At 34.6% G+C, this 117,824-nt stretch overlaps 15 protein-coding genes and 1 long non-coding RNA gene across 29 annotated transcripts; 6 read left to right on the top strand and 10 right to left on the bottom strand.

The window, feature by feature from the left end:
• Positions 1-5,031: 5,031 nt before the first annotated feature.
• Positions 5,032-13,911, top strand: LOC100232992 (KUP2). Of its 6 annotated transcripts, XM_059741402.1 has the most exons (11): positions 5,032-5,756; positions 6,478-6,762; positions 6,883-6,980; positions 7,187-7,421; positions 7,500-7,745; positions 7,831-7,884; positions 9,641-9,901; positions 10,665-10,717; positions 10,853-10,970; positions 12,233-12,487; positions 12,604-13,911. In XM_059741402.1, exons 3-11 carry the CDS (start codon positions 6,942-6,944, stop codon positions 13,722-13,724), a joined length of 2,382 nt encoding a protein of 793 aa, XP_059597385.1. In that variant the 5' UTR covers positions 5,032-5,756; positions 6,478-6,762; positions 6,883-6,941; the 3' UTR covers positions 13,725-13,911.
• A 109-nt stretch (positions 13,912-14,020) lies between these two features.
• Positions 14,021-15,539, top strand: LOC100241651 (uncharacterized). The gene is made up of 3 exons (XM_002279502.4): positions 14,021-14,758; positions 14,884-14,947; positions 15,170-15,539. The coding sequence occupies exons 1-3, from the start codon at positions 14,462-14,464 to the stop codon at positions 15,337-15,339; spliced, it is 531 nt and encodes a 176-aa protein (XP_002279538.1). The 5' UTR covers positions 14,021-14,461; the 3' UTR covers positions 15,340-15,539.
• Positions 15,540-16,120: 581 nt separating this feature from the next.
• Positions 16,121-21,557, top strand: LOC100246773 (mini-chromosome maintenance complex-binding protein). Its single transcript, XM_002274401.5, has 14 exons — positions 16,121-16,398; positions 16,892-17,005; positions 17,103-17,210; positions 17,531-17,662; positions 17,778-17,822; positions 18,394-18,513; positions 18,651-18,803; positions 19,267-19,341; positions 19,493-19,606; positions 19,802-20,004; positions 20,124-20,259; positions 20,492-20,719; positions 21,172-21,239; positions 21,323-21,557. Exons 1-14 carry the CDS (start codon positions 16,219-16,221, stop codon positions 21,435-21,437), a joined length of 1,791 nt encoding a protein of 596 aa, XP_002274437.1. The 5' UTR covers positions 16,121-16,218; the 3' UTR covers positions 21,438-21,557.
• A 421-nt stretch (positions 21,558-21,978) lies between these two features.
• Positions 21,979-33,199, top strand: LOC100258787 (uncharacterized). 2 transcript variants are annotated; one of them, XM_019224459.2, is made up of 13 exons: positions 21,979-22,244; positions 22,336-22,500; positions 22,773-22,871; positions 23,003-23,077; positions 23,258-23,326; positions 23,401-23,497; positions 23,588-23,690; positions 24,214-24,424; positions 30,699-30,812; positions 31,758-31,889; positions 32,080-32,160; positions 32,523-32,639; positions 32,852-33,199. In XM_019224459.2, exons 1-13 carry the CDS (start codon positions 22,143-22,145, stop codon positions 32,936-32,938), a joined length of 1,452 nt encoding a protein of 483 aa, XP_019080004.1. In that variant the 5' UTR covers positions 21,979-22,142; the 3' UTR covers positions 32,939-33,199. The 2 variants fall into 2 exon arrangements, with proteins under 2 accessions (XP_019080004.1, XP_010658199.1); XM_010659897.3 differs by having other exon boundaries at positions 23,003-23,137.
• Positions 33,200-33,351: 152 nt separating this feature from the next.
• LOC100251903 (phosphoglucan phosphatase LSF2, chloroplastic) lies at positions 33,352-37,038 on the bottom strand. 2 transcript variants are annotated; one of them, XM_002274370.5, is made up of 5 exons: positions 36,107-37,038; positions 34,703-34,908; positions 34,279-34,449; positions 33,866-34,077; positions 33,352-33,608 (listed from the first exon to the last, which is right to left on the bottom strand). In XM_002274370.5, the coding sequence occupies exons 1-4, from the start codon at positions 36,519-36,521 to the stop codon at positions 33,874-33,876; spliced, it is 996 nt and encodes a 331-aa protein (XP_002274406.3). In that variant the 5' UTR covers positions 36,522-37,038; the 3' UTR covers positions 33,352-33,608; positions 33,866-33,873. The 2 variants fall into 2 exon arrangements, with proteins under 2 accessions (XP_002274406.3, XP_059598107.1); XM_059742124.1 differs by having other exon boundaries at positions 33,352-34,077; positions 36,107-36,613.
• Positions 37,039-41,568: 4,530 nt separating this feature from the next.
• Positions 41,569-43,564, bottom strand: LOC100263955 (adenine/guanine permease AZG1). Its single transcript, XM_002279359.4, has one exon. The coding sequence runs from the start codon at positions 43,417-43,419 to the stop codon at positions 41,662-41,664; it is 1,758 nt and encodes a 585-aa protein (XP_002279395.1). The 5' UTR covers positions 43,420-43,564; the 3' UTR covers positions 41,569-41,661.
• A 13,179-nt stretch (positions 43,565-56,743) lies between these two features.
• CIPK13 (CBL-interacting protein kinase 13) lies at positions 56,744-61,129 on the bottom strand. Of its 3 annotated transcripts, none has more exons than XM_010659831.3 (2): positions 59,949-61,129; positions 56,744-58,697 (listed from the first exon to the last, which is right to left on the bottom strand). In XM_010659831.3, the coding sequence occupies exon 2, from the start codon at positions 58,332-58,334 to the stop codon at positions 56,940-56,942; it is 1,395 nt and encodes a 464-aa protein (XP_010658133.1). In that variant the 5' UTR covers positions 58,335-58,697; positions 59,949-61,129; the 3' UTR covers positions 56,744-56,939. The 3 variants fall into 3 exon arrangements, with proteins under 3 accessions (XP_010658133.1, XP_010658134.1, NP_001267860.1); XM_010659832.3 differs by having other exon boundaries at positions 56,744-58,638; NM_001280931.1 differs by lacking the exon at positions 59,949-61,129 and having other exon boundaries at positions 56,940-58,334.
• Positions 61,130-61,844: 715 nt separating this feature from the next.
• On the bottom strand, positions 61,845-66,350 carry LOC100257034 (uroporphyrinogen decarboxylase). The gene is made up of 6 exons (XM_002274349.5): positions 66,047-66,350; positions 65,126-65,247; positions 64,518-64,628; positions 64,017-64,205; positions 63,111-63,236; positions 61,845-62,546 (listed from the first exon to the last, which is right to left on the bottom strand). The coding sequence occupies exons 1-6, from the start codon at positions 66,159-66,161 to the stop codon at positions 62,031-62,033; spliced, it is 1,179 nt and encodes a 392-aa protein (XP_002274385.2). The 5' UTR covers positions 66,162-66,350; the 3' UTR covers positions 61,845-62,030.
• Positions 66,351-67,516: 1,166 nt separating this feature from the next.
• Positions 67,517-73,985, bottom strand: LOC100262145 (5-amino-6-(5-phospho-D-ribitylamino)uracil phosphatase, chloroplastic). Its single transcript, XM_002274321.5, has 11 exons — positions 73,724-73,985; positions 73,511-73,627; positions 73,149-73,217; positions 72,946-73,050; positions 72,389-72,443; positions 71,337-71,410; positions 69,376-69,459; positions 69,135-69,275; positions 68,503-68,568; positions 68,013-68,122; positions 67,517-67,865 (listed from the first exon to the last, which is right to left on the bottom strand). Exons 1-11 carry the CDS (start codon positions 73,814-73,816, stop codon positions 67,697-67,699), a joined length of 1,083 nt encoding a protein of 360 aa, XP_002274357.1. The 5' UTR covers positions 73,817-73,985; the 3' UTR covers positions 67,517-67,696.
• Positions 73,986-76,225: 2,240 nt separating this feature from the next.
• Positions 76,226-78,074, bottom strand: LOC100246797 (uncharacterized). 4 transcript variants are annotated; one of them, XR_787115.3, is made up of 5 exons: positions 77,910-78,053; positions 77,691-77,817; positions 77,353-77,446; positions 77,119-77,200; positions 76,226-76,499 (listed from the first exon to the last, which is right to left on the bottom strand). It is a non-coding gene; the product is annotated as an uncharacterized LOC100246797 (long non-coding RNA). The 4 variants fall into 4 exon arrangements; XR_787114.3 differs by having other exon boundaries at positions 77,691-77,782; positions 77,910-78,039; XR_009467440.1 differs by lacking the exon at positions 76,226-76,499 and having other exon boundaries at positions 76,866-77,200; positions 77,910-78,074.
• A 3,459-nt stretch (positions 78,075-81,533) lies between these two features.
• On the bottom strand, positions 81,534-84,045 carry LOC100267312 (WEB family protein At2g40480). The gene is made up of 2 exons (XM_002274291.4): positions 83,456-84,045; positions 81,534-83,109 (listed from the first exon to the last, which is right to left on the bottom strand). The coding sequence occupies exons 1-2, from the start codon at positions 83,690-83,692 to the stop codon at positions 81,742-81,744; spliced, it is 1,605 nt and encodes a 534-aa protein (XP_002274327.1). The 5' UTR covers positions 83,693-84,045; the 3' UTR covers positions 81,534-81,741.
• Positions 84,046-86,619: 2,574 nt separating this feature from the next.
• On the top strand, positions 86,620-87,240 carry LOC100245000 (uncharacterized). Its single transcript, XM_002274259.3, has one exon. It carries the CDS (start codon positions 86,620-86,622, stop codon positions 87,238-87,240), a length of 621 nt encoding a protein of 206 aa, XP_002274295.1.
• Positions 87,241-92,984: 5,744 nt separating this feature from the next.
• On the top strand, positions 92,985-94,286 carry LOC100251929 (LOB domain-containing protein 15). Its single transcript, XM_002278993.5, has 3 exons — positions 92,985-93,114; positions 93,373-93,622; positions 93,707-94,286. Exons 1-3 carry the CDS (start codon positions 93,101-93,103, stop codon positions 94,115-94,117), a joined length of 675 nt encoding a protein of 224 aa, XP_002279029.1. The 5' UTR covers positions 92,985-93,100; the 3' UTR covers positions 94,118-94,286.
• A 3,761-nt stretch (positions 94,287-98,047) lies between these two features.
• On the bottom strand, positions 98,048-99,781 carry LOC100257059 (peroxidase 4-like). The gene is made up of 4 exons (XM_002278960.4): positions 99,520-99,781; positions 98,989-99,180; positions 98,730-98,895; positions 98,048-98,636 (listed from the first exon to the last, which is right to left on the bottom strand). Exons 1-4 carry the CDS (start codon positions 99,733-99,735, stop codon positions 98,245-98,247), a joined length of 966 nt encoding a protein of 321 aa, XP_002278996.1. The 5' UTR covers positions 99,736-99,781; the 3' UTR covers positions 98,048-98,244.
• Positions 99,782-102,440: 2,659 nt separating this feature from the next.
• Positions 102,441-106,573, bottom strand: LOC100262166 (protein NRT1/ PTR FAMILY 5.1). Of its 2 annotated transcripts, XM_002278944.4 has the most exons (4): positions 106,367-106,573; positions 105,920-106,137; positions 104,632-105,188; positions 102,441-103,495 (listed from the first exon to the last, which is right to left on the bottom strand). In XM_002278944.4, the coding sequence occupies exons 1-4, from the start codon at positions 106,467-106,469 to the stop codon at positions 102,616-102,618; spliced, it is 1,758 nt and encodes a 585-aa protein (XP_002278980.1). In that variant the 5' UTR covers positions 106,470-106,573; the 3' UTR covers positions 102,441-102,615. The 2 variants fall into 2 exon arrangements, with proteins under 2 accessions (XP_002278980.1, XP_010658201.1); XM_010659899.3 differs by lacking the exons at positions 105,920-106,137; positions 106,367-106,573 and adding an exon at positions 105,336-105,417.
• A 6,209-nt stretch (positions 106,574-112,782) lies between these two features.
• Positions 112,783-116,245, bottom strand: LOC100250135 (uncharacterized). The gene is made up of 4 exons (XM_002274229.4): positions 115,832-116,245; positions 115,240-115,366; positions 113,935-113,998; positions 112,783-113,166 (listed from the first exon to the last, which is right to left on the bottom strand). Exons 1-4 carry the CDS (start codon positions 116,151-116,153, stop codon positions 113,044-113,046), a joined length of 636 nt encoding a protein of 211 aa, XP_002274265.1. The 5' UTR covers positions 116,154-116,245; the 3' UTR covers positions 112,783-113,043.
• Between the last annotated feature and the right edge of the window lie 1,579 nt (positions 116,246-117,824).

Below are 117,824 nucleotides of genomic sequence, written 5' to 3'. Positions count from 1 at the left end.
AAACAAGGTTTTAGATTTCTTGTATTCAAACAAAATATTTTAAAATAAATTAACAAAAAAAAACAAATAATACTAAAATATTTGAAATTGAAGTTTATGAAGACTTTTAATTAAAAAACAACCATTAGATGAGCTTAAGTATTCGTTTCACAGATGCCCTGCAAAGTCTTTGGGGGTGTTTCTACATTTTGATCATGCAATAAAACAATTTTAAGGTAGAAGAAAATCCCATTAAATATTAAAGATTAAAAAAAACACACACACACATATCCACAAAAGCACTTATTAAATAAATAAATAAAAATTCCTTTAAATAAACCCTTAAAAAAAAGGAAAAAAAAAAAAGAAGAAGAAAAGCCTAGAATTGAGAAACAAAGGCCACTGCTTTTGTTCTACAAATTCTAGAGTATGGACCTACTGTCATGATCATCAACCTTCCATTAATTTATGCATTTTCTTTTTCAAAATGTGATAGTGCCTTTAAATCATTCGAATGGACAAAAGCCCCTTCCTGCGTTTAAAAGTGCTTCTCCACGATCCAGAAGCCGCTGAAATTCAAGAAAATGGGGAGGACCGGGGGGTTGTTGATGAAGGCCATTGTTCTGGTCAGCTTGGTGGTTCTTCTCGGTGACGCCCGGCATATGACCATGAGGGAGCCAGAAATGGAGAAGAAGCCTCTGCATTTGAATGATGATGAGAATTCAGAAGGGGATTTCTATGGAAGAGTTGAAGTTCCCCAGGGAGACTATGATTTTTACAGAAAGCATGGTGATGTTCCAAGCCCTGGTATTGGTCATTGAAGTGAGTGTTGGTCTTTTTTTTTTTTTTTTATATTTATATATAATTATATTATACACATATTTTTGTTTTCTCCCTCTTTTGTCTTTGGCTTTCTTGTGTAGATCTTCTTGTGTAAAAAGGAAAAAAAATAAAAAAATTATGATATAAATTATGTTATTTTAGTGTTTATGTGTTGGATTTCATTTGTATGTAATACCATTTCTTGAAAAATAAAACATAAGATATGTTTCGTTAGAGTACTTGAAAAGGCTTTTTATCATAAGTTTTGGAATTCTAAGTCTAAAATCATACCACTTCTCAATTAACGATAATTTAACTAAGAATATGTAAGGATTCGTAGTAATTTTATATTTTGAAAAACAAAAAATATAATATTTTCAGATAATATTTATTAGTTGTTTTCACTTATTTAAGAGTCCGTAAATTGTTTTTAAAAACAAAAGAATTAAAAATGTTGGGTAATCATAATTAAAAAGTAGGTTTATATTTTGAAAAATAAAAGGCATAATATTTTCAAATAACATTTATAAGTTATTTTAACTTATTTAAGGGTTTAAAAACTGTTTTTAAAAACAAAAGAATAGAAAAATATGTTGTGTAATCGTAATTAAAAAGTAACTTTATATTTTGAAAAACAAAAAATATGATATTTTCATATAACATTTATTATTTGTTTTCATTTTTTATTAGAGTCATTTTGATATATATATATATATATATATATATATATATATATATATATATAGTTTTTAAAAAATATTCTTTAAAAATATTTAAAATTGCTTTTTTTTCATAAAATTCTTTACAAAATTTAAAAATAATGCTTATATTGTGTTTATTTCAACAAAAAAAAAAAACCGATACACAAAGGCAGACCCTTGTTTGAAATTCAAAGCACTAATGGACAAACAAATAAATAAGATAATATTGGGCCTATTGTTCACTAGGCCCAAGAATCAGCCCAATTATTGACTGGACTAGCCCCTAGAAACCCATGATAAGCCATTCTAGACCGTTGCCTGTTTGCTAAGCCCGTGCTTAGATTGTTTAGAAGCTCAAATCTCTTTTTAAAACTTAACGTGAACTTTCATTCATATGAGTGATTTTTTTAACTTTTTTTTTTTTAAGAAAAGAAAAAAGAAAAACATTGATATTGTAAAGATTTTATTAAATATTAATAATTTTTTTTAAAAACTGAAAAAAATAAAAATAAAACTACTATTAGAAATAGTAAAGCCAATACGACACAAACACAACACGCTTTTTACGAGTTTAGATTGAGTATAAATAGATCTGGGTTGCATTAATAGGTAATTTTTAGGTCAACCTACATAACACGAATTTGACCCACTAAATAATTTCACTATTAATTTAATTATATATTTAAATTATTTAACCCACATTTGATTTATTTTAAATAAATAAATTAATTGAGTTATAAATATATTAGTTAATACATTAATCATATGAATATAAACAAGACCTAACTCAATCCATTATTAAATAAGAGAACTTGATTATTAAATGAGTTACATGACGTATTATTTATTTAGTAATTAGGTAATACTTAGTTTTATGTTTTTTATATGATAATTGTTCATATCGAGTTTGGGTTGAGGTATATGGTAGAATAATTAGGTTTTGACATAATACGTGACCCACCAACAATCTTTAGCTACTTCAATAAGTAATTTTTATACTTAAAATTAGTCTTCAAAATTGTTTCCTTTATTTAAAATAAAAAGCAAATTTCAAAGTTAAAAAACGTGTTTAACAAATTTTTGATTGAAAGTAGTTTTAAAAAATTTATTGTGAAAAATAAATTATTTTTCTATAACTAATTTAAGATATGTTTAGGTATTTTAGGTGGAAATTTTTAAGAAATAAATTTAAAATTCGAATGATACTCTGAAATTTTTTGTATCATATATAAACGTATAATTCTTTTTTTTTTTTTAAAAAAAAAAGTTAAAAAAACCATCAAATATGCCCAAAATTTCTCTAATTTCAATAGTAATTTTACTTTTAAGCTATAAATTCCTTTAAAAATTCATCTAAATAAATATAAAGTTTTTATTAAAATTTTAAAATTAACTTTTAACTTTTTAAAAATAAATCTAAACAAAGTCTTAAGGTTACTCTAGTAAAAAGTAGTACTTTTTATAATTTATGAAGGAAATATTTACATGTTTTTTCCTTCCAAAATTATAATTTCACTTTGAATTTTAACTCCTTAATAATCCAAAAGCAAAATTATTTAAGAAAGTTAGAGTCCGTTTGATAGTAATTCAAAAAAGTGTTTCTAACGTTTATAACATTTAAAAATTTTTATTATTCAAATAGTAAAAATACTAAAAATGTTTTCGATAATCACTACTAAACATACTTTTAATTTCACTCTTATATAAAATATATGAATTAATCTCAAGTATTCAAAAATTATTTATAAAATTTAAGAATTTTAAAATTTTTTAAAAAATTATTATCAATATACTATAAGTTGCATAGAGTTTATATATATATGGGTTAATATCATTTATTATTTTTAAAAACAAAAACTAAAAAATTTACCAAAATTGCACCTAAATTATAATGCTTTCATTTTTTTTTTCTTTACACTCTTAACCCTTCCCCTCCCTACCATCAAATTAAAAATAAATAAGAGGGAGAACACCAAAGAAGATGTGGGTATTATCATAATTTCACATGCCTTCTTTCTTCTTTAAGGAAAATAAAAAAGATTCTTAAAGAAAGGGTAGTTGGATTGACCATTTTACATCAACATCATCATTCCATTTGTGGCTTCAAAATTTTCCAACCATCCAAATAATTAGAGGCAGCCAAAAATTTATAGACGATAGCCCCCAACTCTTTGGTCATTTTCATAGAAAGTGAAAGGTGCCTAATTCCTAAAAAAAGACCATCATAATTTCCAAAGAAAAATACTCCACAAATCTCACAAATTTAGAAACTTTATCCTTTGAATAAACAATATATAACATTTTTTATTTTATACAAAATATATAATATATAATAATAATAAAAAAATATTAAAAAAAAAACCTAACCCCAAATCCCAATAGACCCACCTACCTGGATTTGAAAAGAGGTATAGAATTCTTCCCCATCAATCATACCATCAACTCCCACCAACTTTTGGTGAGTGCTCTTCCTCCTATCTAGAATAACTACCTAACCCAACCTTTTTTCTCACTCCAAGTTCATGCTTATATCTTATTTCAACCTAATTTTAAGACCAACCCATAATTCATGTTCAAAATCTTAATCTAAAAATGGATGATCAAAATAATTGGCTCATAACACATTATGATATGTTTTATAGACAAAATGATTGTCAACATTTCATCTAGTTCAAATTTGCTTCAGTGATAATCCTTGAAACATCGTTATTTGAACTTATTTCCGAGACATTGTTGTTAGTTTTAATTTTCAGGTTTTCCACTTAGACGACAAATTGGTTTGAATATGAAATATAATTTAAAAAAATATTTGGATAAATTTTTTAATATGATTGCTTATTTTATCTTATTTTATTTAGAAAATGCATGCTTTGATAAATATGTTTTTATTTAATTCAAATTTTAAAAAATAAAAAAATGTACTTAAATTAAATGAAAGCATTATTATCCCACATATCAAAACAATTCAAAAAATCGAGTCCAAATAAGTGATTAGAAAGTGGATAATTACATTGTTAAATTTCTCGTTCATACCTATTTTACTAAGATTTTTTTTTTATTAAATAAAATAAACCATCACAGACAAGACAATTTAAATTCATACATCCTAATTTTATTATGATTTCATAATTAAAATAAAATTAATTTATGGGTTTGTTATATCATTATTTCTTAATGTTAAAATATGTAACAATATTTCAGATTTTTAAATAGATTTTTATTTTATAAAATATAATAAAATGGTTTTAAAAAACCCTTTTAAAAAATTGCTTTACAAGAATTGTTTTTGAAAACAGTTTTTAAATAAATTTAGGGTCTTACGAGAATAACTCCGTTTTAATATATATTTAAAAATAATCATATAAACAGGAACAATAATAAAAATTTAAATATTATATATAAAAGTTAAAAAAAAAATTAATTTTCAAAATTTCTTGATTCATTTTTTTCCTTGCTGAAAATGGAAAGTAGGAAACAACAGACAGAGGCAGACAATAAATATTAGAAACACGCCAATATTCTCCACATGGTTGACCTCCCCACCACGTTCTCCTCCCTTTTTTGTGTTCTTGGACAGACATTCGTCACTGCCGGTTTTCTGATTTCTCTGCATCTTCCACACCACTCCCCTCTCAAAATCAAATATTCTTCAAACACCCACTTCTTAAGTTCAGTTTTTTTTTTCTTTATTTTTTATTTGGAAGAAATCTTCAGTTTCCCTTAATTTTTTTTTTTTAGTGCATTTAGTGACAAAAGCCAAGAAGATAATGGTGACGAGGGAGGACTGTGTTAACTTATCCCTGAACCGCCATTAATTTGATTTATGTGTGACAGAAAGGACGGTCCTGCCGTTTCAGCTGACAGTAAAACCGACGACCCAGAGTTGGGTTTGTCATTGCTCAAATGGGTTTGGCCTTGTATAACAAGATTCACAAGTTTGGAGCAATGATGGCGGCCAGAAGTTTCAGAATAATGGAGGGTGGACTGGAATGTGCGGAGTCAAGGGCTTAAAGTGTCATTTTCTTCAACCGAAAGTCTCTGGGTTTTACTAAAATGAGTGAAGGAAAAAGCCAAGTTTGTGAGGGGTTATGGTGTCAAAAAGGGTGGGAAAAGGGGGGCTGGTAGTGGTGGTAGCCATGTTCATCCCACCTGGGCAAGGAAACTGTTCAGTCACGTGGTTCTGCGTATGAACAGCATTAAAGTTTTCTGGCTTTGGCATCTCAAATCTCTCGATTTTTCTGGAGCTCTGGTCCGGTAAGTCCTCAAACATATGGCTGATTTATGAAGAACTAGTGTTTGGCGAATAATTAAATCGTGTTGAAGGTTTTAAGGTATGTGCGTCTGCTTTTGGGTCTGTTTGGGAAGGAAAAACACATGGCTGAGTCGTGAGGAATTGGTGTCCTGTGAATGAGGGCTTTTCAGTTCATGGGTCTGCTTCTGATTTTTCAATGGTGTAAGCAAATGGGTCTGTTTGGCAGCCAAGAAAATCGAAAATTCTATATTGTGATTTCCGACCCCTTTTTTCAGCAAATGAGGATCGAGGGTTTACTGTGGTTTTTATCTTGTGGGGTCTTCTGAAATCTTATTTATTTATTAATCTGAATATTAAAACAGATAAATAATAAATGCAGAGAGAGGGTCTGTTTCATGGTCCTTACATGGTCTTTAATTCTGTGGGCTCTTGTTGGTATGACTGTTATGTTAATGCTACTGTCTAGTGTCGATGAATCACGTGATCGTGCTTTTTTTTTTTTTTCATTCCCATCATTCCCATATTTGGTGTGTTTTCCCTGTGAAGTAACTTTGTGACGTATATATACACTGTCAAAGTTGAAGTTCCCTGTTGTTTTTTCTTCCTCTGCGTGTCATTTTCTTTGTTGGGTTGGTTGTCCTTACATTTCGTGTTGGGTATCTTGCTCAATTGTGGGGCAACAGCAAGTTATTGATTTCTTTCCATTCTCATCAACTTGAGAAGCAAGAAAGTTGAAACAAGCGGTTGCAGAACAAATGAATGGGTTGGGGTTCTTCAACATTTATGGAATTTGATCTTGAGCAGTCCTAATGTGATTGGGTATCAATCTCTTTGGGGTTCACAATCCACCAATAATTGGGGGGCAACTTCGATTTGATTTTATCCCTTTACGAAATGCACCCAGTTTTCTAAGAGATTGGTGGGGGATGATAAGGGTATGGATGCCATGTGAATTCACTGAAAAGTTGGTGAGGCCTGCTTTTATCTCATCTAGATGTGAGCCTAAAGGTGTGATATATTGATGGGGGACCTCTGGGTGTTCTTTTCGTGAATATATTTTTTGTTATTTTCTAAATTTTCATTCTCTGTGTGAGTGTATTATCACAGCTTCCATTGTTTCAAGTGCAGATCTGCAGCTATCTGTGTTCACCTACTGAAATTCAGATTGACGGTTGACGTTTGATATCATGGATCCTGACCATGGGAGGTGTTGGGGCACTTCAAAGGTTTGTCCAATTTTGATTTTTTCTGCAGTTTACATGGATCTGCACTTTCAGTTGCTCATAAACCACACCCATTTGGAATCTTTTTGGCTATTTAGTTGTACAAAATTGGATTTTTTAAGAAGTGTGAAAAATCATCATTTAAAAAGTTTATATGTTTTGTTAAATGCTGAACTTTTAATGCATTTGCTTGCTGGAGTGTATTTCAGAAGGACTCTTGGAAGACACTTCTGCTCTTATCTTACCAAAGTCTTGGGGTAGTTTATGGGGACCTTGGCATTTCCCCTCTCTATGTTTACAAGAGCACATTTGCAGAAGATATTCATCATTCAGAAACAAATGAAGAGATTTTTGGAGTTCTTTCCTTTGTCTTCTGGACTCTTACTCTAGTCCCTCTATTCAAGTATGTCTTTATAGTCCTTCGAGCTGATGACAATGGAGAGGGTAAGTCCTTGGAGTAATTGAGTGCTATCTTCGATTATCCAGTCATCGAATTGAAAATTTTCATGCATGATTATGCAGGTGGTACTTTTGCTCTGTATTCCTTGATATGCAGGCATGCAAAAGTAAGCCTTCTTCCCAATAGGCAGGTTGCTGATGAAGCACTTTCCACATATAAACTGGAGCATCCTCCAGAGCAAAAGAACAGCTCAAGGGTTAAGATGCTGCTTGAGAAGCACAGAGTGTTGCACACGGCTTTGCTAATTTTGGTTCTTCTTGGCACTTGTATGGTAATTGGAGATGGACTGCTTACTCCAGCCATTTCTGGTATACTTCTTTCCTGTTTCACAAGCTCTAATTTGCCACAGCTTCCTCCCTGTTTTCTAATTGATGAGTTTCTGTCTTTATGTAGTTTTCTCTGCTGTGTCCGGTCTCGAGTTATCCATGTCCAAAGAACACCATCAGTGTAAGCATCTCAAAGTATACTGGCTATGATGTTTTTTATGTAATCTACTCTTTCCAATATCATCCAAGCTTGTAGGTTGTTATATGATGGCAATCCGGAAAGTTATTTTCACTCATATATTGCTACAAACAAGAAGTACCATAAGTTTGAGTATTACTTGTTTGATAGCTTTTGTCAGGAACAGTCCAAGTTCTAGCTAATCTATACAACATTTTGTATAAAATCCCATAAAATCATTTGACATAACAGTGAAGGAGAAAAAGAAAAAAAAAGAAAAGACATGTGATATTTGGAATCTTTTTTTTCATCCACACACATGGATAAAGCAAAAATATTGTTTATTAATTTATTTTAAATAACAATATCTCCATTAATCATTTTTTCCTTTGTTTATTTCAATATTGTTTGGTTTATGTTTTCTGTTTTATATTTGGGGCCACCACCGCTAGGGGTGTTGGGGGAACTTAATTTGTTGTTTCCTTCATCTGCAGATTTGCCTTTTTTCAACTGACATCTGTTCTGGAAAAATAATATATAATATTTAGAGGAGTCAGAGTGTGTCTGTTATATTTAAAAGTGATGACTGGATAAAGGGACCCACTTGGTGGTCATTCTTGCCAATTTAGTGAACTGAAGTTATTTGGCCTGAAGTGCAGGGACCATCTAAATTGCCAGCTTGAGGTGATTTGGTTAGGTCCCCTCCTCTCCTACATCCTCACCCTGCTACCTTTCATCGTAAGGAATGTGAAGAACTGTTTTGTGTGTGTAGTTGACAAACAGATACCCTTTGTTGCATTATGTGGTAGTGCATCTTTAAAGTTGCTGGTGAAAGTGATAATGGGGCTAGTGTGTCTTTGAAAGTTGCTGGTGTGAGTGATAATGTGGTAGTGCATCTTTTAAAGTTGCTGGTGCAAGTGATAAGGCAGAAGTAATGACCGATGGGATTTCTGTATTATCAGAAGCTTGAGAATAATTCATTGTGGTGATATCTGTACTTAATGCATGATATTATACAGTTCCACCAAATATGACAAAGAACAAATTTGACAGTAAATTTTCTCCAGAGATCTTTTACAGTGTTTCTGAATTTTTTTTTCTATTTTATTCAAGCAATTCTAAATCCCTATCAATATTTAATGAAGCAAATTGCTCCACTGTTTTTTGGAATTTTCCAAAATTATTCTAATATTTCTCTAATACCATATTTAAGAATTACTTATTGCCTATCCTCTTAAACTTTTTCTTTGCGTGTGTGCTTGTCCCATGCATGCATTTAAGAATGAAAATATTTCATATCAGGAGTATGAGGTCTGAATTTGGCATTATGTCCTTAGATAATTTAGTTTGAACCATTGGTATTAAGAGACTAGAATTTTGTTGCAAGAAAGGGCATTACCAAAAGAGTCAACAGAGCCATAATTTTGCATGAGCCTTCTTATAAAGTTCCAGGCTCAAAATATTCGAAATTGCTCTGATCTTCATTCTAGGACACTGTTGTTCTTCATGTACCATAAATGAAGGCATGAATATATTTGTTGATATATACTGTAATCTTAGTAGGGAACATACGTAAATAAGTTGAACTGTAGAGATCTGTTAGTTGCACTTTTTCTCTATTCATTATCTTTTTAAACTTCAAATCTATATTCTGATTTTCAGATGCTGTAATTCCTATTACTTGCTTCAGATTAGCGTGTCTATTTGCACTACTCTATTCATTATTGTTTTTAGCTAAAATCTATATTCCCATTTTCAGATGCAGTGATTCCTATTACTTGCTTCATATTAGTGTGTCTATTTGCACTACAACACTATGGCACACATCGGGTTGGATTCTTCTTTGCTCCAGTTGTGTTGATTTGGCTACTATGCATCAGTGCTCTTGGCTTATACAATATATTCCGCTGGAACCCACATGTCTATCAAGCTCTGTCCCCATATTACATGTTCAAATTCTTGAAGAAGACGAGGAAAGATGGATGGATGTCTTTGGGTGGAATTTTATTGTGCATAACAGGTAAAAATTGGGAAAACCATGATTAGTGCAGATAATCAAGTTTTCACATGTTAGTCCTGCATCTATGTTACAGGATATTGACTTGGGTATCTGCATTCAACGCTGTTATGGAGCATCTGACAAGCAATCTTAAAATCCTGGAATGCTCTGGCTGTGTTAGTGTGTGTCTGATACGACATGCATTGGCAAGTGAGAACAAAGGCCAATATTTGCCATTTTGTAATGTAGCATAATAATAAAAGTAGGGTATAAATACTGTATGTTTTGAGTCTTAATGGCAAGGATATTTGTGATCATATTGAAATGCGAATGGAATATGGTCAATCAAGTATTATGCATATTGTAGGACACCGCTCAATAACTTGTTCATTTTAAAGACTGCAAGATCAAGTATTTCACATGGTCGAAGCGGTTGGTTCCTGTAAAATCAGGAATGTGTGGTCATTTAGGAAAGAAATTTTCTCTGCTATGACTCCTGTGAGCAATATGAATTGACATGGAGGTAGTGTCCAATACTTAGTAGTCATGGTGCACAAACTTGGTGTTCTGTCCCCTATAGGATTGTTCTTCAGAAATCAATTTTGCCTGACCCTACCCATCCAACAGAAACTCTATTGATTGGTACTTGGCATTCAGTCTGTTTTGAGTTTTACTTTTCCATGTTTGGCTATGCCAAAAATTGGCTGTACAGCTGTGTCAATGCTGAAGTCTAAATGACCCGACTGCCAAGAAATGCTAATATTTTACCTGGTTGTATTTGCAGGCTCAGAGGCAATGTTTGCTGATCTTGGACACTTCTCATACACTGCAATTCAGGTACTTTGAACCAAAGCTTTACGTTTTGCTTTCCAAACATGTGCTAACTATTTATTGTCTACTCGTGAAAGTTTACATTCTTCTGGAACACTCTTTTATTAAAAAGAAAATTTCCTAATATTTCTTATACTGCAGATTGCCTTCACTTTCTTGGTTTATCCTGCTCTGATATTGGCATATATGGGTCAAGCTGCTTACTTGTCGATACATCATGACAACAGTTACCAGATCAGTTTTTATGTTTCAGTTCCAGGTACATCTTTGATATCCTTATGTTTTAGAGACCAGAACATGGTTCCTTATGTAATATGGGGCTACGACTCCCCACAATGGGAGCCAACTTGCCCATTTTTTAGTGGCTCATCCAGATCCAAGCCTGATATAAGATGAGGGTTTTGTGAGCCATGCTTGAATCAATACCGTGACTTTATACTTGATCTCCATGAGTTAATTACACTTCCAAAGCAACCAAAGTTTATTTGGTTAAAGATAAGACCTTATAAACCTATCTTTGACATTTTAGTTCTAAAGTTCCATAAACTCCCACAAATTAGTTCCATTAATGAGGTGGCCACACTTGCAATCTGAAGTTGTAAGTTCAATACTGTGATCTAAAAGTTAAGCTAACTGAATTATAGTAAAGTTTGTTTCTGCAGATGGTTTTTTGATTGCTTCATGTCTGGACCCAGTAAATGATCAAATTGATGGTTTTGTCCTGGTCTATCTTCGGTTGAATGACATATTTAAAGCTTCATCATATTATTAGATACAGATCTAAGCTTGATCATCTTGTGTAATAATTAGCTACATACCATTTAAGAACTGGGTAGTATGGGAAATACAATTTAAGAGCTGGGTGTTACAGGATAACCGTTGTTTCTTCCTCTTGTAAACTGCATTTAACACAGCATTACTTCTTCAACCTTGGGTTGTCCTTACTATTTGCGCTTGCACTTTGCCAAGAAAATGCTCTGCATTAGGCTCATTGTGGGTCTCAGCTCCCAAGCTCATCTTAGTTTATTCTCTAGGAGGTATCAGACCCTTTGTGTGGATTACTGATAACGTCGAAAATGATAGTTTTTGAATGCCATAAAATTTAGTGACATATTACCATTTCTGACTTCTGAGCACTATTAGGCGTTCAATGCACTTGAGTAGATTATATCTGAATTGTCTAGGATTAAGATTTGTAGGTTGGGTATTTGAAAGTTAAATGAGGTACAAGCGTCCATAGTGGCTTCAAATGTTAAAGCCGTATTCTTCATTGAACACTGTTTCCAGTACATTGCATAATTGGTCATATAGAAGTGGATGGGAACCTGCCTGATGAATTGGATGGTCTGACACTTCACTATTATTTTTCTATTTCACCCTATTCATGTCCAAGTCAACTGAGGGGGGAAATTGTAGTATTTGAACCATCAGGAAATATTTGTCACACGATTGATGTTTCTAAAACATTGACTACTTATTGTGGAGGCAACTATGATGACTTGCAAAGTTTTTTTGGTACAGAAGCTGTGAGGTGGCCAGTGCTTATAATAGCGATTCTTGCCTCTGTTGTGGGAAGTCAAGCGATCATCAGCGGAACATTCTCTATAATCAACCAGAGCCAGTCACTTGGATGCTTCCCAAGAGTCAAGGTTGTTCATACCTCTGATAAAATACATGGCCAGATCTACATCCCAGAGATCAACTGGATACTTATGATTCTCTGCATTGCTGTGACCATTGGATTCAGAGATACAAAACATATGGGGAATGCATCAGGTAAATTGCATCCTTCCATATGGCTGATAAGATCCAAATTTTTACTACAAAAGAAATGTAGTAGTTCATGATTTCTCACTTACCATGAACTGAAATCTTATTTTTATCTGTTGCAGGGTTGGCAGTGATGGCAGTAATGCTAGTGACCACATGCCTCACTTCCTTGGTTATTATCCTCTGTTGGCACAAACCCCCTATTGTAGCTCTCTCTTTCCTACTGTTCTTTGGCTCTATAGAATTACTCTACTTCTCAGCCTCCCTCACAAAGTTCCGTGAGGGTGCCTGGCTCCCCATCCTGCTAGCTCTCTTCCTCATGACCATCATGTATGTTTGGCATTATGCCACCATCAAGAAATATGAATTTGACCTTCACAACAAGGTTTCTTTAGAATGGCTTTTAGCCTTGGGTCCAAGCTTGGGAATAGCTCGAGTACCTGGTATTGGGCTGGTGTTCACTGATCTCACCTCTGGCATCCCGGCAAACTTCTCCCGCTTTGTCACCAACCTCCCCGCCTTTCACCGTGTCCTTGTCTTTGTATGTGTGAAATCAGTGCCAGTCCCTTATGTGCCCCCAGCTGAGAGGTATCTTGTGGGCCGGGTGGGTCCTGCTACTCACCGCTCCTACAGATGCATTGTCCGTTATGGCTATCGTGATGTTCACCAGGATGTTGATTCTTTTGAATCTGAACTTGTTGGTAGGCTGGCTGATTTCATCCGCTATGATTGGGTTCGGACACATGGCACGGACCCATGTATTGAAGATGATGGATCCCAATCTGGGGGATCCTCAAGTGAATGTAGATTGACAGTGATTGGAAATGTAGCATTTTCTGGTACACCAGCTTATGAGATTGAGGAGAGCTTGCAGCCAGCTAGTGTATCCATTGGTTTCCCAACTGTGGAAAGCGTCACAGATGTTATTGAGATGGAACCCATTTCTGTTACCAAAAGAAGAGTGAGGTTTGCCATTGATGATGAGTCTGAAACTGATACACGGTCTGAGACTGATGTGCAGTTGCAAGAAGAGTTGGAAGAGTTATGGGCAGCTCAACAATCGGGGACTGCATTCATACTTGGGCACTCACATGTTCGAGCAAAACAAGGATCTTCCCTTGTGAGGAGATTGGCAATCAATGTCGGGTATAATTTCCTGAGGAGGAATTGCCGAGGACCAGATGTAGCTCTCAAGGTGCCACCAGTGTCTCTCCTTGAGGTTGGCATGGTTTATATCGTCTGAGTTACATGTGTACCTAGTTTTGTTTGCTTATGACCTCATGTCTTATAGAGAAAAACGGAAAGAGGTTTCCAGGGTAGATGACTGTAGATTAAAGAATACCATGATGTAGAAAAACTTGTTAACCCTATCAACAATATGCATTTTCATGACAAATATGTGGAAATGGCAGGAAGCATTTACTATCATATATAGCTGGATTTCTGATTTTTGATATTTCTAACACTGATTCCTAGTTTGTAGAGCTGGTTATGTAGGGGTGTTATATATTCTTGCTTTTGACCATATAGAAAACCTACTAACTGTAAAGCATTAAGCAAAATTGATCGATTTGCATCTGAATGAGAATGTTTCATCATTTGTCGCAATATGTAAAACACAATGGAGCAATTCAATTAACCCGAAAAAGATAAAGCAGAGAAAACACAACTTAAGTTACCTTAGCCTCAGAAACTGGGTTTGTCTTTAGCATATCCCAGTTGCTTTGACATGTTTGGATGTTCTGAGGAGATATTTCTCTCCTCTCAATTACTATAGTCAGGCAAAGGGCCACGTCCCCCTCCTTAACTACCAGGTTTTCTGAGTGGTAGCCATGCTGTTTCCAAACACGTGGCAATGCTTCACTCGTTCAACTCAGCCAACCAAAATCACCCACACCACACACTCCTATAACTTTCCCCTCCATATATAAAGTCCTATTGTGGAGAGGGGGTTGCATTATTCTCAGAGAAGAAACAAACATGGGACTCAGAGTTCTTCCCTTGTCACCTTCACACAACAGTTTCTCACCAAACTTAGGAGTTGCTCAAACCTTGCCTAGGCATCACAGGCTCAGCAGGAGCTCGAAATTCGTGGTTGTTTCAGCCAAAGTAGATGAAAAAAACGAGAACGAAGAACCCAAGAAGAGCAAGCAATCTCTGTTTTCTAGTGTGACTGAGGCTCTTGATTTCTCTCAAGTAAGATCAGTGGAGGATGCCCAGCTTCTGGAGAAGGCCAGAGATGCCACTCAGTCTGGAGGGAGGATGTCCAGGGAACAGGTACATCTGCAAAAACCCGTATATCCTGCATCTTCTTCCCTCCTTACATGCATTTTCATGTTGGATGGCCATTCTTCTGTGTCTGCAATTTCCAACTGGTAACTGGGTTTTCTCGTCTCATGCAGTATGGAGCTCTCAGAAGGAAAATTGGAGGAACATACAAGGATTTCTTCAAATCATACGTAGATGGTAATCACTTTGAACTCCATTTTGTTACACATCTCATAATTTCAGCTAATTGAATCATCACAAGTAAACATAGAAGCATGCTCATTTCCTAGCAGTTGCAGCACCCTAGCAGTTGCTGTGCTGCTATGCAAATGAGCCTGCATTACCAATCTTTCCATGTTTGATTTTCCTCAAAGTTTCCTGCAAACCGGTTTTGATCAATTCAGTCTTGCTTGAAATCAGTGGATGGACAATACGTCGAGGAGGGTTGGGTCGATAAAACCTGCAAAGTATGCAAGGAGGACACCAGAGGGGAACCCAGGCAGGTGGACAAGTTTGGAAGATATGTTCATGTGGCATGTCTAGAGAAGTCTAATTCCGGAAATTTTTTCACTAGGCTGTTCTCGAGATGAAGGGGATGATTCCATGGCCAAAAACTGGACTTTCCTTGTCCTTTTTTCTTGATTTGTTTTGTTGTATACGCTTATAGCAACGTGTGGAGGAGAGTTGCTTTCATGGCTTCCTTTCATAAATTGCAGACTCCATGAAGGGAGGCCAATCTTGTATTCTTCTCACAATGAATGTTATGATCCACAAAGGAAACTTCCAAGTATCATATAGAGTACTTGTTCTGAAATATATGCATTGCCAAGAAAAATTGGTAAACTTCCGTTTGGCTCTTGAGAAAATGCACGAACGGAAAGGAAAATGAATATAATCAAAGAGAGGTGAGGTGGGACAAGGCAATGGTAATGCTTGAACTCGCCCCGAAACCAAATGGGTATTAAAAAAAAATCTAGATTCATCCTTAATAAGTACACAAAACCCGTCTCATTATCATCCTAACATGCTTCGAGATTATTATTAAGGTAATTTGGAACTCAAAATTAACAACACCAGCTTCTGCTTCTACGAAATTATATTAAAAATAAATAATCTAAAAGAAAAAATACTTCCATTTGATTCTGTATGTGGGATAACCAAATTTGAGTGTTTTGAAAGAAAAATTCAAATCATTTTTCATAAAAGGATATTGCAGGTGGGCCTCTCATTGTGTTAATGGGCCTACGGAGGCCCAACAGATGGTCTTAAAAGCAAGCCCATTTTATAAGCTCGGCCGTACTTTACTCTATCATGCGACGCGTCCCATGGGATCACATCGCTAATGGCGGGAACACATGTCTGCCAACATTTGGCGGGAAAACCCTAGTTTTTACAGTTGAGCGCGCCAGGTCTGTTGTCATTTCCAGTTCCCCATTCTAGAGAGAGAGAGAGAGAGAGAGAGAGAGAGAATGGTGGGTCTGCCGTATGATTTCATGGCCAACCCCCTCGGAGCCGTCCGATTGACCTTCGAGAAGGCAATGGCGGCAGCGGAGGCGTCTGGCTCCGATCCGGCCAACTTTGACGGCAAAGACTGGGGCGTCGCTGATCTCTTTCGTCAGTTCCTCTTCGACAACGGCGGCCTCTCTCAGGTAAACATATATTTGCATTGGAAAGTGTTTCTTGTTTTCTGAGTTCTTTCTGTTTGTGTTGATTTATGTGGAAGCAAATTGTTAAGGTTTTCCTGATTCTCCTAGGGTTTGTTTTGGTAGCTCAAGTGAAATGGGGGTTTTAAGAAACATTTCATTTCCCAAAACGAAATAATAACCGTTTTGATATTAAAACATATTTTCAAAAACAGTTTTTGAAAATTGGAAAAGTTCTTTTTCATCACTAAACAGGTTTTGTGCTTCATCTCAATAATCCAAAGATTATGCTTCCTTTGATTTTTTTTCCCCAATGCTATTGAATTCAGAATATAGGTAAGGTTTCTTTTAAAGGAATTGATGGTTTGATCAATACCACTCACGCCCACCGTTTGTAAAGTGGCCTTTTTGAAAGATCCACCCGGTAATTTTTATGAACTTGTTGAACTGGGGTGTAGAGTCTGTAAGTTGATCTGTTTATGGTTCAACAATGGTGTAGGTTCCAGTACTTAATTCTACAAATTTCAAACGGGTTCAGCCAAACACACTGGTTCGGTTCCGAGGAATGATACAAGACATGCTGGGGAATGAACTCTATGTTGGCGTATATAAGGTATTTTGTTTCTGACGTATTGGTAACTACTAACTATCACTTCTTTTGGTTGGTAAAGTTTGAGGCACTAAGCTCTTGCCTTTTTTAATGGTTTTAGGAAGGTCCAAATTGGAGAACCAACAAGTTTATGGATGTTTCTCAATTTCCTATGGGTTCTAGACCTGATATGCGAGTTTGGGAGCGCCGACTTCTATACTGTGTCCCTGTGAGTTTTTTTGTAGATCCCATGCTTCTTACTGTAATCTTTTGCAAAATATGCATGTTATAACTTTATAAGTTTAGTTTGCTTGCTTCCATGTTTTTATTAAGTTGGATGTACATAAGCATGCTTGGACAAAGATGTATTTGAACTGAGGGAGTCCAAAACTCTGGTTTGTGACGGGAAACAAACTTGATTTTAACCACTGAGCTTGCTGAAACCACCGAAACTTCAAAAGTTTTGTATAAATCATCTGGACAAAATCACACCCGCAATTTGCCTGATGCTTGGATTCTTCTTGTTTTATTAATTTTCTTTGTTTTTAGGTCCCTGGACAGAATTCATGGGTCGAACCTTCCAGTGAAGCTGTGATAAATTGTTATAGGAATGGGACATCCCAGCAAAGAGAGAAGCGTCAGAGAGATGACAACACAGCTACTGATCCCATGGAATTGCATGTACTTCCTGTCTCCTCAATCACACCTTTTAGTTGCTTTTTTTTCATGTTAAAAATATGCGGAAAATGGGACATTTAGATAATTTGTGTATCTAACATGCTCTGCTTGATAACAGGTCTCAGATGATGAATTTCAGGGTTCTTCAAGTAATAAAAAGTTGGTAAGCAGAAATGAATTTCATGAATTATTTTTCCTTTTTATTGTTTGTTTTGGCTAGACCAGAAGCAACTGATTGCTAGACCAGAATCACAATTAATTTTAAATATCTTGTTTGGAGTTGCTTCAAGTTCAAATCCAAGTCTCTGTTCATATGAAAAATATAATTCATGTGTTTAGAAGATTAAGAGAAAGGAGTACAAATTAATTGATTTTAGGGAATTATTGAGGGCTATCATGAGCTGAACTCCAGTTTTTAGTGAAACTTTAGACTTCTTATATTGAGCTCCTGTGCAGTTTTATCACACTGATTTACTAAAAATAAACTTGTAAATAACTGAGACTCATCTTTTATGAGTCCAATGGGATGCCAGTAAGAAATCTTCCATTGGGCTCGACAAATTCTGTGATTTCAACCATCCAGTTAGGTTGAATTTTTGGATGTGGAATGCTTTATACACTCAATTGCCACATGCTCTCTGCTTCCCAAGAATTGATTATGTACTTGTACTTCATATGCTTGTAAACTCTGTTAGTAAAAATCTTATTTTATTGAAGTTTTTTCTCTTCATCAGCGAGAAGGTGAACTCCCTTTTGAGTCTTCTAAGGCACAGGATTTTGTAAGTGAAAGCGCCTGTTCTAGTGTTAGTATGGTGCCTACTTTTGACAAAGATTCTCTTCCTTGTCTAGTTAAGGTAAGCCTTGTGATCCTTCTTCATATTTTGTTCTACAACTAATATCATCCATCCAAATTACCTTCACTAATATTAGTTCCATATTTTTTTTTCCTCTGAATCTAAATGTATATCCTAACTAAGTTCTGGTTATGCAGATATATGATTCTCCAGAGTCTGACTTGAAGTTGAATGATGTTTTTGAATTTGTTGGTGTCTTCACTTTTGATCCTGAGCTTGTGGTTAAGGATGACACTGATGAGTTTTCTGATCTTTGTGATGATGTGTTGGCTAATTTGCCTCCTAGCAAGGTCTTGCTTAAATCTTTATGTTTCAAATACTTTATTCTGTAGTTTTCCACAAGAACTAGTTGTTTTCTATCTATTTATATAATCTGGCATCATTATACTCTAAAGATGAGTATAATATTGTCAATAAGATTGTTGATGAATAATGTAGTAAACCTTTTGGGTGGGCTGTTCATGGATTCCAGACTTTCCAGCATGGACCAACAACACCCCCGGGGGTAATATTCACCTTAATTTGTGGTTACTGGTTGCATGTTTTGTCATGATCAATCTTTGGTGGTTATAACACAGAAAAAAAGAAAAATCCTATTGTGGATCGCTCGAGATTCTATTATGTGCATCATTGGCATGTTATTTTTCAAGTCTACATCAAATATACAGCTTCTATTAAACAAATATTGTTGTGTCCATTTTATTATTGTCTTTCCATAGTATCTGGCTTAAAGTATTTTCCATTTGGGTGCAGGTACCACGTCTTCATTGTTTAATACACAGGAAGCTTGCAGTTCATGACTTTATTTCTAATTCCCCTGTGATGGAGGTGATTAAAATATGCTAACCTTAAGTGACTGATTGCTGATGTTCCTTATATCAGTTATTATTAAGAATCTGTATTGTCTCACATCTTATGCTTTCTTGCCTTTGTTTTGCAATTCTATTTTAACCATGCTTGGTACACTTTGATCCTACAGGTAAAACCCCATTTGGTCAAACAGATAAGGGAATCTGTGCTGGGCCATCTCACTGCTGTTCTTGGCAATGATGGATTAGCAGCTCATTTCATGTTGTTGCATCTTTTATCCAGAGTAAGTGGTTTTTTTTCATAATCATGTTTCCCAGATCTGAGATCGTAGTTGGTGTGTTGCCTTTTCTACGTGCCTCACTAATCAATTGCTATTCCAAAAATGTTAGGACTTGAGACTACACAATTGAGCTCTTTTCATTCCCCTATATATCCGTTTCATGTATGGAAATAAAGTAACAAGTTCTTTCATAAGCAGGTGAATGGTAGAGTGGACACTCTTGCTGTGGGGAAGCTTTCTCTAAACCTCACATGTTTTAACAAAGAAAGTGTGTCTGTGTTCGGCAATCAGCTTACCCTTGCAATCATGAATCTCCTTCCTTTCACACATCGCATACCTCTTACAGTGGATTATCTTAACTCAGCTTCACTTGCCCCAAAAAAAGATTATCAATTGAACAGGTAATTATGTTTTTAATGTTGTAACTAGGAAATAAGTACTCCATTCAATTACTAGCATTACGATCTTTGATCCTTTTTCATGTTTTTTTCTGATAACTTTCACATGTTCAATGCTCTAGACTGGTAACCGGAGTTCTGCAGCTAGCTGAAGGCTCTCACTTAACCATTGATGAGACCCAATTGAAAGCAGGGACCCTGAACTCTGTTGGGGTTGAGAATGCAAGATTGCTAAAAAATCTAATGCAGTTGCAAAAGGTTATTTCCAACAAATTTATATTCTGTGCGTGTGTGATATGGTCCTGTTTTTTTTTTTCTTTTTATTTTTGGTGTTAAGTCTATGAGAGATGTGCTTGATGCACAATGAACTGGTTGTGCAGATATTTGGTTCAACACTTCTGTGCTTCATTGAATGGTTGTTTGATTGAAGTTTGCAACCATTAAATTGGAGTATAGAATTTGCAATTTATCCAGAATATGACTGTTTCAGGTGGAATATGACTTCAAGTACTACAAAATGGAAATGGCAGCGGACGTCCAATTGCTCATTCTTTCTGAAGGGAAATCAAACATCTTACCAGCTGACTTAGTTTTGCCTTTCCAGCCTTCTTCAGTGGATAGCACTGAACCTGTTGCTACAGAAGCACTTGAAGCTTGGAGGTGGTACTTGGTTACTCTTAGATTACTGCCAAACTCTATTGACCCAGAATTGCAGAAGGTACGAGTTAGTTCCTTGCCTTCCAAACATGTGTTATCATATTCTCTTACACTTGGTAGGAATTGTACGCTTACCAGGAACTGGACACACCTTAGGTTCAGTTTACTAGGACCCCACAAATGATGGTTCTAGCGAATTGTTGGACACTGAAACAAATGCTGACACCTGGGCAGTTGACACTTCATCTTTTGCCATATTTTTGAGCAAAATATTAGCCAGCTGTGTTAAGCTCTTAATATGCTTAATGAGGGTACCTGGATGTTCTTTAATTTCTATTTTATGGGGTAGCGCATATTTTCTTTATTTTTTTTTATAGTAAATAATGCACTCAATATTTTAATATGATAATATTGTCCCAGTACGCTTGGCTGCAGTGTGATATGTGTCAAGTTAGATGATTATGTTCAGTTGTTGACCAGCCCCTTCTGAAACTTAATCTTGTGAGGTTGCAGGTAATAGAAGATGACTTGGTTGCAGCAAGGCAAGCAGATCGGACTTTAAGCAGCCAAGATTTTAGCAGGTTAGTCATGGGATTGTTTTGTGATTTCAACTCTTTGTTCCATGTTTGGTTCTACTGAGGCTCATCGACTCTTTTGCTTACAGATTGCTGACAATGGGCCGGCTAATGTCTCTGAGTTATGGTGAAACCTCCTTGTCATTGGAACATTGGCAAATGGTGAAAGAACTGGAGAGGCTAAGAAGGGAGCGGCTGAAATGAATTGCATATACATTTTCTGGGATTGGTACTGGTGTAAAAAAAAACTCTAGCTGTAATCCTGATGCTGTGGATGAATTGAGACTGTTGAATGGTTTTTGTAATACTATAGTCGTTGCCGTATATTTGCTGCCGTTCTTATTGGAAATTGACTACCACTCTAGACAGTTCGATTTTGAGTTTCATCCCTCGAAAAGGAAGCAATCAGCAATTCTTGTTTGTTTCTTGGAGGCCTTCTTAACACTTTAACACTAGAGAATGAATTGTTCAAACGGAAGGCCTAAAGGCAAACGACAAAAGAGTATCAGGGTTATTTTTGGGAATGTTTTTAATTATTTTTAGTAACAAATTTTTTAAATATCAACTGATTGCTTATAATTTGGGGTTGGTTTAACTTAAACTAAACATTGGTGTTTGTAAAGCTAAAATATTAATTTTAATTTTGAGAACTATTAGAGGGTTTTTCTTTTCTTTTTTGTCCCAAAAAAAAATATAAAGTTGATAAAAAACATAAATAATAATAAGGGAAAATATGCATATAGACAGATATGAATGCATATGTGTTTATTAGCATGTTGACCTTGTAAGTCAGGCACTGAGGGAGTGAGAACATTGGGAAATGCCTTGCCACCAAAATTTGCCTTCCTCCTTTCCTCCCTCCCAATCACTCCAGAAATCCTCTATTGTGGGATAACCAAAATCACAAAAATGAGTGCAAGGTCTTACCTACATGGGATCTTGTCCATGTTTGTTACGGTGCATCCTCATGAGACCTCCGCTCTGCTCCATTCCTCCTCCTGCTTCTTCTTCGTCAGTTCCCATTCTCCATCTTCCACTTTGACTCTTCAGTTTCTGAGCTTTTCTCCTTCTTACCCTATTGGATTTTCCCTCTGATCTGCAGATTTTGAGTGCCTACTTTGTGGTTCTTCCGCTACGCGATGAAGGGGCAATTTCTTTGGGGTTATCGAAGCTCCCGGGGCTTTTCGTGGGATCTCTGGCGCTCACTTTGGTGGCAGCGCCTGTTTCCACGCTAATTTTCTCGTTGCCCAATCTCTCGAAAGCAAAGGTATCATTTCAATTCAATTATGGTTGTAGTTATCGAAGGTTTACGCATTTTGGATGGGTTTTTCGGTGGACCCATTTCACCAACTTCTGTTTTGTTGCAAAACAAATGCTTGATTAAATGTGGATGATGAGACACAGCACAACATGGGTGTCTTCGGAGTGTGAATCATTTTGATAGGGGTTCTTTGTAGCTTAAATGTGAGAACCCAGATAGTGTTTATTGAAATTCCACTTATAAATTTGGGTTGTGATATGTGCCTCTTGAAATTCCAGGCTTTGGTTTTGATACACAGGTTTTTTAGTGTGTCTCTTGTGGTATTCTTTGTTCTGTGGCATTCTTCCTCAGCTGGACATTCATCATCCAAATGGAAGGTAAGATAAGATAGAGAATTACGGGAAAGTTTAATGTTTTTTGAGTTGGGGTGTTTATCATTGCAATAAATCTAATTATCATTCTTTTGGGGCCATATTTGAGCTAAATTAGTCTGGTTTTCCTTTCCTAGGGTTCGGATTTTGTATCCTCGACTTTAAAAGAGGACTCAGAGGTTGATGTGAGTCAACCTGGTGCTGAACATTCAGTGAGTTGGGATGTCCATGGATGGTTTTATGTCTTAGTGAGAATTGGTTTGTTTCTTTGGGTATGACAGTATCTTTTCTCAAGTTCTGAGTTGTTTGTGATTATTTTTTTTTTATTCCATTAACTATTATTCAGGATCTTCAAATTTGGGCTTATGATGGGAATTTGTGCTTTTTGCAAGGTTTCTCTTCTTAATCTTATTACCATATCTTCGACTTGGGCTAGAATAATAGATGTGATGGACAGTGAGGTCTGTGAGCTGCCACCTCGTGTTTATTGATAAGTATATATTGTTGTGCCTGTTTAACTATGCTTTGTATTCAGTCAGGCTTGAGATTGTTTGGGTTCATTGGTGCTGGTGCTACCCTTGGCCAACTTTTTGGGTCATTGTTTGCCACAGGAATGGCTTGGTTGGGACCATGTATGTATGCTTTTTGCTTCATTTGGAAGAAGCTTTTTCATAATTGTTACTTTGTTATGTTGATTTAAACCATGGATTGGTTACTTTCAGTTTTGCTCCTATTTGCTGCTCTTTTGATGGAACTTGCTGCACAGTCATCAAAAGGGATCATTCGACACATATCTCATACCAGTGAAGAAATGTCTCTCATCAGGTTAGTTTAATTTTTTATTTTCTTTGCTTCGAAAGGAATCTTTAAAATAACTAGGAAGCTCTTGCTTACAGTAAGAGTTGAATACAGCAGACATTGTTCAAATTAATTCATTTGGCCTGTGGTCCATTATCATCTCCGTGGTGACCTACCTTGTAGTTACATTGGCTTATTTTCCATAATTTTTTCTTGTAGGACACCATGTCAGAAGTTTAAGAAGTCTGTATACAGGAACTTTTTATTTCTCATATGAAGCACAATTTATCCGAATGCTTTCATCTTCTATAGGATGAAATTGAACAATCTTGAACATTTTACATGCTGGCTTGTTGATAATGCTCTATGGGAAATAAATGTAGTTCTCATTAAATTTTTTGCTCTTTGATTTGAACTATCACATGCACATCTAGATATTATTTGGGGAAAACCTCATTAAATGAGTTCCTTTGTTGCTGTTTCATGTTTATTGGAAAGGGAATTTGAGGGGAAAACTGCCTATTGTTGACTTGGTTGTTTTTGCTCTTAGAAAAGCTGACCCAGATCAACAGAATGAAGCTGATGGGCAGGCTGCACCTGTTAAAAAAGGATCTTCTCCTAAATCACCTACTTCTTTGATGAACCCTCAGATTTGGGCCATGTTAGATGGACTTCGACTTATATTGTCCTCGACTTATTTGCTATATGTGTCTTTGTTCTTGTGGCTGAGTGCGGTTGTATCATCATTCTTTTATTTTCAGGTCAGATACACCTTTTTTTCACAGAATTGTGTTTTGAGATTCAAAATCATCCTCACAATTTATATTGTATTTTGAATTACAAGAAAAGATGGCTTTATATGCATATAAAGCTTGATTATAATCCTGTATTCCTGCCTTTCCGATAAAATCAATTGTTTTATTTATTTGTTATTATTTTTTATATACCATTGTCATCTCATCATATTTCAATTTACCTTTTTATAAAAGTCTAATTGCTTGCTTAGACTTTTCATCTATGAGTCATGACCCATGACCCATGACCCATTTGACATTGCTAGTCATTAGTAATGCATTTTAATCCCAGTAGTTAAGGAGTTTTGCAACAATATCAGAAATATTCCTAAGGTGTTAAGAGTAGTTTGTGAGATTTCACATGGAAATCATAGACATGCTTTCTTTTGGAAAAAAAAACCTTAATTTCTCATATTGCAAGCAAAAAATATGATGAAACTCATGTTATGTTTTATAGGTTCCATTTGTTGCCAGAAACAAAATTCCCTGGGAAAAAAAACATAATATAGATGAGTGGCTTCAATCAGTGACAGTAGTAGCCCACTTGTGCTTCTATCCACTAGACAAAAGTTGTAGAAACAACTTCATCTCTTTTTCTGGAAGAAGTTTTCTTTTAGATTAATAACTCAGCTCAACCACTCAAACAAACCCTTAATCCCAACTAGTTGGGGTTGGTTTCATGAGTCCTTGTTTCACCACTCAGCTCTGTCTAATGACGTACCCGGTTATTTCTTTTAAGATTTACAGACAACATAAAGTATCTAGAAGATATTTAACCATGGAAGAGTTTTAAGCTTGCTTTTTGTGGATTTGGAATCAAGTTTCCAAATGAAGTGAACTCACCATGTCAGCAGATGGTGCACCTGTGCATGGATTTTTTTTTTTGATGAATAAAGAGAAATATATTAAGAAAAAAGAGGCACTTCAAGGAAGCACCCCAGCGTATACAGGAGGTATACAAAAGAGAGGGAAAAAACCTTTAACCAGGGCCTAACCAATCAACAAAATCTACAACGGAGGGGGGACTAGAACCAAAAAACCCCCTGGTCCACGCCCACAGATTACAAAGTAAAACCGATTTACACCCATGAATCGATTGCTCTTCATTTTCAAACACCCTACTGTTTATTTCCTTCCAAACAATCCAAAAAAGGCACAGGGGAGCTGAAAACCACACTTTTTTCCTTTCCTTTCCCACACAAGGCCCTAACCACCCCACTAATTGAAGAGGGGAGCACCCACAAAACCCCAAAGAGGGAAAAATGTAAGCTCCATAAACTTCTAGCCAACCCACAATGCAGGAGAATGTGATCAATAGACTCTTCCTCTACCAGACACAAATAACATCTATTAGCCAAGGAGAACCCTCTTTTTTGAATATGATCCAAGGTTAAGGCCTTTTTCCACATAGCCTCCTAAGCAAAAAAACTCATCCTCGGAGGCACCAAAGAATTCCAAATAACGCTTGCAGGAAATTCTTCACGTCTTTCCGGTTCCAATGCCTTGTAAAGAGACTTAACTGAAAATCTTCCGTCTTTTGCCTTAGTCCAATTTACTTGATCTTCCACATCACTATAAACCCTCCTCCCTTGCAACCTGAAAAGAAGGCGCTCCACCTCGATCACTTCCCAATCATTAATCCGCCTAGAGAACCTAGGAGCCCACACTCCCCCTCCAGAATGGCTCCACATATCTGCCACCCAAGCCTCCTTATCCAAGGATATAGCAAATAAGGAAGAAAAAGAAGTACACAACGGATCATCTCCACACCACTTGTCCTTCCAAAATCACGGATCATCTCCTTCCAAAATCTAACCCTCCTACCATTTCCCACAGAATAAACCAAATTGTCACCTAACACATCCCAACCTCTCCTAATCGGTTTCCACAAACCAACCCCATAACTGCCTCTCGCAACATAGGACCTCCAACCACCCTCTTCTTCCCCATACTTTGCACTTATAACTTGCCTCCATAAAGCTTCCCTTTCCACCGCAAAACGCCAACTCTACTTACATAGGAGAACCTTATTTAGCAACGCCAAGTTCCTCACACCTAATCCACCCTTTCGTTTATCTGAGCCAACAATAGACCATTCCACTAAATTCCTTTCCAGGGTCCCACCACCCCAAATAAAGTCTATTTGGATCCGCTCCAATCTCAAACTCACGCTCCTTGGCATTTGAAATAGGGACATACAGTAGATAGGCATGCTGGACAGAGTGCTCCGGATCAAGGTCATTCTACCCCCCTTGGAGATATACTGCTTTTTCCAAAGAGAAAGCCTCTTCCTCAACCTTTCCTCAACTCCGTCCCAAGTTGCCACCTCCTTGAAACGAGCCCCCAAAGGAAGACCCAAATAAGAAGAAGGGAGCTTGTTAACCTTGCAACCAAACTCACGAGCCACCTCCTCTACATTTTCCACTCTTCCTACCACGATAATCTTACTTTTGTCCAAGTTCACCTTCAACCCTGACATGACTTCGATCCACATAAGAAGCCAACTCAAGTAGGACACCTAATCAATGGAAGGCTCACAAAAAACTAAAGTGTCATCCGTGAACAGCAAATGAGTGATCTCCACTCCCACACCTCTTCTACCATTGAGCTGCCATCCCGACAAAACCCCCCCCCCCCCCCCCCCCCCCCCCCCCCCCTCCTTTGCTCTCTTCAACAAACAAGTAGGGGCCTCCATGACAATCACGAACAAATAGGGGGATAGGAGATTCCCCTGTCTCAAACCCGTAGAACTTTGGAAGAATCCTAAGGAAGTTCCATTAATAAGGACAGAGAAATTGGCAGTCCCAATACACCACTGAATCCAGCTGATCCACTTGGCTCCAAAACCCATCATTTCCATCAACCAAAGAAGAAAACTCCAACTCACATGGTCATATGCCTTCTCAATATCCAGCTTACAAAGGATGCCACCTCCCCCACTTTTCTGCATTGAATGTATCGCCTCATTCGCAATCAACGAGGCATCCAGGATTTGCCTTCCCTCCACAAATGCATTTTGGGACTTGGACACTAACTTACCCATCACCTTTTTAAGCCTATTAGCTAACACCTTTGCTAACAACTTACAAAGACTTCCCACCAAGCTTATAGGCCTAAAGTTCTTGAGGTCTTCAACTCCTTTTTTCTTAGGAATTAAAACCATAAAAGAGGCATTAATGCTCTTGACGAACTTGCCCTGATCATGAAAGTCCTTGAAGAACCCCATAACTTCCTCCTTTAGAAAGCCCCAACTGAATTGCCAAAACGCCATTGTGAAACCATCAGGATCAGGAGCTTTATCCCCATTGAGATCCAAGAGAGCACCAAACACCTCTTCCTTAGAAAAAAGAGCCTCTAACAAAGCTGCAGCTTCCCCTTCCAGAGCCCCAACCTGCAGCCCATTGCATCTGGGCCTCCACTCATTTGTTTCCGACAACAGAGAGTGGAAAGCCTAAACCACACCCTCCTTGATGTCACGTTCTTCTGATACCCACGCCCCATTTATCTTGATCTTCACTAGGGAGTTGACCCTCTTATGAGCATTGACCATTTTATGAAAATAGCCAGTGTTTTTGTCACCTTCCCTCAGCCATAACTCTCTAGACTTTTGCCTCCATGATGTCTCTTCCATTATCACCCACTTCTTATACTCCTCCAAAGCCTGCTTTCTGAGAGTTTGCTCTTCAGCAGTCAACACCCTATCTCCTTTTATTGAATCCCAAAACATCATCTGCTTTAAAGCTGATTCTTTTCTAGCAGTCACATTACCAAACACTTCTCTATTCCAAATCTTCAAGCAGGCCTTAAGCGCTTTTAGCTTTTCAGATAGCGTGAAACTGAAGGAGCCTCTGAATTGGAAGCCCACCCACCAATTCCTTAGCAAATCCTTCAAACTTTCTTCCTTCAGCCACATTTTCTCAAACCTGAAGGGGGAAGGCCCTTTCCTCGTTCTTCCACAGTCCAACAAAATTGGGCAGTGGTCAGAAATAATTCTGGGTAAAAGACCTTGAATTGCCCCACTGAAATAACACTCCCAATCCTCTAAAACTATAAATCTGTCCAACCTTGACTGAATCTGGTTGTTCAACCCACCCCTCCACGTGAAAGACCCTCCCTGCAAAGGGAGATCCCTTAATTCCAAATCCTCAATGATCTCTGAAAATCTTCTCATTGCTGAAGACAGTCTTGAAATACTGTTCATTTCTCCAAAAAATCTAATAACATTAAAATCACCCCCTAAGCACCACGGGTCCTGCCACAATCCCCTGATTGTCCCCAACTCCTCCCAGAAATCTTCCCTAAACCTCCCAACAGCAGGGCCATACACCCCTGTAAAGACCCAACAGAAGCCATCCTCCACATTTTTAAATTGATAAGAGACCGAAAAATTCCCAATTTCCATTTCAATAAGCTCTAAAACTCTAGTATCCCAAAAAACTAACACCCCCCCTGCCATACCCCGAGAATCAAGAGCGCCCCACTCCAAGAATCTGCCCACCCCCAAAGACCGAACCAAACTACACGACATACTTTGGATTTTGGTCTCCTGCAAACAAACCAAAGCCGTTTTCTGAGTCTTGATTAGAGATTTGATGAGTCTTCTTTTATCGCTATCATTTGCCCCTCTCACGTTCTAAGGGAGAATTCTTAACTTCATTTACCCTTAGAGACTGAACCCCCACTCTCTCGAAATAGAGCTCTTCCATGCCGTAAACTTTTAAAATTAATGGAACACTCCAACCTTTTAAGTTCCCTTACAAACTTTGAGGATTCAACTTTGATCCTTTTAGCCCCAAACCTTTGGTTCTTCTGGTCTTTCCTCATGATCCATTTCTTGAGCATGGTTAGAATTTCCTCTTCACATCCCGTGGTTGGTATGCCCATAAAATCACTAAACTGAGCAAGGCAAGAGGACTTCCATTCCCCATCCGACTCCGCTCCAACCACAGGCTGTCTCAAAGGGTTGCTTTCATCGAGACTCGTCTCGCCGACCAAAATTAGCACCATTTCCTCCCCGGAAGAGGCTGCCTCAACACTTCCGTCAGCCAAAACCATGTTCAGGGGGCTAATGTCCGCATCCACTCCAACCATCTCCGTCGCCGATCCACAGCCGCGTCTTCGAAACCCATTCGCTGCTCTTTTCCGACAAGAAATAGATGAAGAGAAGCCCCGCACCCCCTGAGACACCAAAGGAGAGGGAATAGAGGAATACCTTGTCGCTTCAGCTTGGAAAGCTTCATCAGTGCCTGAGATCCACGCCGACATCGGCTTGAACCACTCCAACGGGACAGTTGCTGCTGCACGATCGTCCCCCACGAGGAGCCCTAATGGACTATCCACCCCCATTCTACCCCCCACCCTTAAGAGAGAAGGGCCACTCAAATGGGTCCGGCCCAAACCTCCTCTAACTTCAACCGCGGGCCCAGTTCCCCTCTTGTCTTTTTGCCATTCAACTGGGCTTTCCCCCATCGGCCCACTTGCCCCCTTTGAGTCCCCTGTAACCTCCAAACAGGCCCTCCTGCCACTGCCTCCAAAAACATCCCTTTGAAAACAGCAGTCCAATCCTTCACCAAAGCAGCCATTCTTCCCTCCAGTGCTTGACATGTCTTCCCTACCAGTCTGCACCTGGAAAAGGTCTTTCTCCACTCCCATGCTCGCGTGTGGACCACCACTGTTGTCACCTCTAACCTTCGACTCTGGCGAACACCTGTGCATGGATGTAATCCAGTAATAGTCTAAGCTGTTCCTTGTTTCTCAATATTATAGTTGTCCAGCAATTTTTTATTTTTTATTTTTAATTTTATTTGAACAATCCAGGAATAGAATGACTGGAAAGCTTGTGATTCCCTGGTACATTGTGTGCTGAAGAATTTTAAATGCTTGTCATCAGTTGTATGACAACACTGTATCATTTTTTTCTATCTCATTCTTCCTTGGGTCGAGGCATCTTAATTGTTTGTTAAATTTCGTATGGATGTCATTGTCAGCCTTATTGTTTGACCGGCTTCTGAAACTGAAATGCACATGCAACCCACTAGGAATGGTAAATGTTTCAGTGTGAAAACTGCTAGGGAAATTATAATTTGTGTATGTTGTAACTCTAATTGTTGCTTTGAATTTTTTTATATTTAAGATTGCACTTTCTTGGATTCTTCTGGCTTTTCATTTAGATGTTCCACTTTGATATATTGTTTTTCTATGTTCCCCCTTCTGGCTGACTTCCTTTTTCCTGTTACTGCAGAAAGTGACTGTAATTGCCATGACTGTTTCAACCCCTGTTGAGAGAAGAAAGTTGTTTGCCCAGATCAATAGCTTTATTGCTGTTTTTATCCTTGCTGGACAACTTACCTTAACGGTATGGTACTTTTAGAGGCTTCTGCAGAAAATTGTTTGTCATTGTTTGTTTTTTGAGGATTCCAACATTCACCTAGTAAGCACCTAGAAGAACATTTACCATGCTATCTTCCTACCAAAAAAGAAAAAAAAAAAAATGTTTTCAATCCTTGATGCACTAGATTTGTCATGCTAAGCACATTATCCTTCTAGATAGCTGTTCCATTTCCTGGAGGGAAATAGATGTGCTTCAGTTGATGAGTGATGTGAAACCATTTCATTTGTAATCCTCCTTTAGATACTAGAAGCTTCAAGATGGCACCTTTATGCAACTGAATTTGAACTTCTTCTAAGTTAATACACTTTGGGATCTCCACTAATAATTTCATGTTTTTGGAAACAACTAAGTTCAGTACTGTACCAAGAGTTGAAATCATTGAGAAGTTGGCAGAAAACTTGAGACCTAGGAAAGATCCTGCTGTCACTGATTTCAGGCATGGTTAATAAAATAGTGCATGATTTTTGGGGTAGTTATGCATAAAATATTTCTTTACTTTATATTATGAGATGTATTATTGCTTGGAACCTTTTTTTAAAAAAAAAATCATAGAGCTAAAATGTGAATGAGATATATCAATTTGTTAAAATATTAGAAATTAGTGGTTCTTTGTCCCACACCTGATCATGATCATAAATATGCATGCAAGCCTCTTTAACTAAAATTAATGTGAATTGTTTGAGTCCACAACTTTAAGTTTGGTTAGAAGACATTATTTTTAGGATTCCAGTAGTGAGGTAGCCACATTATGTATTTTTTCTCCGGCAGCATATCTGTACAACTCTAATAGGATGGTCTTGTACTCATTTTATTTAATTTACTTCAAGAATTTAGAGTACAAGATAAGCTATTTATTATTTTTCCAGTGTCATACTTTTGTATATCCTGATTCTCTTTATTCAAATACAGGGACGCATCCTTACAATTGCCGGGGTTACTACAGCCATTTGTTCTACTCCATTTGTTTCCTTTACAAATTTGGTTGCTATTGCTGTATGGCCAACTTGGTTTGCTGTTGCTATCTCTGAAACTGTCCGGAAGGTTTATCTCATACAACTGCCTGTTTTATGTCAGTTTGTTCTTTTTTCTCTCTTTTTTCTTTGGTCATACTCACTATTGCTGCAAAAAGATATTCATCTGGGCTTCGGAAGTAAGCAGGCTAGAGAAAAAAGGCTGTTTTAGGATGAAAATGTGTGTAGATCTGTCAGTTCTCATTTCCATTACTTCACAGGTGGTTACTTATGTTGTAACAAGACCTGGAAGAGAACTCCTGTTTACTGTTGTCTCACAGGATGAGAAATACAAAGCTAAGGTATGGATCTTATTCACTAGATTTTTTTTTTTTCTTTTCTCAAGGGTAATTGTAAGTATTCTATTCACCAAAAGAACTGATATGAACGCAGCATGGATTCATCAAATATATCATACCCAAAAAAATTTCTTAAATTATATTTCATTTGAGTTGAGATGTTATTCTCATATGAGAGGAACTTGAATATCTTTAAGAGCACGAACACTGGTTGTTTCTTATTTTGATGCCCAAACATAAACTAAGTAAATTCCACTTTATATTAATGTATTATTGTGTTTCACATGCAACATTTGCTAGTTATTTTGAATGCCCAAAGCACCAAAATTTGTTTTCACTCAAGTCTCAATCACACACAACTGCAGGTATGCATAGATGTAATTGTTCAAAGGCTTGGAGATGCTACAGCTGCTGGAATGTACAAGCTGCTATTCAGCACCCTTAATGGGAGAACATCAACCGTCTCTCTATATGCCCTGCCTGTATGTTTTAATCAATTTCCCGGGTATCCATTTTGTTAGAAAATCTAAATGATCGATGATTGATCCAAAATATTTGTGGTCATTGCTTTGCAAGAAAATCTAACCTGGGCTCTCATTTTGCAGTACTTTCTTTTTCCTGATCATTTCTCTCTAACCAAAAGGAATAATGTTTCTCACTTTCTTGTTTCTTATTTCTCTTTGGGTTACATCAGGTCTGTCTATTGTGGATAGTGACAGCATTCCATTTAGGATACCGGCAAGCACAACTTGCAAAGCTCCAGACCGTCTCCACCACCTGAAATATTCCTAGTGATGATATCTTGTACATCTGTTGTAGATTATAAACCCAATAAAAATCACATCTTTCCCAAAGATTCTATAGAGGTCTGTCTTGTTTTGATAGGTGTCTTTTATTTTGGTTCCTATGACTTTTTTCTGTGGAAGGAAAATCATGTGGACACTCCATGTTTATGCTTTGCTGAGCAGGAACCTTGTTAAAAACTATGTTTAATTCAAATAGGTGCCACTAAATGACTAATTCACTGAATTTGTTCAGACAATTTCAGGTTCAGTTCTCAAGATTTTGATGAATTACTTCTAATTTAAAATGAAGATTTTTTTATGCTAGGCTGAAATGGTTATTGATTTTCCCTTTTGAGTGAACCAAAGAAAAATGTCAAAATTCCAAATTACTTGAAAATTGAGTACTAAATGCCAGCAATGAAAGCTTTTACAACTAATATTGCATTTGGGAGTGTCAGATAATCAATATTTTATGTGTATTTGTACAATAAAATTTCTTATTTTCGTATTCAAAGATAGATAGATCATAGATTATGAGTATAGATGTGATGAATCTTGCTTTTGAGTATACCCTTGATATTGCCCCTTCAGCTTCACTTCCTGCCATAACATAATGCTTTTGAGTCTCCAATTCAACCACTCTGGAAATTTGTGTGGAAATGACAACTGCCAGAATATAAAGAATATAATCAGTAATTGGGTTGGATCAAAATTCCTTTTTGTGGCTAAGCCACCACTAAAAAATCATACAAATAATCAATAGTGTCATAGCAGAACTATCATGCAAATAGTTGATTATGAAAAGCTCGGCAAAGAACATCCCTAGAAGCTGTGTTGACAACCACTCAGCACCAGAATTCCAGCTCCATCTTGGATTGGTTTCAACTTGGATGAGTTAAAAGACAACAAACAAAACTACTTACCAGTATCCTCAAGTTCCACGCAGGGAACGGACCCGGTCTTGAATCAAGTTCCTCTCCCAATCTGCAACATCTTCAAAAGCACGTTCTGGGAGACTCTCTAAAGGTTCCTTCCATGGGTCATTTTTAGCTAGATCGTAAGTAGCTCCACGTATTGCTTGTTTACTGGGTCCGCACGGTCTCTTTGAAGTAAGCGTATCATAGGCTGTATTCAGCTGCCCAAATGACATGCCACAACAGTACTATAAAACTTTTCCAAAGTTCTAATCAAATGTAATTTAGAAAGTAATCTCCATGACTGAATTAATCCAAGACAGCTTAAAATTCTCCCCCATTATTTACTACAACTGATTTTGAATACTGCAATACATGATTTGAGGCAAGGAAGAATTAACTATGAGAGGGTAGACACTCACATCCATGCCACAAAACCAGAACATGTAAGCAATTGCAACGGCTGGTGCCCTCCCCAATCCGGCTGTACAATGTACATATACCTTTCCTTTTCCCTCTGAGATGGCCCATTCCAACGACGAAACTGCTTTAGGTAATCCACTCCTCAAGGAATCTGGATCAAAATCTCTTGCCTACCAATATATAAACTCAACACAGTAAGCCAAATAACCCACCATCAAGAAGCCCTGAAGGCTAAACATTATTTTCCTTTTTGTTGATTCCCAAAAGAGAAAACCATCGATATAACATGGAAAATTTGCCATCCTTCAAGGGTTCAGAGGAAAAGAAAATATTGTTCAAAAGAATTAGATATCTCCTCTGATTCAGTTTTGAATTGATGTTGTTTATTTAATGATTAGTGAAAAAAAAAGGAGATTCTCTTACTGGCCTTCTCATGTGACGGATTTCAAGTTCTTTACATCTTTTTATTATAGATGGTAAGTCAACCTCCCAATACTCAACATCCTTGTCCTGCTGCAGATTTAGGATGTAGGCCACATTCTCTTCTTGTTTCAGATGATCCACATCTTCAGGTTTCTGAGGCTGGGAGCCCACAATCAAATGATCAGTGATCAATGTGTAATTCATGCCTGAAAACCGAATCGGATCAGAGTAATTAGGTCAGTCTAGCAACCACAATAAACCACAACTGGTTCTCTTAAAACAAGTTTGGTAGAATTGGCTGCAGTCATAGCTGTAGCCATATCAAAAAAGAGAAGTTATCAGTATTTTCTATGACAAAGAATCAATAAGTCAATTGCAGTAGTATCTACCAAAGCTATTAAGTGAACAGATCCCAAGAATATGATGACATGATAAATTGTTTAAATGCCCAAAAAAGTCCAGAAACAGTGCTCTAACTCTCTATCAAGGCAAGCCTCTTATGGGACAATGCCCTAGTTCTTGAATGGGACTTCTATCACCTATCAGATGAGTTTGGTCATTGATGGACAGAGCCATGGCTCTCTCCATCCATGAGGGTGATAACTGCTACACAAGTTGCCTTGGTAGAACCGTCCAAATCAATGTGCACCAGTCAGCTAAAACCCAAAACAAATCACCATGTCCTTTAGGCTAAATCAGCTATTTCAAGCCAGTGTAATAAGTATGCGGAATGAACCCAAATCCCCTCTCATAAATATGAACTTGCAGTTGTGATTCCTGAGCGACAAGTGAACCACCAAATTTTTTACAATTAGCTATTGTTTAGGATCCAAATTTCAGAAAAAACTAGTGGGGAAAAACAGGGAAAATGCTGAAACTAGCTCAAGGAGGATGGAATCCATTTTTAAGAAAATTTGAGCATTTCCCTTTCCTTTCCATTTTTACTTCTGAAATCCAAATGTAACCTAGATTTTTAGTTCTATATGGTAGGGAAACAGCTTCTGAACAAAGTGGGAGAGATTGCTTAACTCCACAGTAGGCTTTAGGTGGCAGTTTCCTATTCACATTTGGTTCTAGATCTTATCAAAAGCACCCTTATCAGTACTATAATTCAAACACCCATTAGAAGGCTTCCATTAATCACAAGATTCATACAGATCCATCCATAGTTTATAACACAATTCAGAACATATTGAACCCCCCCAAAAAAATGCCCTTTTCAGAAAGATGACTTCAAATTGAGTTTTTGAACAGGAGCATCCAAATCCCAAAAAGTAACAAATCAGCAAGTACACAGCCCTTTTTAAAGAAAGGGAAAAAAAAAAGGGAGAATCCAATGAAATCTTAATGGGTTAAAATGTGAATAATCAGAAAACTAGGGAAAAGAAAAATAAGAACACTGACCAAGATCATGGTGATACTCATATGGATTCCTCATCATCCCCTTCATGACTGTATTGTAGTCTTCCATCCTGTTATTGGAGTTTGAGACCCTATTGCTAGTGGCGCTTTCTTCAACCCCACTTTCAGACAGTTTGCAAGAAATCCTCTTCACTTTGAATGAGTTGCTTGGAACCATGAGCTTACATGAAGATTTGTTCTTCATCAATACCACGCCATTTTCAATTGGGTTTTTGAAGGCCAAATGAAAACAGCTGTTGCCAATAGCTCCCATTTTCTCTGGTTTCTTCCTCTTTTTTCTCCTCTTAGATTTGCTTAGGTAGAGAGAACTTGGTTGATTGGTGGATGGTGCCTTGGCCTTAAGATCTGGGCCTGGAGATGAATGGGCTAGATTGAGGTTTTGAGACCCAATATGCATGATGGGTTCTTAAATTAAGCCTGTTCAACTGGTTCTACTAGGGTTCATCCCACTTGGGGAAATAAAAACAACATTTCAAAAACATGCATTGATTGTTAATAGCTCAAAATTTTTCAAAACATAAAAAATAAAACAATTTGATGTTTCCCCAAGCATAACTCATTTCATATAATAGTCCAAAAAAGAAACTAAAACCTTCTATATTCGAAGGGATTGTCTTTAGAAATGAAAGAAAAATTTTATAATACCTTTATAGTCTTATATCTCAATAAATTACTCAATTGGAATTAGAATTAATGCTATTCCGAAATTTCGCATCTAATAGAAAGAGAAATGCTACGTCTTGCTTCTTCACAGTATGGAAAGTTCAAGTTATATAAATATAAAAAATATTATGATAAATATTTTGACAAATAAAGTATCATATGAGGTTCATTAATTTTTCATCACTATTTTCATTTTTGCAAAATGGATGCATGGGTTTTAGAAGAAAGCTAGGTGATTAACAATTGACATGTATCTAAAGACGGGCCTAATGAAGTATACTACACTTCATAGTTTGACCAGCATGAGCCCTTACCCGATCCTCTTACTTATAGTTTTGAAAATGAAGGTATGATACCTTTGCCAATAATTTAGATTCAAATTCAACTCATGTTATCATAGGTCAACTCAATCATAATTTAAGTTACTATTTTATAACCTCAATTTGTATGATTTTTAGGATAAGATTATAAAATCTCAACTTGTATTTTTTTTAGCTCGATTTAGATTTATTTACTCACCTTCTTATTTTCCCGATATATCAAACATTGTGCATGCAATTTTAACTAGAAATCACTTCTAAAAAAAATCAATATTTGTATTTATTAATGAAATTTAAGCAAAAATAAAATAAAATAAAACCCATAAGCCAAGGTTAAGCTGCCAACCAACCCTTGGAAAGTCAAACACTCCTAAGTTGGATGAATTTGACTTTATCGTTTGAAATTATCCATGTGAACTCCACATGGGTGGTCTGGCTTTTGATAGATTTCCAAACCCCATGAGGATTTATTACAAAGAGACGTGTAAGGAGAGGTTTGCCTCACAGTTAGGTTTGTATTTGTCTCCATGTCTTTTGCCCCCATGACAGGAATACATTCTACTATTGTTAGGTTTTTGATTAATATAACCTTGTGCTTGACCTTTAGGAAAAAAAGTTTGTGCTTTTTCAATCATTTTCTTATATTTAACTCGTAACATAATAATTGGTAGGTTATATAATGATTAGTAAGGTTGTCGAATATCTCATTATTATTATTATTAGTTAACATTATTTTAAAATTAAATATAATATTTAAGGATGTTTGAATAAAACTTTGGGAATAGATCTTATATTTTCCAACTATGTTACTTAAGCACGACAAGAAATAGATTCTTATTTAGTGAATTTTAGGCTAAATTAATAATTTTAATATGACTCATTAGTGATGGGTTATTTACATATAACAATAGAAAAACTGAGACACCTAACTTTACATTCTCGATTATTGAAAGTGTACGATAAAATTTAAGTTGTTAGATCAAGGTATAAATAATGAGACTAGGATATAAAAGAATGAGATTATGCATAATCAATAGGACCAATGTATAAAAAAATGAGATCAATCTATATAAAACAATAAAACTAAAATGTACGCATGATATAATATGATTGATCGGTTTTTTAATATGTATCGATTCAGTATTGTAGTCAAAACATTACCATACCTTAACCTAGTCATATATTATTTCCATGTAATTTATTTTTTATTTTTTATTATTAGGATCTTGAATAAGAACCATTGGTGTAAAGATTGATTTATTGGGCAGGTGCCATGACCACCATATAGGTGCCAAATGTCCAATCCATGGTGGTGTCATGTCCCTAGAACTAGAAGCCCTCAACAGATGTTCTTATTCATCCTCAAGATCCCAACCCAACTTCCCTTGATGTATATATTAAAGGGCAAAAAAGATGGTGTCTTAATATGACAGATGAGCAACCAGCCAAGAATATGTTCTCTCACCAACTGCCTCTTGTTTTCTATTTTGAATAGCTAATTTCTTGAGTTGGGTCATGTTTATCATTTACCAGAGGACAGCAGAATAATGGGTCATGTTTTGGAAGCTGAATGAATGGGCTTACAAGATAATCTTTTGGCAAAAAGTTTGTGTTCTTTGTCTAGGAATCCCTCTTGGAATCCCCCATTTGTGAAATTCAAAGATTAATAAAAAAAAAAAATTCACCATTTGGTTAAGAAAATATGGACATACCATGGAAAGGTTTGGCATGGCTTTGAAGTAACCAATTGTCACCTCACAACTCACGCCTAGTGAATTAATTCCCATACCAAACTTCACATGAGTCATACCTTTTGGCCCATGTATTGGAAAATCATGACAACAAAATTATAATGTCAATATTTAGATTTTAATATATTATTTTAGTCAAATATAATAAAAACGACCCATATCTTAATTTCATGTTTAGTTATATTCATTATATCTCAATCAGAATCTTATTTTAGATACCGATATTTAATATGATATTAAAACGTGCAATTCAACATCAATGACCGATTCTAACATATTAGGGTTTTTCTTATGATTGATTAAAAATTAGAATTATTTGATTAAAAGTGATGAGATAATGCCCATATTTGAAAAAATAATTTTATGTATTAAAAATTACATATTTATAATATCATTTTAATATTTTTACTCATAAACTTTTTATTCCAAAAATTAAACATTTGGCACAAAAATTTTTCTAACATATATTTATTTTATCTCTTTTAATCAAATAACCCAAAGAAAAAAATAATTGCTCGGACCCAAAAGTAATTAGTAATAAGATTTCATTGACAACCTATTAGGAATCTAATTAAAAATGTGTAAATTTCCACCATGCTAGGGTGGGATAGGAATCCAATTAAAATATACCTACATTCTTAGGTATTATTATTATTATATACAATGGGTGTGGAAGGAGAATAGAAGACCAAAAAAGGGGCAAAAACACAAAGCAATAAATGTAGTGTAGTGTGAAGAAGATGGTGGCCAAATATTAAATGAAAGCTTTCTTTTTGTTCTGATATGGAGCAGAGTGGCCATAGCACCAAAAGGAAGGAAGCAAGCAAGCAATGGCATCATCCTTTGGGGACCATTTATTAAAAGAAAGAAACACCAGCTTTGACAAAGACAGTGATATATCCACAAAGCCAGGCCATTGACAAGGACCTTCTCATTCATAATTTTGACACACCCTCTTGGGTTTCTCATCTTTTGGGTTGCCATTTCCTTTTTTTATTTTATTTTATAAATAGTAGAAAATTAGTGAATTTAATTTTGGAATCTGCTTCTTGAGGTTGGAGTTATCATTTTGTTCAATTAAAAAGTAAAAAATGTAATTATTCTTAAATTATTTTTAATTTTAATAAAAATAATTCAAATATATAATTTTCTATTTATAATATATCATTTATTTGGATGATTTAATGGTGTGTTTGGAATATAGGAACACAAATCAGATATCAAAGAAAGTGGACCACAATAATTTGTTTTTACATAATACCACCTATGGATGGAATTGATTTGGTTTTTTTTCCTTATTTGTTTTTATTTTTTCTCTATTTTCTAGTATTAAGAAATTTAGAGGATTGTTGTTTTTACCTAATTAATGAAATAATTATTCACTAGTGGGTATTAAATGTCTTTAATTTTGTAAAATTATTATTTAAAATATAATCATAGTAGAAAAAGAAGTATAAGAAAAATATGAATTTAGATATTTCAAAAACCGTTTTAATATCTCTGTTTCTCTTATTTATTAGAATATATTAGTAGATGTAAGAAACGAAAAAAATGGGTAAATCCTATCGGGTCAGCAAATAAATAATGTTATTCTAAATTTTATCAATATTTTTATATAACTAGATTGAATTTTATCAATATAATATAGATAAAAATTTCTTATAAGCTAATAATTAAATGAACAATCTAATCACAACAAATATGCAAGAGGGGGAAAAATCAATAATTAAAATATATGTTATATATAAAGAGAGGGGAAATACATAGAAATTTGGTGAATGAGGAAGTTGCCATTCTTGAACTCTTAATCGGAGATGGAGACTACTTCACCAAAGTCTTTAATGATGACTCGTTTAACTTGTTCAAGGGAAATAGTAGAGTAGGAAAACGATTGACCTACATCTTAGCCATCAATGCTAGTATATGGATGAATTTTAGCGAGACATGCACGATTTTCGATTATGTGCCTCCATGCTCTAACCCAACGATAATCGTGGCTAACTACTACGACAATGGTCTTTGAGTGGTGATGTGTAATGTAAATTTGACCTAATTAACTCGAACTATTTAACATATTTGGACATATTTTTCCCATAAGACACATGAGTCATTTCTCATGAGAGGTTCGAACCGTGGTTAAAAAAGGTCAAACCTAGAGAAGTGTGAAGATAAATGATCTTTTCGATATAAGATTGATTGTGACTAGGAAAGATAGGACACATAAAAATATGAGAATAAACTGTTTTTTTTCATATTAGATTAAGCGAATTTAAAGTAACAACAAGAGCTTAGTGTAATATAGTATATTGTATATTTCAAACTTTTTTAACTTTATGGTAATAAAATCCATTGTAAAAGTTTTTTCATAAATTAAATGTGACTTAATTTTATTAAACATTTAAATGCTTGAACCATTGAGAGTTAAATTTAACCATCTAACAAATAATGTATTCCCATATTTTATATATTTTAACAATGAAATTTGTGCACGACACAGTAGGATTGGACCATTTTTGTCGGTTCTTACATTTTATTAGTTAGAGAGCTGTTAACATATAATCAAATATTTAAATTTGAACCAATATTGATTGGTGAAAAAATCTACTAGACCAGACCAGACCATTTAGACACAAATTTTTATAAGATCCAGGTGTCATTTAGACACAAATTTTTTTCAAATGAAATAGTTTTCATAGCACAAGGCAAGGAATACTAAACAAAAAAAACATTAGAACCACAAATAGATAATGTACATACAGATGTTGCTGTTCCTTCTTCTTTCTACCCCAACAACCCAAACACACTATACTTGATCAATTGGCTTCGCATTTCCATCCACATGAGGATTACCAGCATGGACTCCATTGCCACCGGAAATGGAAGCATCATTGTTATTGTTATTGCTCTTGGGTCCCTTGAGAATTCCGAATTGCCTCAAGAGAGCCACTGTCCAATCCCAGAGATGGAGGACAATGAAGGTCCCAATTCCACCAATCAGACCATAGGCGATGGAGTAGGTCAAGGGCATCAGAAGCAAGGTCACAAAGGCCGGAATTGCTTGCCTCATATCATTCCATTCTATCTCCAACACTGCTCTCATCATCAGAACTCCAACTAGTATCAGCGGCGGTCCTACCGCCCACGCCGGTATTGATGCCAACAGCGGCGTGAAGAATAGAGATAAGAAGAAGTACGCTGCTACGGTCAGCGCTGTCATTCCCGTCCGCCCCCCTTCCCGGATTCCGGTCGATGATTCTACGAACGCCGTCACCGGCGAAGTGCCGAGGAGGGAGCCCACGACGATGGCGCTTGCGTCCGACATGAAGGCCGCGTACTGGCCCTCGAAGTTGCCTTTTTCGTCGGTGAAGCCGGCGAAGCGGGCCATGGAGTAGAGGGTTCCGGTGGTGTCGAGGATGTCGACGTAGAGGAAGGTGACCATGGCTTCCCAGAAGTTGCCTTTGTTGAGGCCCTTGAAGCTGAGAGCTCCGGCGGTTTTCTTAATGGGGTGGAATTCGACGACTTTTTTGAAGTAATCGTACGCTGAGTCTCCGGCAGCGGTGTGGGGGAATGCAGTGACTTCGGTGTTTCGGAACCATGAGACGGCGGTGACGAAGACGATGCCGTAGATCATCGCCCCTTTCACGTTCTTCACCATACAGTACGCGATGATGACGAAGCCCACGATAGCGAGCCAGAACGTAGGGCTCTCCATGCGGCCATTGAGGCAGAGGAGCCCACCGGAGACGGTTCCTCCGGGGATTAGAGAAACAGTGCCGTTTGCTAGAGTGGTGACCGGCGCGAGCGACACACGCTTCGACGCCGGACATGCCCCCAGAGTCACCATGGTGGCGGAGCTGTAACCAATCAACCCGATTCCTTGGTTGTTCTGCAACCCGATAAACGCGAGAAACAACCCGATTCCGGCTGACGCCGAGATTCGAACTGGTTTCGGAACGAGTTTCGCGAGTTTCGTCCGTAATCCAACCGCCGAAATAAGCAGAAAGATCAAACCTTCGATAAAAACCGCCGCTAAAGCGTTCTGGTACGAGACCGAACCGGAGCCATGATACCCCACGACAGTGTATGCAAAATAAGCATTCGTTCCCATCCCCGGAGCCAAACCCAGTGGCAGATTAGCAAAAGCCCCCATGATCACACACCCAATCAACGCCGAAGCCGCCGTCGCCACTATAAGATCCTTCTTCACCTTAGCCAAACATGCCGAGTATCCCGGGTTAACCGGGTCAAACTTACACGACACATCCGGTTGAACCACCCGAAGCCCATTGCCGGAGCAGTTAGCCACGGACACCGTCGTGTCGGAGCAGAGAGGCACACAATCGGAAACAGAACAAGTCCCGCCGGAGTCCGTCAATACACTGGCGTTGACGGCCAAGATGTAGGCCAAAGTAAGAAACGTTGCGGTGCCCGCCCGAAGCTCCGTGGTGAACGTCGTCTTCCTCTCTGCGAACTTGAATCGCTTCCCCACTATGCTGTTTCCCACGGCGGAGTTGAGACGATTCACCATGGAAGACTTTGGTGAAGCAGTCTCCATCTCCATGATAGAGCTTCAAGAACACCAGCTCCCTCGTATCACCCAATTTCACCTCTATATATGCATATATAGCGCACAGATTTTAGGAGGGTTTTCTCCTCGTGTGAACAGAGGATTCCATTCCGTGTGAGTATCTTCTTTCTCGGGAAAGTATCTAAATTCTTTGAATTCTCAATTCTCATTCATATTTTTTCTAATATTTAATTTTATTTTAAAAAATTAAACACATCTAATTTAGTAATCTATTAACCCTCCTACATTAACGGCTAAACCAAGAATTTGTTAATATTAAAAAAAATAAACAGGAAAAATTAAAACAAAAAAAGAAAAAAAAAACCAATTCAAATCTACAACCAAATTAATTTTAAAATAATAATTTTTTAAATTAATTGAAAGTAAAATTGTATCTTTCACCAAAAAAAGAAAAATATAAAATGGAAGGAGCATGTTTCCCTTGTATAATTTAGTTTCTCTTATAAGATCATTCATATGTTACTAAATACCATACAATTCAAAGCATTGTAAGGAAAGGAAAATGAGAATGGTGGGAAAGAGAAAAATATTTTAAAGTTATGCTATTTTTGGATTTTAGAAAATATAATACAAAAATATATATATAAAAAAGTAATAAAAATATAAAATTTTATTTTATTTGATGATTTCTAAGAAAGTTTGAAAGAAAATAATATTATTAATGACTAATTTTTCCTTCTTTTTTTAAATTATGAAAATAAAAATTTAAGGCCTATTTGGTAACTAATAAAAAAACATGAAAACATATTTGACAATTAAAAACTCTTTTTTATTTTCTATTCTTAAGAATAGAAATCAAAGTGTTTTAGAGAATATCTTTTAATTATTTTTTGTTATTTTCATTTGTTTTTTAAAATTATTTTAACAAAATAATTATACAAATATGTAAAATAATTAAAAATAAAACACTAAATATAAAAATTAATTTTAAAATATATTTAAAAATATAAAAAATATATTAAAAATATTTTAGGTTTCAAAACAAATTTTTATTTTACAAAACATCAAAAAATTGTTTTGAAAATAAAACTGTTTTCTAATATAATTACCAAATAGACCCTTACTATTTTCAAAATTATTTTAAAAAATAAAATATTTTAAGATTTATAAATATAAAAGGAATATGAATGTTTAAAAACGCCTTTAGCCAACTCATTGTATTTTCAAGAATGGTAAAAATAAAAATAAGAATTGTTGGTAAAAAATAAAAATAAATTATTTTAGAAACAAAATGCAACCTATTATATTTTTTTTAAAAAATTGTTTTTATGTTTATCAAATTTTTAATAAATAATAAATTGTATTTTTTATGTAATAAATTTATGTAACATGTGGTTAGCCATCCATTTCAAAACCATGAGGTCCAATGTCTAAAGATTACACAAGCATTGACTTCAACTTACGTATTGGTATTTGTGGTGTTTCCATTTTATGGGCTTTTCATATTTGACTTTCTTTTTCATACATGACTTTGACTGAATCTTGGATTCACACTAGGGTTTTTTTTTCCTTCTCCTAATCTTATCATTGTGTGACATTATTCAACCATCACTGGCAACAATAACTCCTAAAATAATAATAATAAATGATAACACTTTCTTTTAAAATTATATTTTAATTTTTTTTTCAAAATATATTTTAAATTTGGGGGTTTTTTAATGCTAAAAATAAAAATATAATTTTTATGGGTATTTGGTTGAAACTCTTAGCCTTGAGCATACTTTTAAATGTGGTTTATTTATATTTTGAAAATAAATTTTTATTTAATTAAAATTTAAAAAATATCAAAATTATATTAATTTTTATTAAAAATATTTTAAAAGCATAATTGTGACATATTAAATTGAATAAAGAAAAAAGTTCTTAAGAGTATATATATATATATAGATATATATAAACTTCTTTTGACCTCGTAGATGCGTTTTAAAGGTGTAAGAGTTAATTTGATCTACAACAAATAAAATCTACACAATTAGGAGCAAGACATTATAAATTGTATAAAAGTCGATTCTTAAACCGATGTGAGAGTTTGTTTAGCCTAACAAAGGTGTGTTTGTCTATTTGACTTCACAATCTTATGGAACATGATGAGGATGCCATATTCGTATAAGTGGTGGTTATTGTATCTACATGAGGGTGGTTATTTTATCTACATGAGAGGTGATTATCGTATCTACATAAAATTCCTCTTAACTTGTAGACATGTTTTAAAGCCATGAAAGTCAATTGAATCCAAAATAGATATTATTCGTACGGTTATGAATGAGACGTTACATAATTCCAAAATCTAGTACTAAAAATAAATAATTAAAAGCAATTAAGTATGAAAATCAAAATTTTACTTGCTCTACCTCAAATGAATGACCTTTGCTTTTGGTTTTCAACCTTTTGAGATGTCAATAATACCACACATTTTAAATAACTTATCTTATTATTAATTTACTAATAATTTTATGCATAAGGGAGAACATGAAGACTAGATTTGAGGTGTGGATAAAGATAGGACACCATCTCATATAAAAGTGTGAACATATCTTCAAACATGAGGTGCCAAAAGGGAGAACATCAACAACTATTATGCTTATTTTTTGATCCTCCATTTATTTGGGTTTGATTTTGATAGGTTCATTCCCACTTGCCCTTGTGGGTGCCTAGTTTCCATGATATGATTATGACAAGCACAAGTGAATAAAAGTGACTTTTATTTTCAAAAACATCCCTAACACACAATGACATAAAAAACAATAAGATGGTTTTCTAAACCACTAAAATATACATTCTTTTTCCTTTCCCCTCCCCATCCTTTTCCACCCATATGTGTCCTTCCTTTCAAAGACATTAATTTAGTCTTATTTTGAATTTACTTGTAAGCAATGATGGAAAGGCTAATGGATTGATTTTATGGGAATCTCAAGGAAAATATTGTTATGAATAAAAAATTCTACAAATATAAAAAAATCATAAAAATTAACTACACATGAAAATTTTGACAAATAATAAAATATTAACAATGTATATATTAAATTAAGATTTTTTAAAATTTTAGTATGAAATAGTAGAATAATATATTTAGATATATTATAACTATATATAAGTATTTTGATTTCTTCCTTAAATTTATCTAACATTTGTAGAGGGTAATAATCAAATATTTGAATAAAACTCGAAAATCATAGTAATCAAATTTTATTTAATCTTGTTTCATTATACAATTTTTAAATATTGGATATTTCGGTTTTTAAATTGCATGTGTTCATCATTTATAATGATCACTAAAAAAATGATTAATTGATATTAATCAAACAAATAATAATTACTTGGTTGGCTAACATTGGTACAATCATGTCTTTTAGTGGCACCTAAGAGGCTCCTCCCTTCATCATATAAAGATGTTCTAACTTTATCATGTAAGTTATTGTGTTGGCATGCTTACAAGCTTTAAAAACTTGGCTAATTCCTTAATCATACAAATGGGGTCATCATATTGAATCCCAACCTACTTTGGAGTTTGGACAAAAGGGAAAAGAAGTGAAGTTCAAATGATGGCACTATAAGAGCAAATAATGTAAGAAATTAAGGGCAATGGGCCATATTTTTGTGCCTTGAGAACTTTGAATGGTGCAAAAGAATTGAGAGGTCTTGTAGCTACTTTACACTATGTGTTAGAAAACAAAGGCAAAGCTCTAGCTTTTTGGTAGTGAAAGAAGATGTGAAGTCGAAGTGCAGGTTGTTTCATGTCTCTTTTGCCCTCTCACATTTGTTGGCTTGGAGTATCAAAAGATTCAGCCTTTTTAGAGGTGGTGAACGCATATGAGAGGATCCCTCATGGCTTATCCCTAATGTTTCCCTCGTAGCTTTTGGGGAAATGCTTATCAAGGGGTTTATGGTTCTTGTTAAGCATTCTTTTCTTAATCAAATGTCAAGCTTTGTGAGAATGACATTCCATTTGTATTCATCGGAGGGCTAAAGATTATTCACATAGTAAAAAAGTAAGTAACGAATGTTATCAGGATTCCTTAGAACCTATTTTGGAGCTTGCTAGGGTTCGGTAAGGTTGTGTTTGGTTTCAAAGAATTTCAATTTTTTATAGTATTTTTTCCTTCCCTTAATGCTTTTCAAAAGCCAATCATAACCTAAAAGAATCTAGAAATTTTCAATAATGTGTAGAATTGTTCCTAATTATGTGGATTTGCTGAAAAATCTAAATTTTTCTTTGAATGTAAAAAATAATTAATAAGAGTTACTAGGTAGAAATCTCCAATATAGATGAGCACCTCCCAATTTTGAAAAAGTAGGGAATCCAATGATGCTACACATACATATAGGTAGCAAATAATATGACGTTGGAACTTCGGACATTTGAAACTCCTCTCATTAAAAAAAAATTAGTAAAAGGCCTCATTGGTCCTTATCTAATCATTGCGATAGTGTAAAGTTTGTTATAAAAGAGAAGATAAAACAAAGAGAAGTGATTTTTTTTATTTTTTTATTTTTTGTTATCTAGCTTGTGAGCTTGAACGGATGACGTCGTATTTTAATAAGTGTAGAGTGAAAGAAAGGGTGTGTCGAGAAAAAGTCTTAAGTGAATTATTAAGAGGGTTTTTGTCCTTTTTATAGGTGTTAACAAATAGAACTGTAGTATATTTTTTATTTTCCTATTCATATTTTTCTTACAGTTTTTTTATAAAATGATAATATTTTAAATAATAATTTTATAAAATTAAATAATAATTATCACATTAATTGAATGAAAACAAGAATCCTCTAAATTTGTTAATATTAGAAAATAAAGAAAAATCAAAACAAACAAGGAAAAATACCCAATCATTCCATCCATGGGGTATCTAGTATCTACAACCAAATTATTATGATTTTAAAATAAGAAAAAAGAAAAATATAGAATGGAAAGAGCAAATTTTTAAGAATTCATATATTACTAAATATCATTCAAAGTATTGTATGAGCTTAATATAACTAAGTAGAAAGCTTTTGAAAGCCCCCGAAATAATCCAGACTTAGTCATTGTTTGGTTTAAAAAAATATAAAAATAAATAAAGAAACAAAATTTTTTCCTTCATCCAAAGAAAAATATGGAGTAAAAATTTAAACATTTTCTCTTTTTTATTTAATGAGTCTTTTCTCATATTTTTGTCTTGTTATTTAAATAAAAGAAAATCATCTTTTCTTAATATTTTTTTAATTTGTATTTGATATTTTCTAGTAACCAAACATAACCTTAATCCATTTAAGGAAATAATAATGGGTGTAAAAATATAATTTAGCGTTAATAAAAATCATGCTTCATGAAAACACTTAATTTAAAAATTATTTTTTAAAAATAAATATTTTAAGGTAAATAAATATAAATGGAATATGAATGCTCAATGTACCTTTAGCCAGCTCACACAATGTGGGATCGGATTTGATGCTACATTTAAGAATGGTCAAAATAAGAAATAAGAATTTTTGTACAAAAAAAAAAAAAAAAAAAACTAGAAATTATTTTGTAGCTGGTTTTGTTGACCTTTCTTGTTGTTTATTACCAAAGGAACCAAGGATTTCATATTTCTATTTTTGCTTCATCATTTTGTCAATGTTTTTCATGCACATGCACATGCACATGCACATGCTTCATCAATAAATGGCAACAATAAAAATATAGGATGGAAAGAGCAAATTTTGCTTGTATGTCTTAATTTTTCTTATAAGAGTTCAGATGGAAAGAAATAAAAATAGAAAGAAAATATATAAAAAGAAAAAGAAAACATAATGTTTCCTTTTATTTAATTATTTCTAAGAAAGTTTGGGAGATAAAATTATATTGATAGGGAATGTACTTTTTTTCTTAACTTTGCTTCACTCTATTAAAGAAAAATGTTGAGTAAAAACTTGAACATTTTTTCCTTTTTTATGCTTTTTTTTTCTAATATATATATATATATTTTGTTATTTAAATAAAATAAATTCATTATTTATTTATTATTTATTTGTTTTTTTTTTCTAGAAACCAAACATAATAAATTATTTTAGAAAATATTTTTTGAAAATTGTTTTTATGTTTATCAAATGTTTAATGAATAGTAAATTTTATTTTTTATGTTGTTAGGCACCCATTTCAAAATCATGAGGTCCAAAGTCTAAAGATTACACTTGACTTCAACTTAAATATTGGTATTTGTAGTATTCCATCTTATTGGCTTTACATATTTGACTTTTCTTTTTCATACATGACTTCACTGAATTGAGCCTTCACATGATCTTCTCATCAAATATCTTTTTTTCTTTCTCTTCTCATAATCTTATCTTTTTATGACATTCTTCAACCATCACTAGCAAAAAAATTATATATAAAAAAAATCTCATAAAAAATAATAAATAATAACACTTTCTTTCGAAAATATATTTGTTTCGGCAAAATATAAAATACTTTTATGGAAAAAAAAGTAGGCTTTCAAACTCCGATAACTAAGCTTGTTTATATGGTTTTTCTAAATGTTAAGACTATGTTTGGTTCCTGAAAATTTGAGAGAAAATGTGAAAGAAAGAAAATAAAAAGGAATAATGCAAGAAAAGAAAAAAAGAATTATATACATTTGAGATATCTTATTATAAAAAACAATAAGATAGTTTTCCTAAAATATTAAAATTTACATTCTTTTTACTATTTCCTTTTTTTCCACCCATTAATTGTCCTTCCTTTTAAAGACATTAAATTAATTTCATTTTGAAATCACTAGTAAGTAAGCAATGATGGAAATATTAATTGATTCAATTTTATGGGAATATAAAGGAAAATACTGATATAAATGATAGTTTCTATAAATATAAAAAATTTATGAAAATGAACTAAATAGGAAAATTTTGATAAATATAACATATTAAATTAAAATTCTTAAAAAAATTATATAAGTATGATATAGTAATATGGAATAATAGGATAATGTATGGAGATATCAATATCATCAAATGAATTCTACATAAGTATAGATACGTATTTTGATTTCTTCCTATGCCCTATCATGAAAAAAAAATATTGTTATTTCTCCTTTCTATATAACATTTGTAGAGGAAGATAATCAAATACCTGATACCTTTTGTATCTCAAAATTATATATATTTTGATGAAAAATCGAAAATCACAACAATTAAATTATATTTGATCCTATTTCATTGTACAATTTTTAAACACTAGAACTTTTCGATGTTTAAAATGTATATTTCCATCATTTATAGTGATTACAAAAAAATGATTACTCGAGGGGTAATCAAATAAATAATGATTAGTGGGTTGAACAATATTTGTACAATCTTGTCTTGCAGGGGACCTAGGAGGCTCCTCCGTTTATGGTTATGGTGATATGCTACATCTATAAGTGATGAGAGCACTAATTTTTGTTGTTTGGTATGCTTAAAAGCTTTAAACATTTGGTCAATTTCTTAATCATAAAAATGGGGTCACATTGAACCCCAACATACTTTGGTGTTTGGACAAAAGGGAAAAGAAATGAAGTTCAAATGATGGCATAATAAGAGCAAATAATATAAGAAATTAAGGGCAATGGGCCACATTTTGTGCCTTGGGAACTTTGAACGGTGCCCAAGAGTTGAGAGGTCTTGTAGCTACTTTACACCAAGTTTTAGAAAACAAAGGCAAAGCTCTAGCTTTTTGGTAGTGAAAGATGATGGGAGGTCAACGACAGGTTGTTTCATCTCTCTCTTGCCCAATTACATTTGTTAGCTTGGAGTATCAAAAGATTCAACCTTCTTAGATAGTGAACACATGTCATATGTGAAAGGATATTTTCAAAAAAATACAATAATTTTTTAAAAATGTTTATTAAAATATGATATTTTTAAAACTATTTTCAAACAACAATTGGAATTTGTCCTCTAGAAAGGCAACTTCAGTTTACATATAAAAGTTATAAAAATAAATATTTAATAACAATACAAATATCATTTGAAAATGATTAGTTTTAATAGTACTGAACTTTTGATTGATTTGGGTACGAGAGAACCTTATAAAGAGTGTATCGATTTTTATCAAAAAAAGACAAGATTAACTAAGACTGTTTAAACAGATACAAATCAACTAAATGGTATTCTCGTAGTAATTAAGATTATGGATTTTTAGTTTATGAGGGACGATAAGATCCATAGTAGGTGAATCTTTTAATTTTTATATTTCAATCTACTTGTTATTAAAAGTATTATAGATTTGAAAATAGTTTTAAAAGTGTCCTATTTTAATAAATATTTTTAAAAATTGTTATATATATATATTCAAAAGTCCTTTATGGTTTCTCTCCCTCACCACTTTTGGGGAAATGCTTAATAAGAGGCTTGTGGTTAAATGTGATGTTCCATGAAAATGATATTCCATTAGGACATATAAGTCTTTAATCTAGAAACAACATTTGAATGTAAAAAACAACTAACAAGAATTATTAGGTAGAAATCTTCTATATTTTTTCAACTCGTTCCTAATTTTGGAAAAGTAGATAGAAAGGATAATATAAAGGAAATTTTTAATAAAAGTATTTTATTTCAAACATAAAACTAATCTCACAATAAAAAAAAAAATTGCTTCTACTACTAATCTCATAAATAAAGGAAACAAAGTATTTTATTGGGGTAAGATTGATCCGGTTTTTGTTTTACTTGATTTTTTTCTTAATTGTTGGATCAAGGGTTTATTTCCTTTTAAACTAGAAAATGTTTCCTCTCTTGAGAAAATTGACATGCAACCATTTTCTTTATCCTTCGTGATCCCTTGCTTTATGCCAAATTAGGGTATTTGGTTGCCAAAAAAAAATCCTCCTTCTCCTTGATTTCCAAATCATTTTTACATCAATTTTCTTAAAAGTGGGTTGATTTTTCTCTTTCATTCATTTATCATTTTCTCATTTGATTGGATTTAGGTGAATGCCTATTTTTTTTTTTTCTTGTGTGGATTTAAGAAGAGGATGAGATCAAACTTAGTGTGAGCTCTAAGTATGCTCTGAAAGAAAATGTAAAGTTGAAAGTGAAAAGATGTTAATCAAATGTCTCGAAAATGATTGGTAGATTTGAGTTAGGTAAAACCTTGTATTCAATTTTTGTTCTTCATACTGAATGTTTTTTATCACTTATAAGCCTATGATTTTTTTTTAAATCTCTTTGGAGAATTTCTAGGTTAAAATATGATGATATTGTTTATCTCTCAGTTTTCTCTTTTACTCGTTTCCATTTATTAATTTCAATTTCATACTTAGTCTTGGATGGATAAAAAATGAGGTGAAATGAATTTTGATTATCTTTTAGATATTGGGAACAATTTTCTATTTAAATTGATAAAGATATCAAGTAGTAATTGAAAATATGTTAAAAGAGAAAATTGTTCTTATAAATTTGTGTCAATAATGTTGAAACATTTGCATATTTTTTATTATATTTGATTTTATACCATTTTGATTATATTTGATTTTTTCATATTTTTTTATAGTAGTCAAATACAAGAAAATAATTTTGCTTAGCATTTTTGTTTTTTTTTTTCAAATACTTTTTTGGAACGTGATAGATTTGTTTTATCGTACCATCGTGTTAGTGGAAAATAAGTATTGATACTAAGTATTTGGTTTAGATAAGACAATGTAGCTATGGAAGTTTAAGTTATTTTATTTTTACTTTTATTGGTAAGTCACACTGATTTTTATACAAAAATATTATAATACTTTACAAAAATTCGAACATTAAGTACTTGTTTGGATGCACTTTTTGCTTCCTATTTTTAAAAATAAAATATAATAATAATAATTTCTATATAAAACTTGATAACTTTTATATAAAAAATACGAGTTTATCTTCTATTTTTAAAAATTATCTTTAAAGCTTTTAAAATTTCAGATAATAAATTTTTTTAATATTTTAAATTTTTAAATAATATTTCAAAAATTTTTTTTACACTTTATATAAGAATTATTACTATTTTCTATTTTTAAAAGCAAAAACTAGATAACACATTTTTTTTTTTTAGCTAAATAATCTTGCAATTATGTTTGCTTCCCTATCTATGTAGAGACACTTATGACTATTTGGTTTTTTGATTAAATTTCAAACATTCTTTGTCTAATATTGTAATAGAATTAAAAACTTTGACCTCCCAATTAATAGTTGAATTCCGTCTATATAAACATGCTTCAAATATAAATTCTAACTTGTTTCATCAAATCTTTCAAGTTATTGAAAATATGAGGCATTGTAAATATTTTATCAAATTTTAGTGGAAATATAATTGTTCAAGAATGTACTAATAATAGTATATATTAGGGTATATCAATGAAAGGAAATATTGTCTTTGATTTGATAGGTTTGTTCCCAATTGTATTTTAGTTTGCCAAAATTTTTATAGGTAATCATGAGATGCATGAAAAGAGAGAGAGAAAGAGAGAAAGAAGGTGGAAGGAATTAAGATTAGGATTTCCGGTCATTCTAGATACAATTTTAAAATATTGGATCTTTCGGTATTTAAATCGTGTATCTCCATCATTTGTAGTGATTTATCATTGAATGAATGACTGAAAAATGATTCAATCCATTGTTGATATTAATCCAATTAGAATGTTTATTACTTTGTACATAAATAAACAAAGTGTTCAAAATCGTGCTTACTTTTTATATTTCTACCTATCCAAGGGATTCCTCCTATATTCCGGTAAAATTATTGAAATAGCAGAATCGTGATAGGGAACTATACTAGCGACCTACCTAATTAATGATTGGACCATGCAAACTAGAAATACCTTTTGGAAGAAGGTGGAAGAGAAATAAAAGAAATGGTATTTACGTATACCTTTTTTTTATATAAAACAAAGATTGGGGGAATGGTGGGAATGTTACACCATGGAAAATAATTTTTTATTTTAATAAAAATAAAAAATAAAAACACTTTTAACAACCAAAAAATTGAAAAAATAGTTTTGTTCTTAAAATGAAAAAAAATATATGGTATTTTCAAAGAATATATAAATTATTTTCACTCATTTTTTAAATTTTTTTTTAGAAAATAATGATACAAATATGAATAATGATTAAGAACAAAATACTACATACAATTTTTTTTTTAAATTATGTATTTTAAAACACAAAAAACAAATTAAAAAGATTTTTAATTTTTAAATAGACTTTTGTTTTATAAATCATTATAAAATAATTCTTCAAAATTATTTTTTAAAATTAATTTAAAAAATAATTATCAAACAAGCTCTTAAGTGCCCTACGTATATCTATTTCCTTTTCATCATTTTTAATAAATAAATAAATAATCCCCTCCCCTTTCCTTTTTCTCTCTTTTCCTTCATCTTCTTTCTTCATTGTTCTTTTTAACGAAAAAGGAAAGAGAGGATAAGGAAGGAAAAAAGGAAGATGAAAGAGAGAAAATCTAGAGGTAGGGTTAGGGTTTAGGTGGGTGGGGTGGGAACGGAGATGAAAAGGCGAGTAATTTTATTTTATTTTATTTTTACATTTGAATTTATTTATAAAAAATGGAGAATAAAATTAGTCCTCTTAATTCAAAAAGTTAAAAAAAGAGCTTCTAACTCTTAGAACCCCATTGAAACAAATCCAAAATCTAGTGATTGGCTAGACAAGAGTTCACCCACTTGCAGAAATGTCATCTAGTGGCATCTAGATGTCGGCTTTATTATTATATGAACTTCCGATTAAGGCTTTAATTAATGTTGCTTGGCATACTTAAATCCTTAAAAAATGCCGTTATTCCTTAATCCTAAAAGGGGGTCTCAGTGAATCCTAACCTACTTTGAACAAAGAAATGGAAAAAGAAATCCAGTTCCAATGATGGCACAATAAGATCAAATAACAGGAGCAATAAGAGGCATAGGCATATTTTATATGTCTTGGGAGGACTTTTAGACGGTCCTCAAGAGATGAGAGGTCTTGTAGCTACTTTACGTTGTGTGGGCGAAAGCAAGACAAGGGTCTAGCTTTTGTTAGTGAAAGATGATGTGAGGTGCAAGTACAAGTTGTTTCATCTCTCTCTCTCTCTCTCTCTTTTGTCCCTCGAACTTTGGAACCTCCCACGAACCCTTTCAACCTTTTACCACTTGAGCCGGGGGCCTCGAGGGCAAGTTGTACTGCGTCTCTTCATGTTTGTTGGCTAAGAGCATCAAAAGATCCAACCTTTAAAGATATTTAACACATATCTTATAGAGTCCCACACTACTACTACTACTACTACTCTAATGCTTAACAGCACCATGTGCGATTTACCACCTCCTTTTTATTAATACAGCCAACGACTATCTCTATGTACCAGTCTAGCAAGTGGCAATCCTAGAACAGCTGGCGAATAAAATATTGTAAAACTTGAAAAAATCAGCTTATCATTGCAAGTTGCAAATGAAACTCTCCGAGATTACAGACAGACAGAAAGCAAGAATTGGATTTTTCCCAAAGAACTGAGGATGGGAAGCCCATGGGTGAGGTGTGTGGATTGCCAACTCCAAAAGAAGGGCAACTTAACATAAGATTTTACAGAAAATGCTATGAACAATCTATCTAGTCCAAAAGAGTTGGCTTAATACATACAAGAACAATGGGCATGACCCAGGAAATGGAATCTGTAGTTGCTGTCAAGGCACCAACTTGGTGCCACCGCGTCAATGTTATCAAGTAGATGCTTGAGCAATAGTGAGGCTACGCTCTCACCTAGGAGTCATTCTCAAATCAGTTATGAGCTACAGGTGGGCCCCATGAGAAGGGGATACCATGGTTACTTGGTGTTCATGGAACATAGGAATGGCAAGCTAGCATTAAAATGATTGGATAAATTGCATACAATGTAGGAATGTCATATCAGATTCGGACTTGGCATCATGTTGTGTCCTAATACAACTTTAAAAAGAGGAATTCTCTGGATGGTGAGAAAGTAATGCAGTGCCTTATCTGATTTTCCATGAATAAGATGACTAAAATATTATGTGGGTCATTTGACATTACCTTGGACATGTGGCAGCTTTGAGATCTACTATGTGCTAACTTGAAGGATAAGAAGGTTGATACATTTCTATTCTTCCTTGGGTATGAGTAATATGTGAGGCTCCTAATCGAGGTACAAAGGAGTTTCCTATACCAGTCATCGGCCATAATGGAAGAAAAAAACAAAGGTGGCCTTGAAGCCCAGCTCAAGTGGCAAGGGATTGGGATGAGGTTGTGGGAGGTTCCAGGTTTGAGTTTAGGGGGAAAAAAACCTAAACTAACAAAGTACTGATGCAAAATTGTTACAAAGAAACAAGCCATATAAGAAGAAAACATTGATAAAAGCCAGTGAGGAACCTCACAGTTAACTACGTCCAATAACATTTAGCCTTCAAGCACACATGCTAAACATGTTCACATAGATTGTAATATGACTGCCACAGTCATTACACACCAAGCAATTTACAAATAAAGAAAAGACACCTCAAAAAATATAGGAAAACTTATAACGGCTACACTCAAGAAGAATGAACCTGCAGTTCTTGATATGGTTCTTGTTGTTGTTGTTGTTGCTGCTGCTGTTGCTGCTCACCTTGCCAAGCCCAAACAATGTCCTTGAGTGCTGGCCTTATCTCCTGTCTCAGTATCTTCTGATATTCCAAAGTATCACCACTGGACTTCTTCATTTCCACCAAATGAAAAGACGAAGTAAACTCAAATATTTCAGCATCAATGGACAATGGCCCCTTTCTACCTTCCACTGATCCCTCCAATTTCAACAATCCTCCATCCTTCTTTTTAATTTTCAGTCTTAGGCGCCTAGCAATCTCCTCCAGTTTAGATATGATAGCTGTGGCGGGCTGCCTGGATGTAAATTGTACTTCTTTCTTTTGGTCATTGGTTGCAAACAAACCAGACAAGTCAAACCCCGTAGAAAGAGAGATGATATCAAATGCATTCAAATTGGTAGGCTGGGTAGGTTTCGACAACTCTTTCATCTCTCCGGCAGCAGCACTGTTATTCTCACAAGGGCCAAAAACTGTATCTGTGCCCAGTGGATCTAAATCCTTGACTTCTGTTTTAGTTTTCAAAGGCTTGGGGATGAACCCTCTCCTAAACCAGGGATTTACCATTATTTTTGCAATGGAAATCCTAGTATTAGGGTTTGGGTCAAGGATTTTTGACAGCAACCTGCGCACTTCAGATGGGAACCAATTGGGGCATTTATAATCTGCCTTGCCTATCTTCCTATACATCTCCATTAGATTTGAATCATGGAATGGGAGATACCCAGCCAGAAGAACAAATAAGATCACCCCACAAGACCAGATGTCAGCTTTGGCCCCATCATACCCTTTTCTATTTATCACTTCTGGCGCTACATAAGCAGGGGTTCCACAAGTTGTGTGGAGTAATCCATCTTGATGCTTCGATTCTGCAAGGGCACTCAACCCAAAATCTGTCACCTTCAGAACTCCATTCTCGTCCAGCAATAGGTTTTCTGGTTTCAAATCCCGGTGATAAACACCTCTGCTGTGGCAAAAGTCAACGGCACTGATCAACTGTTGAAAATAATTCCTTGCAAAATCCTCCATGAGCCTTCCTTTGGCTACCTTGTTAAACAGCTCACCACCTTTGGCATATTCCATAACAAAGTAAATCTTGGTTTTGGTGGCCATGACCTCGTAAAACTGAATGACATTAGGGTGTTTTACAAGCTTCATAACAGATATCTCCCTCTTGGTCTGATCAATTAGCCCCACTTTAAAAATCTTTTCTTTGTCGATCACCTTAATGGCTACACTCTGGCCAGTTTTTAGATCCCTTCCATAGTAAACCTTAGCAAAGTTTCCTTGGCCTAGCAATCTCCCGACATCATACCTTTGCATCAGCACATTCCCCTTATTTTCCATTCTAAATTATAAAATCTAAGACACTGTGCTTAATATGTTCTCCTTCTAGTATGAAATATGTTATTCGCGAGGAAGGAGTAATTAAAATCTAGAAATTCAACCGTCTTCAACAAGGTCACGATTCAACACGAGAGAGATGCTACAACTTGTGGTTTCAATGTGCATTCGGGCATATAGCTCAAATGTGCTCTGTGATGCGTGGCCAACCTCATCAAGGATGAACAAAGGATGCCCCAAGGGAGATAGGATCTCATGGGCTTCAGAGCAGCAATTCCCAGCATTCACACACATCTTTCTGCATTCCCTGGTTTTTGCATTCAATGATGCAGGCCAATATAAAAGGGGAAGTGTTGAGCTTTTGCACTAAAGATCAAGAGACAAGCAAAAAGTAAGTCAATTAGCAAATCATTAATGGGAGATGAATCCGAACAAATGAACAAAAAATCAATGCATATGTTTGAAAGAGAGAAACAAATATTGGAATCATGATTCAGTGAATAATAGAAAACAAGAAAGGAAGTTCAATAAGATGCCCAACCCAATAATTGCTTTCTCTCTACACTTTTTACCGTTTAGTCAACCAATTACAGAAAAACTTTTTTGGGAAGCCTATGTTACAAAACCCCCATGCAAACAGACAATGAAAGTTCAGAAATTAACATGTTGTTTAAATATTCTACAATCTAAGAAGAAATCAAACAGTGATATAAGAACAAGATACTTTAGTATTACAAATAATTGTTAAACATATGTTTCCAAAAATGAAAATTTATCTATCAATTGTGGATGTGGACACACTCTTTATATGACATGAGACATAAAAACTCCTGAAGATCAAATCATGGTGCATATCCATGTATATGCAGAAATATTCCTGAGCATGTTCCAGGACCACATAGGATTGAATCTACATGGCCCTAAATTAAATATAATGACAAACAAGATAATATTATCTCCGTTTGAGCTTGCATGTGCATGTTCCAGACCCTGTAGTAAAGTAATGAATAACACAACAGAATTTTCTAACAGGCCGATTTCCTCCCCAAAATGGAAGTAACTAATTTCAAATTATACTAGCAACAATAATTGGGGTAGGGCTGGACCAACCGAAAAATCCTCTTAAAACTAATCAAAAAACATCTCAAAATCTCATCTGTCCACTTGTTTTCCAAAAACAATTCTTTTTCAAGCACAACCAACAAATTACAGAGAGGCAAACTAGACGAAAACCACGAAATTGGCCTTGATGTTTTCTCTTTCTGTTTCCTAAAACCAATTCCATAAAACTCCTTTCAAGAGAAACGAACCAAACAAGCAGATCAAGGTCCAGATTTACAATTCCAAACACATACTATTAAAAAATGGTCCAAATTCAGCCGCAGAATGTCACAAAACTAAAATTTAAATGCTTATGCAAAAAATCATCACCAAAAATTCCAAACAAAAATAAAAGAACAGAGCACAAACACGAATTCACAGAACAAACTGGTTCCAAAAGCAAATTTTCCAAAAAAAAAAAAAAACAATCGAACAGATCATTGAGTTATCAACAAAAAGCTACAGAGAAAAAGGAGAAGAAGATCGAAATCAGAGGAAATGGCGGAAGTAGATTACCTTCGAAGAGAGGATGCTGAGCCGGATCGAACCGTTGGAGAAGAGAGAGGAAAGACGAAGCGAAATAAGAGATGTACACTGATTCACTGAACGAGATTATAATTGGGGTGGTGGTGTCGTCGAGAGTATGTCCTCTGTGATCGAAGACGTTTGTGAACACTGCACCCGGCTTCCTCTGCCAATGAATCGCGACAGCTGGCTAAAATGTTCCCACCCACCACTACTTTGTATTTATGTCCGTATTACGGCAAAGACTTCTCGAAGAGCCCTAATTTAAATGCATCCAAAATTGAACTATTTTGACTACCGAATTATTTTATTTTAAAGCAAGTTTGTTTTGTCATTCTTATCATAAAATATATTAAAATCATATTTTAACAATTTAAGGTTCATTGAACCTGTTTTTTAAAAACAAATTTTAAAAAATGCGATCAAATGAATCTAATGGGCCTATATTTTTCTTTTGTTTTTAAGACCGAGTGAAAAAAACTCTTTATTATCTAAAATTTTATTTTATTTTATTTTATTTTATTTTTAAAAAATAATTTTCAAAAAAATAATGGTTAAATAATATTAAGAAATTTTAAAAATATACTTTTATTTTTAAATAAAAAAATATTTTTAAATTACGTAATTAAACAAACTCTTATTTTTTTTTTTAAATATGACTTACATTAAATAACTGAAAATTAGAAAAAGGAAATACAAAATATTTTTTTAACAAAAATATACTTTACAAAAACTTCTAAGATTTTATAGGAAATTTTTTTTTTCTTAAAAAAATAAAAGATATTTTTGACAAGTTAAATAAGGATTATTTTGGCATTCTGGCCTGAATAATCTTTCTTAAAATCATCAATTAAAAATTTGTGATATTTTATTTTATTTTTTGCCTACCGTAAGTTACGGTGAGACCGCCTCCACCCGATTGCACGCTATTTTGGGCGGTGTTAAATGCATAAAAAAATTGGACCACCATGAGAGCCCAGGAAAAGAACCTTGAGGGCCCAGTGGGGCCCACATAAGCTGTCCCCAACAAACCTACTTCTGTTGAGTACATATAGATGGATGCCACACGTCCGCAAGCTGACACCAAGGACCACGGGAGCCCTAAAAAATCGTAATATTTATTTTATTATTTTATTTTACCAGTCTATCGTTTTGGGGTAGGCAGAGGTGGGTCCCAATGGTGATATGTCCTTATCTCATTTTGTTATTATTTTTATTTTATTTTCAAAAATTCCCCTTGGCCCATGGTTTTTTTTAATGCATTTGGCCCATTTTTTTTTTTTTTTAATTTCTTTTAAGAAAATAATAAATAAACAGATAGGAAGGATCTGGATAAAATAAGATAGTTTTATTTTCTTTATTAAGATATTATACACTTAAAATGCAAAATTTCTTAAAAATTTTGTACTCTATTCAAAATTATTCTTATTTATAATACTATTTAATATTTAAATTATAAAATATTTTTAATCTTTATAATAAAATATATAAAATTTTACTTGAATGAATTATTTAAAATAATTTTTTACCTATAAAATATTTATAATTTAAAAAATATTTTTAATTTTTAAACATTTAAAATCAATAAACCCATAGGTATTAAACGAGACATAAACGTATATCAACATGACAAGTTATTAAATGGGTTATAAGGACTGATGCGATTATGACATGGACAATTAAGTCTAACCCAAACTCAAGAATTACAATAAGACCGGTTTTTTTTTTTTTTTTTCCATTTTTCATTTTCTATTTTTTACACATAATTTTTATATAAAAAAATATATTTATCATAAAAATTGTAAAATTTATTATCGTGACAAAACTGACACCCTAAAAAATTATAAAATTTGAAAGTACCGAAGAATAAATCAGATTCCCAGGACAGAAAAGAAGATAAAATAAAATTAAGGGTAAGACGATAGACCTGTCTACAGAATCGCATTTAGTATTCTTTCTCTACTTTGAAGCAGCCCTCTAAAGTAGTACAACAATTGAAACAAGAGGTTAAACAAAACCAATAGTACATGAAATTCAATTTAGCATCAAAGGAAAAAAAACCTGGATCTGGGTCTAGTATCTGATTCCTCTAGCTACTTCAAAGAAATGAGCAACATTCTCTTCTGGTGTACCTACCACAATTCCATGGCCAAGATTCAAAATGTGTTTCCCTTTACCAGCTTTCCTCACTGTGTCGTTTATCCGGTTGGTGATGAACTCTTTTGAACCAAATAGAACGCCGGGATCTATATTGCCCTGAACGGCCACATCGGTTCCCAGTCTCCGCCGGCCTTCAGCCATGTCAACTGTCCAATCCAAGCTCACTACATCAACACCTGTCAAAGGTAGCCTCTCGAGCAAGCCCCCAGACCCGCTTGCGTAGAGAATTAGAGGGAGATTTGGATGGGTTTGTTTCACAGAATCCACAATCTGCTTTAAGTAAGGCAGGCTGAACTCCTCAAAGTCTACTGGGCTAAGTTCTGTTGCCCAGGAGTCGAAGATCTGAACAGCTTGAGCTCCATTGTCAGCTTGGTACTGAATGTACTTTGCCATGGAGGTTGTGAATTTCTGAAGAAGTGCATGGAGAACCTGCAAGAATATTGCAAGGCTTGTAAAATGTGGTATCATTGAGAGGAAGGCAGAAGGAATGGCAAATCATGTCTGAATCTGATCATCTCACAGAGGTTCATTTCGTCCATGATTCAACATATTCCCTATACAGTCGAAAAGAAAATAACATATAATCTAGTAAACAATCTAGGATTCACACTGCTACCTAATCACATTTCAGCAGTAATCTTTGCACATCGAACATATAACTATGGACTCCCACCCGTTAAACTTGAGGGAACATTTATCGGACCATCCAGATTGGAATTTTGAAACAACTGCAGGCTCCCAATGTATCTTAAGACTTAACTATGACATATATATTTCAGGAACTCTTACAATGTATGGTTACACAAAGGTGTTCAGAAATGAGATGATCAAATTTTCAAGATGATAACCAATTTATCAAAATAAATTCTCACTCGCTAACTCTGAAGTAAAAGACCGAGGCTAAGTGTGTAGGTTGGTTCTCTAGAATCTATTTCCAGAATCTTGTACAATTGATAGGTCCCATAAAGCTAGAGACACATAGTTCTGCATTACCTTGGGTTGAGAGAAAGCTAGTCTCTTTATTTTGGAGAAATGCTTTGATGAACCACCTTCAACCACATATGATGCCAGCGTAAAGGGGGCCCCAACAAAACCCAGCACTGCTGCTGCATTATCCACCTGACGGAGTAAAGTTATGAGTGAACACATCCAAAGTCTAAATACTAGGGCAAGGTATAAAAACATCAAATGCACGAATAAAATCTTAAGTTTCATCAAAGTTTCTAAGATAATAACTTCAAATTTGCAAAATTGAGATGTAAAATATCATCTCAATCATAGAAACATTACACTGGACAGTGAGAAATGAAGCAAGCCAAAGGTGTTAAGGTCAAGTGAGTTATGAAGATGGTTACTATTCATCTGATTAAAAAAGGTAGTTACTATTTAGGCACATAAATGTACATGGCAAGATCGGTTTGTCTTACCTGCATTCATGTAGTGTAAACTGAAAGTGAAACATACTTGTTGAGATTAGAAGCATGTAAGGGATTCTCACACAGTTTGGCAAAGAATAAATGAAGGTTGATAAAACGATAATTATGTGAGAAAGATCAGGTTCGTTTCTTCTCAAGATTTTAAGTTTCCTCAGGCACCATATGAAGCATCCTCTATGTCTTCTATTCAGATGGTTGACTGAAAGCAAGTTTGATCCTATTGTTTGGAATCCATATACTGTAGAGAAGAGGAAGGTCAGGAGTCCTTTTCAAAGTTTGTACAATCCATTCATGGCTTCAGCCTAAGAAGTTTGAATACTTCGAGTCATATAAAAAAGGACCAACAATATCTGACCACGTTAGATTTGATCAAACTAGGAGGTTCACAAAAGAGGGAATAGGATAAATGAACAAGAAAAGAAATTCAAGACAGAAAATTAAAGAGGAGACGTGCGAGCAAAACCTCTTTTCTCAAGATTGTCAATGCTTCCCCAACATATGGAACTGAATCCTCAGGAACAAATTCTCTTACTTGTTCAACATCATCAGCTGTGCGCAAAGGATTGAATATGACAGGACCTTTACCTTTTATGATGTCAAAAGGTATATTCATCCCCGAAAGAGGGGTAAGGATGTCTGAGAATAAAATAACCTGCCAAATTGATCAATATGACAGAAATCAGAAAAGAGATAGCAAATAAAAGGCTCATAGAAGTAACAGGAAATAAAATCATGGTAAATTTGTTGTCCACATACTGAGCTCATACTCAGCTTGCTGACAGATATGCACTGCAGAAGGATGTTCTTTCTAATATTTATTGTTTAATATGACTATAAAGTTCTTTCTAATATTTATTTTTTAATATGACTATAAATACGAGGAACATGGAGTTAGACATACAAATCACAACATGAAGCTCCCACAAGTCAAAATATAAGAATGAATCCTAGCAAGATGTCTTACCCCATCAGGTTTAAAAACTTTCCATGGCTGCAGAGAAATTTCCACAACAAGATCAACATTTTCTGATCTTTCACGAAATGAAGGATACTTCTCACATATGATTTGGTAACTCTGCAATAAGAAAGACTCAATAATGAGATCCAAACTAAAATCAGCATATGCGCATATTTGTGAAGTAGGGCATGCAACCAAAAAGCAAATTGCTAATAGAAACCCTCTTCCACAGGAGGAAGAATGAGATTGATTTCAGGTGTCTAGTTATGGAGTAAAATTTGAAGACGCAAATTTTAGCAAGGCATAACAGTTAACTTTCCTTGGGTAGGTTTGAGTTCAGAATATCTTGAAAAGATGCCCACATTGTCATGCTCGAGAAAACAGTATCTTCCAAATTAGTGCAACAGACCACTAAAGAAAAGGAGGATTTGCAAGTCAAAAAGAGGTGAAAGGTAAATTTATACAAAATGACACCAACAATATGATCCAACCTTTGTGTATAACTTGATTTCATTTTGAAATAATATTTTGCCAGCTGAAAATCATGATAAACTCATTGAAACATAGAACAGATGTACAACATGTAGTGTTAAAACATAGATGCATAAACCTGCCTTCATGTACCTCCCTGCTTGCCTCATAAGCCAAACTGGGGGTCTTTCAACATCTTCACCTCGAACAGCAGTAAGCAAGAGGGGTTCAGTAGCATTAATAATTATTGGTTCTGCCACAGTCCCTGGATGGGAAACTCAAAAGTAAGAAAAAACTGCAGCAAACGAAGGACAATTCATTGAACTAGAAGCTTCTGCAATTTCCCAAAATGAAGCCAAATGCATAGCCTTAAGGAGGAAGTTTCATCAGGCAGCTGGTTAGTTAGAATAAAAAATCTCAAAGTTGATCGCAAATGATTCAATAATTATTCAAACCTCACACACAACCACCATTACACTCCTTTTCAATGCAGCCCTCAAAGTCTTTTAGCTTAGGCAGAGCAAAGGGATGATTGAGAAAATTAAATCCTGATAAGATTTTTTTTTTTTTTTCCTTCTGATTCAAACCAATGACTCATCTTCAGTTATGTTGCTTGGAAAATGAAATCATGGTCAGGGCTATTGGTTGAAATTACGAGATCAATAAGCTAAATAATTGAAAATTCCGCATAACATTAGCTGAATTCTTATCCAACCGTACTTTGGTCTTCCGTGAAGCACAAGCAACTCCATTACACCACGAAAGTCATCAAAGAGTACTCTAAAAACCTAATTGAAAAAGCTCCATTCCGTTTGATCACCGAGAAAAATGTTGGAAAACTAAAAAACAAAAAGTAAAATAAAAATCTCAAATTTAATGCTGCTTTGGTTGTCTAAACAAGAAAGATTCACCACAACTGAGCGAAACAGCAGAATTACGCTCAGACGACAAAAATAAAGCAGTCAACGTTACAGTTCCTTTCCTTTTCCTCCATTTTCTCAGCAAGCAAACAAATCGTCAAGAAAAAAAATTGCAAATTCCAAATATGACAGAAAATTCAATACCTCCAAGGGCACAGTAAATCCTGGGCTTTGAATTTGAAGGAGAAGGAGACCTCGATCTGAGGGAAGTGGAGAGAGCAGAGAAGGAAGAGATTGAGCTGCTGTAGATGCACGACATGTTTGGCTACGAGTTTAACCCTGAACTGGTTCGGGTTTCAAAGTTCCAATTCGCATTTCTCAATTCTCAGAGTCTCTGGATTTCATTTTCCGGGAAAGATAAAAAGATAAGGGAAAATCTAGAATGGGTGCATCGTTCCCCATATCCACCCTGCCACAGTGGTGCCATGTCAACACTAAACAAAAGGTCTGTTTGGTCCCACCTCTATGGCATTTTCAGAATTTGATTCCATTAATTTTTTTTTCCTTTCTTGAAAATTTGAAATTATATTATACACTTTTTTCTATTATTTGTAAAACAAAAAATATTGTTTTCAAGTTGTTTTAGAAACATGTGATTTATAAAAATGTTTTCACCTTAAAAAATGTTTTATGTTAAGAGAGTTCACCCCATTCACTTTGAGGATGGATTTGTCCACTTGACCGCACATGTTGTACATGAGACACGCTATAGTAAAAATATTTATTTAGAATGTGTGACAAGAAGAACAATTTTTTATTTTTTAAAATAAAAAAAAATAAGAAAACATGTTTAATAAATTAAACTATTTTCTATTTTATGTTCTTAAGAACATAAAATATGATATTTTAAAAAAAATATCTTTTAATTATTTTGTATTGTTTTTTCTCGTTTTCTAAAGGCAGCTATAAAAAATAATTATATAAGTAAATAAAATAATTTATCAAATATAAAATTTATTTTTAAAAATAAGTTAAAAATATTTTAAGTTCTCAAATAAACTTTTATCTTGTAAAATGGTAGAGTAGTTTTAAAAATCATACTCAAAAACTATTTTTGAAAACAATCATTAAACAGAACCCTTACTATTTAAAAAAGAAAAACAGGTTTAATAACTATAAACCAAAAAACAGTTTTTTAATTTTAAAAAGTGCTTTCAAGGATGTTTTAAAAAATAATTATATAAATATGGATAATAATTAAAAATAAAGCACTATAAATAAAAATTATTTTTAAAATTTATTTAAAAATATAAAAAACAGATTAAAAACATTTCATACTCTCAAATAAACTTATGTTCTACAAACATACAAAACAATTTTTAAAAAATATTCTAAAAAATTGTTTTTCAAAGCATGAAATATATCCAAACAAACACTAGATTAAAACATTTTTATTAATTACATATATAATTTGGATACTTGAATCCAATTTGGATTATGAAAAAAAAAAATCAAACTTGCCTCTAATCCATTTATATTTCTTCTAGGCTCATCCTATCAGAAATGGAACAAAGATAAATCATTGCCTCGTAACTGAAAAGACCACCATTTGCTACAGCAAACCGGAGAATAATATATGGGTTGGCATTTGGATTGCAGAATTGAAATGGGGGCTTTGGTCAAATAACTAACAATTGAATTCAACTCATTCTACCAAAAAAGATGATGTCAGTAACACGAAACCAAAAAAACAAAAAAGAAATGAACCAAAAAGGGAAGATCATGTGCAGGTTAATTACAAGCAGAGACTTGTGTATGTGCTGTGGGGGTTGTGTTTGTGTTGTTGGAAATGAATCAGAAAATGGTGTCAGTAGTAATCCTTCTTCTGGGAGGGGCTTTCCCTACAATCTGCTTTTGCAAGTCCATGAAATCGGATCCCCTGTGGGCGAATAATCTTCGAAGATTGATCACAGAAAGCTCGTTAAAGCTACCTACTGCAAGATCAGCCTGCTCCAGATCATACCTGCAAAAGTTCCAACATTAATCTACATTAAAGTTCCAACTCCCCATAAATTAGAATGATTCTATTCCACATTCTGCATAAACCATAAGTGGAATGATTCTATTCCTGCAGGGAATCGCCCTGATAGATAAATGAGGGAACACTCACGCAGGGTAAGCCCCGATTAATGCCACAGCCATCATTGTACAGTTGTGAGCAGCAGTTACTCCTCTAGGATCATCCTCAAACACTACACACTTGGATGGCTTCCGATCCAGCTGCATGAAATTTAAGCAAGTGGGTGAAAACAATTGCACAAACCCAAACAACCACAAGGGGAACCTTGAGCTCACATATCTTCTAATTTTCCTTGTCATGCCCAAGGATTCTGAACTTACAAAGTGATGTTATAGGGAAAACTGATTTTCTCAAGTAAGTGAACCAATTGGCTTCTTAATCTATAGTGGGAATGAAGTTCAATATAACTAAATCCAAAAGGAGGTGGCAGTGGGTTAGACAAGGCATCAGGGTACATTCACTTAAATCTCCAACCTAATGAAAGCAGGATTGATCCTCTGTTTCTGGTACATCCCCCTAGAAACTCCAACCTAGCAAGTGATATATATGATAGTGATTCTGGAAGTGTTTGAAACCATACCTTCATAGCTGCAGAAAGCAATCGATGAGCCATCGATTCCATGCCATCTTCCTCTGTCACAATTGCCTGCAACTCCAACAAGACAACCGTCAACTAAGAGCAATTTCACATGGGCATTCATCGGAGAGAATAGAAGTACATGTGTAAACCTTATGGGAATCATAATTGGTAGCATCTATAACATCTCCAAGGCCATCTGTTCAGCTGACAGATCAAATTTTTGTCGCATTCTCCTTTTATGCATCTATTTTTCGGGATTATAGTGCAACAAATGGTCGTGTTCCAGATTGAATTTTTCTCATAGGTCTAATACATTTGATGTAACTTAAAAGCATACAATTCACTGGATTTGAGATTGAAAAAAGATTCCAAACAGTGACAAAATCACATTGAAGTGAACGAGAGAAAAAAAAAAAGGGGAAGTCGAAACATGATCATCAGCGATCAGGTTGGATAGTCACAAAATAGAATCCACATTTCAGGTTGAGTTTATCATTAGGATCTCACAAAGGCACGTTAAATTGAACATTCTGCCAGGCTGTATCTACTCCAGCTTGTAGTGTCACAGTTATTCTACCAGGAAAAAGATGTGCCTACTCTTAAAAAAAGAAACAAAAAAGAAAAAAACCAACCTGGAAATATTTTTTGATTCCCATCCCTTCTAGAGCTTCAACCATGTTTTTCCGATCAAGACTTGAAACAACCGCACAAGGGATGCGAGATGTAGATACTGCATCCAGCCATTCTTCTAACCCCTCAACAGGTTTTCTAAGCTGAATGAAGAGAGGAAGAAAAAAGAAAGAAGAAGCATTATTAATTAGCTCAATAAAATCAACAAAATAACAAACAAGGATCAATGAAGCAAGCTCTCACTTCGAGAAGATTATCATAATATAATTGTGAAAGCCTTGACTTCAATCTATCTAATTCACTTTCTGATGTCTCCCAGAGCAAAAGCTGCAAGATTTTGGAAACATGTATGGTACGCCGGTGGTCAGGTAAAGAGAAGCGATGATCAGTAGAGGACAAGATCAAAACATCTTGCAATCAAGGTAAGAATCAAAGCACAGGAGACCATTTTCCCAAAAGAGTGAAAAAGCACATGAGATCATTTTCTACAGAAACACACAAACATGCCCCACAATTATCCCTTCATGCACCAGTTCAGCAGTATTTTCAATATGACAATTTTTATAATTGTACAAAAAACTCAAATAATCTGATCAAGTACACTTGATATGAACTCCAAAAATTATCAAACTTTAGCATAACTCCCATACACATTAGAAAAGAAAGAAGAGGAAGAAGAAGATCCCTTGCCTCATGGTACCAACACAATCCCATAAACTATCCTTAAATCAATGAGTCAAACTTCCTTCACACTATGCTGGGCACACGGGATCAGAAAGGAAAAGAAAAGAATCAATGGAAAGGAAAGCTAAGGGGAGGGTTCTCTCTTTCTTTTTCTTCTATTTAACAGCGTTGCAAATTAAAATAGAAAGGGATTCACGTTTGACACTTGGTGTCCTTGGCGTATTAAGCAAATTGGTTATATTAGTAAAGTAAAGAAGACTTCAATTTAAAATGCCTTTTCCTTACAGTCCAAACTTGCACACTTTTGGATTGTTACATGGATTGGGTAGAAGTGTCAGGTGATAAATTTGTTTTCTTCAGGTTTTTGGACAAGAGGATCCAGTGAAGTGACCTAATTTCCATTTTTTCCCATTCTATACCAGACCGAATTGAAGTGTATAACTAAGATAGAATGTCTTATGTGGGTTCAAGGTTATTTACAATGGATAGTTAATCAACTAACGGGCATGTAGACACATATACTCTATACCCAAAATCTAATCATGCAATTGCCAACACGGATGCTTTACATGCTTTAAAATATATGCAACATAACTTTTGTGTGAAACTGCAATGGTGGGTTCATCATGCCAAATCTCTCTCATTGTCTCTCTTTAATGATCATGTTTGTACTAAACAAGGAAAAGGGATGTTTTTAAACCATGACCAGTGAACTCAATACTTTGTTCTTTATCAGGAATGTTCTTTATGATTAATATGATGAATGCACATATTTGATTAAACCATATGTAAGCTTGTTATAAGATACCACATATAATTTGGAAAAATTAAATTATTTTGTAGACAAAAAAAGCCCATAAGCACTTTTCTTGATAAGCAAAAAGAAGTGCATAACCATAGAAAGAAATGAAAATAATGGCATCAGCTGATCCCCCCTTCTCATAAGGAGTTCCCAGAATTGAGTTTACAGTTCTTGCATAGATGTTGCTGAGCTATGTTGTGTGTTGCCTTTAGGGAAAGATGGTACTACAATATAGCAATAAATAGTTTCATATTTCTCAAGGTCTTTTCATAGAATTATTAGAACAAAAATTACCAAATATAAATAAAGGAATATCAATATCGTAATACTAATAAGAAAAAACATTTTAAACAGATTTTCTAGCTGATATTTTTTTTTTAAGATTTATTTTTTCAAATTTGACAAGATCCCTGCTTTGTCAAAGGGAAAAAAGACAAAAAAGCAAAATAGTATCCCTGATGCTCCTATCAATTGCTTAAAAATTGTAAGGAACCAAAAAATTTAAAAATTTAAAAATAAAAATAAAAATCCAGGATCTAACAAGAGCCTCTCCCATCCCAAGCTATTATTTAATATACCTTTTGTTTGTCTTAACTTCTAGGAATCAAGTGGATCAAAAAAGGAATTAAGGAAAACATTTACTCTGAAAAATAACAACACTCTATGTCATTATTGTAAACAGTAGCTGAGAAAAAATTCCTATTCACTAATCCCCAACCTTACGCAGTACATGATCAGCACCTGCACAAAGCATCAATCTCTGCACATCACTATCTTCTGGAATTTCCTTTCCTACACAAGAATTTAAAGTAACGGATGAATCATCAAAGTACTCAAAACATTTCCGGTTCAATATATCTATCCTGAAAGCAACAAAAATAAATTTGACTTGATATAGAAAAAGAAAGTTAATGTATGCATCTATGGACAGATGTCATAGACTCCTGCACTCTGAAGCTAATGAAATTCTTCATCGTTATGTCCTTTCATGTAACAACCTTCTGACCTCTTCCGAGATTTATAAGTCTGAAATATTTCATTAACCACTAGAAAACAAAATGAAATGTATTATATATGTTATAAGAAGATGATGGAGTGCAGTATAGCTATCCTTTGCAGAGATTAAATTAAGAGATTCGCAAACAGATTACAAAAATGCTCAAACCAGAGCCTACATAAAAAGTTTTCAACATTTTTTCCAATAAGATGATGACATGAAAGGGATAATCTAGCAGTGAAAAGAATGTTTCTACGAATAACCAGCAATAAAGGATGTATTACTTATATGTATGCCAGTATTTTTTCAAACACTTGACACACTTGTCAAGAGATGCAAGAACCCATCAGCCACTAAAGTTTTACATAGTTTTTAAGGTTTGCAAGCATCAGAGTTAAACCAACCACCTTATCCATAAGCCATATATGCTTGCAAAAACCAGTTAGTGTAAACCGGATAACATCATGGTGCATGAGACCTTGCTGGTAATTGTTGATCAGCTTATACAATTACCGAAGTTGTGGTTATATTCCATGTCTACTATAATATGAAGGAAATTATAACAGCGAGTGGTGGCAATCTTCATGATCAAAGAAATTTCAAAAAGATCCAGCAACCTTTTTCTTCTGAAAACTTTGAATATAACTAACATTGGATCTCTCATAGGTTTGAACTCCCCAAGGAGGAAGATAAGTTTTGCAAATTACTCGACCTATATATTTTAAGAATATAAAAAGGAAAAGCCATTGAAGGAAAAAAAAAATGCTAGATACCTTCTTCAGACGCAAGCTGTTTCCAAGCATTCAACTTTAGAGACCGAGTATCTGCCTGAAACACATTATCTTTGTCATTAAATGAGAAAGTGAAGAAAAAATGACATAATGAGTTTTCAAAATATAAAATACTACAAAGTAATGATAAATGTGGAAGACAATCAGTGTATTCCAAATATTTTATCTAAATTTTTTTGGTTTCAGTTGCACAAATCCTATTCTGCTAAAATATCTTTAGTATTGTCTTTGTTTTTCATAGTTTTGGAAATATGAGAAATATAAAGTAACTTTTCATGCATGTAGCTCATCTTCATCTTTCATGAGATAACAAAGTAAGAAGTGAAATTTAATATCATGCCGGTTTAAGCAAGACACCAACTACTAATAAACCTCACAAATCAGACATGCTATATGAGATTAAAACTTTTATCGCAACTGGTTTTACTATAACTGCCATTTGCATTCAGTGCTAGAAAAACATGTAAGATAGAACACAATATAGTGAAGACAGCATGGTGTGATACATAGAAACAGATGACCAGAGTCTATAAATTTACCACCACATTGTCCCAGGAGAAAATAAGGCCATATGCTTCATCGGGTTTCATGGCATAACGAATTCTTTTAAGGAAACCTTCTTGCAATCTGTTGTTCAGAAAATCCTATTAACCATAAGAATCAACACCCATAAGTATTTTGCCACACAACTCAATTTATAAGAAATAACAAAAACGGACTTCTAATGTAAATGAAGGCTTACCACATCAACCTTTAGTAGCCCATTTGGCCTGAAACTCTCAAAACCCTCTCCATATTCAGCTCCAATTGCCTGAAAAGGAAAAAAAATACATATGAACACCACAACAACCATTTATCAAAATCACTCACCCAAAAAAGGGGAAGAAATATTGAAACCAAGAAACCCTACTCCCTCAAGCACCACCAATTTCATCAAGTTCTCTTGAAATAGAACCGATTCAAACAAGAACCCACAAACAATAACTCAAGATTTTACATGTTTTGATACGAAATACACAGATAAAAAGATAGCCCAGGGATAATAAAGAAAAACTAGGGACAACCAAAAAAAAAGAGGCTTAAATGGAGGAGAAAACGCAGTACCTCTTCCATGAAAACCTTGTTTGGTGTGATGGGAGACCCATTAACCGACCCATTTTCCCCGAACCCACATGCGTTCTTGATCACCGGACGATTCACCAGGTTCGAACCCTTCAATTTCTGCAAATAATCAGCAACAAAATCAACGAAAATTTGGAAAAGAACAAAAGATATTGAGGGAAAAATCAACATGGAGAAAAATCAAAAGGGGCATACCGATGATCTGAGCTTTGCTGGGAACTGTGAATCTCCAAGCAAAAGAGAAGGCCTCCGAGGGAGAAGATACGAGCTTCTAAAACTGCACTCCATTTCCCAGCACAAGTGGAGGAGAAGCTGTGAATTGAGTTCAGGGGCTTTTTATCGGTTTGCACGAGAGGTTGAAACGGCGAAACCCAGTTCTCCGTTCTGAGGCAGGAAAGACAAAACGCTGCGTTTTTACTCGGATAAGGATGAAGAAAACGAAGAACCTCGCTTCTTCGTTTCTTCTCTACCGCCTTAAAACGCTGCGTTCTGTAGCTCGTAATCTTAAAAATTATTTTTAACATTTTGAAAAAAAAATAGAATTATTTTTAAGGTAAAATTTTTTGCATTTATCATTTTTCTATTTTCACAAATAGAAAACAATTACCGTAAGAAGCTAAAAATTTCCTTTTTTCAGTTTTTTTCTTGAGGTTTTATGAAATATTAGTTCTTATAAATAAATTAAGTAGATTTTACTTAGAATTTAAAATAAAATTTTTTATTTTTAAAAATACTTAATTTAAACATAAATTAATTAAAAATGGAGTTTAATTTAATATAATTCCTATAAATCAAAATTTTTTATGAAGAAAATAATAATACAAATATTTTTTGTTTCTTTAACTGAAAAGTCGATAAAAATCTTGTTTCTTTAACTGAAAAGTCGATAAAAATCTTATCAGTATGTTTCAAAATAAGTCAAAATAAATTTTTTTTTTATAAACATTATTTTTATAATTTCAATATTAAACTCTTTTTTTAGTTATAAATTTTAATAAAATTATTAAAAAAATAATTTTTTGACTTTCTATAAAATCAATTCAAACATAGATTTAACCTTGTTTTGAAGCAGTGAATATCTCTTTCCAATGTTTGGTTTGAGAGAAAAGCACTTGTAGTGGCTCAAATGATCTCTTAATGCAATTATGGTCCCTTTCCATCGACTCATCCATCATTAGCTCAACAAACCCATATAAGGGTCTTTGCGTTTTCCATTGTTTGGTTGGTGGGAAAATGAAGGGAAATAAAATAGAGCCCAAGTTTTTAGCTCTTGTTTACCATGCATGATTCTCCATTCTTCCACAAAGTTGGAAAACTCGATGTGATAAACCTTTCTCAGCTACCGAGTAGGTGGAAATTTTATTATTATTATTATTATTATTATTATTATTAGTGAAAGTGAGATTTAATTTCATAACAATTAGATTGTAGGGAAACTTGTGTTTTGATGGGGTCATTTGATAAATATATGGTTTTTGAAACCCAATTTTATGAAATATGAGAATCAGATTTTAATATGAAAAATAATGTTGTTTTCATGCACTCCGGAGGTGCCAAGGCCATTGTAGCTCCACATCAATCCATCGCCGCCGCACCACTGTAACTTATATTTTTTTTTATCGATGATGGAGACCGAAAGGGCAATCTTTGCACAAAAAAGGGGGTTGGCTCAGAGTGCATGAAGACAATATTATTTTCCATATTAAAATCTGATTTATCAAAATGACTCCATCAAAACACATGTTTCTCTAGATTGTATTTGATTTGAAAAGCGTTTACGAGTTTATATTTTAAAAATATATATATTTTTTATTTTCATTTAGTTAAGAAAAGTTAAAACTATTTTTAGAAAAATGAAAAGTAGGAAACTTTTGCTTGATAGTAATTATTTTTTTATATGGAAAATAATGAAAATAATCAAATTATGATTATTCTTTTATTTTATTTTCTTGGCATTGACTTAATTAAATAATTAAATTATATTTATTTATTATTTATTATTTTATTTTCTTTATTAGTTATCTTAATAGTGTAGTGGAAAATTTGTATATCTATAATTAATGATGGAATTGATATTTTGATATGTTAAAATGAATTTCTTTATAATATAAAAGTATGATATTACTGGTAAAAAAAGGAGAAGATTATAATATTATAATACTATTGATAAATATCAATATTTTTTCATAAAAAGAGTTACTACCAAGTTGGTGTTTTCACTTTTTCTATTTTTTGAACTTAGTTTATTTTTTTTAAATGAAAATAAAAAAATAAGGTTCCATTTGGGTTAAAAACTATTCTAAAAATCATTTTTAAAAATAGTTTTTGAAAACTGTTTTACGATGTTTTGTAAAACAAAAGTTCACATGAAAATTTGAAATATTTGTAATCTAGTTTTAATGTTTTTAAATATACTTTAAAAATAAGTTTTACATGTAATACTTTATTTGTAAATATTTTTTATATTTATATAATTATTTAAAATAATAATAATTAAAAAATATTATAAATTTTTAGTTATTAAACTTGTTTTTTTTCTTCTATATAACTGAAATCTGTTTTGAAAAAGATTATCAAATAAGGCCTAAATATTTTTGTACTTACTTTTTGTAATAGCCTTAATTTTCATTCTTATTTCTACTTAAAAAAAAAAAAATAGACATTCATGAATAAAAGTGGAATAAATTTCCCAACACATTCATAAAAGAAAATGGAATAAATTTCTCATTCTCGATATCATATAATATAAATATGATTTAGGAGACGAACCATAGAGAATTAAGAATGTGAAGAGTGGCTTGAAAATTAATACAAGACAACGTAACAACACAAAATACAAGACTTTAGAAGAAAAAACTCTCAATGTTAATTACTCTACAATAGCCAAATGACTTGCCTTTCTTCCATCATCCAAAATGTCAGAACAAAAACACTCGAGTTCTGATCTCCATTAAGGATTCCTAGGCGATCCCTGTTTCATAAGAAAAGATAAATCCTTTTAGAAATAACATCCTTTCATATTAAAAATATCGTAAAATATTTACTATCCTATTTTGTCGAGATTTTCTGAGAGATAAAAATGTTTCATAGTAGTTGAAAGTATTTTTAAAAATCAAATATTTGAAAAACTTGTTTTGGGATGAGGATTTCCACCTCCTCCTACACTTCATGTCTAAAGCACGAGGGTGATACAAGTCACGTGTCTCAAGATTCTAGGTTTATCATTTATGGGATCCAAAGGTATAATCAATGATCCTAGGTTATGGAATCCAAAGACGTGGGATCCAAATATATATATATATATACATATTACAAAAAAAATAAGACGTTTATAAAATTTAGAAAATAATTTTAAAAAAATTTAAAAATTATTTATAATATTTTAAGAAAAAGTGCTTATCACTTTCATTCACCTCTAAATGATTCATCAAAGAAAGAAATCACCTTTTTAGCACATTATCTTGAATCTTTTTTTTTTTTTTTTTGGGTGATTCTAAACTAAAAAAAGTAACTATAAACTAAAAGGAAAATATCCTTCCAAACCCATTATAAATCCATCATCAATCCCAACCAGGATAAAGTTAACACACCATGAACATCCAAAGCGAAGGGGGTCTTCATGCCATGGTCATGGAACTTCCCAAGCTTCCATGAATCTTCCTCGTCCTCCACCTGCAAACAACCAGTTCATGGTGGCAGTTCATTGAAAACTCCAATTTGGAAGCAAACAACCACCTCTAGCTACCAACTTTCCTAAAAGCTTAAACGATTGAAATTTATGTAATAATTTGGTAACCCAGAACAAATTTCTTACAAACTTATACCTCTTTTGACATGTTCTTCCATTTCCCAAACCCTTCTTCTCCATCGACATCAACCAAAGCTCCGGTCTTACTGGTATGATCCATAGTGCTTTGCCTGCAAAACCCAACAAACAAACCATGGTTTTCTTCATCCACCAAGCAAAAAAGTGGGTCTTTCTCGATTTCTCCAGATTTTCAGGACTAAACCCAGAATCACAGTAATAAATACATGAACAAAGGATACAAAAGCTGTGTTTTTTTTTTTTTTGGAAATGAGCATGAAGGTGTCATAATACAAACATATATAAGAAGGAAACAGCAGTATGAAGATATGGTGACAGTATAGAGAGAGCACACACCGAGAAGCCAAAAGCTGATCTGGGTTGGTCCAAAAGGGCATATTTCTTGAGATTTTCACCCCCATATTTGGCTTTGAATCCCTTCAAATCCTCTTTGGATTTCCACCCACCATGCATTTACAAAAAGCTTACAAGATCAAAACCCAGAAAAACAAACACAAATGAAAAAGAGGGCATTGAATAGAAGAAAACTTGAGCCAGAAATGGAGAAGAAAATACCTCTTGTCTTTTCCAAAAGGGCTTCTTCCGATCTCTTCGATGCCTCTCTGTATCTCCTTTTAACTTCTAATGCAGCTGTACTATTCATAATTTAAACGTCTTTCTTTCCCTTTCCTTTTGTTTTCTTCTTCTTCTTTTTTCTCTCTTTCTAATGGGACTTGCTATCGTGCGCTGGAGGTAGTGGGTGGCCATGCTCCAGCTGAGGAAAACGTCAAAACCCACTTCTTATATTTTCTAAAATAAATTTGGATGAATTCAGAGTCACCAAAGTTTCGTAAATGGTTGTATATTTGGACATTACATATAGTGGGTCTAGGCTTTTGTAAAATTTTCTTTTTGTGGGCCATCACATGATTTGATTATGAAAAATTGTGGGTCTAATTGCTAAAATATTTCAACTAAGTGCTTCTACAACCTGTAAAGTGATAGCTAAATCATACAATTTGTTGTTGTTGTTGTTGTTTATTTATTTTTTATATTTTATTTTATGTCCATAGATTTTAAAGTGTAGAACTTAGATTTTTTCAAATTCTTAATTTGGTAAAAAATTTTATTATGTGTGAATTCATTTCAATAAAAGATATTGTATAAAATATTTTCGATTTTATTTTTTAAAAGATATTTTCAAAACATCATTATGACTATAATATGTGTAAAGAAAATCGATATAATATTGGGATTAATACTTAAAAATTAAAATTGAGTTAGATTATGTTAGAAAATATTTTTATTTGAAGTGTTTCTAAGATAATCATTTAGAGCCCGTTTGGCCATTATACTAAAAAACCTTTTTAAATTTTTAATACTTTAAAATTTTTATAATTCAAATGTTAAAAATGTTATAAACGTTTTCTAAAATCATTGTCAAATACACTCTTATGAAATATTTCTATATAAAACATTATAAATGAATTTTCAACATTATGAATCTATTTGATAGTGATTCTGAAAAACGTTTCTAACATTTCAACATTATAAATGATTTTTCAACATTATGAATTTAGTTGATAATGAATCTAAAAAGTGTTTTTAATATTTTTAAAACTTGATTTTTTTTCTTTAAAGTATTAAAAATATTTTTTATAATTACTACCAAACGCATTTTAAGAATTTGTTTGTCAGTGATTTTAAAAAATATTTTCAACCTAAAAGGCGTTTTTAAAAGACCTTATGTACTATTTTGCAAAATTTAGGAAATACATTTAAAATTTTGAAAATAATTTGTAATATTAAAAAATTTGATTATTTTTCTAGAGACACTTGATAGATGACTTTCCTAAAAATATTTCAAGAGACAACATTTTTATTAAAAACACTTCAAATATAAAATACTATTATACGCATCCTAAATGATTTTTTTTTAATTTTAAAAAATTTTCCTAAATTTTATCAAGCATATAATGTTTTCCCAAAAACACTTTTTAGATTCAAAGTGCTTCCTAAAATCACGTTTTAAAATTACCATCAAACAAACTTGAAGTTGAAAAGTGAAAAAAATCAAAAGTAAAAAATGAATATTTAAAAATCAAATTTGATAGAAAGTTCTATTTGTTTAATATGTTTTTTAATTATAATATTATGTGGCGATTTTAATTATAAATTTAAATTATTTTCGTTATAAAAATTTAACTTTTACAAACTCTTTAGACAAAAATCATAAATCAATGATTTGTCAAAAAGATTTCAAAATAATTTTATCATCTAAGTAAAATTTCTATATATTTATATAAAAACACTTTATAAAAAAATTATCATTTTTTTTTCTTTTGTCGAATTTATAGTCTCCTTGGAAAATCACAAATTCTCAAATATAGGATTAAAAACGATTACGTAGCAGCGCATGTTAGTGAATCTCTGCTTTGCTAACTTGCGCTAAACAGATTTTGGCGGGATCAGATATCACGTACGGTCGCAAGATCCTGAAAACCAACCAAGAAATGAGTGACAAGTGCAACTAAAGTTACACGTTTCATAAGATAATTGGAAGGCGCACAACAGTTACAGAACCTGTACGTTGTGGAAGAGGAGGCAGCTGCCGTCATAATTTTCCTCGTACGTAAGTTGTTGGTTGTTGGCAAAGACGGAGAGGAAATGACTAAAATAGCCTCATGCTGCATGAAGATGCTTTCTTGATATTTCTATCTAAAGGAGGGTCTTTTTGGACTTTCACGGACGATGTTAAGGTTGATGGGAATTTGACACGATTCTTGACTTTTCTTGGTGGTAACCAAACTGAGATATTTTCTAGCAAAAGAAAATTTACTTTGTTTTGTTACTTGTGATTGAAGTTTGTGATGGCATGGGTGGTCAGAGCGAGGTACCATCTCATGTGCTTTTATCATGTGGTACCTCTTATTCTCAAAAATATTTATTTATTTTTTTTGAAGGTGAGATAGACCCAACTACCACACCTGCAAACTCTTTATTATTCTTAAATTATTGAAATTAATATATTTACACATGATGACAAAATCATTATTTATTTAATAAAATTATTGATATTAAAAATTGGATACAATGGAGAAAAGAAACACTCTCAAACACTCTCTTGATATAATAAAATTCTCAAAGTTACAAAATAATAACAAGAAGAAGAAGAATACAAGAAAGGTTCAAACAAGTTCTTGAAACTTTGTCCAAAGACTCTGTTTCCTCCCACCACTAGAAATTTTTAGGGAACTAATGGAAATAGTCTTGGGATTGATCAAACCTTTTCATTTTTCTGCATAAGATTTCAAAAAGAAGAAAAGTCATATATAACACTCTTAGGGTTAAAAAATGGTTACAAATATGAGAAAAAACTCATTGTCTTCCTCAATCTCTTTATCTTTGTAACATTCAAAAATTAAATCATATGTTTAATTCACACATTAAACATGATTTAATTTCAAATGTGTAACTCTCTTATACTTAACCTCTTAAATTTTATAAAGTTACAAAGATGAGAAGACTCATTGTCTTCGTTAACCTTTCAAGTTTTGTAACATTTCAAAACTTAATCATATGTTTAATTCACACATTAAAAGTGTAACATTTCTTACACTTTATTTTCAAAAGTTATTTTTAAAAAGTGTAACTCTTCTTACACTTTATTTTTAACCAACAATATATATATATATATATATATATAAATATAACAATTATAACTAGTATAAAAATTTTAAAATAAAATATTTATTTTTTTAAATTTAAATGAATTATACATATGAAAATTATTTATATATTTATAATATCAAGTTAATAAAAGAAAACACTTTATTAATTAAAAATAAAACTTTCAAACATGTTTTTTGTTTTACTTATTCTAAAAAAACTTTTTTATTAACTCAACAAAACATTTTTTTTTAGAACAAAAACTGTTTTTCAGAATCCAGTTCCATGAAAAAACCTCAAATAATCTATTTTAAAAATAAACTCTCAAAAGCTGTTATCTTTGAAAATTTTTATTATTCATATTAAATCAGTTCGCGTAAAAGTTTGCACTGGGCCGTGGACCCTTACAGGGCTGCTCAAGGTGATAGACTTGGCCCAACTGAGCTAGGCATTTTGAAGTAACGGCCCAATCCTTCTCCTGGGCCCAGCCCACTTTGAATGGAACGGGGCCTAGTCCGATTCCACGTAAGGAAACAAAAGAAGTCTATAAACCACTATATATAAATCACAAACAAGTAAACAACATCTCAAAACCATGACACATAAAATAATCAAACCCACAACCCCCCCACCCCCACCCAAAAAAAGAAAAAAGAAAAAAGCCAACAATAATGGAAGAAAAATCAAAGTAAAAAGGAGAAGATGTTAGTGCGGAAGAAGCAGAAAACCCAGTTGTGTATCACCTCAAATTAGCAGCTTGCATTTTCTTCTTGCTCTGCTTTGCCATGGGGAGTGACAGATGGATGAACCCAAACTTCCTACTCTTAGCAAAGTACTGCTTCAGGTCAATCTCGTCTTCTTTCTCAGAAGCCGTGGCGGGTGGTGGTGGCCGCGGCGGTGGTGACAGAGCTCCACTCTGTTTGTGAAGCATTTGGCTTAGAGACACCTTCTTATGGCCTTCTCTTACTCCAAATTCTTCTGGGATCATCAGCTTTCTGCTCAGTGCGTCTCCTATGGAAATTGATGGCCTCAGAACAGGCCTTGTGTCGCCATTGAAGAGCTGAGAGTTCTGCACAGGCCGGCACCTTTGGTCATGGTGGTGGTCCATTTTCAATCTCTGGAGGGCTTCCTCTACTGCCAGTTTTCTTCTGTTTGCAGTCTCTACTCGATTCAGAGCCTCTTCCAGGGCGTTTTTACTAACTGCGACCTCCTCTGTGGCTTCCTCCAGCTTCTTCAGAATCATGGGGTGATCCACCGCTTTCTTCCTGGGCGTCATGTCGTCGGTTCTCTGAGAATTACTAACGATGGAAGAGTAGTCTCTGAAAGAAAGCGTAATCCCTTCCGGCTTCTGCATGAAAACCCCCGACGACGCCTCGGAGCCGCCCGATAACGCCCGTATCTCAGCGAGCGCGACGGCTTCCGCCGCTCTGGCCGCTTCCTCCATCTTCTTGGCCGCGACCCATCTCATTTCAGCTGTCTTCATGCTAGTCTTGGTCTGCTCAATCCCAGACATGGCTCTCAGGACTTCAAACTTCGCCGCCTCCGCCATTTTTATAAACTGCTCCGCCTCAGAATTCAGCTGCTGCAGCTCTCTGGAAATGTTTGTGGGGTTCTCAAAACCGCCTTTACCCTCCAAACTCAGAGCCGCCTGCGGCCTCATTCTTGAATTGATCACCATATTTTCTTGGTTCTTCTCCAGCGAGCTCTTCTCCTGCTTCATCTTTCTGTTGAGGGACTCAACAGAATCTCGAATCACCGCCAGATCATTGGTGGTTTTGCTGAGATTTAGCTTGGCTTGCTTCAACTCCATCAAGATCAAATCAGGAGATGAATTACCAGGGTGGTTTAGGGTTGAAGCGGCAGTACTGCTTCCGGAATTTTCCTTGTTCATTTCTTTGATAGCTGCAGGAGGGGATGCTGAAATCTTCTGATCATCTGCATGTAAGTCGAGGATTTGGAGCTTGAGTCTCAAGTCTTCTACAAATCTTTTTGTTGCTTCCAATTCTTTCAACACATCAAGTGTCTCCTGTTGTTTAGCCATTAGATCTTTCTCCAACTCTGCTGCTTGTTGCTCCACTTTGTTAATATCAACCTCCTCAATGCCATGCTGCTTATGATCATTACATACACCCTTGTTGGAATTGAATTTTCACAATATATATGGACGAACATGAAAAGATATGACAAAAATCATTAGTTTGATCGATGAATTTTTTGAGTTTGAAATCGTATTTTCAAGACACGACTGAAAAAACTAATTAGAAATGATTGTGGGATAAATTTTTTGAAAAGATTAATAATAAAGTCTCTTAATCATTATTTAATTTGTCCAAGATGGTATTTTAATTAATTGATATATCAATGACATTTTTTATATGGTCAAGAAAAAAAAATGATACCCACAATTAGAAAAAAGGAAAAAAAAAAAAAAAAAAGCACAAGAGAAAACTCACATAAGCATCTCCGAGCTTGTGAAGTGGAATCCAAAACCCTCGACCGCCGAACCGGGTCACGGCCTCCTCCACCGACCCGAACGGCGGCGAGGTGTCGATTTCAGCTCTGCACTCCACCTTCTTCGTCTCCGGCACTGGGATTTCGTCTCCTCCATGACCCACCTTCATGCTGGAATCACACTTTCCGAAACCAGAATCCAGGCCTCCCCGTGGGGCGAAGTCTCGGAGTTTGTCCATCACAGAAGAAATTAAACTCCGGGAATCGTCTGAACTGACAGGGATCTTTGAGAGTATTTATGGCTTTTACATGCACACGTAATGATCGTAATGGAGTGTAATGATGGTGTTTGCAAGTGTGTCGGGAGACCACTAAGTAAAGAAGATGAGAATGGGGTCCATTGCCCATTCAGTAGAGAGGCTAAGAAGGAGGAAAAGTGCTAGCTCGAGCAGTGGGTCGAAGTTCTATTGGTTAAGCCATTGATGAAAGAAAAGAAAAGCTTTGATTTCAAGAAGGTGGAGAATCGACTCGTTACCAAACTCACATGGGAGTGAGATCGTTTCATAATTCTCTGGTTTATGATTTTAAGCGTAGATTGCGGTGTCTGAAAAGCACTTGCAGCTAAAGAAGAAGAAGGCATGCAAAAACGAAAAGCGAAAAAGGAAAGAAATAAGCACTTTAGGTATATATGTATATATAAATTAATCCTTTTTCATCTTTTCCTCTTCCTTTTTCGCTTTCATTTTTTATAACGGCTGCAAGAATCCTAAGACAAAGATTGGATGCGGAAAATATGGTTATTTTTTTTCCCTTAGAACAAGAATTTTAGAAAATACAATCGTAAATCCATACCAATTTGGATTGAACTTTGACTATATCATCTAAAAATCAATTGCGGTGAAAATAAGTCAAACCTTTTATAGATATTTGATATTCAAATTATTTTAAGAACCATGTTTAGGTAACTCATTTTCCGACTTAACATTAATCTTACTTATTTACCATATACTTTAAGTTTAGTCATAAATTTTTTTTTTCCTCTTTCTAAAATTTTTGCACCAAAATCAAAGGTTAGAAATGATTTTTTTAAATATATTATTTATAAAACTTGCGAAAATTTGATTTCTTCAAGCAAAAAATCTTGTAATTAAGAAATAGAAGTGGAAATGGCAATTGTACGCTTGATTTTAAAGATTAATATTAGAACATTTTCATTAATTATGAAATAATTTATTAAAAAAAGCTTGTAAGAGAAATAATATTTTCTTAATTTTCAAATTAAACTTTTTTATAAATGATTTTTTTTAGTAAAATTATCTAAACCTAAAAAAGAAAAAAAAGAAAAAAAGAAAAAGGAAAGGATTAAACTGTACCCTTCTTCCATGGGGCTCAAAGAGGCCAAATTTTTTTGGGCCCCCAATCCCAACTTTGACCCTTAAAGGTCGTGGTCCCCTTACCTTTAGCGACACCAACTCCTCATAATAAACGACCAAACATTTTCTACTTTTTCCCCCATGTCTTTTTTTTTTTCTTTTAATTCCTTTTGTTTATTTTTGAATTTTTTAAAGCCCATGGCACGTGACCCCCCTAATCCCACACACACTCAGTCAAATCCCCCTTAAATATAGTAATTATTATTAATATAGAAATTAATCCTTAATTAATCCCACACAGTCTTAATCATCTCCCATGATTTGAAACCCACAAAGGCAATATGATATACTGAAAAACATGAGAAAACGCACGTGCTTCAATGAGGTTGCTCGTGACTCACACCGGAAAATCTGCATCAAGACACGCTTACTGAATTCTTTCTCACTCAATTCTCCTAATATCAATGCATTAATATAATCTATGTAATGTAACCTTGATTATATAAAGTCTAGACCATATATTATATTTAATTATCACATTTTACATTTATAGTGTAAAGGGATAGAATCATGGTCCCATGGTAGGGGTGGTTGGATGCTTTCGGTGCAGGATTAGAAGTCAGGTGAAACCCTAAAATTTTTTTTTGGTGGTTGTTGCCTCCAACTCCCAAAAGCTGATAAAATCATTGCCACTAATTATATCCATGCAATAATAATGGTGAATGAATTCTCGAAATTTAATTCAGTGGTTAGAGAATCTTCCTTCATTACATAAGCTTTTAATTCCACAATATTGAAATTATAGGATGGGGATGGATCACAACTATAATAAGCTTTTAATTTTACAATATCGAAATTATAGGATGAGGATGAGAGAAAATCATAGTCAAACTTGATCACGACCATATCACAATATTGAGCTAATTATACAAAACCCTAATTCGAATATCGTCCAAAAAAATGGAGCAGTGAGAGTGTGACATGTGGTTGTCCTAAAACTATAATAAGCTTTTAATTTAGTAGCATATTGAAATTAAAGGATGATGATGGAAGAAAATCACAATCATATGTGATCACAATCATATCACAATATTAAGCTAATTATACAAAACCCTAATAAGAATTTCGTACATCATATCATAATATTGAGTTAATTATATAAAACTTTACTACAAATATCTCGACCATCATATCACAATATTGAGCTAATTATTCAAAACCCTAATACGAAAATCCACCGAAAAATGGAGCAATGAGGGTGTAACATGTGGTTGGAATGATTTTAATTTGGTCCCCTAACCCCACCATGAAAGCTGCCTATTCATGGAGGCATGGACCACGGGGTAGTCCTCATTTATGATATTGAGATCGCACATAACCAAATCTCCTCACATCTCAACTGTTTTTGGGTGGTTGATATCATCATTGATACCTCGAATAGGAATAGGCCGGTCCTTCCATTCATCAATGGTGCTGGTTCCTGGAAAATTAATTGTTAGAGCGGCAGCTACCATAGTAATTAATTCATCAATGGCCATATCACATATGTATCTAGTATGGTTAATTAACAAGTTTTCTAGTAGAGGTGAGAGTTCAGATTGGTTAAACTATTGTGGATAATGAGGAAATGTTGAGACAAATTCCTGAAAACAGTATTCAATATGTCCATGCTCCAATGACTATTTATATGTATATTTTAAATTAATTCATAGAGGGCATTGAAGACCAGTAGGAGTAGTACTGCTGTATTCAATATTCTCTTCTTCTTCGTCTTAAGATCTTAGATCTGCAGAATGGGGTCTGGTCATGATCACCATCTTCCTCAGGAGAGCCTGCAAATCAAGGAGGAGGGTAGGTTATTTTCAAGGCTTTTGTCCAAGGAAAGCTCCATGGCGAACTCATCTTACCGGGTTTTGTACTATGCGGGAGCCTCTGGTGCAGTTCCGTTCATGTGGGAGATTCAGCCTGGTACACCAAAGCACACATTGTCTGATACTTCTCTTATTCCTCCTCTCACACCTCCTCCTTCCCATCATTCAAATTCTAATAAGGCTGATCAGAAGTCCATGCAAAGGCTTTCAAAACTCGGCTTTTTGTTCGCCGTCTTCCCTAGACTTTCTTTGAGGAAGGCGCTTGCCTCACCATCATCATCGTCATCTTCATCTTCATCTTCATGGTCCTCCATGGCATCATCAAACCCTTCGCGGTCCACTAATTCAGTACTGAAGTCAAATTTTCATGGAGGCTGCTGTTTCTTGGGTCATCCCAAGTCCGGCCTCCATTTTGGTGTGGATGATGATGATGATGATCATGTTTTCCATCCGCCTACTTCGACTTTGCAATTTGGTGTCAGAAGTGGAGCTGCTTCCAGATTCAGTGGCAAAATCAAACCAAGGTACTGCTTAGAGAATTAAACCTATGTCATGTTGATTAATATTTGGTTAGTTATCAGTTTAGCATCAATTTCAGTTTGTTAATCACCTGGTGCAAATTAAAATGTACTGTATTTTCAAATATCTAGTTGATTAATAATATAGATCATTTTTATTATCAAACATCCATCTATCTTCCTACTGCCTCTCCATCAAATCAATCTCTCTTATGGTAAAAATTATGGCAAGGGGAAGAATACATTAATAGTAAATAATGTGAAGATGCTTTAGGGCAAATTTAAGTTGAAGCTGCTGATTGAAAGCTAGGGCAATAATGGTGCCAACCCCCAACCCCTTTGGCCATGTGAAGGAGGAGGAGGGAGTATAAGAGTGAACATCTTTTTGCATTGATTCAGAAAGTATATGTGATTGGGAAAGCAAGCCTTGTTCTTATACATTCATTTGACAACTGGTATGCTAATTTGGTGTTCACATTTATATGTTGTGTTCGCATTTGAATGGCCCTTAAATGCCATAGCTTGGAGGGTAATGCATTTATATAGGAGACTCATTATTAATGAGACCGACATTATTATCAAGACCAAATGCCTCATATAAAAAAGAAATTATGCTAACTATATTCAAGTCCAACAGAATGATCCTATCCATTATAACCAATCTCGATTATGAGATATGATAAAAGGATATCAAGACAACATTAATTTTGAATTACTATCTTGATGAAAGCATGTATATTATATGGCCAGACAGTTTCAAACCAAGAGGCCAAGAGTATTTGGTATGCAAATTATATAAATTCACATCTCCTCTATACTTGATTTCTTTGGGACCACAAAAAAGCTTAAGTTGTAATGAGATTCCACCTTAGTAGCTGTTGAGATATTGAGAAGGGTTGCTTTTTGGAGAGCACAGTATAACCAAAATTGTAAGCTGAGGTCAAGGAGAATTATTAAGTACTTATTATTGACACCTAATGGTAGAGTCAGTCGAGGGCTGAAGGTAATGGTTTATGGCATACTATGGTAGATGCATGTGGGCACTTCAGAAGCCCACTGATCTCCCAAATGTTGAAACTATACTGGGGAGGAGAAGCTAGCTAGAAGCCTAGAGCTGATTTGATCGCTTGTTTCATCATGCAAATTTTAAGTTATGTTTAGCTCCAAAAAAGATAGAAAGAAAAGAAAAAAAATGATTTAAAAATAATTTATTAATTTTAAATATATATTTTTTCTTTCTATTTTCTTTTTTTTACAATTTTTTTTTGGGACCAAATATAACCTTAATATAAAAGGTAGACACAGTGCCTAACCTTTATTAGGTAGGGTTAATCTGCCTTCTACAGCTCTTCCTATCCTTTCCTTGGTTTTTTAAGGTCTTTGTACCTTATACCATGTCATAGCAGCTAGATCGCTTCCTAGCAAATATCACATATTTAATTACCTTTATTAATATTAATATTAATTAATAAACTTATGAGAGAAAATCAAGAGAGGAAGAGATGATACTTGTGATAGAAAATTGATGATCAATTAAAAGCTTTTGGCCAATGAGATCACGTGGGTCACCATTTTAGATTTAAAAAAGTGATTTCTTTTTAACTTAATTATACTTTATATTAAAATAAATTTGACTTTAAATGTTACTACTAAGTTATTTTATTAAATATATTTAATAAGTTCAATGATTTAATTCAAATGATTAAATTATTAAATTAATTTATTAAGTGTCTCTTTAAGATGAATGAATAATACTCCTAGATGTACAAAGATCGGGTCTTTATTTGAAAAGTGTTTTAAAAAATGGTTATAAGAAAATCGTTCTTAAAAATTGTTTTATGATATTTTGTATATCAAAAATTCATTTGAAAACTTAAATTATTTTTTATCTATTTTTTATGTTTTTAAATAATTTATTTTTAATCATTTCCTATATTTGTATAATTATTAAAAAAATAAAAATAAAAATTGAAAGTAAATAAAAGACGTTGTTTGAAAACATTGTGTGTGTTTTTTTTTTCTTCTGAAAAAGGGAAAAGTATTTTAAGAAACAATTACAAAACAGGGCATGGGCCTCTTGCTATTGTGATTCAAACACCAGCCAGTGGCCTTTGATGAAATGTCGCAAGGTGGGGGCAGCTGACGCTAAAATTGGGCTGCAAGGACCGTAGTAATCAAGTCTAGGGCTTTTGGGCAAAGCCTACCTCACAACTCACATAAATTTTCACCTAAAATGTGACAGCCCCATCTAATGTGGCGTACCTTCTAGGCTCACCATGCTTCACCCATGTCCCTCCCTTCTTTTAATCGGCGACGACCACATGTCTACCCTTACAATTGATAGATTCAAATTGGCTTTTGGTAATTTTCTGTTTTTTTTTGGGTTTCTAAAAGTGAAGCCCATGTAAACAAATGATATTACTTGTATTTCTTACCAAGGTTGAAGTTAAGAGATCATAAGGAATGTGAGATTTTGAATCCCTTGTAAACAAAGGAAATGTCTCAAGTGATAGGGGCTTGTTTGGGTTTGGGTTCGGTTTTTGATATCATCAAGAATGATATGTATAAATATTGTTTGTTTTGAGTCTAACCCTTGCGATTTTAAAATACAATCATATACTTTATACAAGTCAATTCTTATGGTTGTATTTAGTTTTCAAAAAGTATTAAAGAAGGATTAAAGCTCAATAGCTAATGAACTAATGAATAGTGGAGGTAGCTTGCTAGTTAAGGAAAGGGTAAATGAAAAAGGATATTAAAGAAAATAATTTTCTCATTTTTTATTTATATATTATGACAAATATAAAAAGAAAATAAAATATAATTAAAATTAGTTAAAAACTTACTATTTTCAAATTATATCGAAAAATTAAAATAAATGAAATGAGTTTGAAATAGTATATAAAACTAATTTATTAATTTTAATTTTTTTTCCTTTTTCTTTCCTTTTACCTTTTCTTTAGATTTTCTTTTTCTTAAATTTTTTGGGAACTAAACATATCATATAGATATTATGAATTCTCCTCTAAGTGATATGATATCATTTTTACTTCTATTTCAAAGTCATAAAAGGGAAAAAAATAAAATTAAAAACATGTAGCATGTGCTTCACTTACCTGTGCCCTCAATCTAAAGGCTAGGGCTTGATTACAAGGGAACATGCACGTAGAACTGAAGATGAGCCAGTAATTTTTGTCATGACTCAAGTTTGGAACTGTGGGGGTGCCTTGTTCCTTGGAACTCCTTCAATTATTGCCTCCATTGGTGAGAATTAAACAAAATAAAATTACATGCGATCACTTGTAGCATATTTGGGAACTCTTTTGCACTAAACCAAGAAAATTGGAACCATTTTCTAGGCACCCACTCTTCTGTGTAAGTTGCATATAGCCTTGCAATAGAAATTGATCCAATGCAATGAATAATTATATTATTATATTATATAGCTTGTTGAAGCTTTCAAATTTTGGCATCTAATATTTTCTAACATTGGTTAATTGTATGAAACAAGTCAATTGAGCTACTATTCCACCATGCATATTCTTCCCCTAAATAAAAAATAGAAAAAAAAAAAAAAAAACCTCTTCCACCTAGAGATTAAAATCCTGATTGATAATTGTTTTTTGGAATAGTTTTTAATTTTTTTTAAAAATAGAAAAATATATTTAACAACAAAAATAACAAAAATAATTTTTTAGTGCTTAAAAATAAAAAATTAGATGTTTTAGAAAACATATTTTAATTGCTTTTAAATATGAAAAATAATTAAAAATAAGATACTATGTATCAAAGTTATTTTTAAAATATATTTAAAAATATGAAAAATTGATTAAGGAGATTTTAGGTTTTGAAAAAATCTTTTCTTTTACGAAACACGAAAAGATAATTTTTATAAACTATTCTCAAAAATCATTTCTGAAAATTCTTCGGGAACTAATCCTCTTTTACACTAATTTGACCATTCCACCACTCCAAAGAGACAAAAAATGGGAATTCTGAAGGATACATAAGACTAGGTATATGACAGTTACACTAGGGCTACTGATGTCGATTAATTCCATGCATAATTTTGACCTTTGGTGGTTTGAAACGAATGTTGGTTTGGTACAAAGAGTTGCGACTTCGGCCACTTTTGAAGAGTACCATATGTAATTAAGGAGAAGTCCCTTATTCTTTTTAGGGTCTATCTAGGGTTTAATCAAAGAGTACACCATGTTCTTGTTGTCATGAGTCATGACTGCATGTATTGATGGAGTGGACGTCTGGTTGGGGTTCTGGGTTTTGGTGCTACCAGTTGAGAGAGAGAGAGAGAGAGAGAGAGAGAGAGGAGTGAAAGCTCATAAAGAAGGTTAGGTTGGAGATGAGAGAACAACGGAGCGATCTATTAGCCTTAAAATCCGGGTCAAACAAGAATGGATGGTGCCATTTCCTTCAAATTTAAGCAAAATTCTTAGCAACAAATAGTTTAATCCTATATACTGTACCCTCCCCTCTTCCCCTTCCCCCTTCCTCTCCCCCCTCCCTTTCACCACCCACCTTGAAATAACACCCCAAAATCTCACAACCAACCAATAATCCCACTCTTTCACTACTCATACATCAACCCTTTCCCCTGGTTCGGGGTTTTTTCCGCTTTAATTTCACCATCAAATGTAAACTCTACTACTAGTATGCTGCAGGTTGATATATACATTGTGCATGTGGGGTTGATATTTCTCATAATCTCAATTTGATTGAATGAATAAATTAAAGGAGTGACAATTAAGAGGTTAGTGCACGAACTAGTTGAAAGTACAAAATTAATAATTAAGTAAACAACTTCCCACGAGATTCTTGAATTATAATACTTTCCATACATGAAAATATAGGTGAGATGTCTTACATGTGCATATTCCTCAATGTCCCTCATAACACACCAGGGTTACCATCCATAAAAGTTGTTAAACTTATCTTGAAGGTTGTCCAATCTTTTTCTTTGAACTTCAATGACAATACTGCAGTGCAATTCCAGTAAAATTAATCGGCTTTTCGGCGAGGGAGATTAATTTTGAAATGATGAGAATTAACATTGGGATATTCAGAAAAAATGGGCCATGATCACCATCTTTGAAGAAGGGATGGCGGTGTCTATACGGTGATGTTGATGCATATTTTAGTTTCATTTTCGGAACTAGATCCCAGATATGATCTTTTTAATGAAGGCGGGTTCTTGATATTGACAAGAAACTAACTCTTTTTGCTTGAGCAAGTACAGTTTATAATCATGAAAAAGAAAAGAAAAGGGAAAAAAAAGAAAAAAAAACTCCTCATTTCCAAAACCCCATTAATGGGTTGTTTAAGGTACTGCATTAGGGTTTAATTTAAGGACTAAATATAGATCTCTGCTGAGAAAGAGAACAAGGAAGGTAGACCCACATGCAGCCATGAAAGAGAGCATTGAGCAATCCAAGCCAAGACCAGATGGCAGCTACAGAAAGTCAACACATTTAAGGACTCACACGTGAGCAATATCAGTGGTAGAGCTGGCATTTAATTGTAGAACAACATAACTCTCTTTCCCTCTCTGATCTGTTTCTTTTATCTTCATTGATGATGATGATGATTTTTTTTCTCTGCTAAGTATGATTTCTGTGAATCACTCCTCGTACATCAGCCGCAGGTCCACCACATCACCAACAAACAAATACAATTACCTTCTGATCATAACCCTTTAATTTTTATTTTTTTTGTTTCTTTTATATACAGTGGACCACTTTCCCTGTATATCTTGCCTTTTAAGCACTCTTTCCCCCCCTATTATTTTTCCTTTCTTCTTCCCTTCAAACTCTCTCTCTCTCTCTCCCTTTCCCCCTCTCTCCCTCTTCATACCCAGAGAGCATGCCTGAATGTCAAGAGAAAGGTAAAAGACCAATACTCCTTCTGTGAACATCAGAAACCTCAAACTCTCCTTCCGTAATCATATTAGAAGTGCTAATCCTTTAGCAGTACTACTCTTGATTACTTGTGCTTTTTTACAGTATAGATGGAATAAAAAGAGGAGCATTAGTTTTTTCCTGTTCTGATTCTTTTTCTTTGGTTAAATTTTCATTTACCCATGATCATTATGGCTGTTTATTTGATTTTATTCATTTTTGTTTTGGAATTTTTGGGTTGATAGGGAGAGATTTGATGAGATAGGCAAGAAGATCAAGAGAGAAACCGATGCCTTTACTCAGATGGGAAGAAGACACATGTTGGGGCCTCCCGGAACCCTAAACTCCATCACCCCTTGCGCTGCTTGTAAGCTCTTGAGAAGGAGGTGTGCCCAAGAATGCCCCTTTTCTCCCTACTTCTCTCCCCATGAACCCCAGAAGTTTGCTTCCGTTCACAAAGTCTTCGGCGCCAGCAACGTCTCCAAGATGCTCATGGTAGAACCCTAATTCTGTCTACCAGTAGTATTTCATGTTCTTGATTGATTGATAACTTCTCAAATCTTACACTGTTAAATTCAGGAAGTCCCGGAAAGCCAAAGAGCCGACGCCGCCAATAGTCTGGTTTATGAGGCCAATGTGCGGCTAAGAGATCCGGTCTATGGTTGCATGGGTGCAATTTCAGCTTTACAACAGCAAGTCCAATCTCTACAAGCTGAACTCAATGCAGTAAGGGCTGAGATACTAAAGTACAAATATAGAGAAGCCAATATCATTCCACCTTCCCATATAGCTTTGCTTTCTTCCGGGGCTGTTTCAGTAGCTGCACCACCACCAGCACAGCCACCAGCACAGGCCCCACCGCCGCCGCCTCCACCTCCTCCTATTCCTCTTCCTCTTCCTCCTAACTCCTCTTCCTCCATGTACACCCAACCGTCGAGCTCCGCCGACTATAGCACCATCTCAAGTGAAAATGTCTCCTACTTCGGTTAAATCTCTAGACTGAAAATTCCCATTTAATTTTGTTTATTATGAATCAATATCTGCAATAAAAATGAGTAAGAGAATATTGGAATATTGCTTTGGGGGTTTGGTTATTAGCTTTCCCATTACTGTCTTAATCCATATTTCAAAGTCCATAAATATAAATATTTTCTCTTGATATTGTTGGTTGATATGTTTCTTTCCTCCCCATTTACATCCATGTTTTCCTTCTTGAATTGCCACAATATTAGGAAAAATCTTTAAGAGATGTAATTCAAAAAGAAAAGAATATGATCTGGTGCCAACCTGTTAAGTCATTTTTTCCTTGATTAGTTTCCTTTTCTATGAAACTGGCAACAATTGTCTCTCCTGCGAGTTTTCTCCGGTGGTACCGGGAGTGGATTCGCACAAGGTGTCAGTCAGTACTTTAGAGGGTGTTTGCCCACGAAGGGTCTTAAAAGGGGGGAGACAAAAAAAGGTATGGCTATGATATATTCTCCTTATATATTTAGGGTTAGAAACTTCTGAGGAATTTGGTCATATTTGGAAAGCATGCAACACATTACTTCTAGAATCCAAGATCAGTGGTACTGTCTTCATTTTTGTTCAATTTTTATGATCAGTTGATTCTACTTTTTCATGTACTTGTCAAATAAAAGTGTACTTAACTAGTTAATTGGTAGAGTTTTAGAGGGCAGATGGTACTTGATCTCTCTTATTCTGGAAAAAAAATGACCATGAGGAGGTTCAATGTGTAATTCTAATTATAATATTCAAGAAGATTAACACATAATCCATTGGTTTAGACTAATTGCTTAATTAATTATCAAAATGTTAGTCAATTTTCTAAGGCTAGGCATTGCCAATGTTTACCTTCCTTTTCCCTCACTTATATACAAAGTCTATGCTAGACATGTGCATATGATAATACCCTACCACCTTGTGTTTGAACTTTTAAGCAAAAATTCCCAGCCAAATTGTAGGCCTTCATCCTATGCTACCTACCCACAACACAACACAACATATCATATGAGATGCTTGAGAGATTGTACTAGAATTCAGCAAGCTTGTATAGGGTTTTTTCTTTTTGGCTGTGGAAATGGGTGTTGATTAATGGAGCTAATGCTCCAAGTTAAAGTACTGCAAACAAATTAACATGGAGCTATCGTCTTGCTATATAGTGAAGCTAAGGCATTGTATGGAGTATATACATGTACTGTTAGATGGTCAATGGCCCTGCCAGCTAGTACAATTATTTTTCTAAGTGTTGAGGTTTCCTTTGCGTGTGGAGTTCCACCTGAGTTGGAAGGGGGGGAAATACATTTGAACATTTCAATTATTTAAACAAGAAAGTTATGGGGAGCTTCATTCCCCCCTTCACTATCTCCCATCTTTTCTTTTGTTTTTATTATAGACTTCTCCATTATATTTATGTTTCCATCACACTTCTTTGTCGACCCTTGAAACCATGGAGATGTGATGGAATTTGGTCTCATGTCGTGGTTGCTTGAAATAGTGGCATCTTATCTGCCTTGTCTTCATACAACTCCCTTCCAAGTATTTCTTTATTGAAAAACAACATCCTTTGACATGTATAACAAGTCTAAATTCATTACATCTTCCTTCCCCTTCCCCACCGCAATCTAATTTTTCAGTCTTATTTTCTCGAGAAAAGGCCAGGTTAAGAATTGCTAATGAATTAGAAAGAATCAAGCTAATTAAGCAAGCTAGCTTCATTAATTCATGTGGGTACTGTTGAGATTATCCATGCATGTGAATGGTTGAGTCCCTAGGTTTAGATTATCTATCAAAATTCATACATATCATAAGAACTCGGTTAAGAATGTAACGTGCATCGCCTACTTTAACCAAAAAAATGAAATATTAAAGCGTACTTATGTATTGAAAATTAATCACATAGAGATGACTAACCAAAACATTTGATTAATCATTTGTTTGTCAACCCTAAGTAATTAATCAATAATATAACTCAGATATTTCTTATGGTCAGTGTGATTTCGCTATCTGTCCTTAGAGCCAGATGCCTCTTCTTAAACTTTCCCATATGGTAATTTTCTCAGGTCCCTACAAAATTGATAGAATTTCCACTTGATGGAGTCCTCTTCCTCCTCTTCTCTCTTCATGTTTAATGATTTTCAGACCTAGAAGCACTTCCTCTCTTGGCTTGTACAGCTCTATAAGTACCTACTCCAAATACAACCCCATTTGCATCCGTTATTAATATTCAATTATGAAGAGAAACCCATCTTCATTTAGGCTTGACAGATTGGCATTTGAGGACGAACTACACTGAATTTAAAGGAAAAAAAAAAAATCATAGACATGACCTTGGAAAATTGAAGAACATGTCTGTTTATTTTTCCTGGACTACCATGGCATTTATGTGGGGGCTGACAACTTCTGAAGGATTAGGATGTCAGAAGCAGATTAAACAACTCCTTAAGGGCTTTTCAAGCAATACTAAATTGTGTGATTCTCAGAGCTAATGAGAAACACATCCATCAAAGATTCCATAATTGATTCATTCAAAATTGAGATGTATTTAAGTATTTCCACAAGGGGCAAACCCTAAGATATGAAGGTCTCCTACTGCAGAGAAATTCCCAAGAAAATCATTTGTTTTTCTTCCACATGAAACTCTCTAGCATACTTGGGTTATAATAATTCCCTTGCTGTGCCCAAAGGAAAAAACTAATCATCAACTTGGGCTATAAAAATTCTCTATATTCAGAATTTTAAATTATCATGGGCTTTTAGTTGATGTTACATTCATCTTATAGGTTTGTTAGGATTGGAATCACAAAATCCTTTGTGAAACAAATATTTACATTTTGTGTTATTGAATTAATATTAGAGTTAAAAAGAATTAATCATCTTCCATCAACTTTGTTAGGGAAAATTTGGGTTAGATGATCATGGGGAAGTTAGGGACTTAGAATAAGGACAAATAAGCCCAGCCCATCGAAATTGGGCCGGTTCGGGATAGTTTTTGGATATATGCTACAGCCCAAACGAATAGAAGCCCATCACTTTATGGGTCATGTTCATCTGAGATGCATCTGCTTAAAGATTATTGGGCCTAGTCAGCCATTTGGGCCATTGCGTGAACCTGAGAACTAGTGAAAGTTAAAGCCCAGCATGGAGGAAGGCTGAGGTGGGCTTAAGCCCACCTAAAGTTTCTTCACAAAATCCAATGGAAGCCCACCTCGGTCTCAGAAAAAAAGAAAAAGAATTAATGATTAAATTTGATTAAAAGTAATATAATTAACAAAATTTTAAAAGATGCGAAATTTCAAGAGGATTTCCACTCAGCCCACCTCTTGAAATTTCGAGCTTAATTCTTTTCAACAATAAAATTTTGTTTGGATGTCAAAATAGTTTTTCCACTTATTCTCCATAAATTTAATATACATTTATATAAAATGTAAATATCCATTAAATATTAGTCATATTTTCAATTATTATTCAAAAATATTTTATAAAACACAACCAAAAACACCTTAATTTAAGAGTCCATTGTTTCAATTTATTCTGTAATAAAACTACTGCACATACACGTAAAATGCATAAGCTTATTAAAACTGATTTTTATTCTTTAACTTAAAAATAATTTTTAAAAATTAGTAAAAATAACTTTTACTTATTTTTAAAATTTTTTTTTCTATTTCACTTGGTTTTTAAAAATTGTTTTAAAAAATAAGAGTCAAACAATATTATAAAATTTTAAAAATAGTTTTTTGTTTATACTTTTAAATTACAGAGCCAAATAAACTCTAAGTAATCTCCGTATTTTTAGTTATTGTTTAAAATATATTACAAAACATAACTCAAAATATCTTAATTTGTTTTCAAATTTTATTTTTTATTAAAATTTTTATCAAAGTAAAAACAAAAAAGAAACTGTACTCAAGCACCGTATTCAAACAGAAAATTCTTCCATATGCTCTTTTTTTTTTCCTTTTTTTTTTTTTTTTTTATATTATTATTGGGAAATGTCCAAGAAAAGTACACATCAAGTGTTCTTCCCAAGGATGGTGATACAAAGGGACGACAACAAGAACACACTACATATATTTCAAAACAAAAATCTAAGCCACAAAACAAAACTGCAACCATCAATTCACCCTTCTGCAGTTCTTCCTAATCTCTCCATTTGATCCAGTGAGTGGGCTGATATCTCCCATCTTGATCATCCCTGCTACAAAATGAGCATTGAAGTTGCTCCGGCTGTTGCTGTACTTTCTCACTATAGAATCAGTGGAACCCCCATTGAACAGCTGCTGATCAGAGTGGAGAAGCCCTTTCTTCTTGATCAGGTTCTTGTAGTAGTTGTTCTCAAAAGCTGTAGGAGTTTGAAGATCCAGAGGGGCCAAGTTGTTGTCCCCTGAGCCACTGGCTCTTGGGCAGTTGCTCTGCCTTGTTTTAGCGAAGGAATTATCGATGTTTGTCTCATTGTATATGCGGGCCCTGAAGGATGTGCACCTTGCTTGCCCAATTGTGTGTGAGCCTGGTTGTATTCCACCATTGTTGGATCTTTTCTTATTAGTACTTTCTTAGGAAAAACTTCGGGAAAATAGGAAGTAGGGAAAGGGCTGCATACCAGCTAAGGCAACCAAGTCCCTGGTTGAGAGGCCAAGAGCTTGGAATCTAGAGATTAGTTGGTTCAGGTTTGAAGTTGGAGGAGGGATGCTGTTGTTTGCAGCAGCCTGGCTTGCGGTCCGGGCGTCTCTTCGCCCAAGTTTTACGTTCCAGCTAGGCCCTCCAAGCTGCAGAAGGCCATTACAAGAAAAGCACATGTTCAATGGGAAGTAAGCTTGATTCTGAAAAATGATGGAAATGATCAGAAGGGCGAGACTTACAATGACTACAGAGTCTCTAGCAGCAATGGCCAGAACATCAGCACACGAGACCACACCTGGGCAGGCCGTCTCAACTTTGGATTTTATATCATCAACCACATCGAATCCCCTTACGGAATTTGCATTTGGAGCTGCATTCTTCTCTCCTATGAAGGAGGATGTGTCGTCTAGAAGTACCGAGCCATCACATCCCTGTCATGAATCATCAAGAAAACCCCATGAAGAAAGTACAATACATGTAAGTTTCAAAAATGGGAAACGGAAATGAGGAATATGTAGAGCACATGCAAAGCAAGCCTATTTTGTGAAGAGCTTTAAGACATGTAGCATGGCTCTCTAGTCTCTATAGGTTGGTGTAGAACCACCTTGGAAATGGCCTAAACCCGATACTAAAAAACACTCCTGATGTGGATTTTGTTGCCTTGTGTTAGGCCATATGATTTATATAAGGTCATTATTATTGTTATTATAGCAACCTTAATAGAAGCTTATATAAAGTGTAGGCACGAGACTAGTATCAAAGAGAATTACATTAACAAAGCAATCATGGAAGAAAAGGCGTAGGAGCGAGGCTCCCATCCGGGCTTCTTTTGCTACTGCAGACTTCACTGCAGACTTCACAGTGGGGAAGAGCTTTGGACAGGATTGGGAGTAGTAATCGGTTGAAAGTTGAGCAGTGGAGCTGCCCAAGAAGAGAATTAGGAGAGCCATAGTCACAATGGCCATGTAAGAAGAGGGGGAAGCCATTGGTTAGTGAATGTAAATATGATACTAGTATTGTGAAACGTGCCTTGAGAACAAAGTGTGGAGAAGCAGGGCATTTTATAGGGTAAAGTAGAGTGCTTCTCACGGCATTTGCCTCGGCAGGTGACCTAACCAAAAAGACTTGACTTCAAGGCATGCATGTCCACATTTCAAAGAACAGAAGACGAAAAAACCGAGAAAAATTTAAAGAGACATTACTCAAGTTTGAAAAGAATCCATGTACGAACTTTCAGTAAAAGCTACATTATCCATTCACATCTTCAGTATTGATGGAAGATTCCATATTTTCTTAATCATTTGTTGAATTTTAATTGAGCTAAGTCAAATTTGTGGACAATACGACACTGTAGCGAGTGTGTCCAAAACCATGAACTCAAAAATTGTTAAAAAACATCGATAGTAGTTGGTAAAGGAAATTTTAAGAAAGCAGTTTTTTGGAAAGTTCAGCTGCATAGCTTTTAACAGAATGATATTGACTTGAAGTTTCCCTGCAGAGACATGTAATGTGGTAGGTGACAATTTGTCAAGAATCGGACCCATTAAAGGACATTAATCTTATGATTTGGTGAAGACCAGACCTGCAGATAATGACTATGGTAAAAAAAAAAAAAGGCAAGTAAATTTGACTCCAAACAGAATCATAAATGAAAAGGCGCAACTTTAGCATTCTTGTTTGGTGTATGTTTGAATCAGAAAAAGTAGAATTTTCTGGTGGGCTTTTGTTTTTCAGTTTCAATTTTCAAAAAATTCCATTAACTCTGGTCCTGCATACCATTCTCCATTCTGATCTTAGTGTCCACCAGCATGCCCTTGATGGTAGCCCAAGTCAGGACTGCACTTTCTCATGTCGGTCCTAGCTGATCGTGCCACGTTTATATGCATGGAAGAAGCATCCAATAATTTAGACTGCCATGGTGCGTGTAGTTGGTAGTTGATGGTGCCAAATTTTGTATTTCTATTTGAATTTTGCTGTGATAATGAGGGCTCTGAAGAAATGAAAGTACCCCGTATGATGTTCAAATGGCCTAACAGTAATCTTTCAGCCAATGTCTTAAGAGTCTTGACCAAGTGTTTATTAAAGGAAATAACTTTTATCTTTTCTTGCTTTCTGCAGACAAGCTTTTGCAGAAAGTGAAAGTATGATTCAATAAAAAAAATTGGGATTCAAGATCCTTGATGGTTGTTCAATCAGACTGTTGTGACCTGTTGCCTAACCCGAAAAAAGAAATTATTCAATGACAACTACTTAAAGTGAGTCTCCATAAGAAGGATTAAGAGAAGACTGTAGAGTAAATGATATGAATCATTCAAAGATAACAAGAAGACTAGCAGCATAATTTTTATGTATTTGTCATATCTATTGACTAAGCCAAATGATAGTGATTGTGTTATTACTGTGATGGCACGATACACAGAAAAGGGTATCTGGATAAACCATATCCATATCAAAAAAAAAAAAAAGAAGGAAAGAAAGGTTTCTCAGTGGCCATCATCTGGTACTGTGGGGGGGAGTCATTTGTCTTCTTGTATGGGGAAAAGAACTCAGTGGCCCTAGGCCCAAGCATGGACCTTCCACTAAATCAGCATGTGGGGAAGAATGTGCAAAGTTTCAGAGCTTCTGCCCTGTCCTGATTTTTTATTTAATGGAGCCATTGTAATCTACTTAGACCAATGAGTCAGCACACCAATGGGGCTAGGATGCTGAAGAAATTTGTGGCAGGGGACGATTCAAATGACTTGTTAGAACTATTCAGTTAATCAAACAGTACATGAACTTTGCTTCAATGGTTATTCCAACTCTTGTTGGTGACATGAGGGGTCCATTCTCAGAAAAGTAAACTGAAAAAAGAAGCTGTTAAATGACTAAATGAGGCTTAAATTTCTTTTTGGTAGGTAAGCTACTGAAGAAATTTTGGCATGAAAGGATAACATGTTCTCGTTGTTGTTATAATAGGATGATTAACAGATGGGCAGGCCTGATCTTACAAAACAATTATGCAGTGTCTTAGCTTTGGCCTTGTAGTTGAACGACAACATCACTGCTATAAAAAATTCTCCAAAAAAGAAAAAAAAAAAAATCACCGGTTGAGAACTGAGAGAATTATATAATAATGGATGATAATGTCTTATATGTTGATCATTTTCAAACCAGAAGAGTGTTCCCTGTTAACTAATGTGATCTAGGCTTGCTTTCAGAACTGTATGATGCTTATTTTTAACTACTTTGGCTTCTAACAGATCGATATAGGTTTAGTAATAAGCATGTTTCTAAACTTTAAACATCCAAATGCCCTTTTTTTCTCCCTTGGAGAAGTACTTCTAAGTTTGGTTCGAAGGCAACCATGGATTACAACCCTTGCCCATGAACCAGGTCTCTAGTACAATACCAGGAGACTTTACATCATTTTATTTTCTTCCTTTTAGATAGAGTGAAAGCTGCACTTTCCCACAAGTACAAGTCTTTTATGAACTTTCCCTCAAAAAGAATCTCCTAGTGCTACCAGAGACTAGATGCTCCAATAAAATTTTCATTCCATAAGTAGTCACACAAGCTCAAACCCGGGTATCTCCTTTGCATTTTGAAGATTTTGATAATAGAGTATGAGAAAAAAAATTTAAATTTGAGTGTTACGCAAGTAGAAATGACTGCATCACTCCACGAGCTCTTCATTTTGCACTAAAGTTAATGATGATAATAATCTGAACTAGAGCCTTATTAGATGATGATCAAAGTTATGATACATTCTTGCATAGTAGATATTACACAACTGAGCAAAACAAGCAATCAAAGGCATTAAGTGTTGTACTCAATGTTACAAAGAAAATTAAGCTTATAGGCTCTTCCACAGCCCTGGAATTTCTTCATACTTGTATAGCTAGAGGGGATGTGTCCAAGGCTTTGCTTTCCACTTGAACACCATCCACATACACTTCTATGTTTTCCCTTTTGTAAATATACTTACCTGATGCCCAAAGAAAAGCCCCTAAATTGAGGGCAGATATGACCAAAAGGAATCCATAGTAGTAATCCAAGTGAGTGTCATTCAGGTTTTTCCCAATCCAACTCTTCCCACCTCCTCTCCTTGTGATTTTGTCCACCACTGTCACCAAAAAGCTGTTCAAGAAGTTCCCAACACCTATCCCACTTGTGAAGAATGTAGTACCAAGGCTCTGCATGTCTTCTGGAGACTGATCATAGAAGAACTCCAGCAATCCAATGGCGTTAAACACGTCTCCAATTCCTATCAGAACATATTGGGGCAGTAGCCAAAATATGCTCATGGGGACAACTTCTTTAGGCCCTACAACTTGGTGAATTCTTATGACATGCATCCTCCTGAGCTCCACACCATAGGCGATTGCAACAGCTATAACTTGGAGCATAAATCCTATGCCAATCCTTTGAAGCAATGTGATTCCCCTAGGATTCCCAGTTTTACGACGCATGAGAGGCACAAAGTAGCGGTCATACATTGGCACAGAGAGGAGCATGGAGAGGGTAACAAAGCTCCCTAGGGAGGCTGCTGGAATTCGGAAGCTTGAGCCAAGGTGCCGGTCCAAAGTGGTACCCTGTTTGACAAACAGAGTGTTGATTTGTGCCCAGATGGTACTAGGGATTAGAGTTACTAGCCATATCATGATCATCCCAAAAACAAGCTTGGTTCCTTCCACTTGAGTCACTGTGCAGGGGGGCCTTGTGGTACCCATGTTGCCTTCTTTTATTGCAGCCTTGTCCAGGAAACTGAGGACAAAATGTCAAATTGTCTTCAGTTAGTTCCATAATGTGGTATGACTTAATTGCCTTAGCATTTATCAATACAATTAACAGCAACCTGCACTGCAATCACAGGTGGTTGATTACAAGTCTACCACTTTTCCATGTATAAGGTCAATGGTTTACTATCAAGTAGACAAACTACAGTTGACATCAATTTTAAAGGAGCCCATTACTAGGGCTACCTTTTAATTGAAAATGGTATCTTGTCCAATGATCCTCCAATTTCCTGTGTCCAACAATGGCAATCATTCCATAACCTGTTCACCTAATCAACAGGACTCCTACATTATGTCTTACCTAATGAAAAGACTTCATCCAGTGATTGTAGTGTTATTTCCTATGGAAGCTATGCTTTGTTTGCACATGCATTAACCCCATGTTTCTGATTTAGAAATGGGTCAATTTGGTTGCCCAGTAGAAAGTGATTGCAGTTGGATATGGGCCCATTCTGGAATTGAATAGACATTGATTTCTAGCAATGCTGCACTATCATGTGCAGAACCATTATACAAAGGAAAGTTAGAGTAAATGACTGTGATAATGTTATCTTCTATGGCCATCTACCCTGCAATATCTTATACCATAATGCTAAGTATACAGGAAGGACATGGTGGTGCTCTTTAATGATTTGTTTGATGTTGAAGTAGTGGTGGGGTTCACCATTCCAATGTGACACTTCCTGTGCTGGGAACAACTTGTTCTACAAAGATTGTGACCATTCATTTAACAGGACTGAAAGGAGTACTCCAAACAGTGCACATGCAAAGAACTTATGAATGAATGGCTATCAATCACCCTAAAAGCACCACTTTTGCCTTTGGCATAGGAGATTTCCTAGTTATGCACATGAAATGGGAGGTCCCCTCTCACCTGCCCTTACCCCAAGATGTGTTAAAAGGACAATGGAATCCTCATCAGGTCCTAGCTGACCATGTTCTTAGATTCCCATCTCTAAAAGAATGGAATCATCCTATATCACAAGATAACAAAGATGTAATCACCCTTATGTGTGATGAATTAAGCTTGTATCTGTCAGACTCATAAATGGAATGATCCTTATGGCAAGTAGTAGTAGTAATAGTAAGGGTAGCAGTGCTCACCTGAAAGTTGGGGTGTGATGGACTTGCCTTTTCCCACTACTACTGTAATGCTGCAGCTCAAGTTCATGAAGCTCAGATGGCTGTGTAGGCAGCGTAAGCTTCCTATTTTTGAAGGCTGCAATGAGGACTCTAATTAGGTCTCGTGCAGGGCTTTTACTCTTCCTAACTTTGTGCCTGTATATTGGGGTCCCTATGTAGAATATGAAGAGCGATAGTAGAAGACCAACTGTAGGGATACCATATCCTAATCCCCATCCCAGGTTCTCTTGTATGTACACAAGGCCAAGCGTTGCAAATAAAGCGCCTAAAAAGGAACTGAACATCCACCAGTTGAAGAATGAGACCTTGAGCTCTTTCTCCTTGGCATTGAAATCGTCAAATTGATCCGCGCCAAAGGTGGATATGTTGGGCTTTGTTCCACCTGAGCCAACAGCTATGATGTAGAGAGCCGAGTAGAAGAACGCTATTTGGGAAGTAGAAGCCTTGTTGCAGACTCCATTTGCACAAGTTGGTTTCAAGAATTTAAGTGAAACTGCCATTGTTAGAAGCACCATCCCCTGTTGAGATGACATTTAAGTGAGTTTCTTGGGAAATGCCCAGAAATTAGAACTTGAAAAAAACTCAAAAAGTAAAGCTAGTAGGAAAGAAATTCTTCTACTGGGCATCATTGTTCATCATAGAAGTACATGCAAGTTAAACCTTACAAGTAAAACAAAGCAGAAAAAAATGCTTAAGAATATATTCTTCTTTGTAGAAAATTGGAAGAAATCATTCATCAACCTTTAACATGATATGAAATCTCTTTTTCTCTTAATATTTCAATTTATCTTGCTTCTTGTTTTTATCAACGGCTACAAAAATTCGTGTCGTCTTCAATCAGTTGAAGTTCGTTGTCCATACACTTAAGAGCATCAAAACATATTTTTCTCGGTATTAAATTTAAAGTAGATGTGATAACAAATATGTGGGCCTAATACAATCCCTAAGCTTCTGGTGAGGCCAAGTTGCACGTCCTATTAAAGAGAAGAACAAAAAAGAAGAGAAAACAAATATCAAACTGGCCATTGGTCCCACAATCAGAAACAATCAAATTTATTGGCCTTCGAGAGTAGGTGATGTAAATGTGGTCCTAATTAACAAGTGGGTTTACATATATTGGAAGCTAAAGGCAGTGTGGGAAAATCGAATCCTATAAAATATTCACCTTCAATTTATGGCCTAGTTGCAGATGACACTTTGTTTAATACAGAGATTAAAGTAGATGCTTAGTGGAGAGGTCATGATTTACCAGGACATAAATGAGGGATGATACAGTGAAAGTCCAGAACCGGCCCAGGTAGGAATCTGCTATGTAGGCTCCAAGGATTGGTGTCATCCACACCGATCCTGACCAGTTGTTCACATTCCTCACAGAGGAAACATTGTCTTCATGAAGTTGTGTAGTCAAGTAAACTACTAAATTGGAGGCTACTCCATAGAAGGCCATCCTTTCAAAAGCTTCATAGCCTGCAAAAGTGATGAGTTTTAGTGGGAAGATATGGACATGTTTGTAAGTTCATAGCTACCTTACAAAGAACACTTCCTGAAAAGAAAAAGGAGAAAAAAAAAAAAAAAAAACCTCCAAGAGAAGATTAAACTTGTTTAATTTAGATCGAAAACTTTGAAAAAGTTGGTCACTCTTCTGGAAAATGAAGAAACACAGAGAAAAGCAACCTCAAAAGGAAAAGATGGTTACCAACAAGAAAAGCACAAGCCCTCCATTTCCCAGTCTTGGAGGCGATCACTGGGCGGCCTTGGAGATCAACAGTGCCATCTTGGGTGTAACCTTTGGCTTCCATCAGAGAAAAATGTATAGGAGAGTCTGATGGAAGAGGAGAGGAAATGGAGAATGAAAGCAAAAGATAATTTGGGAAGTGGAGATGAAACCTTCAGTATAAATAGGCAAAGGTGTTACTGTGCTGGCCAAAAAAGAAAAAAAAAAGAAAAAAAAAAGAAGAATTTAAGTGGTTAACTGCCATAATAGCCCATTTTTATGATAGTATCTGAGGGCCATGACCAGTATGTGTGGAGCCACAATAACGATCCTGTAGTGTTAGTACTTCTTCTGTGCCATATCAGTGAAGTCATATATATGTGTGATTCACAACCCCAAATTGACTGCACCACATGTGCAACTAGCTAGTCTGACCCTTTCCCATAAGGACTTATTGGTTAGGGCTTCAACCTCCAGTTCACACTGTTCATTATTCTTCTACCATTAACAATCGGCACCTTTGGGGTAATCCCACATAGTATGATAGTAATCATGCATCAATGTCGGCACAAGGGCCTTAATTCTTTCAGCCCCATAAGAGAAACAGGCTAAAAGAAAACTACCAGTACTACTGCAGTAATGTGATAAGGCACTCAAGGCCTTGGAACAGGTGAAAATCTCATTGGAGGAAAAGGCAAAAATCTCATCAGAAATGATGGAAAGTGGATAGGAAGGTACAACCAATTATGAACATAGGCTTAGCAGCCACAATCCACCAAGTAGTTTTAGTCAAGAAATGGATCAATACCGGTCACTTCTTAGTTATCAGGATTCCTGCTTCGTTAGCTTCAACTGTTTCAAGATCATAAAGTTACCATACCATGTTGGGACAGGAGGTTTTTGTGAGAGGATCAGTGTGAAAACTCAGCAGTTTTCATAGAGAAAATGTCAACACAAATATCCTAACGACATGGAAAACATGCTCTACTTGCAGGGCCCCAGCGTGGGTGCTTCATCCACCTAAGGGTGGAGAGATTAGTCTCCCCATCTTCAGATTGTGACTCCCACTCACTTTCTCCCATTTTTTTTTTTCAGTTTGTGTGAGGCAAGGTTCTTACTTCGATTATTAGCTTGTGTAACAAACCTCAGTTTGGCACAATCTCAAGAGGTTAGTAACTGGTTCTGGATAAACAATTAGAAGTTCAGTTCCATGCTTAACTTGGCTTTGTCGGCTGGGAATTACTATCTATATATGCTTCTCAAAAACGTTTTAGACGAGGGAAATGCGAAATATGACAACTACAAGAAACATGATATGCTGCCGAAGTTTTTGGAGGCATGCTTGGACAAGATCATTCTCCAGACCATTCAATAGGGATCTCTGAGACGAAGCCCAATTTCATAAGAACTTAATTGGATTGGAATTTGAGTGTTGATGTATTAGATTAGGTTGGTGATTTATTCCATGGTTAATGTACTGAATTGATGTATCATATTTTCGAGGGTCTTACTAGTTAGAATCTGTTGGGATGTCATTTGTTTTATCCGGGTAAGGCCGTGGAATATTTTTGGCTCTGGCCAACCGTACCACCGAACTATGCTAGTTAGGGGCATCACAGCAGGAATGGACCAGGACCATAGTGGCCTTCCTAGGATTCGAACTTGAGTCCTGTAGGCCTTAAGGCTTAGGACGTTGCCCTCTTGGTACCATATGGGGTAGCTCAGATGGTACTAGGAGGGCAACGTCCTAAGCCTTAAGGCCTACAGGACCCAAGTTTGAATCCTGAGAAGGCCACTCTGGTCCTAGTCCATTTTGGCTGTGATGCCCCTGACTGGCACAGTTCGGTGGTACGACTGGCCAGAGCCAAAAATATTCCGCAGCCCTGCCCGGATAAAACAAATGACGTCCTAACAGAATCGATTCAATTTTGAGGTACGTATGTATTGGACGTATAAGAACTTGATGAATGACTATTAAATATGTACTGGGTGAAATTTCATAAAGAACATTGAAAAACAAAGCCAAATGTGTGAAATGGAGCTTGAACATTTGAACCTCACACATGAGACATTTGAACATCAATTAGCCATGGGATGTTTAAATATCCATGGAACATTCAAATTAATGTCCCTAGCATTTCAACATCCTTTACATGGATGCCCAAATGTTGGCTCCATTCTTTTTGGTAAATTTGACTTTAAAAATCTCTCTATATATTCTCCCATGGTTTTGATATAAAAACTAGTTTCCCAATTTGAAAAAGAAGTATAATAAGAAAATATAGTTATCTTTTATTTAACACTCCATCCCTTACACCTTTCAAGAATGATCTTGAACGTTTTTTCAACAAAAAAGAAGTTGCATTGATCTGCTTAACTCAACATGAGGTTACAACGATCCATTAAGGAGAACAAGGTACCATGTTATAAATGTGAAAGAAAAATATAAGTGTTGATCGGTATAAGATCCTTAAGACTAAGTATATATAGATTTGGTGAAATTATGCACATTCCTTTCGTATTTAGTAAATTTGATTACAATCACTTAAAAAGATTAGATAAAAGTTGATTTTAAGTTATTTCTTAGCCAACTTAGATTCAAAGTATGTATATATTAGAGGTATTAAAATTTAAAGAGCAACTCTTAAATGTGTATTAAGTGAAATTTTGGTAAGAATATATATATATATATATATATATATATATATATATATATATATATATATATATATATAAAATGTTCCCTTAATGGATGTTCAAACACCCTAGTAGCATTCAAACTTCTCTTATAGAATGTTCAAAAGTTCACTCATTCTTTCCTATTTTAAATACATGAATTTTGTTATCTCTTTGGGTTTTGATATAAGTATATATTCTAAGTTGAGGAAAAAAAACATAAAAAAATATAGTAATCCCTTAACCCTCACACTTAGCTTTCAAGAACAATATATCTTGAAATAACTTTTGGTAGAAAAGAATATGCATTGATTCATTCATCTAAACAAGGGATTAAGATGATCCACTAAAGCGTATATAGTATTATGTCATCCATAAACATCAAGGAATTGTGTAGGCATTGATCGATATGAGACCTTTGAGAATAAGTGCATCAAGATCACGTAATATATGTATATACATTTCTTCTGTATTTAATGAATTTTATTGTATTAAATGTTGTTTGTTTTAAATCTATAAAATTAATGGGAGGCTCTTGAACGAAAATTTTTTTTTCTCACACATCTACTGATTTTGTGTGGTGCTAGAATTTCTCTCTTCATTGGTTAAATTATTGAAATTATTAAAATCCAAATATAATTAAAAAGTTTGTATTGATTACTTAGACTATGTATTCACCCTTTTATTAGTAGTTCCATATTCAAGAACATGAACTCACGCGTTGATTGAGCATTTGACCCCATGCAGCAGTAGTGCAATAGTACAGTGTGGCTAGTTGCAAAACTAGCCGCAACCCATGCATCCTGCTCAATTTTTCCCTAACCGAGAACATAAAGTAAGCCCGACTAGCATGGCTAGCTAGTATTAGCAGGAGGCCACTTGCAGAGATGGAGAGCACCAACTCAGCTTTGTCTTAAAGACAGTTAATCCCCTCCCTAGTTACTTTCACTACCGAAAGGCCACTGAACCGGAATATCCATTTGTTACACTTGACAACGACTCTCCCCAACAATGAAAAGATCTGGAAACAAGATGGTCCATGGAGAAGTCAATAGTGCAATGCAAACCTGAGCCGGGTTGAAGGCCTGAACTCAATACCATACACATGAATCTTCCTTTCCCTTTCTCTCAACCTTGTGGCTCAGATCAAGTTAATTTTCTAGTCTTGGAGCAGGTCCACTTCAGAAAAGTTTGAACGTAGGACGGGGGATTGTCATTTCTATGACCACAAAGTCGGAGAGCAGACCCACATGCATCATCATTATGATTCCACCATCCCATGATCATATTCCAAAGATGATTCCAAAAATTACTCGAGGATAAGTAGTAGTCAGTGAATTCTACCTTTTTCTCTAGAGCCACTAGAGCAAATCAAGAGAATACAATGTGGGTCGTTCTATAAGCTCAAGAGCACACCAACATCGAAAATTCCCATAGGATTGACCCTCCATACATAGTGGACAACACTTTAATTTCTCTGGGTGTTGGGGGAATTTGTGTGTGGAGAGGAATTTGCAGGGGGTATCGGCTAAGAGAGACATCTTGTGGTGGTACTGCTGCACACGCTACTGCAGCAGTTGACGCAATTGATGGAAACAAACGCCCTGAGACAAAGAAAGGATGCAGTGGAGAGACTAATGCTTACAAAATTAGCATTCTATGCAGTCTTTCTCATTCATTTTTTCATCGTTGCCACTTGGGAAGTTGATAGTGAAAGGTATATTGATCAGGATACAAGTTAAGGTAAAGGGAAGCAGAGTCCTAATGCATTTGATTCCATGGGGAATGCGTTTAGGTTGACTTAAAACAACCTAATCAGACGTCAAACTAGCACAAAAGAAAGAACGAATCAGAGAGAGCATTTTGCTGAATGCAACCAAGGCCTTAATGGAGCACAATCTCCCGTGCCTGATGCTTTGCTCAAGACTAGGGGCTGAGGAATGGACGAAACACGGTTGGTTTAAATGCTGGATGCTGATCTTTTCCGAATCTTCCAAGGGGAGAGAATCTAAGGTGGCCTATGTCAAGGAGGTGCAAGAAACAATACTTCCCACTGGGTGGGGCGATACTCGCCCTTTGTCTTCAACCAAAGGCTTAGATCATTGCTTACATACTGCGGCTGCAATAATAAAGTTCCTTCTTGATCCATGCCATAATTTTTGGACCAATCATCACCATATATAAGTGTTCGTTCAGCTGTAGCTTTCGGTCTTCCCTTACCTACCCTGGACAGTACCGTAATAATGAAAATCCCTGATGATTATGCAATTGATAACCATATGATAATGATGCTAAGTTGCAATAGTTTGTGTAGGTTTAGCAGCTTATGACCGCGTTAAAAGAAACGTCGACCAACATATTCTCCAAGAATGTTGCTTTGAAGATGGTGTATGTCTTTAAGTGTGAAAGCCTCGGTATGCTGTTGCATGGCGCTGAGGGCAATGGCAACAGCAACAGCAACCCTACTGAGGCCAGGGCCACCACTCTAAACCATAGGTCTCCACAGCCTAAGCATGTTGGAATGCCGTCCAAGCTTTGCCCATCAAGATAGAGACTCAGCACTGCGAGTTTCTCACGTCTCTTTGAATGTATTTATGTGTCACACCACTGACCACCCCCCACAACATAAAACACGCCTCCCCCTTCCCTGTCAAAATCAGAGGGAGATATATGGTCTTTAACCACGTGAGAAGCCAATCTATTTGGCACCCCTGATTCTGGGAAGGAAAATGACTTTAAACATAAGATGAATTACTCGATCCAACCACGAAAAAACTCGAAATCTTGTCCACAACTTCTCAGGAACAGGTTCACATATGAACTTCTTAGCACCCCAAATGCAAAACACTGTTTACTTCGCAAGCAGAACAGATGATGTGAACCTGAGAGTTTTGGAATCTTATGGCAAAAATGCATACACGGCTGCAAACCTCTCCCTGAAATCCCATCATCATCATGGCCTTTTTCCCAAGTCCTGAAGGCCTTAAGGTCCCAGGTTTCTACCAGTCACTTCGTTACAACACTAGCCCACTGATGTACGCCACATTCTGGTATCAAAGTTGAGGCCTCAGTTTTTATTCTGACTTCTTTTTTTTTTCCTCCTTTTATCCATTTTAGAAAGCTGTGGTTTATAATTCGGAATTGCACTGATGAGATGAAAAGGTGATACGATTATTCCATGAAGCAAGCACCTGGGTCGATCATCATGCAATAAGCACTAAAAGTAGTGTCATATCATAAACACTCAGCATGAAAAGGAAGAAGAAATAGAAGGATTTGCTACCATCGCTTCATACATTATTTGGGCCAAACAATCGATTAGGTTGTTTACCTTTTCGGCCGCCATGGACCATTAGGCGCAAAGCACCATAAGAAGATACTGGAAATGTCCTTCAGTGCTACGATACGGACCACAGAATGGAAAGCCCTGAGCTTGAAAAGAGACCTGGGAATTTGGATCGTTCTGGGCTCTCTATAATGAAAGAAAAAGCACTGAAACAAACCGAATTCAGCTGAGCCAGCCCAAACATGATTTGATTAGGGATCATGGTCAGTTCTGACAAATGGGGAATTTTCTTTCAAAGGTACCTTTCCTCTTGGGGGTTACATGGAATCAAATCTGGAAACTCCCTATCCCCACCTGCCTTTACCAACTGAGATTGTCCTGGCACGAGTTGTGGAGAAGATGACAAAAATCAGTAGCATATGTAATAGAAATTACAGAATATGAATACACCGATTTGGATTTTATTGTGTTGAGCTACCATTTCTTGTCTGGCTGCGTTTGGACCTTAAGAAAAGATCAAATTGATTAGTTTACCGACTACTTCGAGTTGGGACTTCCAGAGTTGTGTGTACAGTGAGACCTTTTGGAAAAACATTAGACATTTTCAACATCAAATAGATCATTTTTAACTATACAGAAAACAAGGAGTATAAATGGTGCCATGATTGGTCAACCCGCCTTATTGTAAGGATTCCAGTTACTCCAACTCACTGTCAGACACAACCTCTTCTGGTAGTTCAAATGCATCAACCTCTGCAAAGTAAGCTTTCTGCTCCTCAATAAAATCTTGTGACAAGTCATTTTTGGGAACACGCTGTTTCTGCAGACCATCACAAGGAGATCACATTGTTGATCGTAAAATCTCACAAGAAATGCATGTTGCAAATAATGGAAACTTTGGAGGGATGAAAAGTACATGATACAATGTACAACAGTGCATCATGGACAACCCTTCCAAAGATCATAGGGTATTTCTCCATTTTCAGAACTAAAATGACAGAATCTTCAAATCCCAAGCCAACAAAAAGAGCACAATATAACCTTTTTCACTAAGGTAATATGTAATGCCAAGGACATGTGCAACCTCTTGTAAACGACAAACACAATACCACTAGTATTGGAAACTAGGCCTGGTCCCTTGTAAATTGTTCTTTTATTCCATGCAATCATATGCAAATTTAAGTTTACAAGTGTCCTTGACCTAGGAATATTTAACACTTTTATGAAAATAAGCAGTTTCCATATCTGCAGTGAACAAGTAAGAGTGAAGTTACAATCATCTTTTAAGAATGTGGGCCAAGGTTATCCACCAGACATCAAAGAAGCAAACAATCATGCTATAGGGACCATTCTTCATGCAAAGAATCACCACATCGGGGCACGGAGGATCATCACAGTTGACAATATACACAGGGTTCCATACAAATCCTATTCAGTATTTAGAATTGGTTCATGCTGAAAACTTAGAATAATGCAAGTATAAATTACAAAAGACCTAAAACCAAAAATCTAAAAAAACAATAATAGTGATCAGCACATCAGCTCAAAGCAAGAAGAAAATCATAACAAGTGAAGTGCTAAAACAAACCTTTCGATTAGGAGCTGTGTATGACTTGGATACACGAGTATCTCCATCCTTATTAAGTTCGTTCCTATTTTGGATACAAGGAACACACAAAAGGGTATCAGTATAAATTGTAGGCAAGGCAGGGGAACATGTGAAAAAATTGATGTAACATAGATTTACTGGTTATTAATATGAATCATGATAAGCCAATACCCCATTTGATGTGCATCCCCTTGTATCTCTTCTTGATATCCACTTTGTGAGATTATTCTTTCCACTCATATTCCACCAACCCATTAAACTTTTTAGGGCCAATGCCAAAATCCATAAGATTAATTAATCATTTGTTTTCTCTTCCTAGTGTCAACCTTGGTGCTACTGTTTCTCCCTCCCAAAGTTCATATTAATATTGTTAGATTTATCAGGACAAAATCATAAATTCAAACCATTATTTAAGCCGATGGCTTATCATTTCTCTCCTTCTATTACCCTATGTGAATTACTCTCTTGTTCATATTCTTGCAATCAACCATGTTTAGACTTATACCTTTTCGTAAAATTTGATTATTTTCATTTTATTTTTTCACACACACAGATCATGTGTGCCATGTCTTCTAACACTTACTAATCATTTGAAAAAACCAGAATTTCTCGTCTCCATGAATCTAGAACATCCATAAATACAACATAAAAGAGAAGTATTTAGACAAAAGGAAAACAAGATTGCTATACAATGCATAGACAGCCAAACCAAGAGCAAAATGTAGATTTTATATCCATTTAGACAAGATGGTTATTGGTTCAAGCATCACATGTTATCACAAGTCACAAGTTTAGGAATGCATAAAATTTCAACTTTCAAGGTTACATCCCTCTGATCTATATTCAATAAATACAAATCAAACTACTGTTCAGTTGTTTGCCATAGTACCAGTGGTTAAAGCACAAAATGGGACTTAATTTTTTAAGCAACTGAACATCACAAGTGAATCCATTAGAACTTCCACCAACAGAATTTATTGATCTTTCATCACCCATAGAATTACATTTTAAGAAAAGAAAAAAGAAAAAAAAAGGAAAAAAAAATAAAATCCAGAACCCTCCTGTTCTGTTCTCTGTGTTCATTGAACATGAATCTAACGTCATCAGCCATAATAGAGCAAGGCAACATTACAGAAACATTACTACACATCAATATGCATAAAAGCCCATACACCACTATCAAATTTAACCCTAAACATCATATTAACAGGTAACTCCAAGAATTTCATGTATCCAATCATTAACATGATCTCTCTCAAATAAAAATAGAGATGTACCAAGTACCTCATCCTTTCCAAAGGAGGACAACTCAAAGGCTCGGCCACTGCCTTCTCTTTACCCTTCCGTTTTGCTGCAGTATTTCTTCGATTGTAGACAGTAAGTGGTTCAAAAACATCATCATCTACTTTACCTATAAAAGGCCGGAAAAAAGAAAGAACAAGCAAACAAACAGAATTAAGAAGAAATTATCTAAATATTTTACCCAAAAAATGCGTTATACAATCCAAAGAAATATGACAAACTAAAATCCACAGTTTGTTAATCTTAATTGAATAAAATAATTCACCATTCGGAACAACGATCACTCAAAATCTCACAATTTCCAGCACCCAGAAAGAAAAATGTCCAGAATTAGGAAGACACAATCTAATTATATACACCCTCAAAGCACCTCATACAATCCAAAAAGCGATAAAATCCAAAATCTCAGTATGGTCAAACGATTCAACACTCAGAACGACAATGCTTCCTCAAATCCTCAAGCTAACCGCCCTAAAAATAAAACCCTAGGTTTCAAATCAACAATACTCAACTAAACTAGGGAGGGAGGGAGGGAGAGAGAGAGAGAGAGAGAGAGAGAGAGAGAAGTAATCACCAGAACTCAAATTCGATGAAGACTTGGAGGCGCGAACAGGGGTCGAAGCTTTGGGCGGCGGAGGCGAAACGGCGTCGTTAAGGGAGCTAGGGTTTGGGGCATTGCGGATATCGTTGGATCCGGTATCGGACCTGCTAGAGCTATTCTGCTCGGGCTTCCTCTTTTTGGAGGGATGGGGCTTTGTGGGTCTGGCTACAGACTTTGCCGTCGATGACTTGGCGGTGCGGACGCCTTCGGAGACGGCGGCAGCAGCTGTGTTGGTGCAGTCGGAGAGGGGGATTCTTCTGAGTGGTCTTCTCTCAGTTCTCTCAGCTTTGTCCATGTCTTGCCATTTCACAACTCTGAACTCTTCTCCTCTACATCAGGAGAAGATTGTAGGAGATTCTAAACCTGAAATGGAGGGAAAATTCGCTGAGGTGGAAAGAGGCCTGTGAGAGAGATATAGGCCCACTACGAGGCCCATCTTGGATTCTGGGCCTTTTGGGCCTCTAACATGAGAACCATAAAGATGGCCCGTGGACGTAACTATGGGCTTGGTATTGGAAGATATGGCTGTGTTGCGAGGCAATTGTTTTTATAAATAAGAGTGTTAAAATTTAAATAAATCTAATAAAATATTGGTTATGAATAACAATTTCTCAATAATCATACTATTTTATTGGAAAATTACTCAAGTCTAATAATATATATAATTATTTTTTATAAAAAAAATTTAAATTTAGATTTTAAAAAGTGATCTTCAAAATTTTATCCAACATCTAAACTCTGTTTGATTCTCGAAAATGTTGAAGAAAGATATAAAAAAAAAATAAATTAATAAATAATTTTTTTATATTATTTTAAATTCATTTTACTTATATATTATAACTCTTATATATATAAATTAAAAATTATATAAAAAAAATTAACTCATTTTTTTTATATATTTTATTTTTTATAATAGAATGAAATATGAAAAAAAAAATCAAATTTTAATACTTTCTTTTAGTCAAAGATAGCCAACAATGATATATAAGAAACCACTTTTAATTATTGAGAAAGACTTCAACTATCTCTTCAATCACTTCAAAACCATCTAGGCATTAGTTTGTGACAAAACCACTCCTATCAAAGAGGACAAACTTATAGTCATATTTATTAATAATTAAAAATGTATTTTATACTGTTTATATTGAGAGTATTTTTAGTGAAAATATTTTTTTTAGAAGTACTTTAAAAAAAATATTTTATAAAATATTTTTTCAAAAAAAAATCATAAGTGAATTTTTAATACTATAAAAGTTTGTTTGATGGTAATTTTAGAAAATATTTATAATATTCCTAATACTTAAAAATTTCTATTATTCAAGTATTATAAATATTAGAAATATTTAAAAAAATTTTTATTAAATATTTTGTAAAATTATTACCAAAACACTTTTTATATTAAAACACTTTATAAAATCATTGTAAAACAAAAAGTCCGTTTGACAGTTATTTTAGGAAACATTTTTAACATTTGAAATTTTTTATCAATCAAGTGTTTAAATAATTAAAAACGTTTTTTAAAATCATTACAAAACGCACTCTAGAATAACTACTAAACGCACTCTAAGAGTGTTTTTGATAATGATTCTAAAAAAAACGTTTCTAATTATTTGATAATGATTTTAGAAATTATTTTTTATCATTTTAACACTCAAAATTTTTTATTTTTCTAAATATAAAAAAAATACTAAAAACACTTCTTTGCACTCAAATTTTAAAAAAATTTAATAAAAATTTAAAAAAGATTTATAATATTAAAAAATCAATAATAATATGTGTTTTTTTTATTAGAATCACTAATAGAAGTATAGAACAACTTTCAACCGCACTCTCAACGATTAAAAATCATATTGAAGTCAAATCCCAAAAAATACAAATATGATAATTAACCCAAGTACTCTGCCATGCTCATAAATCCATCAAATCCAACGGCTCCAATTGTTTGTCGGCCACCTATCTCTTCATC

Source organism: Vitis vinifera, chromosome 13 (genome assembly GCF_030704535.1).
Source record: "Vitis vinifera cultivar Pinot Noir 40024 chromosome 13, ASM3070453v1".
In the NCBI taxonomy this organism is placed as follows: Eukaryota; Viridiplantae; Streptophyta; class Magnoliopsida; order Vitales; family Vitaceae; genus Vitis; species Vitis vinifera.
This window is presented reverse-complemented; position numbering and strand designations above follow the sequence as displayed.

Bases quoted from the DNA above. Each gene is read 5' to 3' on its own strand.
- LOC100232992 (XM_010659827.3), top strand. From the start codon at position 6,942: ATGGATCCTGACCATGGGAGGTGTTGGGGCACTTCAAAG. The intron at 6,981-7,186 runs GTTTGTCCAATT...AGTGTATTTCAG, and splicing joins GGTGTTGGGGCACTTCAAAG to AAGGACTCTTGGAAGACACT. The intron at 10,718-10,852 runs GTACTTTGAACC...CTTATACTGCAG, and splicing joins TCTCATACACTGCAATTCAG to ATTGCCTTCACTTTCTTGGT.
- LOC100241651 (XM_002279502.4), top strand. From the start codon at position 14,462: ATGGGACTCAGAGTTCTTCCCTTGTCACCTTCACACAACAGTTTCTCA. The intron at 14,759-14,883 runs GTACATCTGCAA...CGTCTCATGCAG, and splicing joins GGAGGATGTCCAGGGAACAG to TATGGAGCTCTCAGAAGGAA. The intron at 14,948-15,169 runs GTAATCACTTTG...GCTTGAAATCAG, and splicing joins CTTCAAATCATACGTAGATG to TGGATGGACAATACGTCGAG.
- LOC100246773 (XM_002274401.5), top strand. From the start codon at position 16,219: ATGGTGGGTCTGCCGTATGATTTCATGGCCAACCCCCTCGGAGCCGTC. The intron at 17,006-17,102 runs GTATTTTGTTTC...TAATGGTTTTAG, and splicing joins TCTATGTTGGCGTATATAAG to GAAGGTCCAAATTGGAGAAC. The intron at 20,005-20,123 runs GTAATTATGTTT...TCAATGCTCTAG, and splicing joins AAAGATTATCAATTGAACAG to ACTGGTAACCGGAGTTCTGC.
- LOC100258787 (XM_010659897.3), top strand. From the start codon at position 22,143: ATGAGTGCAAGGTCTTACCTACATGGGATCTTGTCCATGTTTGTTACG. The intron at 22,501-22,772 runs GTATCATTTCAA...TTGAAATTCCAG, and splicing joins CCAATCTCTCGAAAGCAAAG to GCTTTGGTTTTGATACACAG. The intron at 23,498-23,587 runs GTATGTATGCTT...GGTTACTTTCAG, and splicing joins AATGGCTTGGTTGGGACCAT to TTTTGCTCCTATTTGCTGCT.
- LOC100251903 (XM_002274370.5), bottom strand. From the start codon at position 36,521: ATGCATATTGGGTCTCAAAACCTCAATCTAGCCCATTCATCTCCAGGC. The intron at 34,909-36,106 runs GTCAGTGTTCTT...TTCGGTTTTCAG, and splicing joins TGAGTATCACCATGATCTTG to GCATGAATTACACATTGATC. The intron at 34,450-34,702 runs GTAAGAGAATCT...ATATATTGGTAG, and splicing joins TCCGTCACATGAGAAGGCCA to GCAAGAGATTTTGATCCAGA.
- LOC100263955 (XM_002279359.4), bottom strand. From the start codon at position 43,419: ATGGAGATGGAGACTGCTTCACCAAAGTCTTCCATGGTGAATCGTCTC.
- CIPK13 (XM_010659831.3), bottom strand. From the start codon at position 58,334: ATGGAAAATAAGGGGAATGTGCTGATGCAAAGGTATGATGTCGGGAGA.
- LOC100257034 (XM_002274349.5), bottom strand. From the start codon at position 66,161: ATGTCGTGCATCTACAGCAGCTCAATCTCTTCCTTCTCTGCTCTCTCC. The intron at 64,206-64,517 runs GTAAGACATCTT...TCAATTTGGCAG, and splicing joins AAGTTTTTAAACCTGATGGG to GTTATTTTATTCTCAGACAT. The intron at 62,547-63,110 runs GTAATGCAGAAC...ATATTCTTGCAG, and splicing joins TAGCTTTCTCTCAACCCAAG to GTTCTCCATGCACTTCTTCA.
- LOC100262145 (XM_002274321.5), bottom strand. From the start codon at position 73,816: ATGGAGTGCAGTTTTAGAAGCTCGTATCTTCTCCCTCGGAGGCCTTCT. The intron at 71,411-72,388 runs GTATCTAGCATT...ATTCTTGTGTAG, and splicing joins ACAGCTTGCGTCTGAAGAAG to GAAAGGAAATTCCAGAAGAT. The intron at 69,460-71,336 runs GTTGGGGATTAG...AAAATCTTGCAG, and splicing joins CTGATCATGTACTGCGTAAG to CTTTTGCTCTGGGAGACATC.
- LOC100267312 (XM_002274291.4), bottom strand. From the start codon at position 83,692: ATGGACAAACTCCGAGACTTCGCCCCACGGGGAGGCCTGGATTCTGGT. The intron at 83,110-83,455 runs GTGAGTTTTCTC...GATCATAAGCAG, and splicing joins ACAAGCTCGGAGATGCTTAT to CATGGCATTGAGGAGGTTGA.
- LOC100245000 (XM_002274259.3), top strand. From the start codon at position 86,620: ATGGGGTCTGGTCATGATCACCATCTTCCTCAGGAGAGCCTGCAAATC.
- LOC100251929 (XM_002278993.5), top strand. The intron at 93,623-93,706 runs GTAGAACCCTAA...TGTTAAATTCAG, and splicing joins ACGTCTCCAAGATGCTCATG to GAAGTCCCGGAAAGCCAAAG.
- LOC100257059 (XM_002278960.4), bottom strand. From the start codon at position 99,735: ATGGCTTCCCCCTCTTCTTACATGGCCATTGTGACTATGGCTCTCCTA. The intron at 98,896-98,988 runs GTAAGTCTCGCC...GGCCTTCTGCAG, and splicing joins CTAGAGACTCTGTAGTCATT to CTTGGAGGGCCTAGCTGGAA. The intron at 98,637-98,729 runs GTATGCAGCCCT...GAATACAACCAG, and splicing joins GGACTTGGTTGCCTTAGCTG to GCTCACACACAATTGGGCAA.
- LOC100262166 (XM_002278944.4), bottom strand. From the start codon at position 106,469: ATGGAAGCCAAAGGTTACACCCAAGATGGCACTGTTGATCTCCAAGGC. The intron at 106,138-106,366 runs GTAACCATCTTT...TCACTTTTGCAG, and splicing joins GGCTTGTGCTTTTCTTGTTG to GCTATGAAGCTTTTGAAAGG. The intron at 105,189-105,919 runs GTAAATCATGAC...TCATCTCAACAG, and splicing joins CATCCCTCATTTATGTCCTG to GGGATGGTGCTTCTAACAAT.
- LOC100250135 (XM_002274229.4), bottom strand. From the start codon at position 116,153: ATGGACAAAGCTGAGAGAACTGAGAGAAGACCACTCAGAAGAATCCCC. The intron at 115,367-115,831 runs GTGATTACTTCT...GGCCTTTTATAG, and splicing joins TTCATCGAATTTGAGTTCTG to GTAAAGTAGATGATGATGTT. The intron at 113,999-115,239 runs GTACTTGGTACA...TATCCAAAATAG, and splicing joins CCTCCTTTGGAAAGGATGAG to GAACGAACTTAATAAGGATG.